The sequence below is a fragment of the Hyaena hyaena genome, unplaced genomic scaffold (assembly GCF_003009895.1).
Source record: "Hyaena hyaena isolate Hyena2069 unplaced genomic scaffold, ASM300989v1 scaffold_131, whole genome shotgun sequence".
Taxonomy (NCBI): Eukaryota; Metazoa; Chordata; class Mammalia; order Carnivora; family Hyaenidae; genus Hyaena; species Hyaena hyaena.
Genome location: NW_024080761.1, coordinates 975892 through 1102561, shown reverse-complemented (window position 1 = coordinate 1102561; position 126670 = coordinate 975892). Strand labels below are relative to the sequence as shown.

Sequence of the window (126670 nt, the reverse complement as noted above, 5' to 3'; positions counted from 1 at the left end):
ACTTGGTGTTTACTGAGCATTTTTAACATTAAAACCATTGTCTTTCTTTTTTCTTGGTTCAAGTGTGAGTTAGGAAATTTTCATGTAATGCTCTCTGAGCTCCATACTGTGCTATAAAGTGAAGCTGATACTACTCTCTTAAATCTCCTTGTATCTAGAGTTATCCTGCAAATGAAATTCTAAATGGCGCCTTTGAATGTATTAATTATAACATTGAAATGTCAAAGTTGCCTTTTTAAAAATGTCTTTTATTCTTTTAAAGGTACATGATTTAAAATCCAAAAACAAAACAAAAAAAAAAGTCTTTTATTTTTTAAATTAACATACAGAAAAACTGACTTTTTCATTTTGGCACACAGTTCTGTGACTTTTAACACATGACTAGATTCCTATAACCGCCACCACAATCAGGATGCCAACAGTAACATCACCCAAAAAGTTCCCTTGTGCTATCCCTTTGTAACCAGTCCCTTCCCCCAACCTAACTCGTGCAACCACTCTTTTACATGACTATAGTTTTCTTTTTTTTTTAAGTGTTATATAAATGGAATCCTATAATATGTAACCTTTTCGAGACTTTGACCCAGTATAATGCCTTTGAGATTTATCCAAGTGGTTGCATGTATCAGTGGTTTGGTACCATTCATTGCTGAGTAGTATTCTGTTGTCTGGATATACCGCAGTTTATTTATCCATTTCAGTGCCCCTGGAGGACATTGAAGTTGTTTGCAGTTTATGACAATTATAAATGGGGCTGCTGAGTACACGCTCATACAGTTCTTGTGTGAGTATAAGTGTATTTCTCTGGATAAATATCTAACAGTGGGATTGCTGGGTCCTATGGTAAGTGCATGTTTAACTCCATAAGAAATTATCAAATTATTTTCCAGAGTGGATGTACCTTTTTGCACTCACACTAGCAGTATGAGATTTACAGCTGGCCCTTTGTTACTTTTTATTTTGACATAATTGTAGGACACAATGTGGCTGTCAAATATAATATAGAAGGATCTTATATAACCTTTACCCAGTTCCCCCAGTTTTTGCATAATTTTAATACAATATCACAGGAAACTGACATTGATCCATTCACCTTACTCCTACTTCACCAGTTTTACATTCACTGTGTGTATTTAGTTCTGTGCAATTTAATACACATGTAGCTTCAGGTAACCACCACCACAGTCAAGAAACAGAGTAATTCCATCACAAGGATCACTTGTTCATACCTTTTTGAAGCCATAGGCACCCTAGTTTCTGGTAACTACTAATCTGTTCTCCATCTCCATAATTTTGTCATTCATACCGTTGGCTTTGGTGGATTAGTTTTGTATTCTGTGACCTTGCTAGACTTAAAAATTAGTTTTAGGAGTTTGGTTTTTGTAGATTCCTAGGGATTTTCTACATAGACAGTCATGCTGTATACAAATCAGGACAGTTTCATTTCTTCCTGGTCAGTCTGTTTCCAGTGTGAGGAAGAAAGTATTCACTTTCACCCTTCTGTATGATATTAGCTATAACTGGTTTGGGGAGGGAGAAATAATTTTTATCAGGTTGAGGATATGCCTTTCTATTCTTAGTTTGCTGAGAGGTGTGTGTGTGTGTGTGTGTGTGTGTGTGTGTGTATGAATCAAGGTTGAATTTTGTTAAACAGTTTTTCTGAATTGATAGGTTGATGAGGTTTTTCTTTAGACTGTTAATACGGTGAATTACACTGAATGATTTCTTAATATTTAACCAGTTTTGCTTTTCCAGGATAAACTCTACTAAGCTATGATGTATCTCTGGATTCAATTTGTGAATTTATTTTAACAGCTTTATTGAGGCATAATTTACATGCCATAGAATTCATCCCTTTTAAAGTGTTCACTTCATGATTTTTAGTATATTCAATAGTGCAACTATTACCATTATCTAATTTTAGAACATTTTCAAAACTCAAAAAGAAACCCCATACTTATTACATTCACTCCCCGTTCTCTCTTTCCCCACAACTCCTGGGACCACTAATGCACTTTTTGACTCTCATACTGTGTATGGTCTGTGTCTGGCTTTTTTCATTTAGCATAATGTTTTCAAGGTTTATCCACATTGTAGAATGTATCTGTACTTCATTCTCTTCAATGGCCAAATCCATTATATGGATATACATTCTGTTTACCCATTCATTAGTTGGTAGACTTGTGGTTCCCACTTTTTGACTATCGTGAATAATGCTGCTATGAACATTGGCATATAAATTTTTGTGGGTATTTATTTTCATCTTTCTTGGATATATACACCTAAGTGCTGGGTCATATAATAACTTTTTGAGGAACTGTCAAGCTGTCTTCCAAAGTAGCTGCACCATTTTACATTTCTATCAGCAATGTGTGAGAGTTCCAATTTCTTTAAATCCTTGTTACTGCTTATTATTATCTCTTTTGTTTTAATTACAGCAATCTTAGTTAATGTGAAATGATATCTTATAGTTTTGATTTGCATTTCCCTAATAACAAATGATGTTGAGCATGTTTTCATATGGATTTGCTAATGTTTTGTTTAGGATTTTTGCATGTGTGTTCATGAAGGATATTGGTTCATGAGGGGATTTGTCTTTTCTTAAACTGTCTTTTTCTCGTTTGGGTATCAGGGTAATATTGGCTTCATAAAATTACTTGGAAAGTGTTTCTTCCTCTTTTATTTTTTATTTTCCTGGAAGAAAAGATGTAGAATTAGTGTTATTTATTTTTTAATGTTTGGTAGAACTCACGAAATGAATGGTGATCTGGATCTGAAAATTTATATTTAGGAAGGTTTATGAATTCAATTTTTAAAATAGTTGTGAGGTATTCAGTTATCTATTTCATTTTGGGTGACTTTTGGTAGTTTCCAGTTTTCAAGGAATTGTTCTATTTCATCTAAATTGGTGATTATATGTATAGAGCTGTTTGGAGTATTCCCTTATTATCCTGTTAATGTCTACAGGGTCCGTAGTAATAAACCCTCTTTTGTTCCAGATACTGTTAATTTGTGTCTTCTCTCTTTTTTTTCTTTTCAGTCATACTAGAGACTTATTAACTTTATTGGCTTTTCAAAGAACCAGCTTTTGGTCTCATTGGTTTTCTCCTTTGTTTTTATTTTTTCAATTTTGTTAGTTTCTGCTCTGATTATTATTTCCTTCCTTTGGCTTGCTTTGAGTTATTTTGCTAAGGTGGAAGCTTAACTGATCTGAGACTTTTCTTCTTTTCTAATGTAAAGCTTAACGCTATGTATTTCCCTCCAAGTACTGCTTTAGCTGCATTGCACAAATTTTGATACATTGTATTTTCTAATTTCTTTTGAGACTTCCTCTTTGACTTATAGATTATTTAGAAGGATATTATTTAATTCCCAAGGGAGATTTTCCTGTGACCTTTCTGTAATTTATTCCTAGTCGAAATCATTTTGGTCAGAGAGCATGTTTAAATGAGTTTGATTCTTTTAAATGTGTTAAAGTTTGTTTTATGACCCAGCCAAGGGTCTCTCTTGGTGGGTGTTCCATGGGACTTGAAAAGAATATATTCTGCAGTTGTTATGTGAAATGTTCTATAAATGTTGATCGGACCTAGTTGATTGATAGTGCTGTTTACTTCTCCTCCATGCTTATTTTCTGCCTACTCATTCTGATGACTGAGAAAAGAGTATTCAACTCTGCATCTATAATTGTGAATCTGTATCTTTCCTTTTCAGTTCTGACAGTTTTTGCTTCATGTATTTTAAAGCTCTTTTATTCAGTGCATACACACTTACAATTATTATATCTTCCTGGTAAGTGACCCTTTTATTTTTGTATAATGATTCTCTTTCTCCCTGGTAGTTTTCTTTGCTTAAGTCTACTTTTTCTCATCCTAAGCCATTCCAGCTTTCTCTTGATGAGTGACTGCATGGTATATATTTTTCTATCTTTTACTTTTGATTTACCTATATCATTATATCAAAGTGAGTTTTTTATAAAACACATCTATTTAAGTCATCTTTTACCCATTCTGATTATCTCTTTTTTTTTTTTTTTTTGAAACAGAGAGAAACAGAGCATGAGTGGGGGAGGGGCAGAGAGCAAGGGAGACAGAATCTGAAACAGGCTCCAGGCTCTGAGCTGCCTGCACAGAACCCGATGCGGGACTCAAACCCACAAACTGCAAGATCATGACCTGAGCCAAAGTCGGACACTTAACTGACTGAGCCACCCAGGCGCCCCTCTGATTATCTCTTTTAATTGATGTATCTGAACCATTTTTTTTTTTTTAAGGAGGCTTCACACTTATCATGGAGCCCAACATGGAGCTTAAACTCACAACCCTGAGGTCAAGACCTGAGCTGAGATCAAGAGTCAGCTGCTTACACCTGAGAAACCCAGGTGCCCCTAAACCATTTATTTTTAATGTAAAGACTGATATGTTTGGACACAGATCTACCGTTTTATTACTTATTTACTATTTGTTCTGCCTATTTTTCATCTCTCTGTGTCCCTCTTACTTGTGTTCTTTTGGAATATTTGAATATATTTTTAGAATTCCAGTTTATCTTTTTTAAAACTATATCTTTTGTTATAGATATTTTTAAGGATCTCAAGAATTACAAAATAATACTTAACTTTCCACATTCTGCTTAGAATCGGTATTTTATCATCGTAGAAGTTCCTTTCCACTCCCTCCTTTGTATTGCAATTGTCTTGCCTACATATATTAAAGCCCCATCAGACTGTGTTACAATTTTTGCTTTCAACTGTCAAACTTATTTCTAATAATTCAAGAAGGGAAAATAGTCTACTAAATTTACCCAGCTATTTACCATTTTTATTGTCCTTTCCTTCCTTATATTCCACATTTCCTTCTAAGATCATTTCCCTTCTGTCTGAAGAATTTTCTTCAGCAGTGCCTTCAGGATGGGACTGCCACCAATGAATTCTTTTAGTTTTCCTTTATCTGAGAATGTCTTTATATCCCCTTTGTTCTGAAGGACACTTCTGCTGGATATAGAATCCTGGTTGACTGATCTTTTCTTTCTGTAAGTTAAATATTTTGTTCCATTTTTGTTCTTGCCATCTATTATTTTGGTTGAAAAATTCACAGTTATTTAAATGATTCTTTCTGTATAATTAGTGCATCATTTTTCTCTGATTGCTTTCAACATTTTTTCCTTAAGTTTTCAATAGTAACTGAACTTTATTATTTTTTATTATTGTTATTATTATTTTTTTATTTGGTTTCTCCTCTTTGGGGCTCACCAGAAAGCTGGAACATGGAGTTTTATGGGCTCTTGTTTTCTTGGCTTCTTCCCACAATTGCACCTGTAAATGGAGCCAAATGATAGGACGACCGAAGGAGGCAAAAAACCTCTTGCCTCACCCTCTCTCAAGACTATAGTTACTTGGGGGCGCCTGGGTGGCTCAGTCGGTTAAGCGTCCAACTTCGGCTCAGGTCATGATCTCACGGTTCATGGGTTCCAGCCCCACGTCGGGCTCTGTGCTGGCAGCTAGCTCAGAGCCTGGAGCCTGCTTCGGATTCTGTATCTCCCTCTCTCTCTGACCCTCCCCTGCTCTCACTGTCTCTCTCTCAGAAATAAATTAAAAAAAAAAAAAAGACTATAGTTACTCTGATTAGAGAAGTCTCCTCCCTCAGAATTTGAGGCAGATGAGCCCCTGTTGTCCCAGACCCCACTGCAGGATTGCCTGGGGGTGGATCATAAGACAGTGGAGAAAAGATTTAAAAAGAAAAGAAAAACTGTCTCCACCACTCCCGTTGAGCTTAAGGGGTCTCCTTTTCCTGATCCCCAGGTCAGGACTAGAGAGGTCCTTTGGGAGCTCTCTCTGTGTCAATTTCCCAGTTCCTGATTTGGGCTGCCTCAAGATGAGGCCAGGGGGTACCAGAGGAAACAAAAATGATAAATTTGCTAGTTCACTGGTACAGAAAATTCTGGCCTTCTTCCCCAATTTGCCTGCTAGCACCTTCTCTTCAGAATCCTCAAGTAGCTGCTACTTGTCTAGGTTTTATTGCTACATTCAGTGGGAGCAGTGTGTTTACCCAGAACTGGGACCCAAATTGCTTTTGAAACAGCAAATTCAAGTATTTCCCAGTTAATACAAAACAAAACTACTAATTTCCTTAGGATAGTTTGTTTGTGCTTGGAATCCTCATTTGTTGTAATTTACATTATGACTAAATACTGGCTGTCTTCTCTATCACATGCCTTATAGTGCTAAGGAGAGAATTCTACTAGATAACGCCACCCCATATGGAAGTAATGTTAATGTGGGTGGAGGTGCTCTCTTGATTGGGGAAGTTCCTTGTGGAGACTTCTGGGAAATGTAGTCTTCTAAGTACCAAGCTTCCCGCCCCTCCCCCCAAAAAAAAAACAGAGAAAACAAACAAATAACATGGGGACAGACAACAATTTTTAAAATAAGGATCTTAGAAATTATCTCCTGACAGGCAAACTAATTGTATGGCTTCCTTTGGTTTTGCTTTAAGTCTAAAGAAGTCACTTCATAATTTAAGTGGGCCTTAGGGCGGATAAAACTTATCCATTAACTTGTTAATATAGCATTAAGTTGGGTTTTTTTAGACAGCAGACCTATTTCACATGGCTTTTTCAACTACAATTTCCTATTCTTGCTACAATTGCTCTGCCATATTTTTCCACAAAGCATAATATAATGATGGCCATCTGATAGGAAAATTCAATTTAATGGAATAGAGGGGACATTATAGCCAATGCCCAAAAAAGTATAGGCATATGTTTCAAAATCATAGGCCTGTTATAGAGTGGTGGATTTACCCCAAATTTAAGCTCCAGAAAAAAGATGTAATTTTGGAAAACAACAGTAAATTTAAAGTAACTGTTGTTTCATGCACATTATAAATATCAACTATTACTCACCAGGACTGCAGAGCCATGATATAAAGTTGGTAAAACCACTATACAAATTCTTCTCCTTCAGCTTAGGTAGAGGGTACCAAGTTCAGCCTCAAGAGGAGTAGACAGAGATTTAAGGACGGAAGAGTTTTAGGAGGCCAGGATGGCATCCGCCCTAGGGTTCTTAGGGAAGATGGCGGCCTGGCACAATGTATGCTTGCTCTCTCATCGGTATTTACAGAGCACCTGATATGTGTTAGGCAGTACCCTAGGCACAGGGGAAAGTAGAGTTCCTTCCGACCCGGCATGTACATTCTAGTGGGGGTGACCATGACAGACACATAGTATGTATACAATATGTCAGCTGGAAACAGCAAAATTAGGACAAGGGGAGTAGGAGAGGAGGAAATTACTATGTTATGTTGGAGGCTCAAGGTCCCCTTGTTTCCCTTACAATAGCAGATGGAAGACAGAGGCAAAAGGTGTATAAGGAACGTTTAATTTAGGTTGTGATTATCCTCCCACGTTTTCAAAGATTCACCATCCTAATACTTCAAAGGCAAACATGAGTTTTCAGATATTTAAGATTCTTGCCATCATTCTTCTTAGTTGCCCAAATGCTGTTGGCATTAAATAAGCAACCTGGTACTCGGAAGTGAAAAATAAGGGAGAGAAAAATGTTCCTAATGGACTTCAGATGACATTGCTATTTAACAGAAGCCGGCAGTGTGCCAGGAAGTGAGATTAGTATCACCGATCCACGTTGCAGGTGAGAAAACTGAGGACCAGGGACGTGCAGGGACTTGCCCAGGATCACACAGCCTGTCCGTGGACGGACGATGCGCTCTCCTCGGTGCCACGCTGCCCAACCCTCAACACAGGCGGGCTGTACACCGCGCAGGCTGGGCAGGCTGGCTAAACACAGTGGGTGGGAGAGGACCCCACCCCGTGCATGCTCGCGCCCCGCCTCCCGCACCCTCCGAGGCAAGATGCAAACTATCTCTTTAAGAAGGAAAGTGAAGACGGGCCGCTTACGCAGCTGCCAGCGAGCCGCCCACTGGCTGGTCCCTTCCATCCACCTCGCCCTCCCCTTTCCTCCCTCCCGGCAGCCCCAGCCCTGGCGAGCCGCCTCCAGCAGGGGCTCCGGAGAGCAGGTCGGCGGCCTGGGCAGGGCAGCCGAAGCCATGGAAGCCTCCGCAGGTGATGACAGCGACCCCGGGGACCTCGGGGCCCACCGCCCAGCGGCGCCCCCCCGAGTGCCGAGGGCGGGTGGGGGGAGGGGAGGCGCGGGCCGCGCGGGGGAGAGGACGGGACCGAGCGCCCGCGGGCAGCCTCTGCCCTCCAGGCTCTCTGGCTGCGGCGGCCCAGCTGTCAGCTGCGGGGGGCTCGGCTGCGCGGGCGTCCCCGCCCGCGTTCACCCGGCCCCGTCTGTGTCTTTTCCCCCTCCGCCGCAGGTTGCTGATCCCCGCCAGACAGCTGCAGCCGCGACTGCAGAGGCGCTGCGCCAAGCGGGGCCGGAGCGGCGCGGGCCGGCGGGCTGCGGAGCGCCAGCGGACCCAGGTGAGGAGGCCGCGGCGGTGCCCGGAGGGGGCCCTGCGCTGCACCCGGCGGGCCGGGCGGGCGGGGGGCGCTGGCGGCCGCCCGCTGCGGTAGAATCCCTCAGAGGACACCGGGCCAGGAGGGGTTAACTGTGACTCATTCTTACCCTCCCTTTATTCTCCCCCCCACCCCGCCCCAAACCCGTGAAAATCACTAATTACAGGATGCTGGTTGCAACGGGGAAGGTGCCCAAGGTGGGCGATTAGGAGAGGTTTAGGGGCCACCCCGTTCCTAAATGCCTTCCTCTTCCAGCATTTGGCAAATATTCAAGCCCTTTTTTTTTTTCCCCCGAGGAGGTGCAAGGGTACCTAGGGGTGGGAGAAGGGTGGAACCCCACACCCAACCCAAGGTCAAGTGCCAATGACTGCTTCTTTACCACGTTCCCCCCCTGAGAAGCGTCAGGGCCCTGCAGTAGGTCTGGAAAACATGCCCATGACCCCTGAAGCAGGAGATCTGAGTCTGTCTCCCTGGAGCCTCCATGGGGTAGGATGCTCTCTCCTTCCGCTCAGCAGAACACCTACTAGCCTGGTAAGCCCCAGATTCCCTTCTTCAACCCTGCAGACCGAGGAGAGGCCTGCTTACACAAGCTGCCTGTTTCCTTGGCCTCCTCTGCCTCTCTGGTGGTGTGGGATGGGCTGCCGGAGCTTATCAGGAAGAGGTGATCTCTGCAGGCAGGGTGGGTGTAGGGAACGTGCTGGAGATTCGAGTTCTGGTCCCCTAGCTTGCTCGTAGGCCACCAGTAGCCATCTTAAAATCCTTCAGGCGTGGGTGTCTGTTCATGTGTTAAATGCAGGAGTTGGATTAGATGGTCTGTGTAGTTGTAATGTGCTGTTCAGGTAGCTCTCAGATGCCAGAGATCTCTCTACAAAAACAACCCAGAATTTAAACGTGGGTTTACGAAATAACTGGGGTTTCCTCAGTTGGTCTCTTTCAACCCTGGACTTGTCCGGTGACATATGACCTTGTGAGCCCCATGGAACTGGAGGCATGAGACATCCTCTATCGACATCCCTGCGCTGCCACGGGGGTGACCTCCGTTGAGTTACTTCCCGTCCCCAAGCTTCAGTTTCCTCATCTGTGCATCTGGGAGGAGGTATACATGCTTGAGAAGGCTGATGGGATGATTAAATGAGATGTATGTGGAAGCACCTAAAATAGTGCCTGGAACACAGTAGGGTTTCAGGGATGCAGGGCTTGAGAGAGAGATTGGGGGACGAGGGGAGGGGTGGGGTAGCTGCTTCTAGCCTCTTCTCTCCCTCTGCCCCCACCCCACCAGTCTCTTCCACATCCCCGCGGATGGCAGCCCTTGCCAGGAGATAAAGAATGCTGGGTTGTGTTGGGCCAAGGGCCTTGGAAGCAACCAGGAGGTACATACACTTCCATTGCCAGGGCTATGACATCAGTCCAGCAAAGGATGGTCCCAAGGAGACATATGTACCCCAGTACTGGGCTTGGAAAATCTTGGCAGCTGAGGGCCAAGTCCCTAAGGGACACGAAGCATCAGAATCTTGTGTGCTGGCAGGGGGCAGGGGCCAAGGCTTCCTGAGTCCATACGGGTCCTACCGCTGCCTCCTTGCCCTCCCTCCCAAGCCTCGCACTAGAATCTCCCTGAGATGGGCAGTCGAGGGTTTGGGGTCTGTACTTTCTATCCTTTGCAGCCTAGCACTGCTGTCCTTTTCATTCTAGCACTGACCCTTCTGTGCTCCAGTTTATTCTGTAGACACACTCTGCCCCTTGACAGCATGATGAAGGGTGCTCCCTGTAGGCTCGGGCAGGGCATTTTGCTGCTGCATCGTTTGGGCCAAAGGAAGTCATGTCCCCCACCTGCACGAATGCCCCATTAGACCGTGAACTCCTCCCAACAGAGGCCCCATCTTTTTCCTCTCTGTGTCTGTAACCTCTAGCCTGCGGCCAGGCACAAAGTAGGTGCTCAGTTAAGTGTTGGATCCGTTTGAGGACCTTATGTCCCTAAGTCAACCAGGTGAGGGAGGAACCATGGAATGCGCTGATGGTGGTAGGAAAAGCGCCGTTAAGCACAGGACACCACGCGGGCCGTCGGTTGCCATTGGTAGCACTGTGACTACTGATATTATTACTACTGCTAGCGCCAGTAGCCAGCAGTTGTTTTGCCTTCTCCTCAAGGCTGGAAGGGGCTCAGTGTGCCTGTGAGGACTGTGACGTTGGCAGACAGATGGCGCCGGCTGGTTTCAGATGAGCATGAAACGGGGAGGGCTGGGAAGAACGTGACTCCAGCCCCTCACCGTGCTGGGGGGGATGGAGATGGGAAGAGCAGATGAGAAGAATCCAGTGGGCCATGATGGACACACAGTAGAAAATGGAGTAGGCCCAGCCAAGCCCCAGGTCTCACCCTACCACTGTGTGCCCCATTGTGTGACCTTGGCCAGTTACGACCTCTGGGTCCCCAGATACAAAATGACAGGACTGGACTCCTGGATCCCTAAGGCTCTTTCAGGTTCTGACATTGTAGCGCGTGCATTTCGTTGAATAAAAATGGAACAAGTGTTATTACTCATAGTATCATCTGTGGAGCACCAGGCCATCACCTACCTCAGGAGATCCTCATAGCAAATTATACCTTTTTGAAAGATGAGGAGGCCAAGCCTTAGAGAGAGTGACCTGCCAAGATGGCGCAGCTAGGAAGGGTAGCCTGTTACCTGACGCCAGGTCCGTCTGACCCGGAAAAGCATGCTCTTCCAAAGGCTCCGCTTCCTCCCCCTACATACCTTGCTGCCATCACTGTGAGTCGTATGTGCTCTTGCACAGAGATTGGGCCCTTCCCCGGACCGATGACCGCACGGGACTTGCCGGTTTGAAGAGTGTGTAAGTCGGGGCTGGGAAGACTTCCTTTCACCCTGAGCCCTGCTCTGCTGTTGGGCGGTGGGTGCCCTTTCCCTGAACGACAGTCACAACAGACACGCTTTCTGAGTGCTCCCTATGTGCTGTGCTCTGAGACAATCCCCATTATGGTTTTTACCATTTCACAAAGAGAAAGCCAGGGCAGAGAGACAAAGAGCCTTGCCCAGAGTTACACAGCGAATGTGTTGTAGAGGCTGAGAAAGAGCTGGAAGCACACTGTACTGAGAATCAAAAGCGTTGCCTCGGGTCTGTGCCCTCTCATTAACTGAATAGCCTTGGGTAAGCCAGTTTCCCTCTGAAAGTTGGCGTTCCTGTCCTGCGGATGGACTGGATGCCTCTATGGGCTCTAACGGAACTAAATGCCACCTTGTCCCAGAATAGGGGTGGAAGGGCTTCCTTGTCTAGCTAAACACTGCTCCGATTTGGTGATGATTTCTTAGTTAGGCCCTGGGCTAAGTACACAGGATACAGAAAAGAGTTAGAGGTGATCCCTCATTTCAAGAAGCCAATATCTAAGCGAGAGACAAACATCTAAACATGTAGGTAGGGTAAACCATCTAGGAGCTGGGATGGGCACTGATAATGGTGTGTAATGGGGGGTCAGACAGGGGAGAAGATCTTTCCTACTCAGTGGGTCAGGAAGGCTTTAGAGAGGTCATGCCATCGTCATGTCCTTGCTTTCTGAATTGAGTGTGCAAATCAGCATCCTCCTCCTCCTCATCCAGCCAGCTTAGGACAGTTCCAGATGGTTCTAAAGTTATGTTGGCTTTTGATCCCAGCAACCCAGAAAGTGGCCACAGAGTCGAGGGGCCAGTCAGGCTCACTCTGGCACAGCTCTAATGGAATAATCCATTCATCCCAGGTGGACGAGAACCTTTCCTGTCCTTAGAGGCTTCTAGAGACAGGACTCTGAAGTTCTTCTTAGCAAAGCCTGTCTGGTGCTGAATAACCAAGCCGGTAGGCTTGGGGAATTCTTCGTATCTATTCTCGGCATTCCACCTGTCTAGGGCACCTGACACCTGGAGAGGTGAAGGCATTTCCCCAAGGTGACTCAGCACGGCTGGGATCCTAACTCTGGCCTAACTGGGACTGTATTCCTGAGCCATATGGGGTCTTTCTACATCCAGGTCACCAGGGGCCGGAGGGCCGCTTCTTCATCTGATGGGCAGCTCGCACTGAGTGAAGGCTCGATGCGGGTGATACGAGGCTAGAGCTGAGGGCCCTTGGAGAAGAGGGGGCCTGTGTTCCCCCGGCTGCTTGGCACCTCCTAATGGACAGATACAAAGTGTTTGTCACATGCTCAGCACTGTCCCCTGAATCGAGGTGCTGAGCCAAGCAGAAGGGAGTTTCTGGGAAGCAGCCTGGCGAAGTGGAAAGAGCCAGCACCGAGTGCAGCAGGAGGCTCCCAGCCTCGCCTTGGCTCTGCCCTGCCGTCGACTCCCTGGGTGGCCCGAGGCCAGGCCCTTTGCTCTGCCCCACCTACGACATGCCAGGCAGAGGCAGGGTCCTCTGGGGACCCTTGAAGCACAGACTGGTCAACCCGTCAGCAGCTCTTTCTTCTGTTCTGTCACCTTTTCGGGGGGTGCAAGAGTGGGTAAGATATAGATAACTGTAACTTGAGGAAGAATGAGATAAATATAACAAGAGGCAGGAACAAATGCCCCATAGGTTTGCTGGATGTAGAAAGCTCTGATCAAAAGCCACCTCTTTGAAGATAGGATGAGGTGCAGATCGAGGTGGTTTTTTTCTTTTTCTTTTTTTTTTTTTTGAACCAGGAGAAATGGCAGAGGCGAGCTCTCATTCTGGGATGGGAAGGCTAGATAGCAGAGTGGCGCTTCTCACACTTAGATTTCAAAGATCAGTACATTTGGGCATCCATCCTAGGTTTGCCAACTCTTCATTTTGCCCGACAGGGACATTCAAGTGACACTTAAATAGATTTCTGTTTACTATCACCACCGCACAGTGAAAGAAAGAACATTTTAACAACTCTGTCCCCAAAGTAAGCAGACTTTAGATGATCAGGAGAAAAGAAAAAAAAGGCATGCCTTCACATTCAATACATTTGCTTTATTAAAAATAGTACAGTCTATATATTTTTTTAATTTATTTATTTTTGAGAGAGAGAGAGAGAGCGCGCGCGTGCATGAGGAAGGGAGGAGCAGAGAGAGAGGGGGAGACAGAATCTGAAGCAGGCTCCAGGCTCTGAGCTAGCTGTTAGCACAGAGCCTGATGCAGGGCTTGAACTCACGAACCGTGAGATCATGACCTGAGCCAAAGTCGGACGCTTAACCAACTGAGCCACCCAGGCGCCCCATGTACAGTCCATGTTTCACTCATTTCGTCACAGACCAGTGTCCTGCGTTTGGCTCTGGGGCCCCGCTGCTCCGTTTCCTATCCTGTAAAATGGGGACATGATGCTTTCTACCTCATAAGGCCATTGGGAGGTCTGTAGGGCAGAATCCGACGTGTAAAGTAAGGGGCCTCAAACGCTGTTGTCTACAGAGGCAAAGCAGCCCCATTGGACTGTTCAGGGTTCCGGGGAAAGTGCTTGTTTGCGAGAGGCCGCTGCTAGCCTGCCCCTGCCGCTCTTCCCAGGCAGGAGGGTGGGCCGTACTCTTGCCTTCTGGTTTATAGGCGAGACGTGTTTGTAATGTCTCTTGTTTTCAAAATGTGGCCGAAGGGGCAACGTTTTTAGGCGCACACATTAAAACGTGTCTGTGGCAGGCCGGCCCGTCTGGGCCCTCTCGTGTAAAGTTCCAGAAGCCAGGCTATGTAGCGCCCAGGAGTTGCTGGGTGAGAGTAAGGGCAGAGAAGGGAAACAAGGCTGGCATGGCTGGCCTGGGCCAGGGCGTACGGTGTCCGCGAGGCCGTGTCACCTTGGCCGTGTGTGGTCTGCTTCTGGGCCCACAGCTTCCAAGGGTGTGTCCCGTCCAGCAGCCCTGTCAGGATTGCGTCTCCAGGGCCTGAGGCCTCCAGACGCCTCGCTGCCCCCTTGAGGCTGGGCCTTCCTGCCACAGGGTCTCTGGAAGCTTGGTCAGGAGCCTCAGAAGAGGCGACTTGGCCGACAGCCCGTGAGGCCTGGCTCAGAAGCCACCCTTAGAGAGACAGGGTGTGAGGAGAGCCTTCCGGCAGCTCCTCCGAGGGAGGGGCAGGGCCCGTTCTGTGGAAGTCATGCCCGCCCGGCCCCCCAGGTCCGCTGCTTTGCACGTGGGCCGCGCTGAGGTCCGGACAGCCAGCGGGGTCCCCACAGACAGCCCTGCCGCCTGGCCACCACACAGGGAAGCTGGCCTCTGCTTGGGGAGGCAGCCTCGGGCAGAGGAGGACCTCAGAGGAAGTGTGAAGGGAACCCGGCCGGTGTGGCTCCGTATGCAGGTTGAATTCGGGGAAGCCTGCTCCATGGCTGACAGAATGAACTTTCCAGAGCAAGGGCTGGGTTTGGCTTCGTCTGGGAACCGGCGGGACCCCGCTCAAGGCAGGCACACAGGGAGGACTCTGGGAAAGCACTGAGCAAATGACAAGTAGATTGGTGTCCCTTTTAGGTGGAATCCTGGGTGGAGAGACTCTCAGAGGCCAAGTGGCAAGTCCCTACTCAGTGTGTGTGTGTGTGTGTGTGTGTGTGTGTGTCCGTGTGTGTGCCTGGCCTCCTAAGAAAGACTCCTGCTTGCTTCTCTTTCCCCGGCCCCTTCCGCTCCCTCTTCCTTCCAGCTTTCCTGAACAATCAGCAGCACACGTTTAAAGCACACAATTTTGTGGGCTTTGACATCGTGTAACCCGTGAAGCCTTCATCACAATTCACATAATGAACAAATCCATCATCTTGAAAAGCTTCCTCTTGTCCCGTTTGTCGTTCCTCCCTGTCACACCTCCCCTGTCCCCAGATAACCACTGGTAGCCTTTCTCTCACTATAGACAACTTTGCATTTTCTGGAACTTTATATAAATGGAATCATACAGTATATGATTGGGGGGGAGGGGCCTGACTTTTTCACTCGGCATATTGTTTGGGGATTCATGATGTTTTGCCTATCAACATATTCCTTTTTGTTGCTGAGTAGTATTCAGGGATAAAGGAGAAAACACTGTTAGTTTATCCCTTCCTCTGCTGATGGTACATTGGTTTCTTTCCAGTGTTTTGCTATTAAAATTAAGCTGCTGTGACCGTTTGCACGAAGTTTTCGTATGGATGAGGCTAGGAGTGAATGTAGAATGGCTGGAGAGCTTGGCAAATATATATTTAACTCTTTAAGAGACTTCCCAGGGGTTTCCAGCGTGGTTATGCCCCCGCTCTGGGTTTACCATCCCACCATCACTGTATGGAAATTCCAGTTCCACGCCCTCACCAGCCCGTGGTAGGATCAGTCTTTTAACTTTTAACTGTTGTAATGGGTGTGCAATAGTATCTCTTTATGGCTTTAGTTTGCATTCTCCTAATGACAAACGATGTCGAACATCTTTGTGCGTGTGTGTGTTTGCTAGCCACGCATCTTCTTTGGTGAAGCTTCTGTTCCGACACTTTGCCTGCTGTCGATTATTTAATCATTTGGGTGTTGGTCTTCTGATCGCGCGGTAAGAGTTCTCCACATGTTCTGGATGCAAGTTCTTTGTCAAATATGTATTCTGCGAGTATTTCCTCCCAATTTGTGTCTTGCCCTAGAGGGCCCGGTGGGAGTTTCAGACTCGGTGTACGTGTGTGGGTGAGAGAGAGAGAGAGAGAGATAAAGCCAGAAAGACTCACCAGGGAGTCTTCTCCACTATATGGAGAATACAGAAAGATGGCTCCTGGAGGTTCTTAAAGGTCACACATCTCAACAGCTTCTCAGTCCCGGAGATCCCATGGGGTGTGGCGTCTGATCTCAAGAGGAAGAGGGCCCCTGGGGTGCTACCTTGATGCCTTATGTTCCTTGACCCCAGGCAAGTCAGGTGATTCTGAGCCTCCCTTTGCTCTCTGTAAGGTGGTCATGAGTGAGAGGCTGGTAGGTTCTCTAGCTGACGGTGCCAGCTCCGAGGACACAGAGTAGTGTTGGCACTGTCTGTTGCCATCCAAAGGCGTTTGGGACGCAGAGGAGGAAGAAGGTTTGTTGAGCGCACAGGTATGGCTGGAGCTGTGCCCGGCGACCTTTCCTGCTTTGCTCAGGGCTGGGTGGTGCCTGGTTAGGGGCTTCATCGCCTCTTATGCCAGAGCCCTCTGACCACTGGCCGGCAGACCATGTGCTGCTTTTGCCAGATACCTTTGGGGGGAGGCTTAGAAACCCTCAAAAGATGGAAGATTGTGGTCCACGGGTGAGCACGTGTGCAAATAGCCTGTGTCCTGTGGGTGTAAGACGAGCTCTGAAGGGGGCGTGTGCGCAAGGGACCACCCCGGGAGAGAGCGTGAACTCTGTCCCCCGTGAAGCCACACACAGACATCATCTTGAATTGAGCTTGGAGGACAAGGAGGCAGAGAGCTTGGAAGGGTTGTCCAGGCAGAAGTCACCGCCGAAGCGAAAGTGTGAGTCCACGGGGTGAGCTCGGTGGAGGCAGTTGGGAAGAGCACGTGGGGGGAAGCAGGCTGACCAGGAGGGCAGGGGCCGGGCTGTCACAGCAGCTCCATCACGGAGTGGGTATTATCGCCATTTTATGAATGGGGACACTGAGGTGCCAAGAGCATCATGCCCTCAGGTCCTGGACTCGGTTGGTGGCAGGGCCACACATCCGGGCTCCCGACACTGTGCCAGGCTGTGTCCCAGGAGGGAAGGACTGTGGAGCCCTCTTGAGGCCACTGTTCCTGGTACCTGGATTGGCCGCGTGGGGTCCTCAGGACTTCCAGGCCCTCCGTGGGGTGGCCTGATTTCCTCTGGCACATGTCTGCAAGGCCTCGATTCGGGGTCGCTCTGCCCCTGGCACCTGGGAAGACCCGGGCCGCCGGAGGCATGACGCCCGCCTGCCTTTGGGCCCCGGCAGGCTGAGCGACAGTAACCACCTTCGCAAGGCCGGGCAGGGGTGCCGCCGCCCCCAGCGCGACGCCAGAACTGCCACTGCCACCGTGCAGGTTTGTGCGGGTTACGCTGCGTGGACAGACACCCCGGAACCCCAGCAGGGGTCTGTGCCTATGGGCGAGCCGGGACACTGCGTAGGCAGGGTTAGTGCCCATCGCCCCCGACTTTCCCAGACGCCAGGGTGCCATCACGTGCCTCGGCCTGCCCTCGCCCCCCTGCCCATCCCTTCTGGGCCCTGGGGGGCCTCTGTCCTCAGTGTCCCTGGAAGCCGCCTTTGCTTCTCTCACTCCTTCTGCTCTGCTTCCATCTAGGGTCTCCTGGTGCCTCCCTCCTCCTTCTAGCCTGTTCCCAGCACAGCTGGTACAGCATTAGCTTCTAGAAGATAAACCCGGCCTTGTCATTGCCCTGCCCAGAAGCCGTAGGCTCGAAAAGCCCTCCCCCAGCACCCAGCCTCCCTCTGTACTCCCCTGTGCCTCTACCCCTGTAGCTCTCTTTCTCCTCCTCCTCCTCCTCCCCTCCTCTTCTTCCTCTCCCCTCCTCCTCCCCCCGCTCCATGCCTCCATCATGCTGGCCCCCACCCCACACTGCATCTGGAATTCTCCTCCGCAGGCAGCTCCCTGCCCATCCTTCAGCGCCCTGCTCACAGGTACCTCCTCCTGAGTTCTGGAGAGAGACTCAGTCCCTCCTGAGCCCGGCCCCTCCCTGACAGGATCGGGTGCTGGGACCGTTCTAGGACCCGGCACACAGCAGGCAGGTGCTGGCTGAATACTGACCGAAGCGGGCCGCCAGAGCTGCCGCAGGGGTAAGCAGTGCTGTGATTAGGGCATGGGACAGGCCCTGGGGGACTTGCTCTCAGTCTTGCTTGGAGCTAGGCTACTTTTGAGCTAGGTCTCTCCAGGAGTTAACCTCCCCCCTTTGCCACATGGGGGTGAAAATACTTGCCCCAAAGCCGAAGAAACTCAGAAAAAGATCATCCTGGATAATTCCTGTGTTTGAGCTTGAACTTCTTGCCTTTTAGGAGGCGGAGCTCAGTGCCAGTAGTGTTGTCAAATGGGAGATGCAGCTGATGTGCATATGTTATGGGTGGGAGACTCATCTGGCAACTCAACCCTTTAGGAAAGCAGTTTGGCAGTGTATTCGCTGGCGCCACAAACTCACCACTGGGGATCTATCCTGGGGAAGTAGCTCAAAATACAGAAAAACAATTATGCACAAAGGTATCTGTTGTAGCCTTCTTTTTGATAGTGAGAAAGTCCAAATATTCAACAAGGGAGGAAGTTAACCATGATGACCCATGAAATGGAAGATGATGCAGCCCATAAAATACTTTTTATAGGGGCACCTGGCGTGCTCAGTCGGGGGAGCATGCGACTCTTGATCTCAGGATTGTGAGTTCGAGCCCCACGTTGGGTGTAGAGATTAAAAAAAGTAAAATATTTAAAAAACAGAACTTTTTATTGAGAATATGCCACGGCACAGGCAATCCATAAACTAAAATTTTTAAAAGATATAAAGGTGCATATACACCATAGTTATAATGATGTAAAAATAACCCCCACGTCTCCTCAAAAACATTTTTTTTCTCTGCTTAGAGAGAAACTGGAAGCAGCAATGAAATTAATCAGCGGTTCATCTTGGAATAGCAAAACTGGAGAGTTTTATTTTAAGTGTGTACTACTTTTATTTTTATTTTTCTTAATCTTTATTTATTTTTGAGAGAGACACAGAGCATGAATGGGGGAAGGTCAGAGAGAGAGGGAGACACAGAATCCGAAGCAGGCTCCAGGCTCTGAGCTGTGAGCACAGAGCGCGACACAGGTTTCCAACTCACTGACCGCGAGATCATGACCTGAGCCAAAGTCAGACACTTAACCGACTGAGCCACCCAGGTGCCCCAAAGTGTGCGCTACTTTTATAAGTATAATAAATACTTTCACCAATATGACTATATTTAACGTTGTAAAATTATCCCATGTGAGCTAAGGGAGTCCCTTTTAATTCTGTGACCTTCTTGGAAAGAATCATTCACTTGTCTCCAGGCTTTTGGTTTATGAAATAAGAGAAAGAAGCGAGCATTCACTGGGCGGTATGCGCCAGGCTCTTCCCATGCATTATCTAATTAAATCTTCATAATTGCAACCCATTTTGCCAATAAGGAAGCTAAAGCTTGTGGTCAGTTCTCTGCTAAGAACTAGATTTTGCCCGGGGCGCCTGGGTGGCTTAGTCGGTTGGTCCGACTTTCGCTAGGTCATGATCTCGTGGTTCGTGGGTTCAGGCCCCGCGTTGGGCTCTGTGCTGGCTGCCAGCTCGGAGCCTGGAGCCTGTTTCAGTCGGTGACTCCCTCTCTCTCTGACCCTCCCCTGCTCACGCTGTCTCTCTCTCTCTCTCTCTCTCTCTCCTAGAAATAAATAAAACGTTAAAAAAAAAAAAAAAGAACTAGGTTTTGCCCTAGGACAAAGCTCCCCACCCCCAGGCCCGCTCCGCATGCTACCCCAGCCCCCACCCTGTGTGATTATGAAGATCTCTGCCTTTGAGGCGGGGGTGGGGGAGCTGGGGGTGGACACGACAGGTAGAGGGACACCTGAGAACACTGTGTCCACAGAGCCCATGCAGGAGTTTATCTTACAGGGTAGGGAAGGTCAGCATTTGCCAGCAGGTGGGAAGAAGAGAGCTTTCTGCCAACTACGGCCAGCACTGGGGTTCTCTGCTTTACCTCTCTGGCCCCGGCAGCGTTTTCCTGAACAGGATCCCCCACCCCCACCTCTGTGTCCCCAGCCTCCTTGGGCATCTCAGAGCCCTGGATTCAGAGCTGTACTTCTAGGGCATGCATCCCAGCCCCACCACTGATTTACCTGGGCGCTTGGGCAAGTGCCACCCACCCTTGAGTTCAGATCCTTTACCTGTACGGTGAGATTGGGGCACACCGAAGGTTCCAAACTATAGCGCTAGACAGCTAACAAGCAAAAAACAGCCCAGCTGTTAAGAGCAAGAGCGCTGATAAGAACTAGCAAAAAGGAGCCATCCCCCAGCCTCAGCTGGTCAGCGCCATGCAGGAATGTGGACACAGAGACGTGAGATCTTTTGGTTTGTGTAAGACAAGCCAGAAATCTGGATTTTTTTTAAATAGGAAGCATCTCCATTTACTAACGTTGACTCAGATAAATACACATACCCATGCGGGCCGAGGGAAAGGGGTCTACAGGCATGCTATGGCCTATGGCCGCCAGTCTGGGACCTCTGGAGTCCCCTGCCTCTGGGTGCCTTCTGGCTTTGACTGTCTGGTTCCAGGACTCCTAGTCTACAAATGCTCCTGGAGATCATACTAGGCAGAATGATGTCCCAGGTCTGTAAGAAGAGGAAGGCCAGTCTGCTAAGGAGGAGGTGGCCCTAAGTGGCTCTCCTGAGCCCCCGTACCTGCCCTAGGCAAACGCATGGGCTTTCAAAGGCTCTGCCCTCTGCCTACCTGATGCCGCCGTATCCCAGCTGTGGCTGGCAGTTGTCCTGCACAACCTCACTTTATCATCATGACAGTGATTAACCTCACATACCCACAGGAAGTTGGCCCCGAGTGTGACCAGCAGGGAGGCACACAGCTCGCAGCTACGCAGGATTTGAATCCAGGAGCTTCTGACTGTATCCCCTGAGCTCCTGAATACAGTCATTACACCCTTTGGAGGGGACCTGCCAGCGCTGGTGCTAATGGCAGTGTCCAGTCCTTGGAGCCGACCACACACGGATGAGTGGGACGACGTGTACATGCTTGTGCATCGACACAGCTAGACCTATTGTGTGTGCAGATCTGGGTACCAGACAGCTGGGCTGCGTGGAGTCAGTTCTTGTTATTTGTAGTGGTATGTTCTTTAAAGCCGCAGCAGACCCTGAATTAGTGACTCTCGAGGGAAAACACAGGGCTAGGTTCCTGGGAGCCTCTGGCCACACCATTTTCACCATCGGATCAATTCTTAACCTTCTTTTGTGTGTGTTTCTGTCTAAAGACACCTTCTTGTTGATTTCACTCTCTTAGAACTCATGCGGGCAGAGCTGTAATTCACACTGATCGAAGCTCATCAGACAACAATTATTTTCTGCAGAAGGCACATCACAGCCTCCTGGTGCACAGGAAGATAAGACAATTTGTCAGCACCTCACTGTTCTCATTTTAAACAGCAAAGTCCCCAATGAAAAGCCCCAAAATGTTAAAAATGTGGCACTCAGTAGGCTGAAAAAGGGCACTTGTTGGCCGTATAAGAAATGAAACAAACGGGGCGCCTGGGTGGCTTAGTCGGTTAAGCGTCCGACTTTCGCTTAGGTCATGATCTCACGGTTCGTGGGTTCAGGCCCCGCGTCAGGCTCTGTGCTGACTGCCAGCTCAGAGCCTGGAGCCTGTTTCAGTCTGTGACTCCCTCTCTCTCTGACNGAGCCTGTTTCAGTCTGTGACTCCCTCTCTCTCTGACCCTCCCCTGCTCACACTGTCTCTCTCTCTCCTAGAAATAAATAAAACATTAAAAAAAAAAAAAAAAAGAAATGAAACAAGGTTGCCTTCCACCCCAGCTGGGAATTTACAGGGAAACTCACATTGTTCATGGCTCCTGTGAAAGAACTGTGGGTACTGATCTGGGGGGTTACAAATAACTTTTAGCGGCTAGGGGAATTTGCAAATACAGAATCTGCAGATCACGAGGATCAGCTATAACTGAGTGTCATTCCTCTTTCTCCGGGGGCAGCTGTCTGGATTAGGGGTTGGGACAACTGGCTGGATTTTCTGGTGCAGAGATGTAATTTGGAGGGGCGGCTGCAACCAATCCTGAGTCCCAACCAGCATCACCTCCTGCTTGCCACACGTCCTTATATGTGTGAGTCGGCCCCCGGAGCCTAAGCATCCCTGGGGGTAAAATGGAGGGAACGCGTGCGTCCTAACCTGTGGGAGACATACGCGTGAATTGAGAGAATAATCCTGGGTGCCTGGCAAGATGCCAGTGAGATGACAGCTTTCCTCCTTTCCCTGAAGATGCAGTTGCTAAGAGTTCTGCACCCCGTCCCTGCTGCCTATGGAAGATTCAGATAATTCTAGAAGAAGAGACAAGCCCCTAAATAAGACACCATGTGTAGAAAGGACTATAATAATGTATGCAAAGTGCCATAGAGCTTTTTTGGCCCCTGTTTTGATTTGCTAAGAAGCCTGCACTTATTTGGTGGTGACATCAACCCAAGTGCGTGCAGACCCCCTTATTCAGCAAATATTTATCGAGGGCCTATGCTGTACTAAGTGCACTGGTCTCGGTGCTGAGAGTTAGATAAAGAACAGAACGCACACATGTCCTTACCTTCCCGCAGCTTCTGTTCCAGAGATAATAAAGCAAATGCATAAATATCTCCACATAAGGACTGTGAAGGAAATAGAGCACAAACAGAAAAGAGTCCTGGGCAAGGGAGGGTTGTGTTTTAAATAAAGTGGTCAAGGAAGGTTCACTGAGAAGGTGACCTTGGAGTAAAGACCTGCAGTGGGGAGAGAGCAGGGAGGACATTCCAGGCAGAGGGAACAGCGTGTGCAAAGGCCCTGAGCGGAAGTGCGGTCAGAGCAGCATGGGTGAGGGGAGCAGGAGGTGAGTGAGAGAGAGAAGAAGGGTGGGGCAGGATGCAGAGCTTAGCATCAGCTAGAGGGAGGGAAGCCAAAGCTTCTATAAGCTTCTATTCCAAGATGGGGGCCCCTGGGAAAGGTTTTGAGTGGAGGAGAGACATGCCCAGATCCATACTCTAAAAGGATCCCTCTGGCTCCTGTGAGAGGTAGTAGGGCTGAGACTGGTGCATCACCGGGAGGAGATGGTATCTGGGGCCGGAGAGGGAGCAGGGAGGTGCCGAGAGGCGTCACATTCATATCAGGAATTCCTATTTTGTTCACATCCATTTTTAAGACACTCTGTTGGATCAGAATGACAGTGTCCTGAAATTCTGCCATTTGGTAGGCAGTGATTGGTTTGTGATTTTTTTCCCTTTTCCTCTTTTTTTTTTTTTTATTTGGCCAGTAGACTTAAGTGTGTCTAAATGAATCTGTAGGGGTGCCTGGGTGGCTCAGTCAGTTAAGGGTCCGACTTCAGCTCAGGTCGGGATCTCGCAATCTGTGGGTTCGAGCCCCACGTCGGGCTTCGGATTCTGTGTCTCCCTCTCTCTCTGCCCCTCCCACGCTAGCACTCTGTCTCTCTCAACAATAAACATTAAAAAATTTTTTTAAATAAATACATAAATAAATGAGTCTGTGGTCAGGCACCCCAGAGATACCAGCTATTATTATACTTCAGATTAGATTCTGGACTGGGATAAAGGTTTAATATATATGATTAAAAGCAAGAAGAGATTTAGGTTAATAAATAATTACTGTTTGTGGAACGCTTTCCATATGCTGGATTCGTGCTAGGCATTTAGCGTGCGTTATTGCTAACCATGACCATCCTCATGCCCAACTGTCAATAGCCCCATTTTACAGATAAAGAGACTAAGGCTCAGAGAAGTAAAGTCCTACCGTCATAAAGGCAGTGGATGGGGGAGTTTGGAATTCAAATCCATATATCTTTGAGCCCAAAGCCATGGTTTCTCTCTTTTAGATTAAGCCTCTTAACCTCTTCCAAAGGACTTTTTAAATAGAACATAGATGTTTGCAGCATCTCCCTTTAGAGTGTTTTTAAATCCTCATTTTCAGTAAATGAAGGGGTTGGGCAGCCCCTCCAGGGAGGGAAGGCTTCTCGAGAGAAGGGTTGATAATCACCTACCCTCCTAGAGCAAGTGTGAGCCACACTGGGCCTCGCCGCAGGGCCTGGACCTTGGCAAAGGTGAGAGAATGCAGGCTGACGTTAAGTACCGGTGGAAGTCAGCTGGACAGGGACTGGCCGCCGAGGATGGCAAGGCAGCTGACAGCTGGGGCAGAAGAGGACCTGGGGGGGAGGTGGGGGATGCTGAAGTGGGGTGGGCACAGCCCTTGGGCTCAAGCAAAAACGGTGGCGTGAGCAAGACTCGTATCCCTACGCCAGGCCTCCGGGGGCTTCGAGGAGATGGATGGTACTTGGCGACAGCCAGGCGTTACACACCTGGGGTGGCTGGTGGGATGGGAGTCAGCTGGCCCACCTTCAGCCTCCTGTCGCTTCTCCGGCAGCTCACACTGTGGCCTTTGGCGAGTCTGAGAAAAATGTGGCAGTTGGACTAGATCGTCAGGCAGTGCCGGGAGAGGGCAGGGGAGGGAGAGCCAGAGGCAGCCTGAGTTTGTGTGCCTCCCAGGAAGATGGAAGGGAGGGCACTGTCCCCACGGAAAGGGACTGTGGCCCCAGGCAGATCGGATGACGCGTCCACATCCCTTTAGCCCTTTGGTACTTGTGCTCCGCGTGTCCTTCAGTCATGTCAGCAAGGTGCAGCCCACACAGGGCACCTTGGGTAAGAGGACGCTGGCTCTCCTCTGTCTTAGGATTCTCCCTGCTGGTCTCCGCCTTCCTGCAAATCCCATGCAAAAATGTCTCTTGTAGCCTTTAAGATCTTTATTTCTCCTGGGGAGCCTGGGTGGCTCAGTTGGTGGAGCGTCTGACTTCAGCTCAGGTCATGATCTCACAGTCCGGGAGTTCGAGCCCCGCGTCAGGCTCTGTGCTGACAGCTCAGAGCCTGGAGCTTCCTTCAGATTCTGTGTCTCCTCTCTCTGCCCCTCCCCTGCTCACACTCGGTCTCTCCCTATCTCTCAAAAATGAATAGATGTTTAAAAAAATTTTTTTTAATCTTTATTTCTCCCGAAGAACTCGTCTGCCTCTTGCTCTCCCTTAACCACGAGAACAAGAAGACTGGGAATGATTTCTCTTTTTGCATTAGTGGCCAGGAAGCCCAGAGTTGAATCTGAGACTCGTTATTGCCGCCGTGTTTGCTGTCTGGGGTCAGGCCGTGTTCTCTTCTTCCCCAGCCTTGCTTTCAATGTGTATTTTACTACAGGTCATTTGTGAGCTGCCCTCAAGAGGGTGGGACTTGTTCTGTCTCACCCCTAGGCTTCCTTCCAAGACCGTTCTTGTTCTTATTTTATAGAACTTCTGCCTGGATTCAAAGGAGGGGGTGGGGGGTGGGGGGTTGTGGCGGAGAAGCCCAGTCACCGGAGATCGCAGCCTGTCTCTGGGGTTCATTTTCTCTCCGCACAATGATAGGTTGTGACAAAATCTGGCCAGGACCCCTTCCATTCTGGAATTCTGAGAACGTGTTAGCCTTGTTGGTACTTGGGGACCAATGTAGAAGTGGGGGAGGGGGCAAGGCAGGGACCTGGACAAAAGGGAGAACCCCTAGGCATAGCGGCCCCACCAGCTCCCCCTTCCTCTGGTGCTGGAGAGCGGGAAGTTCAGGAGGAGGGGGTAGAGAGAGGAGCCAGCCTCAGGCTTGACAGCTCTATCAGTCAGGAAGCCCAGGAAAGCGTATGCTGTGGCCAAGGTCGCCGAGGGCCTCCATCTGCCAGAGCCACTTGCCAGGCAGCCACCGGGCTGGGGCCTCGGTTCCGCCCACCTCCCCGTGGGTGTGTGCAGACAGGCAGCAGCTGACACGGGGGATGGAAACCAGTGTCCCCCGGCCGCCCCCTCCCCAAACAGGAGAGCACCCCAGGGCAGCTGGCCTGGGAGGGCGGGCCAGGAATCTCACAGTCACCCCCGGGGCCTGAGGTGGTGATAAAGCAACAACTATCTCTGAAGGAGAGGAGAGTTCCCATCCCCCCCACTCCTTCCCTTGGCTGAGTCCGGAAGAGATGGGCAGGGTCAAAGGGTGACTCCTACCAAATACAGGGTGGCCGAGACTCCAGGTTACAGAGAGGGACCAGGCGAGGGGGCCCAGAGGAGCCGAGGGGCTCTCGGTGGAGGGCTCGCTCGGCACCTGTGCTACCAGACAGGGTGCAGCCACTGCTGGGAGGGGACAGCAGTGGTCTTCACGCTAAGGATGGCTCCTTTGCCCTCATGGGGGGAGGGGGGATCTTGGAGGTGGGGGGACGCACACTGGCTAGGGAGAGGCACCGGACGAGTTATTGTTTCCACGCTCAGCCGTGCTCTGCCTGTCCCCCGTTTTGGTGCACCCCCCTCCTCTCCACCACGCTCTCGCAGTTTCCTGGGAAAATAAATTTTTCCCCTTTTGTGCAGCATAAGGATATGTGTCCGAGTTCTGTTGTGCTATGAGGCCTTTGTGATGCGGTAGAAGTGCAGGCGCCCACGACCTGAAGTCCAGGGTGTGACCTCGGGCAGTCCCGCCACCGCTGCGGCTTCAAGTTTCCCGTGTGTCCCTAAGAACCGTCTCCCCCTGGCCTCCCTGCACAGGGGACCGGGGAGGATCAGATGTGCGGGCGGCAGCCACAGGCCTCCTGTCTCCTCTGGGCTGACCCAGGGTCGGGAGCACCAGGGAGGCGCCCGGGCCACCTGCCTGGATCAGGTGCAGGGCTGATGGCTGCTTCCAGTTCCCGCCCCGCGGCACCTGGCTGCGCCGCCCTAGGTGATTCCCTCCCCCTCTTCGGACCATCCCCGTCCTTCTACAGCTGTTCATGTGGGCCTGGGTGGCTCAGTCGGCTGAGCATCTGACTTCTGCTCAGGGCGTGATCTCGCGGTTCGTGAGCTCAGGGCTCTGCGCTGTCAGCATGGAGCCAGCTTGCGACCCTCTGTCCCCCCTCCTCTCTCTGCCCCTCCCCCGCTCACGCTCTCTCCCTCAAAAACGTAAACATTAAAAAAATAGCTTAAATTATATACTATGTAGTTTAAAAATGTGTTTTTTATTGTGATAGGAATTCGCACACCATAAAATTCACCCTTGTAAAATGTACAGCCAGGGGGAGGGGGGAGTTAGTACACTCACAGAGTTGTGTCTCCATCGCCACTATCTAATTCCAGAACATTGTCCCCAAAAGAGACCTCCTAGAGGTCCTTGCCGGCCCCTCCTTCCCCCCAGCCCCAGGCAGCCACTCCTCTGCTCCTGCTCCTGGCCTGCTAAGGACCTTTCATATAAACGGAATCATACAACGTGTGGCCTTTTGTGGCTGGCTTCTTTCGTTGGCGTCCCTTCAAGGTTCATCCATGTTGTGACAGGTGTCTGTACCTCGTGCCTTTTTATTTTTTTGTTTTGACTCAGTGATATTCCCTGAGTTGGGAATATCATGTCATTTATCCATTCATTGGACACTGGCAGATATTTGGGTCGTTGCCCTCCTTGTGGCTACGCTGAGCGGGGCCGCCACGAACATTGCCGGACGAGCTCTCCCTTGCGCTCCCGTGTCCTATTCTTCGGGGTTATTGACCCGCCAGAAGTGCCAGGGTACCTGCCAAGTCTGCGTGTAGCGTTCCGGGGAGCTGCCGCGCTGCTTTCCACGGTGGCCGCGCCGCTTTGCGTTCCCACCAGCCGTGGGTGACAATCCCAGCATCTCCGCGGCCCCACCCACACTCGTCTTGGTCTGTCTCATTACGGCCGTCCCACTCGACGCCAAGTAGCTCATTGTGGAAAATACACAGTACGTGCATTTTAAACCCACAGAACCTTTTTTAGATAGAGAAGCAGGCTAACAGGAGGCCTTCTGGAAGTGAAACAGACACAAGGGGAGCCGTCTCCTTGGCCAGGTTATGGGGCTGTCACAGTGACAAGAAGGGGTCCGATGGATCCCACCTGTGGCTCCAACACAGGGGACAGCTTGTGCAGGACGCAGGAAGCAAGCTGGAGAACAGCCTTCCCAAGTTCAGGGAGAAAGAGCGTCCGTTTCTGAGGGGCCAGACACCCACAGTGGGGGGAGGGGAGGGGGGGGCGAGAAGCCAGTGGAAGGTGTCCCGAGCTCCCAAGCCGCGGATAGCTAGCCCCCGTGAGCACTGACCCTCCGGGGCTCGGAGCACGGCTGCTGGCACGCTCTCAGCCCAGGCTCGCACCGCACTGGCCTTTGAGGAGCACCAGACGCTCTGCTGTTTGCCAGGAGGGCTGCTCAGCCTTCCGGAGTCGCCTTGGCAGAGAGAGGACCCCTCCCAGGTCTGTTCTGTCGGCTGTGTCCTCTGCTGCCAGAGGTCTGAGTCATCAGACACGGACCATCCTGTTCCCTGGGATTTGAGGGTGGCTTGCTTCTTTTACTGATGACCGAACGTTTGCAAAAAAAATCACGGAGAGTACATTCAGGGACATTCACTTAGCTAAAATATTGGATTAACGCAAGCGCCTGGTCTCTCCCCCATGACTCGCTGATTGAGTACAATGCCACCGTGTCTCTGAAGGAATGCAGCTTCCTCGTGTCGCAGCGGTGGAAACTGAAACCCCAGGAGCCCTAGTCACTGAAGGCGAATAAGGCTTTAATTTAGAGACCATCTGATCCGACCCCTTGGCCCACCAGACGTGCTCAGACAGTTGTGTTGCTAACAGTTGTGTGTTGGTTGTGTTTGTTTTCGTGAAATCCCCCCAAGGGTGGTGCTCCCTGAGTTTCCACCCAAAGCATGGCATGCTAAGTGGCCCCGACAGTAAGTGAATCGGAAAGTCGGAGGGGAGAGCTATGCGGGCCAGAGCCTTGCAGGCGGTATGCAGCGCATGCATGAGCAGAGGGCAGGGAGGGTGCTGCAGGCTGGACCAACGGCCCACGCGGAGGCGCAAGAGTGACTGACCGGGCTTCCCCGCGAGGGTATAGATGAACGGGCCTTGAATGCCAGGACCAAGAGCCGTGCCCAATTTTTACTTAATTGGGGGCCCCTGATGCCTCTTGAGGTTCCAGACATCTCTTCCCCATTGCCCCTGCTGCCCTCACCCAGTCTCTTCTGATTTCTCCCTTGGAAGTTCTTGATAACCTCCTGACTGGCCCTCTGCCTGTATTCCTGTCCCTTCCCAGCCACACCCCACTAAGGTCCTCTCCCCCAGGGGCTTTTTAAACCGCAAGTCTGAACTGGGCCTCTGACCTCACCAGGCTCCTAGTGTCCTCGGCAGCCGCACAGTTGAATGACTCACGGCCTTTGCCCCGCCTTCTCCTTCCTTCCCACTTGCTTTCTCCTGCTGACGAACTCCTATTCATCCTTCAAGACCCAGTGTAAATTTCCTTTTGGAGAAGCTTTCTCTGACCCTCGTGAGGCCACAGAATGCCTTGAGTGTGCTTCTGTTTTGAAGCTCACGTTGCGTTGCAATGTTCTACACCGGCAGCCCCCCGTTTGAGTGTGCATTGTGTGACGGGCACCGGGCTGAGCCCCGGGCACGCATTATCCTGCCGCAGTTACCGTATGAGGTGCACCCCAGGACAAGGAGGTGCAGATTCAGGGAAGTGGCGTGACTTGCCAAGGCCTGCATGTGGAGGGTGACAGGGCTGGGAACGGAGCCCAGATCTGATTCCATTTCTACGTCCTTCGGTGTCCTGTCTCCTAGATCCCAGTGTATCCCCTGGACCCCCCACCCCCACCCCCCGCAGGCCTTCAGGAGACCATGGGGTAGATGAGGGACTGATCAAAGCGGTAGAGTTGGCAGGATGCAGGCAGGATGGGGATGTGGAGGGAGGCTGGCGGGAGGGTTAAGGTGCTAAGAGACTCAGTCCAGCTCCCCATGGTGAAGGGTTTCCTTTCCACCTCTCCCTCCAAGTGGCAGCCTCTGCTGCCAGGGGACAGGGCTGCGGGCCTCAAGGGGAGCAGGCAGGCGGCTCGGAGACCATGGCAACCCGCCTCCTCTCTGGGGCCCACAGGGGGAGGGGGGACCTGAGCGAGCACACGGGGCACACCGAGGCTTCTGAGCAGGATCCTGAAGAGGTGGCTTCCCTTTGGGCCTGGGTGGCTTCTGCCCTCCCCTGAGGGACCCCTGCCTGCAAGGTCCTGTCCCAGCAGGGGAAATAGCACTTCCACCTCTGTCCTGAATGGCTGGCTGGCTGGCTCTGGCCTCCCAGGAGACCAGCAGGTCCATCCAAGTACAAACGCTGTCTCCTTCCCACCCCACAGGCCAGGGAGGAAGAGGGAGCGCAGAAGGAGGGAGGGGTGGGGTTGCCGGGCAGGTGGGAGCAGGGACGGGGGGGGGGGGGGGGGAGGGACAAAGCCTTCATTGTACTGAAGCCACGCTCCGCACCAAGGCAAACCAGGCGCCTTGCCTGCCTCCCAGGACAGATGCCCGCGACTCCGCCTGGACTTCCCTCGCTCCTTAGCCACCCTTGGCCGAGAACTGGCCTGGAAGGGCGAGGCCTGTCCTTGGATCTGAGTCCCACCGAGTCCTGCCGCTGCTGAAAAGTCCTCCTGAAGGCACAGCCTCTTCAGCGCATCCTCCCAAGAGCAAGAAGGGAAGGGGTGAGGCCGGGAGGATGGCTGGGGCAGCCAGGCTGCCTGGGACTAGAAGCCAGGGTGTGTCCAGCTCTGTGACCTTGGACCCACATATGATGACAAATTACCACCCCCCCCTCCATCGGCCCCAAGTGGTGCCCGGGAGGCCTGGAGCCCTCGGTGGCCTTCCTGACGAGTGTGGGGAGCACTGTCTTCCATCCCATGGCTCCTCCTCCAAGGGCCGGCCCTACATTGCCCAGGGGCCCTGCCTGACTGGGCCATGACGGGTGCGAGCTGGGGGAGCAGCTCAGGTGACAGGCATGGTGTCCGCAGCCTCTGCGCCCGGCACCCGACACCTCCGGACAGACAATGCTGGCTGTGTCCCGGTCCTCCAGGGGAACAGGCCACGTTCTGTGTCACGGCCAGGAAACAGGCCACCTGAGCAGAGCCTTTGTCCTCTCAGGAGGCAGCCCCGCCACTGGGCGGGCCGACCAGGCTCCCGGGAGGCCGTGACGTGGGAAGGGGTGGTGCCCGGCCAGGGGACCCCGGAGTCTGAGACGCAGCTCCTGGGGTGTCTAGGCCTGGCCTGGTTCCGATGTGGGCCCTGCTGCACTGCGTGGGTGTGACTGGGCCAGAGTCCCTCCTCTGGGAGGCTCGGGGATTTGTCATCGGCGAGGGGACTAATCACGGCACTTCCTCATAGGGTTTTTGGGAGAATTCAATGGCACACTGTACGTAACGTGCTTGGCACGGGGTCTGCGCGCAGCGGGGCACGGTGGAAGCTTCTCTCCAGCATGGGGGGAGCTTGGGGCATGGTGTCCTTGGCCGAGTCTCCAGGAGCCCAGGCTGTCAGCCTTCGTCCCTGCTCTGAGCATGGAATGAGGAGGGAACTGGGGCTCTGGAGCTATAGCATAGGACGGGCATGTTGGCACAAGAGCCCAGGCCCATCCGCCTCGGACAACAGGGGCTCCAGGGTGACACCCAGTCCGGGGGCCTCCCTGCAACAGCCAACACCCAGCCCACCATGGGGCCTCTCCCCTCCTTAGACCCCCGCAGGGCTGCCCTTGGAGCCTAAGCCCCTACCCACTTGTCAAGAATGCCAAGGAAGGGTCCCTATAGGCCCGGTGGCTTCCTACAAGGTCCAGCCCACCAAGCGCCCCCCACCCCCACCCCCAGAGGAGGGCCTCTGTACCCATTTGCCCCTTTGCTCATCTGCTCTGAGCCTGTGCTCTGAGGTCCTGCTGCGTGCTGAAATCAGCGTGTGTTTGCATGGACGGGTGCATGCATGCCTGTGTGTAGGTTGCATGTGCGGGGGTGGGGGCTGCATGTGCTGCATTGTGGGCAGGCGCCGAGACGTGTGTGGCATGCCTCAGAATGGCCGGGACATAGTACCTTTCCACAGTCGTGTGTATCCATATGTCTTTCTACACGTGTGCTGGTATATGTCGGTCTGTCTTGTCTCCCCTGTAGACAGGAAGCCCTGAGCCACACGCCAGCGGGCACCCTGGGAAGGTGACGTCGAGACTAGCCCAGCCTAACTGGGGGTTCCTGGTCCCGCCCCAGGAGTCCTCCAGCCTGCAGCCCCCCCCACCCCACTGCCGAGGAGGGAGGATTGTCTGCCGAGGGCTGGGGTCCAAGTCAGGGATCAGGGATCCTGGCTTGTAGTGCAGAGGACTCTTGGCCGCGCTGAGTCAGGAGCCCTGCCCCGAAGCCCGTGGGACCTTAGGCAAGGCCTCCGAGCTCTCTGTCCACATTCGATCATCTGGAGAACACGGGGTTGGATCCATGAGGTCTGGCTGCCCCTGAGGCCCAAGGATCGAGACTTTAAGTCAGGTGGCGGGAGCCGTGGCCAGAGCCTGCCGGCCAGGCCCCCACTCAGTCCCGGGGTGTCCTGCTGAAGGGTGAGAGCAGAGCCATGCCAGGAAGCGGCCCCGGCGAAAGGATGACGTGGCCTGGTCCGGCCCTCCCCGCGCCCCCCCCAACGCGCCCTCTCTCCTCAGCCCCGGGGACACCGCCCATCCCGCCCCTCACCCGGACCCGCAGCCTCATGGCCATGTCCCTGCCGGGCAGTAGACGGGCCTCTGCTGGATCCCGCAGGTGAGTCCCCCCCCACCCCTTGGCTTCAGACGGTGGGAGGAGGGAGGGTCTCTGTCCCCAGTCTGCCACCGACTTTCCCCAGGTTTCCCAGCTTTAAAACTGGGCTTGCCACCACACACCTCCTCCTGGAACTATTTAAGGGCTCAAGTGACACAGTGGATAGAAAAGGTCTTTGAAGAAGGAAACCGCTGGATTCCTACCAGCTCCAGTACTGCCCTTAAGCTTCACAGCTTCCCGAGGGGACGAATGCCGTCACCCACTCTGGCTCACTCTGCCCCGGCCTTGACTTTGACCTTTGTGTGCCCTCCTCCTGTCCCTACCCCTGCCTGCCCTGCTCTGCCCCACCTGTGTCAGCCCAGGCAGGGCCCTCCTCTGGGCTCGGGGGACCCTGGAAGTTGAGGACCCCTGGCGAGAGCAGATGGGACACCCCCCCCCCCCACCGCCGCCCCCAGCCCTGCCCAGCCTGCATTCCCGTCCTGGGGAACCAGGAGGACCAGCCTGCTCCTGGTTTTCCATCTTGATTTGCGCTATCTGTTCTGTCACCCCTGTCTGTGCGTCCCCCTGTCCCCTCTGCTTCTCTCCCCGGTGGCGACCCCGCAGTGGGGGCCCTTTGGGCCGCAGCGGCCTGGCGGTGTTCACCCAGTGTCCGCCGCTGCCTGCCAGCCAGAACGAGCACCTGCCTCTTCTCCCTGCCTCCAGGCGCACCTCTCCCCCAGTGAGCGTGCGGGACGCCTACGGCACCTCCTCTGTCAGCAGCAGCAGCAACTCGGGCTCCTGCAAGGGCAGCGACAGCAGCCCCACACCCAGGTAAGGCCTCCCCTGGGCCTGGTCGCCTGCTGGCTGTGCCCCAGGTGGGGCAGGCCAGGGCTCTAGGAGTCCAGCATCACTGGCTGTGCGCGTCACTGTCCCTGAGCCTCAGCCCCTGTTCATGAGAGGGATACGACACCGCCAGCCGCATAGCACCTGTGATGTTTCAGAGCAAGGTCCTGGAAGGGTCTGGACCCCCGTCCCATCTTCCTGTCCCGCTGTCCTTGGGGTACAGTTTTGTCCTTGCCATTCCAAGAGGCTCCTACCCCTCCAGGCCTCAGGTCAGCAGCGGGTCCGGAAGGAACAGGGACCCAGCACGAGAGGCTCTTGTTTTCAGAGAGGGGACTTCCGTCTCCACCTTGCTGGCTGGCACTGGCCGTAGCCACAGGGCAGGTGGTGTGGGGAGAGTCGGCTTTGCCCTGGTGCCATGCCACCCCATGCAAAATTGGAGCCCCGTTGTGGGAAAAGGGCAAGACGGGTAGGGACAAGCCACTCGAGGCGTCTGCCATCCTGCTGTCCTCAGGGGCCCCTGTGAGAGGGACAGGGGTGGAGCTGGTGTGGAAGGCGGAGTGTGGCATGCCTGCCAGGCTGTGCCCTCAGCAGTGGCGGAAGGTAACGGAAAAAGCGGGATCGGCCAGGGAGGCAGGCGAAGAGAAGCTATGCGTCCTTGAAAACCAGGGAGTGACATCCGTAATGGCGGCCCATCCTCATTTCCCAGCGGAGCCAGGGGACCACGGCCTTGACCTTCGTACTTCCCGTCTCTGAGTCTCCATTCCCGTGTCTGTAAAGAGAGACCAACATCCCACAGGCTTCAATGGGGTGCTGTCTACAGGTGGCCCGTACTGGTCGCCACCCTCACGAGGACTTTGGTCCCACATAGGAGTCCTGGGCCGCCAGGATGGCAAACGCTGGCCTTGACCTTCCAGCAGAGATGCTGTCCTTGGTGTGAAGTGATGTTCAGATCAGGCTGAGATGGCTGTTATCAGAGTTTAATGCCACGGCACGTGTGATGGGTGACACGCGTGTGTGGGACCCACCCCCCGCCCTCGGGGCCGCACCCCCAGCGCAGAGTGGAGCACGGGGGTCATGAGTGACACTGACTGATGTGTTCACTTACGCTTTGAAAATATAATCGGCAACTTTAGTGCTTCTCCGGAGCAGAGTTTTGCGATGCATGTCATAAGTGCAGTGCACGGGGACGGCCCCAGTCCAAGGCTGAGAATTCCCGGGAGAGGGTCTCCTTGCCCACCTGGGTTGCGTGAGCTGTGGGTGAGCAGCGGGGCCACAGCTGTGGCCTCGGTGCAAACAGGCAGGAATTGCAGGGCGTGAATGAATAGCGGAGAGCCACGAATTATGGTATGTTCTTCTTCTCAGTTTTAAATATATATTTTTTTTTTCCCTGCAAAGATAGAGCTAGTGACTAAAAATGTATGAGTGTTAAATGTTATATTAGAGGAAACCCACTCATGAAAGCACATGGGAAGCGCGAGAATGGCTACTTCTTCTGTCATTCTCAACTGTACTAGTTTAACTGATCCTGGTTTGGCTGCCACTCCCCCCCACCCCCCGCCACCCTGCCCCAGGGGGCCCAGGGAGAAGCCCTTGTCACTCAGCACAGACCAGTGTCCCTTGAGCTGGGGTCCCTGCATGGCAGCTGCCAGGATGTCCGCAGTGTGGGGCTCCGGCCCCCGTCGGCTGGCTTCTCTTTTGGAAGGAGATTCTTAGAGCCCACACAGGGGGCATCCCAGGCCCCTGACCCACGCCACCCCTCTGCCCCTTGTCACACGGAAAACAGGCCAGCACATGATATGACTTGAGTTAAACCTAGGGACCGTGAGGTGAGTAAGTACAGGAGAATCGTTGCCCATTCTCTCCACCACTGTCCACGCGTTCTCTTGGATGGGTGGCCGTTTGCAGACACTGTTTCCTCCGTAAACACTGTGTCCTCCATAGCCGGCTCCCACAGAGCCTTTCAGACTCCCTCAGCCTGTCCCGTTCAGACCCGGCAATGTCATTGCCCCTCCCCAGACCCAGGGGGGTCCCCAGCCCCTAAAGGAGCAGAGCGGGAGGGCCACAGGGCCTCTGCCAGGCTGTGTGAGACCGTGCCCGGGCTTTGAAGCCAAGACCCAAGGAGCTTTCCTTGTGAACAGAACAACCAGAGCTGAGTGGAGGCGGCTGAGCCGTCAGTGAAGTCGGTGCTCCCTGCCGGGTGCTTCCTGCCTTGGCCCTCCATCCTCCACTGAGTGGGGAATTCCTCCACCTTTGCAGAACTGAGACCAAGGCACGCTCACCGCACACACGCGTGCACACGCATGCACACGTGTGCATGCACGCAGACACGCACATCTGTGCCACCCCAGGCTGGGACACATGTGGCACCCGGCGTACTGCCACCTCAGGGTACAGCTGTTAACGCATAGATGCCCAGAGCTGGTGGGTGTTCACACGCGCGTTTGCGTGTGCCCTCGGAGCACGCACGTGTGTACGCGGGGTGGGAAGGGTCCGTGTGCGTCTGCGTGAACCCGTGTGTGGGCTGGTGTCCTCATACATGTGAGTGGCCCCTGGGGGTGGCTGCACGTACAGGCACGGGCGTGCACACGTGAAGATGGGCATGCAGACACAGCCGGGGCGGGGTGATTGTACTCAGCTGTGCACTCCGGGGAAGTGCGTGTGTGTGGCCGTGCAAACCTGCGAGTCCGTGAGGATGGCAAGCAGGGTGTCAGAGTGTGTTTGGAGACGGCCGTGCCCGCACACGTGTCCGCACCCTGTGTCCCCCACAGTCCTGCGGGCCAGGCAGTGAAGGCTCTCGGCTCTGGGGGGTGTCCGTGCCTCCATGCAGGCCCTGGGAGAATTACACAGGGAGGGGGACCCCGCCAGCCTCTGGCCCCCAAACTCGCACTCTGGGTTAGGAGACCAGACGCAGGAGTTCTGGGATCACCACTGGGAATAAGTTGACCAATAGCATCAGGAGAGCATGGAACACGGTGCCAGGATGTGTGTGCACTCTGTCATGTGTCCCTACCCCAACCAGAGGAGCCCTGAGCTCCCCACTGTGGTCTCCGCTCAGAAGAGCTTTTGTTCTTTTTTTAATTTTTGTAACGTTTATTCATTTTTGAGACACAGGGCGTGGGTGGGGGAGGAGCAGAGAGAGAGAGAGACACGGGATCTGAAGCAGGCTCCAGGCTCCAAGCTCTCAGCACAGAGCCTGACGCAGGTCTCGAACTTGCCGACTGCAAGATCATGACCTGAGCAGAAGTCGGATGCTTAACCCGACCGAGCCCCCGCTGCGCCCTCAGAAGAGCTTTCACAAAACCCGCCTTCCAGAAGGTCTGGGTGTTCTGGTGGTCACACAGGCTTCTGGGGGGTGGGGGGAATCCTGGCCTGGGACTGTCTGGTGATGGTTGGGGACCTCTTCCTCCCTCCGCGCTGACACGTGTCCCTGTGCAGGCGCTCCATGAAGTACACGCTGTGCAGCGACAACCATGGCGTCAAGCCCCCCACCCCGGAGCAGTACCTGACCCCGCTGCAGCAGAAGGAGGTGTGCATCCGGCACCTGAAGGCGCGGCTGAAGGACACGCAGGACCGGCTCCAGGACCGGTGAGCCGCTGGCGAGGGGCTTGGAGGAGGCGGGGCAGCCCTGGAGACGCACTGAGCCAGAGACCTAGGGTCCTGGGGCACTTCTGGGAGGAAGGAGTGGCTGAGGGCTTCCCGGCACCCGGGCCGCCCTGTCTTATCCAAGAAGCCCCTTCCCAGAGCCCCCAGGCGCCTCTGTGCTCCCCTCAGCTGCTCTCCCTGACTGTAGGCAGCTTCCCCTGACAGCCAGCCAGTCCTCCCCACACCCCAAGGTGGTGCTCTCCCACTTTGGGCCTGGCAGCCCTGTTTAACCACTTCCTATCCCCCGGCTCCTTTCCACCTGGGAGCAGGGGCACAGGGGCGCTGGCTCCCCTTCCCTGGGGGAGGGACTGGGGGCTGGGAACACCCCCTCAGCCCCAGTTTGTTTGCCCCCAGGGAGTAACGGGGTGGGGGTGGGGGCTCTCAGCCCACCCGTTCAGGCCCCAGAAGCCTTTCTGTGCATCTACTTATGGATGATGTGAGATCCTGAGAAACGTTTCTCAAGCTCCTACCCAGCCCGGGGGTCCCCCCGGAACCCCCCACGGTTCCATCCAAGCTTGTTCTCCAGACCTGAGGGCAGACTCCTACCCTCTCAGCTGCTTCCTCTCTGGGCTGCAGCCACGTCTTTATGTTTGATGCTTCAGAGCAGCCCTTGGATCCCTCATCATCTTAAGCATCTCTGCGCTGTGTCGGTTCAAACACGCAGCCGCCGGGAGCTGAGGGCCAGGGCAGGCCACCCTGATCATGGTGTCCTTCCTCTCTTTAAAAAACGATAGTTTGCCCCTCTAAAGTGTACAATTCAGTGATTGTTAGTATGGTCACAGAATCACGCAACCCTCACTAATATCTAATTCCAGAATATTCCCATCACCCCAGAAACAAATGCCATTCCCAGCAGTGGCCATGGCCCAGGCCCCCGGTTGCCACTAGTCTTTTCTGTCTTTTCGGATCTGTCTGTCCTGGACTTGGCAATCGAAAGCGAACCATCCGCTATGCAGGAGCCTGCCTTCTGTGGCCAGAGCTCTGCCAAGCAGCCAGTCCGGTCTGGACCTGTTGTGGTTTTGACCCACAGGAAGTTACAGGTGGCATTCTGTGGGCCACCCTGTCTGGAGAGTTGAGATTTCTATTTTTAGATCCCATCGTCTCCTCAGTGGTGCCCGGGGTCTGCCTGGCCATTTGCACTAACGTCCTCAGGAAGCAGACAGCCCATCTCCCCACTTCCTTTCTGGGGCTGGCCCGGCGGCTGGAGCAGACCGTCCACCCTGCGTGGTTTGGGCACGATGCCCTGGCATGGACGTGCCAACACCTCAAATCCCTGGCTGCTCTTACGGAAACCCGTGGCAGCTCTTTGCTCTGCAGACATGCGGCATGCTCTCCATGCGTTCACTTTGATAGATACCTGTCTCCTGCAGTCACCTCCCTTCCCCTTAAAGAAGAGCTTCTAGACTCTGTGCTTTTGTTTGCTCTTTCCCCACTTCCTGAGACGGCCTTGCTGCCATCTTGCTTCCTTGGCAAATTCGTCTTTCAAGGCTTGGTTCAAATGTAACGTCCTAGACGGGGTGGGGAGACCACAGCTCCCTGGCCTGGGGTCCTGCTGGCTCCAAGGGGAGAGGGGCAGGGCCCGGCCACACTGAGCATGCCCAGCCCCTTCCCCCGAGCTCACACTCCCTCCTAGGGCTCAGCGTCAGGACAGAGGGTTTCCTAGACTGAGGGTCCCCCGTGCCTGCTGGTACATCTGTCATTGCCGCTCTGAGCAGCTCCGGCTCCCCACCACCATCATGGAGTGGTGTCCCGTTGAGTGATCCAGCCCATCCCTCTCCAGATAATGCCGTTGCTGACCTTCATGGCCACCGCGGCCACCTTCACAGTCCCTGTGACATACTGCAGAGCGTGAGTCCTGGCCTCATGTCCTGAACTGAACATTCCATCTGACTCTGAAAAGCACATGGTGCTTGATGTAGGATGATCTCTCTGCTGGACTCCTAACCCTCAGGGCAATGGTCTAGCCATGTGTGGATTGCATTTCTGTGAATTCGGGGCACATGGGCTGCATGGCTGGGCATGGGGTGCTGGGGTGGGCATTCCCCGGCAGGACATGCCATCTCCAGAGTGGCTTTCCTCCGTCCTCATTGCATTCACTGCATCCTGTCCCATCTCACGCTGCCTTTCCCTCCAGACTTGATAGGCTGTTTATCTACCTCACCTCCCTCCCCCACACCCTGGACTCGTCTGTAACTCGGGGGATTTAAAACGCCTGCATCAGGCTTGCCTGGCACGTGGCCTCTTCTCTTGGGAGTGGCCTGTACTGTTTTGTCCATCTTTTAGGCTGACCCCCCTTCACCGTAGATACAAAGCAGAGAAGTTAAGTGCATTTGAAAGAGAGCCATCTGTTGTCATCATTTTTTTCTGCTCCACCCACCACTCTTCATCCCCCCCCCCCCACCTGCTTAAGGGAAGGTGTGAAATCAGCAGTCTCCCCCAGCGTGGCGGCTGGAACATTCCTCAGCAAAGCAAAGCAGCCCACGGCCTGTCCCCTGCATCCCCCGCCATGGCCGGTTTTCACCACCGGATTTCGTAGGAGGCCACGTTCCTTTCCCTAGAGTGGAGATTTTAGGTTTAGTTTTTATTGCCTCGTGTTAAGAGTTTAAAGTGGATGTGTCTGGGTTTTATAGTAACATTGATTTATATGCTGAGCATCTTCCTTGTCTAATCTTTTCTGTAGGTCATGGATTTAAATGGGGACAGTCGTCTGCATTTTGGCCGCCAGGGCCGGGGATGCAGAAGGGCCTGGACATGGCTTCTCCCCCGGGAGGAGGCGCCCCTTGGCCGCCCCCTTACCCCCCATGGAGTGAGGAGGAGGCACTGGGTCACGCCTTGTGTGTTCAGCTCTGGGCTGGAGGGCACAGCCCTTCTGTGCTTGGTGATAGCCCTTCCCTGCCTCCCTTGGTGGTGGTGACAGGCCAGGCAGTGAGCATGTGTGTCTCCTCCGCTCACAGGGACACGGAGATTGATGACCTGAAGACGCAGCTGTCGCGCATGCAGGAGGACTGGATCGAGGAGGAGTGCCACCGCGTGGAGGCCCAGCTGGCCTTGAAGGAGGCCCGCAAGGAGATCAAGCAGCTCAAGCAGGTCATCGACACGGTCAAGAACAACCTCATCGACAAGGACAAGGGGCTGCAGAAGTACTTTGTGGACATCAACATCCAGAACAAGAAGCTGGAGACGCTGCTGCACAGCATGGAGGTGGCCCAGAATGGCCTGGCCAAGGAGGACGGCACTGGTGAGTCAGCTGGCGGGTCCCCCGCCCGCTCCCTCACCCGCAGCTCCACCTACACCAAGCTGAGTGACCCGGCTGTGTGCGGGGACCGCCCACCCGGTGAGCATCCCGGGGCCTCCACCGAGGACGGGGCTGACAGCGGCTTCGTGACAACCGACGACACGCTGAGCCGGACGGACGCGCTGGAGGCCAGCAGCCTGCTGTCGTCGGGCGTGGACTGCGGCCCCGAGGAGGGCTCGCTGCTCGGCGGCTTCGGCCTAGGCCCCCGCTTCCCCGCCAGCAACACCTACGAGAAGCTCCTGTGCGGCACGGAGGCCGGCGTGCAGGTCAGCTGCGTGCAGGAGCGTGCCATCCAGACAGACTTCGTGCACTACCAGCCCGACCTGGACGCCATCCTGGAGAAAGTAACCCGGGCCCAGGCCTGCGGGGCAGTCCCCGAGCCAGGGGGCAGGTGCCCAGAGCCGGAGCCCCGCCCCCCGGGGCCCAAAGACCCCACCTCGGCGGTGGTGGTGACGGTGGGTGACGAGCCCGAGGCCCCGGAGCCCATCACCTGCGGGCCAAGCCCGCACCGGCCCGGCGCCAACCCCAGCCCGTCGGTGAGTGTGGCGTGCCCCATGGAAGAGGAGGAAGAGGTGGCTACGGCCGAGAAGGAGCCCAAGAGCTACTGGAGCCGCCACTACATCGTGGATCTGCTGGCCGTGGTGGTGCCCGCTGTGCCCACAGTGGCCTGGCTGTGCCGCTCACAGCGACGCCAGGGCCAGCCCATTTACAACATCAGCTCCCTGCTGCGGGGCTGCTGCACGGTGGCCTTGCACTCCATCCGCAGGATCAGCTGCCGCTCGCTGAGCCAGCAGGGCCCAGCCGGCGGGCCGGGTGGCAGCTCCCAGCTCTGAGGGGCCGGCAGCCCAGCCAGTGGCTCTGGCGGCCCGACCACGGATTGTAGGGGTGCTGCTCTCCCTCTGGCCCATTCCCGGAGGGCAGCGTCTTATTTATTTAGTCTTGGGTTTGGACGTGTTTTTGTTTTTTTTTAGGATGTGAACCATGTCAGGGGGCTGGGAGTCAGGGTTGGGGGAAGGCGTCCCAAAACATGGACGGGAGACAAGGGAAGAGAGACCGAAGGCAGGGAGGCACAACCGATTGGACAAATGGCAGGGAGAGGAGGTGGCAAGGTCACCCCCCACCAGCCTGGCCCTGTTCTCCTGGACCCTCCCACAGGGCAGCCCTGGCCCACAGTGTCTCTGGTGTGTTGATCTGGAGAGGCTGGGCCCGGAGACTCCGGGAGCCTCCATGCCCCCACCCCTACGTCCTGTCTGGTGGCCTCCAGCCCACGCCTTCTGTCTCAGGCCACCCCTTGCCCTCGGTCCAGCCTCCTGGGCCAGCATCATCTCCTCGCATGGAGGTGGCTGCCTCCCAGAGTACAGGCAACTGGCCCAGGACTCTGAGCAGGGTCTGCAGCCACCAGCTCCTGGCTGTGATCCCAGCATCTGCAGGCTGCTCCCCACACCGGGACTCGAAGCATCATCCAGGCCATGGGCCAGAGGAAAGGCCGTGGTGGGCAAGAGGTGGCAGAGCACAGCGTGGGTTCTCCGTGTCTGTTCGTCCTAGACCTTCCCCAGGGTGTCTTTCCCTCTCGGCGCTTTTGGCCACGTCAGATCATTCCTCCCGTGACAGCGGCTAGCACCAGGGTCGGCGTGGGTACTGGAGCCCCAGCCCCCCGCCCTCACGTGCACAAGTGGAGGAGGCAGGGGCCGGCAGCTCCAGGTGGGGGGGGTGGGGCAGCTCCTCTGGCCTTCTGAGACAGGGCCCTGCCTTCTGGGGGGGGCAGTCCTCAGCTGGTTTGAGAAGCCAGAGGCTGTGACTGTCCCCTGGAACTCACCCCAGCTCCCTCCGAGGGCTGCTGGCTCACCTTCTGCTTTGCACTATGTTCACTTTGGGCTTGGTTCTCACGCACCCCAGCCTCTCCACTGAGGGGCTGCTGGCCTTCTAGGGTGAGGATTCTTGAACTCAGACCTAGCTGCCTCTGGAAAGAATTCCAGCAGTAAGACTGGCCAGATGGGATACTGAAGCCATGATGTTCGTCCAGGCTGAAGCAGGGTGCCCTGGGATGTCTGTCTCCCAGGCAGGGATGGGTTAGGGCAGCTGGGGGTGCCCTGAGCCTCCCCACTTGCAGCCTGAGGCCAGGTGGCCTGGGAGCTTCACCGCCCCTGCTTCCCTGGGACCACATCTGGTCCCCCAGCAAAGCTGCTGACCTGTTACCACCACTGTTATTTTATGAAGTAAACCTGCTCCTTCTCCATTGTGGGGTTTACTGGTCACCCCTCCTTCAGAGGTTGGGCCCCACATTTGGGGGGAAGGACCCTGTGTCTTACTTGCCCCTCCGGCCCAGGGGCCACTCTGGTTCTCTGCCAAGGCTGCTTGCCCACCCCTGCCACTCTGACAGCTGCTGCCTGACTTAGGGGCTCCACCTTTCCTCTCTGCGCCCTCCTCTCCAGGGGGGCACCTGCATGCACTGGACATGGGCATCCAGCCCAGCCATGGGGGCAACAGCCCCCTCCGCCACATGCTTTGTGCCTCCAAAGCTCCCCCCGCCGGTTGGGGCCTCAGACCAGCCATCCAATGTGGAGCACCCTCACCCCAGCCAAGCCGCACCCGAACTCCTGGGGCCCGGCTGGGGCTGCCCCACAGACACTGGGGTCGTGACATGGAAGGGCCGTGGACAAACCCATTCCAAAGCCAAGCCGGGACTGGCCGTGGACCCAGCCTCCTGTGCCGTGTACTCACAAAGCTGCGTAGTGTCTCCTTAGAAATAGTCAAAGCTTTGCCGAGAAAATAAATGTATGACTATATTTGACAACATAAAATCTATATATTTTTCACCACTGGAATCTAGTCAAGCTGCGTAGCCCCTCTGCTCTTGTCTGTGTCTTGCTATCTGTGGCCTTCCTGTCGTGTCTTGTGTTTTGGTGGATGTGGTCCGGGCTGGGGCTGGAGCCCGTGCCGTGCTGCCAGAGAAGGCCCTCACCAAGGGCAGCACATGAGGTGAGAGGGGCCGCTGCCATGTCCGTTCCTGCTCCAGGTTGCAGGGCCCCAACTCACAGCGTTTAGGGTCTTCTCTTTTGGGGCCTTTGACGGGATTTACTTCTTCCTTGTGTCAGCAGAGGTGGCAGCCCTGCGCTGGCCTGGGATGGACCCTGGGGCTCCCTGGCTGGCAGCCCCGGGCCTGGCCCTTCGTGTGCGCGTGTGTGTGCTCAGTGTCTGCATCTATGCAAAAGGGACAGCGCCGCGTGTGCGGCTCCAGGCGCTGGAGGCTCGGCGGCCTGCCAGCTCGGGCTCCTGGCCCTGGTGACGCAGGGCACAGAGTGTGAGGCGGGAGGGTGAGGCCAGGGGCCCCGGCCACCTGCACAGTGCTCCTCCTCCAAAGCTCCCCTTTTCCTTCTTGCTTAATACCTCCTCCTGCTGGGCTGTGGCCTTCCCCTCCTAACCTTGGCTCTGGAGCAGAAAGGGTTGGGGCCTCCCCTCTCTCCAGCTGGAGCTAAGAGCCCCTTAGAGCCCAGAAGCCTGAAGTGACTTCTGCTTAGTTGGGGGCCCGGCCTAGGCCTCCTGCTGCTCTTTTGGCCCAAGCCCAGGCAGGAATCAGAGCTGGGGCTGGGACTCTGCACAGAGAGCTGGCCTCCAGCGGAGTGTAGGCTGAGCATCTCCCAAGGGGATAACTTAGCTCTTCACTGAACACCCTTCCCAGTGGCCACTAGCACCAGGGAACTGACTGCCAGCGCCCTGGGGAGGGGCAGGCAGTGACGGAGTTCTGGGACCAGGGCCGACCGAGGGCCTGAGCCCAGGGAACTCGTGACCCCCCCATTCTGACCTAGGGGGACAGTGCAAATGTGTCACAGTGTACTCTCCCATTCGGCCATCCCCTCAACAGAGAATTTAGGGGATATGGGAAGGGGGGAGGTGGGGAGGGTCTTCACTTTGTCTCCTGTGTCCTGTTCAGACAGAGTTGTACCTGCAGCAGACAGCTCTGAATTAAAGCATGAAAACGCAGCAAGACCCTCGGCCTGTTTTCTTTATATCGTGTCTGTTTTCTGAGGAGGGGTGAAGGGGGCTCAAACAGACCCTACCCACCCTGGAGTCCCAGGGTGCACACTGGGCAAAGCTGAGCAGAAAGAGATCCTTTCTGAGGTCGAGGGGAGCAGACAGCTGCGTGGGGTCACTCCCCTCCTGGGTCAGATGAAGGATCCAGGTAGGCATCTCCCAGCCCCTTCAGGGTTAGACTTGCTTGTAAAGGGATGTGTACCCCATCCCCTCCCCTGCGGCCCCCCGGAGTGGATCCCATACCTGAATGTGGATCTTACATACTGTCTGCGGATCTCAGACACAGGCCGAGCAGGGGTGCCGCTCCTCCAGAGCCCTGTGTCCCGGGTTCCAGTCCCCCCTGCCTCGAAGGTGCCAGTGCCAGAGGTGAGGGTGCCAGACTCTCAGAGGCCGTGTGTCTGACAAGACCGCGGCCTCACCGCTGCTCAGGAGAAAACCAGGCCCGGAACGTTCAAGTACTTTTGAAGGGCTTTTATTTAAAAATCAAATCTTTATTCGAAAGAAGCGAAGGATTATAACTATGTACAGTTGTGACCTAACAGCAAGCAAAGAAGAAAGAAAAAGTCCTCTCAAAGAACGTGGTTCTGTTCTCTCAAAACATGGAACCGTTTTTCTGGTAGAGGCAAAAATCTTGCAGGGGCCCCGCTGCAACTTTAAGAAGCGTTTGGCCGGCCTGCCTACGTGGCCAGCATCTACACCGGCACTAAGAACCCTAGTGTCTGGGCCTCAGGCCAGTTCCCAGTCCTGGAGGTGCCCCGGAAGCCAGTGTGTAAATGACAGCCCCACGTGACCCGTGTTGCCCCACCTGAGACACGCCCCCTCCAGACTGCCCCGCCCCCCACAGCAGGTCCCTGGAACCTGTCCCAGGCGGGCGGACGCTGCTCTCCCGAAGGCGGGTGGGAGGGCTGAGCTGCCCCCCCCACCGCCCCCTGCTGGCTTCAGGCATCTGGGATCGAGTGGTCCATGGCGTGGTGGAGCAGGACTGGGGACAACCTAGAGACGCAACAAGGACAGTCGCCCAAACTGGCAGCACCTCTCCTCCTCCCCACTAGCTGTCCTTCATTTCCATTTCTAAGACTTTCAAGTCACCAGATGCCACCAGCCCCCTGGAAGGGAGGGCAGGCTGCTAGCCCTGAGGAGGCTGGCGTGGCTGTGGGCGGGGAGGGGGCAGGAGGGGGAGGCGGGAGGGGGAGGTAGGAGGGGGCGGCCTTACTTTTTGACCATGTGCTGGTAGATCATGGTAGGGATGATGGTCAAGGTGACAACGTTCCCGGCTGTTGCCAGAATCTCTGTGACGTCTTTGTCCTGGGGAGGAGGTGAGTGAGCAGTCACCCCAGGGCCAGGGGCACCTCTGCAGAGGAGGGGTCAGCATGGCCCCAGGCAGGGGACCCGCTGCCACTAGGCAAGGCTAGGCCTTGCTTGAGCAAGAACACAAGCCCTGCACCTGAGGGTCTCTGCGTGAAAGTGAGCGCACCCCTCCCCACCCTCACCCTTCAGTCCAGTCCTGTGGGTGTCAGCACTCCTCTCCTCCCCTTCCACCAGAGAGCTCCCAGAGCCCACACTTTCTAGCCCATCTCCCTGCCTCAGTTAGACTCAGGCTCTGGCCCCAAAGCATAAGGATAATCACCCTGCGTGGGGGCCACCAGCTGCACCCATCCACCCACTGGCCTCCTGGGGGCCAGCCAGCTGAGCCCTCACGGGACCTCTTCCTCTTACGTCTTGTTGACCAGTAAAAAGAGAAAGGCCTGTGGATACCATTCAGACCACGGGGAGGACAAGAAAGGACACGCCTCCATGCACGTGGGCCAGACAGATCAAACTCTAAAACCACGGCCACAGCAGAGCTTCGGCCGTTATTCCGAGACCGCTGACCTGTCACACACGTCTAACCTGGCTGTGCGCTTAGTTGTCGCAGGACAAGTGGAGAAGCCGTGCGTGATCGGACTGGCGATGGCCACAGGGTGGAAACAGATCAGCTTTGAGAAGCAAACCATCTCAAAAAGCAGAGCTACCTGGGGCCATTCGGCAAAGGGACAGACCCAGTCCTCAGAGCCAAGCAGGACCACGGTTTGCCGGGATAATTAGCGAGTTCATCACAATGCCTTGAGCCTCCTGCGAGGAAGAGAGAATCTGCCGCACATTTTAGACTGCCTGCTCTCCAGAACAGTGAAGATCGAAGAACTGTAATGCCTAGGAAGGGGTGGATTCTCTAGGACCCAGGAGTCATGGCCACTCACAATCCGTACTAGCGTAGTCAATTTTGGGGACATAAGGGGCTCCCTGAAGATGGCCAGACCCAACCCCTAAGGGAGAGGACATATGCAGTGGGAGGGATCTTAGACCCACATCAGAAAGAACTTCGTGCTCATGAGCCACAAGAGCAAGCCTCTAAAGAAGGGGGAGAGACTGTCAAGCATGGGAAGCACATATGGGACAGAATGGCCTGGTGATGGCCCTTGACAGGGGCCAAGGAACTGGCTGAAAAGCTTGTGCCTGCTGTGGAGTGAGAAGCCCAGGCCACTTCTGCCAGTGGGGGTGGGGTTGGAGCCCTGGCCAAGGGGAGGGTCAGGACCCTCACTCTAGATCACCACCTCAACAGAAGTGCTCTGGGCCCAGGTGCAGCGAGTCAAGATCCAACCACTATTCAAGGGGACCTGCTGAAGCCACCTGAGTCACCATCCTCTGGTCTGCTCCCTGAAGGCGCCCGCCCCTCGGTCTGTGTCCACTAGGCCACAGACCCCTTGCTCCTCCTTGCTTTTTAAAGGTTTTTGTTTGTTTTGAGAGAGAGAGAGAGAGAGAGAGAGAGAGAGAGAGCATCCCAAGCAGGCTCCATGCTGCCAGTGCGGAGCCCAATCCCACAAACCATGAGATCGTGACCTGAACCGAAATCAAGAGTCAGATGCTTAACTGACTGAGGCACCCAGGTGCCCTCCTTGCTTTTTAAAGATAAAACTCATCACATACACACCTTCAAAAGATGAACAGAGGTCAGCGTGCATTTCTGAGCGTCTAAATTATTCCTGTTTAGAGTAAGTTTAAAATGGGAATTCTACAGTATTCCCATTACTGGGTGTGAGCCAGTGTGCGAGCAGAAGTGCCAAGGAGGGAGGCAGCTGTGCAAACAGCCCCCGCCGGGCGCCCTGTCCTGACACACACCCTCACGCCCCTCCTTCTGCCTCTCTGCTGCCTCCATGTGGTAGTGACAACAGGAATATTTATCAAACACCTAGCACGTGCCTGGCACTGTGCTCGGAGCTCCACCCACCTTGTCTTACTGAATCCTCACAGCAACCTGAGGACAAGGAAACTGAGGCTCGGATGGGGGCAGCCGCCTGCCCACAGACACAAGCGTGCCCTCCACCCAGCGCCCTCTAGGCCCCTCAGGTCTGTGTAGGCCTACCTTTAGCCCGATGACGTTCTGCCCGTTCACCTCGCACACGGAGTGGTTGGTGAGGAGCCCGTTGCGGGCTGCAGAGCTCCCTTTGACCACAGAGATGACCCTTCCCTTCTTGATGACAAATCCAATGTGGCCCATGCTGTCCTTGTGCATAGTGACGGTCCGCTGGAAGGGCCTGGCAGGCAGAGACAGTGAGCTGGGCCTGGGACGCGGCTGGGGGCAGACACCGAGGCTCGGGGGGCCTGGCTGCTCACCTGTCCCGAACGACCATGACGATCTTCTCCGCCGACGCCCTCTTCAGCACCCGGTGGGCTCTGTCCGTGCCCCACCCGGCACAGTCACACCCGTCAATCTGCAGGATCTGATCTCCAAAGCGCAGGCCCACCAGAGACGCGGGGCTGTTGGCCTTCACCAGCTGCACAAAGAGCCCCTGGGGGACGCGGCGCTCCACAGTCAGCTCCCGGCCCACTCTGTGCCCGGGGCCCTCCCGCGGCCCTTCTCCCTTGACCGCCTCTGAGCAACATGGCCTGGGACTATAGGCTCTACGTGGGCGGGGCAGCACTTTCCTGGGAACTGTTTTCCTGGGGAGGAAACACTCCAGGCCACATAGCCAGGGAGCTACGGAGTCAGGCTTTCAACCCTGGCTGGAGGCTGCACCCCCAACCCCTGGGTCTCACAGCCTCTTATGATAACCTCCAGACAGCTTCCTGGAGGCCAGGTCCCTGTGCTGGAGGGGAGGGGAAGGAGGGAGGGATGTCCCTGTGATGGAGGGGAGGGAAGGGGGAAGGGAGGCCAGAGCCCAGGAGGGGTGGGTGGAGGGTCCCCACTGCTGGAACCCACTCTCAGCCCACAAGGATGGAGACTGAGATGGAGACTGAGAGGAAGAGCCTGGGCTTGGGGCGGGGTGCGCCTCGGCACCCCTGCCTGCTCTGTCCCTTCCTTCCTGTGGACGGGGCCCCTTGCTGCCCCATCCCGGGCTGGTGGGCAGCTGGGTAACGCATTCGGAGATGCCCCCTTCGCTCCTGCCCGGCCCCCGGCCCTACCTGGTCGATGGCCTTTAGCCTCAGGCCCGTCTTGCCACGCTCATCCTTGCACAGGTGGATCTCACGTATGCCAGGCTTGATCTCTGCACGCCGTGTACCCTGGCTGTTCCCAGTCACTGGTGCCACGAGCTGGCCTGGCAGGGGGCCACAGCCTGCCATCTGCACACACCAGGGTGGGGTCAGCTGGCCCCTGGGGCCTCATAAGGATGGGGAAAGGAAGATTCAGTGGTCCGTCCCTAGGCCCCATCCTATCCCCAGACCACACTCGGGGGGGGGGGGGGGGGGGGGGGGGGGGGGGGGGGCGGGGAGCGCTAGGGGACATGGCTCCATGAAGCCACTAGAGGGCATCAAAGTCTACACCACTGAAAACCAGCCAGGAAAATGAGGAGAGAGAGAGGATGAACATATAGAAAAGGGACCCTCATTTTGCAAGGTACATTGGCATCAGGAGAACCGACCTAAAAATAAAAGAAAATTTCACAGCAAATAGTGAGCTATCAGGGGAAAAAGGGCTCAATTCCTGTCTTAAAAAAAAAAAAAACTTAAGCAAAAAGTATAAAAATGAATGAGTGCTTTCCCCCTAAGGCCCAGAACAAGGCAGGCTGTCTGCTCCCGCCACTACTGTTAAATACAGCACTGGAACAACTAGCCAGAAGAATAAGGCAAGAAGAGGGAATGAAGGCATACACATTGGAAAAGACATAAAATGGTCCCTATTTGCAAATGATATGATGGTCTACTAGGAAATTCCCAGGAATCTACAAATAAGCTCCTAGAACTCATCAGTGAGTTCAGAAAGGTCACAAGATATGAGATTCACACACAAAAATCAACTATACTTTTTATATACTAACAGCGAACGCATGGAAACTCAAATTAAAAGTACAATACCAGGGCGCCCTGGGTGGCTCAGTCGGTTGAGCATCTGACTGTTGGTTTTGGCTTAGGTCGTGATCTCACGGTTTCGTGAGTTCGAGCCCCATATCGGGCTCTACACTGTCGGATTCTCTCTCTCCCTCTCTCTCTCTCTGACCCACCCACACTCATGTTGTCTCTGTCTTTCCCAAAATAAATAAATAAAACTTTTGAAAAAGTACAAATACCAACTACAATCACTCAAAAATAAAAAACAGGAGCAGATCCAACAAAACATATATAGGAATTTTATACCGAAAACAAAAACCAAGAAATAACTGATAAAACATGTCAAAGAAGATCTAAATAAATGGAAAGGTAGTTTCTATTCATGGATTAGAACATAGCAAAGCTGTCAGTTGTCCCCAGATTGATATAAAGATTTAAGGCAATTTCTATCAAAATCTTTACAAGATGTTTTATAGACATAGGCAAGGTTAATCTAAACTTTATATGAAAAGACAAAGGAGCTAGAATAGTTATAGATATTTTGACAGAAAGAATAAAGCAAGAGGCATCAGTCCACCAAATTTCAAGACTTACTACTTAGCTACAGTTTAGTACTGGTGGTGAGACAGACACATGGGTCAATGGAACAGAACAGAGAATCCAAAAGTAGCTTCACCCAAGTAGAGCCAAACGCTTTTCAACAGGGGAGCCAGAGTAGTTCAGTGGAGAGGAAATAGTCTTTTCAACAAAGGGCATGGGAGCAGTTGAACATCCACAGGCAAAAATATGAACCCTGACCTCAGTCACATGCCTTATACAAAAATTAACTCAAAGTTATATAGACCAGAGAAGCCTGATCCACCAAAGGAAAAAAATCCATAAACTGAATGTCATCAAAATCAAAAAACTTTTGCTCTTCTAATACCTTTGGGAGAAAATGCTTCCAAATGACATATCTGACAAAGGACTCTAGAATAAAGCGCTCTCCGAACTTGACTTAACAAACCAACCAACCAACCATTGAGAAAATGAACAAAACACACGAAGAGCATTTTACCGGAAAGAATCTACAGCTTGTAAACAGCACGTGAAAAGAAGGCAAACATCACAAGCTGTCAGGAAATGCAAATTAAGAGCATGATGTGACATCACCGCACACCTGTCCTAACAGCCACAGTCAGGCACGATGCCGGTGAGGAGGCGAGGAAACTGGAGTAGCACGTGGTGCCGGCAGGCCGCCACAGTCACTCTAGAGATAGTTTGGAAGTTTCTTTTAAAAATTTAAATGTGCACTTATCACACAGCCTAGCAACCGCACTCCCGGACATTTATCCCAGAGAAAGGAAAATGTATGTCCGCACAAAAACCTGTATTCAGGTACCCAGGATAACTTAGTTTGCAGTAGCCCCAAACTGGAAACCACGAACCCTCAATGGGTTAAACACACCTCAGTACCTCCACACCGTGGAATACTACTCAGCAACAAAATGAGACGAACTAGGGGAGGGAGGTGGGGAGCGGGGAAAGCACATGATGGAGATGAAGGGGTGCACTTGCAATGAGCCCTGGGTAATGTGTATGCACCTGCTGAATCACTATATTGTATGCCTGAAACTAATATTACACTGTAAGTTAACTACACCAGAACTGAAATAAAATGAAATGAAAACAAACAGGGGCACCTGGGTGGCTCAGTCAGTTAAGCACCTGACTCTTGACTTCAGCTCAGGTCATGATCTCACAGATTTGTGACATCAAGCCCCATGTGGGGCTCTGTGCTGACAACTCAGAACCAGCTTAGGATTCTCCCTCTGCCTCTCTTTCCCTCTGCCCCTCCTCTGCTCATACCCAAACACATGCTCTCTCTTGCACGCTCTCTCAAAATAAATAAAGATTAAAAAAAAAAAAAAAAAGGGGGCGCCTAGGTGGCTCAGTCGGTTAAGTGTACGACTTCGGCTCAGGTCATGATCTCACAGTTCATGGGTTCAAGCCCCGTGTCGGGCTCTGTGCTGACAGCTCAGAGCCTGGAGCCTGCTTCAGATTCTGTGTCTCCCTTCCTCTCTCTGCCCCTCCCCTGCTCATGCTCTGTCTCTCTTGGTCTCTCAAAAATAAGTAAATGTTTAAAAAATTAAAATAACTAAAAACAAATAAACAAATAAAGTCGGATGAGCTATTAATACAGTCAACAACCTGGAAAATTTTCAAGGGCATTATGCTGACTGGAAAAAGCCAATCTGGAAAGGATTCCATTTCTGTGAAACAAAACCAGAGCGGCAGAAACCAGACTAGTGGCGGCCAGGGATTAGGGATGGTCGGGGGGAGAAGGTGGGCACGGTTATGAAGGGTCAGCCCGAGGGACAGCGCTGTGGTGATGAAACAGTCTGTGCCTTGGCTGCACTGGTACTTACGTGAGTCTGTCTAGACAGGTGATATGGAGACACACAACTACAGACACTCACTGTACCCACCCAAAAGGCTCCCTTTCCTCATCCTGTAGTTATGCAGCCACTTCCCACATGACCGCTGGGAAAACCCGATGACGGGTACAATTTTCTGTGCCCTTCTCTGTCCTATCTTTGTGACTTCCCATGAATCTATGACTATTTAAAAATAAAAAGTTAAGAAAATGTTTAATTATAAAAATGAATTCATCAGTCATATTTTTATCAATATTTAGGAGAAACACACTCATGTCCTAATTACTGGAACAGAGAGGAATCAAATCAGAGGCTTAAAATGGAAGTATCTGTAACATGACTTTTCTCGCGTCATGTCTGTCCTTCACAGACTGTCTAGGGTCACTGGGGGGAACACCCCAGACGTCACCAGTTTTGCTCAGGGCCCCACACGCCCTTATCCTTATGCGTTTTCCCCCGTGGGGCCCTCATTCGCCAGTGGCTGTGTGCGTGGCTGCGGCAGTGCCCATCACGGCTCTGCCACGGACCTTCACCAGCTCAGGGACGGATGGCAGACCAGCACGCTGCCAAAGGCCCGTAGAGATGCTGCAGCTCAGCGGGAGGGGACTCAGTGGGGACTGAGCCTCTTAGTGAACCTATTTTCAGGAGTGAACATCTCTGTGTCATGATTTCTCTCGCCCCCTAAAGCCACGGAGAGCAGGAATCAAGCAAGCATGACACTTTAATCTGGGGACCAGAGCTGGGTGACTGGCTCCTCGCCCCTCGGCTCTGCCGTCCTCGCACCTGCTCTCAAGGCACAGGCAGCTCCTTCATTCGAAGCCTGCAGGCGTGGGCTGGGTTTACTGCCCTCCCTTCTCATCCAGCGGCCTGAGGCCAGCAGCCTGCAGCCAGAGGTCAAAAGGCAGGCAGCGGCCCCCAGTGCCCAGGTGTGTGGGAAACCCCACAGCACTTTGAACGAAGACTCAAAATGAAAAGTGCTATCAAGCAACAGAGCCGCAGGCAGGCTGGGGAAGAGGAGGTTCCAGTTGGTTCGAATGGCAAGACCAAGAAGGAGGGAGAGTTGGGATATTCTATGCCCACATTAGGCCAGGGACAAATACCTACACTAGCACCTTCTGGAATCTGAAGCAGGTTCTGCTGGACTTCTTGGCTGGAGAGGGAAAGACCCATATAATTTTCCAATTCTGCCAGGCTTGGGTACAAAACTGACGGGAAAGGAAGGGAAGGAAGAGGAAAGGGGTTACTCAAGGGCATGACCTTGGCCACACCTCCCTGGCTCCCACGTGGTCACTCGTCTGTATTAAGAAACAGGGCCTGGGGATGCTGTTTACTCCCAAGAATGCACAGGAACCCCCGCTGGTGATGTGGGGTCTCCTCTGAGAAGGGCCGAGGGGCAGGTCTCCCCAGGAGCAGCCTGGGACACAGAACCCCTCATGGAACCTTGCCGTTCAACTCAATGGACTTCCTTTGGCACTAACCGGACATCCGACACAGGGCTGGTGCTGGGGCCACGACGCCCCGGCTCCTAGAAAGTCCACGGGCTGCGGGGACTGCGGGAGGCAGAGTGGGAGCCCAGGACAGCTCCAGGGAAAATGCACGGTGGCCAGGAGGGAAAGAGTGGGCCTGAAGTCAACTTAGCTGCTACAGGACCTGGATCACCAGCACCACCAACTCAAAGGGCCACCACAAACATCTTGGTCTCCTCACTCGGCCACAGAAGGTAGCCCCAAATCCGGGGAGTTAGTGGCCTCCCAAGGGTCCCCCTCAAAGGGTTCTGGTGGGAGTAAATGTGCAGGAAGCGCACAGCATGGCGGCAGACGAGAGGCAAGCACCTGGAAGTGGCCACAAGAGGTCACTGTCAGTCAGGGGCACCCCTGCCCCGCTCACTCACCTGAAGGCTGGGAGACTGGCAGGGTGGGCATCCTGGGCGCGGCTCTGGCCTGGGCCTGGGGATAGGTGGGGAACAGTGGTCAGCGGGGGCCTGGGGCTCCCTGAGGCTGAGGACCGGGGCATTAGTTATGCCGGTGGGCCTAAGCTGGGGTGTCCGTGAACCTGGGAGGTGTGTAAATGTGGCCTCTCCGGTGTTCGTGTTTCTGGGGGAGGTTCTCCCCGCAGCCTGTGCCCCACCAAATGTCGGGACCCCCTTACTACCTGAGGCCCCCACCCAACCAAATTCTCCATCGAGAAGTCCCAAACTCCCAAAACCCACTGGAACCATAGGTGGATGGGAAGAAGAGGAGCTTCTGGGGATGAACAGGCAAAATGCCAGACCCATGGGGTTTCCTCTGGAAGCCTGTCTACAGTATGGAGTCTAACTGTACCCAGATGGTGGAAGCGCTGGGACAGAGCCGGCACAAGGTTGACCTGTCTGCAGCTGCTAGGACTTTTCCATTCCTGCTGTAACTCCATCCCCTTAACCTCTGGACACCTGTCCACCAGCAGGCCCCACAGTGGTGGCCTGCATGTCCAGGGGCCCCCAACGCACAACACCTTCCAAGACAAGCCTCCCTCACTTATCTGGGGGCAGTCACAAAGGCCCCATCAGGGGGCCTAGGCTAACACGAGCTTGGTGGCTTACCTGAATGGCTTGGTCCATCTTCAGGTCCTCCAGAGATGGGTACAGAGTGGACATGGCTGCTCCTTGGAACACTCTACAGGGCACAGAGGGTGGGGAGGGCTAAGAGGAAGCATGGACATCTACCTCCCAACCATGTGTGCCACTCAGGACTCTCAGGATGAGAAAGGTTATCAGGAAGGCATTTTAGAGATGGGGAAGCTGAGTTTGAACCCAAGTCTGCTTTGTTCCCAAGCCCATGATCTCCACCCTTGCAAAATTCCATCCCACCACTTTCAACTGACTCTGGGCTTTAGACCTAGGACCCAGGGGACCATTCAGGACATACTGGCCAGGAAGAGCAGGACTAGGGGCCAAGTCCCTCCCGGTCATGTTTCAAAGGTCAGACAGGCTTATGAGGTCTGATTGCTCAGGACCCAAGTTCAATCCAGCAGGTTCATAGTGAGTACCTGCTGCATACCTAGGTGTGCACATCATCATCCCACAGTTTCACAGAATCCAGTCCAGTGTTAAAGTAGGTGGGGTCCTAGTTACAACAGAAAGGCAGCAGGGTACTTTAGAATCCTTCCCCCACCCTCCACATCCCTCTTCACCTCTGCGTATTTGAGCTCCTACTGTATACCACCCATTTCCATCCTTGAGCTTAGCCTGGGCATCCACTCTTCTCCTTGTAAAGCTCTGATTTCATTACATGCTGTGCCTTGAGTTTTGCATTTAGGCTACTAAACTGAATGTGTGAAGTACTCTGCAAGGTCAAATAAAGCCTGTTTGCATCTGGCCTGTGAGCCACCAGTCCAATCTCTGGCGTAATCAGAAGTCCATGTGGGCCACTTCAGGGAATGTGGGCTAGATATGCAGAGCAGTGGGGAGCCAGCAGGGGGCTTTACGTAGGGGTAGGACATCCCAGGCTTATGCGGAAGGCCTACTGGCTGCCATGTGGAATAAGCAGGGAGGGGGCAAGACCCACTGGAAGATGTTGTAGCGCCTGGGGAGAGGCGAGAAGGTGATGGAGGTCCGCACAGGGTTAGGACTGGGATGTGGGAGGGAAGGGATTTGATGGTGGATTAGAAGGAACGTGCGTGAGGAGTCAAGGCAGCAGGTGCAGAAGGAGAAGGAGGAGCGACGAGTGAGGATGACCTTGGCCCCTGTTGGCCACTCCGGGGGGGTGCCCAGAAGATCAGCACCTGGGCAGGGCCAGAGTCCCATCACCCCTGGAACAGCCTGCGCAGTTCCCTGTGACCACCCCAGGCACCCCTTTACTGTGTCCTGAGGACACCTACCTTCCCCTAGGATGGACGTGAGGACCAGGGAACCCCAATATATTTCATTCACCTCTCAGTCTTGTGTTTTGTGTTTTCAAGTTTGAATTAGTGCCAACATTTTAAAGTCTGGGACAATAAGATTCTCTGCTTCTAATTTGTATTGGAAAAAAAAAAATCAAAATAGTCCGTAATGCAAGAGCAGAGATCACGGCAACAGCCAGTCTGCGCTGCAGACTCTGCCTCTTCCATGGGGCTGCCTGTGCTTCCTTGTTTCCCAAAGTTCCCAGCCGGCAATTTACACTTCCGGCTTGGCTCCTGAACGCAGGCAGCTCCAGATCCTTGCCCTCATCTAGACTTTGGAGCAGAAACGGTACCTCAAAAGGAGCAGGGACTGTCCCAGGGAAGTAGGAGACTGGCTCGGAACCCCTTTAGACCCACTGGGGGAACAGAGCAGAATCAGAGATCCCCTTCCTGGAAATCACCTCCTGGCCAGGACCACACAACACTTTGTGTCTGGGACGTTCAGCACTGGCACTTCTGTGAGTCCCAACTCAGTTGTGGGCTCCGGGCAGAAGCAGGAAGCAGCTATTCCCCCTGCCTTTTAACAGTTTATGATACAGCAGGGAATGGCTCCCAGCCAGCAAATGGGCTGTGTCTCATTCACTCATCCGTCTATCCACTCACGGCGTTTGAGTATCTACGGAGTGCCAGGGACCCTGGGCCGGTTTTAGTCATCCTGGTCCCTCTCCTTGGTGGTCCCTGGTCCCTTCCCTATGTGGTGGTCTTTGAAGGCTTAGCTCAAGCGTTATTTCTTAGGTGGTCTTTTTCAGGCCACCTGCTGGTTGGTTGGGTCTCCTTGTGATCCTAACCCTGACCTGTGCTGCCTCTATCATTGGGCTATTCATCATTCTACACAATTAACACCTAGGTATGTTCTCACACCAGGCCCCACCTCCCGAGGGCAGGGGACGTGTCTGTTCGCCACACTACGCCTCCCCGCCACACCAATGGCAAACGTGCACAGGGGTAAAAATTGTTACTTGAATAACTCAGTGGTTTTCCAGGAACAGATGAGAAACTTGTGTGGGGATTTTGGGGAGTCGCAAGACTGAGGGGACACTACGAACATTTAGGACCAGCAGGCAGAGACTTGGACCTCTTGCAAGGTGCAAAATGATTCACAACACACTCTCTTCCGTCCTGAGCAATTTTCCAATGTCCTCCCAAACCTTCATGTGGGCAAAAAGCCTGCTTGTAACCCATTTTATATACAAATCCAACGAGTTTTGGGGCGCCTGGGGGGCTCAGTCGGTTACGTGACCAATTCTTGCTCCGGCTCAGGTCATGATCTCACAGTTCGTGAGTTCAAGCCCCAAGGCGGGCTCTGCGCTGACCATAGAGCCTGCTTGGGATTCTGTCTCTTACTCCCTCTCTCTCTGCCCTTCCCCCACTCGCTGTCTCAAAGATAAATAAAAACTTAAAAAAATATAGTGAGTTTTCCCTGGTTTTAATATGCAGTATGTTATCCAGAAATGCTTATATCAGGTTAATGGGGGGGGGGGGAGGTTATACTTTGTTTTGTTCACCATTTTGTAAAATCAGTGTCAGTTCTCACCACAGGTGAGTCACCAAGACACGCGCACGTGTGCCTGCACTGTAGCTGTCATACTAATTCCACACTTGTATACAAACATTTAGCCTTTGTCTCGAGATGTCAAATACAAACTGGGCAAAATTCAGCTGAACACTATCTTTGTCCAAACTTACTCATTTTACGTTAGGGGCAAACATCAATTGGTGTAATCCAGCTCCAGCTTTGACAAAGTGAGGTGCATATTCTTTTACTATAAATTGCTTTCACTGCCCGTGTTTCGCCTTTATAACAAAGACAGGGCATCATACTGATTTTTTTTCACCCACGGGGAACCGCCGTTCCGGACGAACCCGCCTCCTCTCTCAGCCTCAGTTTCCCCGATTTCCGCAGCTAGGCACGAACTCCACGCCCTAGGGACCGGTGAAAGCCCCACGGGTCGTTAGGGACTGTTCCCCACTCCAGCCTCAGTTTCCCAATCTGTCACACCGCTCAAAAATCTCCACAAACTACTCCCAAACTGACGCACGGTTCGCTCCAAGACGGGCCGGCAGCGACCTCTCCCGGTCGCTGTGGGCTACGGCGCCTGCGCAGAGACCCCGCCAGGCCACCAGGGCTTGCGGCGGCATCTAGAACGCATGCGTCTCACCCGCCCGGGCCTGCGCGCAGCTACCCATGGCTCCCAGGTTGCCCTGCGGTAGCGGGGTGGAAAATGGCAGCCTCCTTGTTGCGCGGTTGTTAGCCGGCTGGGTTGCTAGAATCCACCCGGCTTCTCGCGCTATCCAGGTACTCATGGCTGGCGCCACAAAAAAAAAAAAAGCAGGTAAAGCTGCAGAGTAAGGGATGGGAAGGCTCGGTCGGGCTCCTTGTCCCCTCTTTACTGGACTGGAGGCTGCACGGATCAAATGGAGCTTTAAAAGGAGCGCGTGTACCCCACGCCCCTGACCCCAGAAGGCCATTTACGGCCTCCAGAGGAGGGAGGATGCGGTTGATCCGCCTCCAGGCCGAGAAGTCAAGGCAGCTGTGGGAAGGGAGGAGGTTAAAGACACTCGTGCGCTCCGCGCCCCCTACTTCCCCCTCCCCCCCCCCCCCCGCAGCTACCTGTTGCTGGAAAAGAAGGCCTCTTGTTCGCTGAGGCTGCCGAAGCAACTCAGTTCTCGAGTATTTCCTACCTGTTGTGACATCATCGACCCTCCCAATCTTTCTCTTACCGTTTTTTGTTTTGTTTTTTTCCTTGCCTGGCTCTGACTTATGATCAGGTGCTTAGCTGCAAGTGTCCCCGACCCCAACGCAAGATCGCAAGATCCCGCCGGATAGTGGTCGAGTGAGCGCCGCTACCCAGGGTAGGGGTTTGTGCTTGGCCGCGTAGATCACTTCCCACAGCAGAATTGGATCCACTTATGGGATGCAGGACGAAAGGCTAAGACAACCAGAAAAGCCTTCTGGTTTGGGATGAATGATGAATTAGGCGAATATGAGATTCTGTGGTCTAGAGAGGTTTGCCCAATTCTGTGAAGTGTGTGGGGATTTGGGGGAAAGCTTAGAATGGAAGGAACAGGAAGCTTAGAGTTGAAGGAGGTCACCAGATGAACAAGGGGGAAGGGGAAGGCGTGAATGGCATTCAAAACAGAGAGAAGGGCACCTGAGAAAGCCTGGAGGCATGCAGTAGCAGAGTGAGTTTTAGTGTCAGCAGGCAGTCTGGAATGAATGAAATGCAGGGTGAGTGTGGAAAGCGAGGAGGTACAACAGCAGATGGTACCAGGAGTCAGGTCATGGAGATGTGAATTCCGTGTTGAAGTTTAGAGATTGATCCTGAGGGCAGGAGCTGGGTATGGCTCCCAATTGCAGGAGCTGAGGTGAACTCCCACCAGATTTCTGGCTCAGACCATGAGGGGGACTGGGTAGCCAGCTGTAGGGCGCAGCAAAGCTAGGGGGGAAATGACGTAGTAAAGATCTGGAAGGCAGCTGGACCCTTAGGTCCGGGCCTCCCTATCCCTGTAGTAACACCCCACACCCACCCTCTCGAACCAGCCTTCCTACCTACCTACCTGCCTACCTTCTTTCTTTCCTCCCTCCCTCCCTCCTGGATTGGATTTGCGCTGTGCCATCTTTGTTTGCCTGTCTTCCTTCCCAGTGCTGAGTCCAGTGCCTGGCACACAGCAGGCATCCAGTTAACTGTTTCTTAAAGGAATGGAAAAGACACAGGGAAGAGAAAACCCAAAAAAGTCCTTTGAAGAGAAACCCTGGGCCTAGAAAGGAAAGGGGGAAAAAAAACCCACAAAAAAAACAGTTCCCTGATGAGGGAGATTGAAAGGCTGCCTCCTACAATCTGACAGTGCTCAGTTCAGTACAGGCTTCCTGCAATTAATTGGCTCCTCTGAAAGGAAAATAACCCGTCTCTCTCAAAGGAATTTTCCTCTCCCCTGCACCTCGCAGAATTTCCATCGCTGAGTTTCTGTACTTTCTTGATTTTACAAGCAATCACACCACCCACACCAGTCCGGCAGTCAGGTCCTCGGAGATCAAGAGGGCTGAAAGGGGTTGCCAGCTTCCATCTTTGGACTTTGCAGTGAGAACACTCCTTTGGAACACCTCGTTCCAAAGCCGAAACTACAGGACTCCTACTTGTTCCTGCGGACAACTCATCCATCCTTCAGAAGACAGTGTGTGCGGGAGGGAAGCGTGGGTTAGGGTGTCAGAGGAATAGCTCCTGGAAGGCCAGATTAGCCCGGGGATGTGGGGAGTTAGAAAGGAAGAGGCTGTTGCTAGGCCACCAGCATGTACCCCCTCCTCCTCAGGGCTGTGCTGGAGAAAAGCTGTGAACGTCTACAGGGAATGCAGATGCTCCCGAACGCAGGCCCTGGAGAGGCAGAGCAGGAGCAAGTCCTGGGAGGCAGGCACACCCGGAGGCAGACTGCCGCCTCTTCGCTTGTAAGAGCAAGCGTGGACAAGCCCCTTTTGAGTGTCCTTTCATCCTTTGTGATACAGGCAACAGGGTAACAGTACTTGCATCAAGTACTGTTGTGGGGATTTAAAGATCCTTAAAAAGAGGGGCGCCTGGGTGGCTCAGTCTGTTAAGCATCCGACTTCAGCTCCGGTCGTGCTCTCGTGGTTTGTGAGTTCGAACCCTGCGGCAGGCTCTGTGCTGACAGCTCGGAGGCCTGGAGCCTGCTTCGGATTCTGTGTCTCCCTCTCTCTCCGCCCCTCCCCTGCTCACGCTCTCTCAAAAATAAGTAAATGTTTAAAAAAAAAAATTAAAGATCCTTAAAAAGAGATAAGATCCATATGGAGTGCACTTAGCACATGAAGGGCATGCAGTCATCATTAGCTATTCATTTGGGACCTTTACTAAGGAGCTAAGTCCCTGTGCTGTTCTAGGTTTTTAGGCAGCAAGCAAAGGGTAAATTTGTCCTTGAGGAGGGTTTCTTTCTAGCTGGATAAGTAACTGTGTTTGCTCATAGGTGGTAAGAAGTGATAGGGAAGAAAGATAAAGCAGGATGGAGGGTAGAGCGTCCAGAAGGGCCTCACTGCCAGGTGGGGGTGACGAGTGACTTGTGTAAAAGCCTAAAGGGCTAAGGAAGAGCGTCGAGGCAGAAATGGTCATTGCGGTGGCCCTGAGGTGGGCGTGCCTATTGCTTTGAGGTCATCTGGCTGGTGAGACTGGAGTCCTTCAGAGGAGGAGCGGTGGTGAGGAGGCGGGAGAAGTGAGCAGGCCACTCCCCCAGGGGACCTTGGCCAGGATTGCCCATTTGCTCTGCTGAGAGAGTGGAGCCACTGGAGACTGTTGAGCCCCACAAGTGACATGGCCCAACTTCCATTTTAACAGGCTCCCTCTGGCTGACATTTGGAGAACAGACCCGAGGGGCAGGAGTAGACGCAGGGATCCCCGGTAAGCAGAGGTGGTGGCATTAGAATCGCTACTGGCTTGGAAACCAAAGTTCTTAGGCAAAGAAAAACTATGTAGAAACAATAAGAACTCTTGGTGCTTAGGCGGCCCTAGGTACTGAGCCTGCCTCCCAGCACATGGCAGCCTCGTTTGCAGCACCACTTGCTGAGACTGTGCTGCTTGGAGGGCACCGACTGTCGCCCCACGGCCATTAGCTCATTCAGTCCTCCCGACGTGGGGGCTGTTCCCAGTCTCCACAGGAGGAAACCAGTCCTGAGAAGGTCAAGCCTCCGGCCCCGCTCCCCATCGTCTTTTTCCTTGCCGTGGTAGGGAAGTTGGTAGAAACCACTTCAGACAGGGAAACAAGAGAAACTGAGGCTGGCACTCCCCATGCCTTGCGGAACCGCGCTCTCCGCCAGGCCTTCCAAAGGCACACTTGAAGGAGCAGAGTGGGGGCCCCCTCTCTCCACACCAGCACCGGCAGCAGCGGTCAGAAGGAGCCCGCAGCCCTCCCGGCGTCTGGGTAAAGATCACTGGGCCCTCAAACTCACCCCGGGCTGGGGTCAGAGAAGGAGACTCCAGTTCACACCGTGCTTCCAGAGGGAGGCACCTTGAAAGGAGGGGGCTGCGGCTGCCTGGGAACCCAGGAGGGTCGGGATAGGACGGGGGTCGGGGTGGGGGAGAGCAAGCCTCACGGATTCGGTCCCTGTCCGTACGGGCCCCCGCTCTTACCTGCTGGCCAGATGCCTCTGAACGTCCTTTTCCAGCCACTGCTGAAAGAGTCTGTTCCCTTCCCTGGAAGGTTCCTGCTCTGGGAAGGGTGGTGCCCGCCCCCCCATCAGCTGACTCACCCAGATGGACCCAGGTAAAGGCCCCGAGTGTGTGTAAACATGGCAAGTCACCAGGCCCAGAGCAGGGCTTGGGCCTCAGTGCAGATGTGGAGGTGGGGACAGGGGCACACAGCTGCCCTTGGGAGGGGTAGGGACCAAGACTTCTGGGCCTTGAGGAAATCAGAATTGGATTGGACACCCCATCCTACTGAACACGAGGGTGGTTTGATGGGTCTCCAGGGTCTTTAAAAATGGCCATAACTTGTGACCCAGGGTTTCTAGGAATTTGTTACAATAAACTAGGCACAGAGGTCCCAGAGCCCATCACCACACTGCTTGTAAGAGGGAAATCCAGAAATCCCAAATGCCCATCACTGGGTCTGGTTAAACAGATCCGGGCTTTCAGAAGGTCACAAAGCTGTTAAGGTCTTGTAGGGGAAGACATGAGGAAATGTTCCTGCGACACTGGCAAGATATTGAAAAATCAGTATTGTGATTCTGGGGCGTCTGGGTGGTTCAGTTGGTTAAGCGTCCGACTTCATCTCAGGTCACGGTCTCACGCTTGTGGGTTCGGGCTCTGTGCTGACAGCTAGCTCAGAGCCTGGATACTGTTTCAGATTCTGTGTCTCTCTGACCCTCCCCTGCTCACCCTCTCTCTCTCTCTCTCAGAAATAAATAAAACATTAAAATTTTTTTAATAAATAAAATCAATACTGTGATTCTGATCTTGTATTTGGTTTTCATGGGTTGTTTTTTTTTTTTTTTTTTGAAAGTGGATACGCGCTGCCAGCAGTCTGGGAGGACATGTACTAAACATCTGGAAGGCAGCTGTGTATTCCAAGGTGCGGAGGGTGGCATGGGTTTAGTTTTTAAAGTTAGTTTTTGCTTTGAATGCCCATTTTTATTAGGCGCGGAGCAAATTAACTTTGTTTTGAAGAAGAATTCAGGGGCGCCTGGGTGGCTTAGTCACTTAAGTAGCCGACTTCGGCTCTAGGTCATGATCCCACAGTCCGTGAGTTTGAGCCCCACATCGGGCTCTGAGCTGGCAGCTCAGAGCCTGGAGCCTGCTTTGGATTCTGTGTCTCCCTCTGTCTCTGCCCCTCCCCCACTCACGCTTTGTCTCTGTCTCTCAAAACTGAATAAATGTTAACAAAAATCTTTTTTAAATAATAAAAAAAAAAAACTAATAAGAATAGAAAGGAATTCAGACTGGTCTTCTCCAGGAAAAACAACTAAGGGGCCGGGGTGGGAGGTGCTCGTTTTCTCGTACACTCTTCTGTATCTCTTCAGTTTTGAAAGATCAGAGTGCATTGCCTATCCCCCAAACGAATAACATCGAACAGCAGAGGGGGGAGGAATTCACCTTAGGTCCTGGTGGCTTTGGTTGGACACAGGTGCCTGTCACACTGGGCGCCTGGGGAGGGCCCAGGGACCTGCGTGCCGGGCAGTCCCGTGAGGAATGACGCAGGGCCCCCACCCAAGGTGGGGTGGGTACCGAGACCGCTCACCGGACAGGCAGGCTCACGTCACAGTCCCCATGACGAGCCAGGGCAGGGCTGCACTAGCCTCAGGTGTCAGTCACATCCTGACCCGGGGACCCAGCTTGGTGTGCAGCCTCCCAGAGGAGACGCTGCCAGCCTCGGGGGCACTTCCAGCCAAGAGTGCTGCACAGGAAACAGATGAGGAACTGTGGCAAGGAAGGCAGTCGCCACCAATGGGGTACTTACTGCCCCCTGTGTTTGAAAGGCAGCATCTCGGTGGCGCATGTCCTCCCTGCTTAAGTAGGTGTGAGAGGCAGCGAGCCTCTCAGGTCACACAGCTGGAAAATGGCTCCAAGGTCACGTTTTCTCTGCAGTGAGACAAATGCCACTTGCAGCTGAGGCGTGGACATGGGTGCTGGGCCCATTTGAGGCCAGCACTTCAAAGCCGAAGTAGAAAATAGCGATTCTAAACGAACCACGTGGACCACTCCCCACCCCCCACTTCAGTTCATTCGGTCACAGTCTGAAAGGGTCTTTGAGAGGAAGCCAACCCAGAAGAGTAAGGGACTTGCCTGTGGTCGCACAGCGCGTCAGAACAGAGCTGGGGCAAGAGGTCCCCTAACCCCCACCTTCCATGGTGTTCTGGCCGCCTCCCTTCCCCTCCTCTCCCCACATCCAGCCTCCTGGGAGGAGACCCCGTGGGCATGCCCCCGCTCCCAGTCGTCAGCGGCTCCCTACCGAAGGGTCAAGACTGAACTCCCAGACTGGACACGGGGCCTCCCATGGCCTGGCCTGTTACTGCCTTTTTAGGCAGAGCCTCTACCCCGACCTCATGAACGTCACACATCCACCCCCGTGCCTGCCTGCTACTTCTGGAATGCCTCCCCTGCCCCACCAGACCACTCCTCTTCCAGGAAGGTACCCGGGTCATCCGCACCCGCGTGGCCTTCCCACCCCCCGAGCTCTGGATCGGACTCTGTGTGCGTCAGGCCGCCAGTTAAGCCCAAAGCTCCTTGAGGGCAGGGCCTAGTTACTAGATCTCTAGCGGCTATTTTCAGAGTAAAAATGGGAACCTGTGCTCCGGCCAGGATATATTTCTGCGGTTACACACATTTGTATGAACAATCCTCAGAAGTCTAAAACACGCGTATGCCGATATGCAGTATGTGCTTGGAAACCCCCTAACAGCACCCAGGCAGGCCTGAGTAATCAGCCACTGCCACCCGGACTTGCCCGTGGGGTGAAACCTCTGTGCCCCCCCGGAGGGCAGGGACTCAGCTGTGGGGCTCTCGTCCCTAGGGCCTCGCACCGTGCGCACAGTAGGTTCTTTGAAGCATTTGCTGAATGAATGAATGAATGAATGAATGAATGCCCCTCCATCAGTTCCAAGTGCAGTGGCTCACCCTTATTTAATAACAGATGGGCTGCTGGGGGCATCCGATCTGAGGCTCAGGTCTGTGACGCTGAGCACGTCGTTTGCGTCTCAGAGCTTCCGTGTCCACACCTACAGATAGAAGTCGTGGTACCTGCTCTACAGGCTCATCCTGAGGATTAGATGAACCGGGCATGCTCCCAGCCTACGACCCAGCTCACTCAGCAAATGTGAGGTTCTGACTTCCTCGTGGGATTGGTCTGGCTGCAAGTTACAGGAACACAAGTCATCTGGTTCAAGTGCGCTTCCTGGAAGGAGGAGGAATGGTTGCTGAGCAGAGGGAAGCACCAGCTGTATACCCTGCCCTTGGAGTGGACTCTGGATGGTGGGGCCCCACCGCTGGCCCCACGCCACTGACTGAGGGCTGCCAGAGCTGTTTGTGGGACTCCTCTGCTTGCCTGGCACTGGCCATAACCCCGTCTCCAATTCTTCCCAGCAGCTCCCGGATTTAGAGAGTGAAGAACCTTGCCCAAGGCCACACAGCCTGAGCGGGAAGGCCAGACCTTGGTCGTGAACTGAACAATGCTGCCTGGTGTCCGAGTCCCCCGTTCCTGAGCTACTGAGTCACAGATGGGTGGGAGCTGGCGGCTCTAGTGAGACAGAGGGCCAGCGGGCTGACGTCCCACACTCCCTCACACTTGCACCCCACTTAATCCTACCCAGCACCCCAGCCTCCCTTCCTGAAAACACCGGCACCTGCTGGAGACCTCAACCTCTAACACCCTCACAATCCCCCAAAGTGATACTGTCTGGATGTGGAACCCCAGTCTGCCTGGATTCAGAGCCCTACTCAGGCCATGTGCCCTTGCACAGGTGACTGTACCTCTCCGTGCCTCAGTTTCCCCACCTGAGCAATGGGGAGAATAATTTCACCTTGCAGTTATTAGCACAGATAAAGTACTTACATAATGCCTGGCCCATGGGAAGGCTGAACTAAATTTGGACTATTATAATACCTATGTTATCGGATTACTGCCCTGTCGAAGTGAGAAAAAAAGTATCCATTACTGTTATAAAATATGATCAAAGATGAACCCTGCAGAAATTATCCGCATCCTTTCTGGAATGTAAGTCCAGGTTGGACTCACTGAGATGGTTCCTGTAGAAGCTTCTGGGGAGAATGAAGCTAATGTCAGGGATCCCACTACTGCTGTTGGCTCAGCCATATGGGCCACCACTGCCTCCATTCTGCTTCCCAAGAGCAGTGCCCCCCCAGCCACAGCACAGACCTCTGGGGGGGATATGTGTTAAGAATACAGATCCCACGGGTGCCCGGCTGGCTCAGTCGGAAGAGCAAGCAACTCTTACTAATCATGAGGTTGTGAGTTCAAGCCCCACGTTGGGTGTGAAGATTACTTAAAAACAAATATTTTTATATTTTATTATTATTTTTTTAAATGTTTTTATTTATTTCTAGGAGAGAGAGAGAGAGACAGCGTGAGCAGGGAGGGTCAGAGAGAGAGGGAGCCACAGACTCTGAAACAGGCTCCAGGCTCTGGGCTGGCAGTCAGCACAGAGCCCGACGCGGGGCTTGAACTCACGAACCGCGAGATCATGACCCAAGCGAAAGTCGGACGCTTAACCGACTAAGCCACCCAGGCGCCCCTAAAAACAAATATTTTTAAAAATACAGATCTGGGGCGCCTGGGTGGCTTAGTCGGTTAAGCGTCCGACTTTCGCTTGGGTCATGATCTCGCGGTTCGTGAGTTCAAGCCCCGCGTCGGGCTCTGTGCTGACTGCCAGCCCAGAGCCTGGAGCCTGTTTCAGAGTCTGTGGCTCCCTCTCTCTCTGACCCTCCCTGCTCACGCTGTCTCTCTCTCTCTCTCCTAGAAATAAATAAAACATTAAAAATATTTAAAAAAAAAATACAGATCCCAGGGGCCCCTTCAGCCTTGCCACACCCAACCCTGGGAGTGGGGTCCAGAGATCTGCATTTGACTTCCCTCTCTGGTGATTCTGACATAAAACGTACAAGCACTACTACTCTGCTACATCTTCCCAACCCAGTTTCTTCTCAGTCCGATGCCAGCAATGTGCTGGGCACGGGACTTCCCATCCCTGACCCTCCTCTAACCCCCAAAATCTACCAAAATGCGACCTCTGGAGTGTTGCAACAGAAAAGGAAACTAAGGCTCGGAGGTATGCTGTGGGCCCAGGGTCACGCACTCGGGAAGTCACAGCACAGGGATCGTATCCCAGAACCTGCCTGCTTCCCCCCTTGCAAATGTGTGTCCCATAAAGGCGCTCGTGCTGCCCTGGGCCTGGGCCTGGGTCTGATCTTGTCATTTCCCACCAAAAGCTGGTTGCTGCAGCCAGGCTTCAGCCGGAAGCACAGAAAGAGCAACCAAACACACAGGGAACTTGGGGGAGGGGAAGGCCAGCGGTTCAGGGAGCAGCCTTAAAAGATAGGGTCAGCACTTGGGTGTGGGGGAGCGGAGTCAGCGGGGTTTGTGGTTGCAGTTGGCCGGCCGAGGGTTCCTTAAGCAGGAAAGGAACTTGCTGAACAGCACTGGGGAGCCAACGAGCTCTAAGAGTCAGAGAGCCCAGCTCCGAGTTCTCATGCCTTCAGCCCCTTGCGTGGGGCACTGACTGGGTGACCTGTCCTGCTGACACCCAGCCGTGGTCAGTCCCTGCAGACCTCTGTCCTTGATGACTACACCAACTGGAGGGAAGCATTACCAGAATGGGTCTGTCTGTAGACCCTCCCAAAGGCCCTCGCTGCAAAGCATGCTGATACACTGGGGCTCTTCAATTGGAAGAATCATTAGGTGGGGGACTCCTCTGACACGGGAAGGGGATTGAAAATAGAGCGGCCAATAAAAATGGCAGCTGTCCATTAAGATCAGGGGCGGGGCAGCCCCCGGTCATTGAGGGCTACTGTGCCCCAGCCACTGCGTCGAGTGGTTCACACCGTCAGCTTCAATCTCTAGCTACAGGAATAATGCTCAGTTTACAAAGGAGAAAGCTCAGGCTCATGTGAGTGGTGGTCACACTATTGACCCCAAGTCCATCAGACATGTGGCCAGGGCTCCTGACCACCTGTGCATATGTGACTGAGAGTAGCCCACAAAGCCAGACTGCACGCTTGCCTGTCCCCTGCCCCATGCATGCCTCCTAGGGCAGAGGAGGGTAATCCACCCAGCACCCTGAGAGGGGCATGGGGCTATTATTGCCCCATTTTGTAGACAGGAAACCTGAGGACAGTTGGGGTGCTTATCTGGCTCACGGGGTAGCCAGTGCAGAGCTGGGGTCTCTCCCCACTGGGCGGCTCTTACTCTACCTCATATCCCTGCTGCCCTTCTGCAGGCTGCATGGAGATCCAGGTGGGGGAACCCCCCCCCACATATGTTTGCCTGGCACAGCGGTAGCCCTGGGGAAGGCTGTGGGGGGGTGGGTACAGGTGTCCTGTACAGGTGGAACTTGGACAGAATGAAGGTGAAGAAGGCTCTAGGATGTATGTTCAGAGCCCCACTTCCCTGGCTGTCTAGTTGCTCTCCTTCATGGCTGGAGAAAATGATCCCCATCCCCTCGACCTACCCAGAGATCCCTGTTTCAAGACCCTTCTGTGACATACCTGATACCGCGGGCCTTCCCTGGCTGGGCACAAAACCACGTGAGACACTGGGGGCACCTTCCCAGAGAGTTCATTTTTTTTTTTTAAATAGTTTATTGTCAAATTAGTTTCCACATAACACCCAGTGCTCATCGCCACAAGTACCCTCCTCCATGCCCCTCCCCCCTCCCCCCCACATCCATCAGTGCTCAGTTTTTGTCAACATTCAAGAGTCTCTCATGGTTTGCCTCTCTCCCTTTCCCCCACCATTTCTGCCCTTCTTCTCCCCCTTGTTCCTCCGTCAAGTTCCTCCTAATCCTCCTATACGTGCAAACATATGATATTTGTCCTTCTCTGCCTGACTTATTTCGCTCAGCATAACACCCTCAAGGTCCATCCATGTTGCTACACATGGCCAGATTTCATTCTTTCTCATTGCCATGTAGTATTCCATGGTATAGATAAACCACATCTTCTTGATCCATTCATCTGTTGATGGACACTTAGGCTCTTTCCATGTTTTAGCTATTGTGGAGAGTGCTGCTATGAACATTGGGGTACATGTGCTCCTATGCCTCAGCATTTCTTTATCCCTTGGGTAAATTCCTAGCAGTGCTATTGCTGGGTCATAGGGGAGTTCTATTGTTAGTTTCCTGAGGAACCTCCACACTGTTTTCCAGAGGGGCTGCACCAGTTTACATTCCCACCAACAGTGGAGGAGGGTGCCCGTTTCTCCACATCCTCACCAGCATCTCGAGTTCTCTGATTTGCTCATTTTAGCCACTCTGACTGGCGTGAGGTGGTATCTCAGTGTGGTTTTGATGTGTATTTCCCTGATGAGGAGGGATGCTGAGCATCGTTTCATGTGTCTGTTGGCCATCTGGATGTCCTCTTTGGAGAAGTGTCTGTTCATATCTTCTGCCCATTTCTTCACTGGGTTGTTTGTTTTTTGGGCATGTAGTCTGGTGAGTTCCTTATAGATTCTGGGTATTAACCCTTTATCTGATATGTCATTTGCAACTATCTTTTCCCCAGAGAGCTCATTTTTATAGGACGTTGTATGAAGCGTTCATCATATGCTCCATCTCCCCACTCGTCACAATCTTCACGCTCACCGTGTACAACCTACACTGTCCAGGATGACGGCCAGTGCTGCGGACAGGACAGCTACAGCCCAGGCGGCAGGAGGGAGGGGGCGGGACGGGAACAACACCTCCAGCCGAGTCTGCCTCCTATAAGAAGCCCACCTAGAAGTAGACCTCAGCCTGCCTGGGCAAGAATCTAGATGCACAGCCACACAGCTGCGTGGGGAGCTGGAGGGTGGAGTCTGGAGGCTGGGCTCGCTGCCGGATAACACGGGGGTTCTGTTAGGAAGGAAAAAGGGGACCATGGGTATTGGGTGGGCAGCGAGCAGCCTCAGCCACTCATGCCAAACGTGCTAAGATCCAACACCGGGGCCAACCGTGTGTCACCCTGGTCCCCACCGGTCCCGAGGCACCACACAGAGTCGGCTGGGGCATGTGCAGAGACAGAATGTCCTCTGTGCCGTTTCTCACTTCCACCTTGGGTTTGCTTTCTGGAGATTTCTGCCAGTAGGCTGGGTCACACCACAATAACAAACAGCTCCAAATCCCGGTGGCCCCTAACCCTATTTCTCGCGCACATGGCATGTCCATATAGTGCTGGAGGGCTCTCAACGCTTCTCATTCCAGAACCCAGGGTCACAGAGCAGCCACCATCTCAAAAGCTGTCAATAGCCACGGGGTCTCCACCTGAGATGACAGGTGTCACTTCTCATACTTCCTTGCCCATGGCTAGGCGCATGACCCCACTCCATCTCAGGGGACAGATAGGTGTCATCCCACCACAGCCTGGAGGGCAGAGCATGGGAAAGAATACGGACAATGGCATTAATGAGAACCTCAGGCCTCTGTTGGGGGTGTCTGTCAGGCAGCTGTGGCCCCCAGAGCTCAGGTGGGGGTAGCAGCTCTGCCCTGGGGTACTGCATGCAGCCCAGCTGGACCTACCTCGGGCGAGAGGGGGCTGGAGAGATGGAACGACACAATGTCACAGAGCCTGGGGCTGTAACGCCAGACAGTCCTAGCTTCCAGTTCCAGCCGGGAGGCTCACGCTCCGCGTCTGTAAAATCAGAACAGCATTTCCCCAAATGTGGAGTTTTAGTGATAATTACATGGGGAAACGTGCCTTTGGACTCCCCGCAGCTTTCCCTGGATAGGGATACTTTTTGGTGGAAGACCTTTCGGCCCGCTAAGCCCTTTGATGAATTTGGGGGAGTATGAGAGCACGAGCTTGGCTGACAGTGGCCTGGGGGAGGCGCTGGGGAGGGGCGCTTACAAAAGCACAATGTAGTCCCAGGATTCCTTTGGGAATGACTTTATTTGGGGTGGCTTTGAAAGGGTCGATGGCGATTATGGGGGGGATCCAAGCACACTCCCTCAACCCCCTTAGAAACTGGGAACAGATCAACTGTTCTGTGTAACAGAGAAGATGTGGGGGGTCCTGTGGCAGTCCACGAGACCAGGGGCCAGACAGAAAAGGGTGCAGGGGGAAGGAAGGCAGTGTGATGGACGGCGGGTGCCAGGTAGAAGAAGAGGAAGCCCTGGGAACAGGAACGTGGCAGGAGGGTACTCTAGGAACAGGGCTAGGTTCTGAAAGCCCCAATTCCTCCTCACTCCTTAAATCTTGAGTAAATTTCCTCTGTTGACGGGAGGCTCACTCCTGCACCATTGGCACGCAAAGCCAACCTGTGGCCACAGAAGCCCCTCTGCTTCCTGGGGCCAGGGGTGGGGAGTACCCATAGCAAAAGCCAGTCGTGGTCCTGCCTAGTGCAGAGGGGACAATCCTGGGGCTGGGTTTCCCCTCTGGAAGATTCAAATCGCCTTCTGAGCAGAGAAATGGGGCAGAGGGCAGCACAAAGACAAGAAAGGAGCATCTCAAGATCAGGTGTTATCTGCTGAATCTGTGTGTGCACAACAGTTTTGCAGATAAGATAAACTGAGCCCAGGGGATCAAACAACTTTCCCGTGGTCCCCTAGCCAGCCAGCGGTGCAGCCACTGTGAGGGGCCACACATGCCCTCCCATGCCCTTAGAGGAGGGAGGCTGGGACTCAGAGGGGGAAGGCCTTGCTCAAGGTCACACAGCAGTTCAGCAGCAGGACCAGGATGCAGGGACTCCAGATCCTGGTCTCTGCCGGCTGCTGGCCTGGGAAAGCTGCCCAGCCCTTTCACCCACTTTTTGCCTCGTGCCCGCGAGAGGTTGAGCTGCGTAGTGGAGGCAGCATGTTCTGAGAAATTCACTCAGGCCCAGACGCTGGGGGGGAGGGGGGAGGGCCAGCATTCTGGAAGTCCACCCGAACAAGACAGTCTCTGAAGATAGACGTGCTCAAGGTGGGGTGCCAGGCAAGGTGCCCGCCCTGTGCACCCGCGATCTCAGTTAACCCACAGGCAGCCCTGGACGGTGGGCTTCTCCACTGTTTTCTGTGCGTCCAGAGACACTGGGCCGAGTAGGACTGAGGCCCCAGGACTCGCGGTCCAGTGCTCGCGTCCCTGGGCGGGCACTGGCTTAGGGAGGGGCTTGGCGGAGCGCCCGGAACGGCAGGGGAGGGCGCCCCGGGCCGGATGCTCTCCCTGCCCCGGGCCGAGCTGCTCCGGCGGGCGGATTCCGGATTCCCCTGGCGGGCCAGGGCAGGAAGGCGCAACAATGGGGAGCCGACGGCGGCTGGGAGCCCGATTCCGGAGCCAGGGTGCGGCCCGCCCCGCCCCCAACACTGTGAGAACGGGGTCCCTGCTCGGGGAACCAACGAGATTATCGGATGCCGCCATTTGAGCCCTTACTGGCTGTCCGGGACCTGCTTCAAGCGCCTTACCTGGCTTATCTCATGGGAGCCTCACCTCACCCCTGTAATTTAGCCCCAGTTTACAGATGAAGCGATGCAGGCAGAGTTTAAGTAAAATGCCCAAAGTAAAGAAGAGGTGACAGTGAGATCTGAACCTAGGCGATCTGGCCCCAGATCCTGAGCTCTCAGCTATTACACACGCGCACATGCACACACACACACACGCGCACACACACACACACACGCACACACACACACTCACTCATGCCATCTACATACCTTCTCGTATATTTTCCTTTTCACTTACATCATCGACAGCTTTCTATGTGATAAACACAGCCCTCTGTGACCCCAGTTTAAAGTCCTGACATGCTAGGAAGATCTCGTCCATGTACCCCACCCCACTCCATCTTCCCCACCCTCTTAAGGGGCTTGGATTCCCACCACGGGCACCCTGTCATTGAGTTAAGGTCGGCTTCCTCTAATTTAAAATGATGATGACCGTGGTGGCACCAAGGGGTGGACCAGTGGGAGCTTCACCCCTCCTAATGTCCACCAGAAGCCCTTTTGCCAGCCACAGAGAGGCACCTTCTGGATAAAATTCGCTTAGTATGCAAACGAAGCTTAAAGGCAGGCTCCCTGCTGCACCCCATTAGATTGCTATCCCCAAGCCCCTTCCACAGAGAAGTTGCGGGGACAGCCTGATTGGTAGGTTCATGCTGACCAGGTTTCCTACCTTGAACACAATATGTGGTGGACATATTGCAGGTTTCTTAGAATCTAGTCCAGTGAAGACTTGGAGCCCCGGGCCACGGAAAACCTGTAAAGGCCCAGCCTGCCTGGGTGGTAGAATGTCCAGAAAGGACAAGGCAGCTGGAGCTGGAAGAGGGGCCAGCCTGGGGCTGTGCTGCCTGCTTTTCACGTAAGATCAAGGCCTTAGATCAGCGCCATGATGACTGAGAATGCCTGAGGAAATCTAGGGCACTGTCTCACCCACCTCCCTTCCCTCTGAGGCAGACTGGGAGAAACCAGGGCAGTGGGGGTAGGGGGAGTGAAGGCAGGAGGCTTGTTTTTATTTTTTTATTATTGTTATTTTTAAAAATTTTTTATTTTTTAATGTTTTATTTATTTCTGAGAGAGAGAGAGCGTGACCAGGGAGGGTCAGAGAGAGAGGGGGATACAGAATCCGAAGCAGGCTCCAGGCTCTGAGCTAGCTGTCAGCACAGAGCCCAACGCAGGGCTCGAACCCATGGACCGTGAGATCATGACCTGAGCCGAAGTCGGATGCCCAACCGACTGAGCCGCCCAGATGCCCCATATATATATTTTTTTTAACATTTATTGTTGAGAGAGAGAGACAAGCAGGGGAGGGGCAGAGAGAGAGGGAGACACAGAATCTGAAGTGGGCTCCAGGCTCTGAGCTGTCAGTATAGAGCCCTACGTGGGGCCCAAATCCACAAACTTCAAGATCATGACGTGAGCCAAAGTTGGATGCTTAACCGACTGAGCCACCCAGGCACCCCTCTTATTTTTATTTTAAAGAGAGAGAGCTCATGAGCTGGGGGAGAAGGGCCGAGATAGAAAGAGAGAAAATCTCAAGCAGGCTCCATGATCAGTGCAGAGTCCGACTCGGGGCTTGATCTCAGGACCCTGGGATCGAGAGTCCAACGCTCAACTGACTTGGCCAGCCGGGTGCCCCAGGAGACTTGTTAAAGAACTCCACTGAGGCTGCTGGGAGGAAGTCTCAGGAGAGGTGATGAACCAGCTGAGGCCCCCTTCCAGAGACCCCTGTGGTCCCCACGGGCCAGTTGGGAGCACTGGATGTGGAACCAGGATACCTGAGATTTGTGTTCTGGTTTCACTCCCGACGAGGGGCTGTTTTATGGCCTTGGACCAGTCCTTCCCCCCCTCTGGGCCTCTAGCTTCCATTGCTACCGCAGCAGGGACCTCCAAGGGCTCTTTCTGTTCTGACAGGGGCTCTGGCAGCGGTCCTTTCTCCTTTTGGGGTCACCTGAGCTGGCAGGTGGATGAGCTGGCAGAAGTCACCTCTCTGAAATTTCCTTTCACCAGTAATTATTGTCTTCCAAGGACGGCTGCTACTTGGGGGTCACCCAGCGTCCACCTTCCCTTCTTAGGGTAGCGGCCCCCAAGTTTCCTTGGGGGAAGACTCCCTCTTCCACCTCTGCCAGGTACAGTGAGTGGAGCGGACTCCATGCCTGGAGTCCATTGAAAGGCAGGTGACCAGATGGGGAGATGCCTAGCTTCGGTTCCCTGAGCTGTCCAGGGTAGTCACGTGACCCCATTCCAGCCACCGGCGTCAGGTTCGGGATTTGTCCCAAATGCTGCGAAGTCTGGAAGCACAAAACCCGGGAGGGTTGGTGGCTGGCGTTGCTGGCGCCTGTCCTGCCTCCGTGGGGAGGGGAGCCGTGGCAGAGAAGGCAGAGCTGGGGGTGGAGAGATCCACTTGCCGCTGTTAGCTTAAGCCCTTCAGTCCACTGTGCCTGAAGCCAACTGCCCTGGGCTGAAAGTTTCAAGTTCGTCCAGAAGCCAGTAATATGCACTTGTCACTTACAGCCGCTTTGAAGCGGGTTTTTCTGTTGCTCATGACCAAAGCATCATGGCTGTTTTGTTGGATTTAGTTGGTTCTACAACACCGTCAATAGGAAGATCATTTTTTTAAGGAAAATATGATATCCATTTACGTAACAGCTTTTTGATGAAAGAGGCGTACCAGGTATGCCCTTCAAAAGCTGACAGTAGGACGTTTTTTTATTTCTAAAACTGTCTCCTTTGGTGATTAGATCAACATTCTTCACATTTAGAGTCTAAACTTTCTTTGGATGCATTGGGCAAGCTTTACTTCTACTTGCATGGCTTGTCTGGCGATAGCCTTCTGTATACTTAATAGCCTTGTATTTCCATGTGGCATCAATGTAGAAGTCATGTTGAGTGATGTTTAAGGATCTGATCTGGTAAAATTCCATCAGGCTTGATCGCAGCCCCTTGAACAACCAGACAGCAGGCTGTGAGGTCCCCTAGTCACCCTCTGCCCACTGACTGGCATGCTCCTTCGACTTGTGGGGCAACATCCTCGTTCCAGAAATGTTAAGACCCCAGTGTGGGGCCAGTGCATCAGAATAAGTTCTGACGGAGTTACCATTTCCTGCGGGACACACACCAAGCTAAGCGTGACAGAGGTGTGACCTTGGACAAGTAACATCACCACCCCGACTCTGTGTTGCCACATCTGTGAACGAGAATAACTACTTCACAGAGGGGCTGGGAAGGTTTGTTGAGAAACATCAGTGTAAAATTCTTAGAACAGTGTTGGCATCAAAGGATTGCCCAATACGTATTGGCTACTGCTATTTGAATTCTCACAACTACCCTTGGAGGTCAGCAGGATAATCCTACCTGGTGGTTTAGGACCCTGACATCAGAGACAAGAAGGGGGTATGTCCTAGGTCACTCCTCTGGGAAGGGGATGGTGGATCTGGGACTCCAAGCCAGGCCTGTCCAGTACCTGGGCTCATGTTCTTAACCATAATGCCGCGTGGGACCCCCAAGAGGGCAGGCTGGGCTGGGCCAGGGGGCCTTGGGGTCCAGTTCTTAGACACGGGGCAGGGAAATGTCAGGATCATTCAACAGTCAAGCTCACTGCCCAGACCACTCACTGTCTTGGTCTGATTTGTGGAACCCCACGCCTTTGAAAACTCCAGAGAGGAAACACCAAGGCCTCAGAAGAGACAGGACGTGGCCAAGGCCATGTAGCCAGGAGGTGACAGAGCTCAGGCTGGAACTTCCTTCCCGTTCCCTGACTCCTCTCATGTCCTCATGCTTCCCTGCCGTCCTCTGTGGGCCTCTCTCCCAGCACCGCATCCTCCGAGAAGCCCTCCCTGACCACCCACCTCCCCATGCCTTGCTCGGGCAGGGTCTCAACATTCACTGGCATTGCAGACATGCACTTTGGAGTCAGGTTGTCCTTGGGTTTGAATCCCCCCTTCTGTCACTTAACTGTGCAATCTTGGGTACATTACCCCCCACCACACACTGAGCCTTAGCATTCCCACCAGTAAAATGGGCTAAAAAAGCCCATCTCATGGGGGCAGTGTGAAGTTTCTGGGGAGGCCAGGGCTGAGCACAACCTGGCACAGGGCCTTTGGGCAACAGCCATTTCCTCCCTCCCCCTCCCCTATGAGACATAATTACTGGCTTTCATAATCATGAGATAAAATGGATAATGAGCAGAAAATAAAAGCAGAGAGTGACATTTTTTAGTTGGACTTCACACATATATAACCATGGCAGTGAAAAATAGCAAACTGAACACATACAAAGTTACACTTTTGTAAATAGGAAAACAGTAATGAATTAATACTTCTCAGCCACATTTTTTTTTTTTTTTTTTTTTTTTGGCACAAAGAAAAACAGCACATTAAGACACACTTGCAAAAGAATGAACCCACAAGGTTCGGAGTGCGTGATGCTCACAAGGCGGCGGGAGGCCGCCTGAACCCGGCCTGTGTCTCTCGCGGTCACAGTGCTGCCGCGGTTTGTCGCACACTAGCTGTTCAAGGTGCAGGAGCATGTGGAGCACCGGATGGAGCATCAGTGGCTGAAGCTGAGTTTTATCATTCCGAACGGTTAGCAAACTCGAAGCAAATGCCTTAGTGGAGTCTGGCCGTGTGGGGGCCAAGGGTAGGTTGCTGGACTAACTTCCGTGTGGACCCCTGTATGGCCCCTGTCGTGTGTATCAGAGGACCAGTCATCGTATAAGGTGCTAATATCATCCTACGCTTACCAGTAAACACAGTGATTATTTAGAAAGTGGACTAATGACTGCGTTTTACTGGGAGGAGTGATTTCATTGCCATCTTCGGTGAGATTGCCAGTGCAGAGTGGTAACAAAAAGCAGACCGCCTCTTCAGGGTTTCATGATTGCTTCTAAACTGTGCAGACACTGGCCCCTGCATTGCCCGCACCAGGCGGACCTCCTGCTGCTCACCCTCAGTGCTCCACTGGGCTCAACTCACGGGAAGTGCCGTGCGGATGAACCTGACGTGATTTAACCAGTGGGTGTCCCCAGGAAGGGTTGAGAGAGGGAAGGAGGCAGCCTGGAACAGGGAACCATGCCTTCTGAGGCATATGCTTCGCCTAACTCAGTTATAACATGCTGTGGATCTTAGGGAAGTCACATCCTCTCTGGGCTTCAGAGGGGATGGGCCATCCTTCCCCAGCCTTTCTCAGCTCAGATGATACTAGATGTCAGGCCCAGGGGCAGAAGCTCGAGACAAACGCATGGCTGGCCCCAATCCCGGGTACCTGTTTAGGGGTCAAACCTGCCTTGCCTGCTGCTACTCCTTCTGCCCCAGCTACATAGCTATCCTGTAGGGACTCCTGGCGTGAAGGGGCTGAGCTCCAGCACTCTGGATGCCCCCAACTCCCAGCGACCCCTGCTACTGGATTTACCTCGTGTTTGCCACCGTGGCCACCCCATTTCCAGCCTGTAAGAAATGCCTTACTAACGTCCAGCTGCTGCAGAAGCCCCACAGCCCCAGCTGGGGCCCCAGGTGACACCTTTCAAGCCTGTCACTCAACCATCTCCTTTCTGGTGGGCTGCGCTATTGTGGAGCTTCGTCAGAAAGCAGTGTCATTCCCCACCTGGGACCTCTGCTCCCTTCCCACTTTTAACCTGATGGCTCTCCGACACCAGATCACCTGGAAGAGAGCACATGCTCAGATGAACACCCTAACTTCACACAGACTCAGCTAAGGGTAGATCTTGTGGCCACAAGGTGGCTGCAGAGCAAGGGCAGATGCAGCAAGTGGTGGCCCAACTTCTCCCTTTCCTGAGGGGTCTCGGTGGGACCTCACAGTTGCTGCTACTTTCTCTGAGTAGGTAGGATCCTTCCCAGAGCAGAGAAAAAGGCTGAGTCCTTGTTATGCCACAAAGCCTTTTATACTCAGGATTCACTCCAGGAGAATGTACATAACAATGTATGTGGTTCCTCAAAAGAAATGTTTACTGAAGTTGAATCCCTTGGTTTCTGAGGCTTCCGTACCTCTGTTTCCAGCCCTCCAGTGACCTAGATAACTGTTTCCTCAAGGTCACGTGGCATTGAAGGGTCCCCTATGTCTTTGTGTGACTTGATAGCTCATTTCCTTTTTTTTTTTTTTTTTAAATTTTTAAATGTTTTATTTCTGAGAGAGAGAGAGACAGTGTGAGCAGGGGAGGGTCAGAGAGAGAGAGGGAGATACAGAATCCGAAGCAGGCTCCAAGCTCTGAGCTGTCAGCACAGAGCCCGATGCGGGGGCTCGAATCCACAAACTGTGAGATCATGACCTGAGCCAAAGTCGGACGCTTAACTGACTGAGCCACCCAGGCGCCCCAATAGCTCATTTCTTCTTATTGGGGAATAATACTCCATTGTCTGAATGTAACAAAGTTTGCTGACCTGCTCACCCACTGAAGAACATTTGGTTGTTTCTGGTGTGGGGAGATTATGAATAAAGCTGCTATAAACATTCACATGTACTTTTTCACGTAGACATAACTTTTCAGTGCAACTGGGTAACCATGTAGGGGCGCAATGGCTGCACTGCATGGTGATATATTTACTTTTTGTAAGCAACTGCCAAACTGTCTTCCAAAGTGGCTGTACGATTTTGCATTCCCATCAGTGATGAAGAATTTCTGCTGCTTTTTAGCCTTGTCAGTGTTTGGTATTAACAGTTTTGTGGATATTAGCCATTCTAAAAGGCATGAAGTGATGTCTCACTTGAATTTTAATTTTATGACCTATGTCATTTTAATGACTTATGATGCTGAGCATCTTTGATACCCTTACTTGCAACCTGTATATTTTCTCTGGTGAGGTGTCTGTTCAGATCTTGTGCCCACTTACACATTGGGCTGTTTTCTTATTGTTGAGTTTTAAATACTTTGTGTATATTTTGGACACCAGTCCTTTATCAGATACGTGTTTTGCAAATGTCCTCTCTCCGTCTGGGGAAGAAGTGGCTTATCTTTTCAATTTCCTAACATTCTTTCACAAAGCTGAAGTTTTTACTTTTTTTTTTTAGTTTATATGGTTGTTTATTTTTTGAGGGGGGGGTCAATCACGAGTGGGGGAGGAATAGAAAGGCAGGGAGAGAGAATCCCAAGCAGGTCACTGGCTGTCAGCGCAGAGCCCGACTCAGGGCTCCATCTCTCAAACTGAGATCATGACCTGAGCCAAAGTCAAGAGTTGGGCAATTAACCCACTGAGCCACCCAAGTGCTCCTAGGCTGGTGTTTTTCTTTCAACACTTTAAATATTTCATTCCACTCTCTTCTTGCTTGCACGGTTTCGGATGAGAAGTCTAATGTAATTCTCATCCTTGTTCTTCAATAGGTAAGGTGTGGTTTTTCCCTCCCTTTGGCTTCTTTCAAGACTTTCTCTTTGTTTTCCTGCAATTTGGCTTTTCTTTTTTTTAACGTTTACTTTTCTTAGTCTCCACCCCCAATGTGGGGCTCAAACTCATGACCTTGAGATCAAGAGTTGCATGCTTTTCTGACTGAACCAGCCACGCACTCCTCTTTTCCTGCAATTTGAATATGCTATGCTCAGGTGTAGATTTTTGGTATTTGCTCTGCTTGGTACTTTCTGAACTTTCTGGATTTGTGGTCTGGTATCTATCATTAATTTTGGAAGACTGTAAGCCACGACAGTCTTCTGCTTTCTCTTCTAATTTTCCTGTTTTGCGTATGTTACACCTTTTGTAAATGTCCCACGGTTCCTAGATACTGTGTTCTAGTTTTTTTTTATCTTTTCACTTTTCACTTCATTTTTTTCCAGCTTTGCTGAGATATAATTAACATATAACACTGTGTAACCTTAAGGTGTACAGTGTGATTTGATACCCTTATATATTGTAAAATGATAACCAGCAATAGAGTTAGTAAACATCTCCATAGTTTTGCTAATTACTCTTTTTTTTTTCTAGTGAAGAACATTTAAGATCTACTCTCTCAGCAACTTACAAGTACACAATACAGTATATTGCTAACTATAGTCACTGTGCTGTAGGTTAGATCCCCCCGAATTTCTTCATCTTATAACTGGAAGTTTGTAACAGTTGACCAAATATCTCCCAGTTTCCTTCATACCCCAGCCCTGGAAACTATCATTCTATCCTCTGTTTCTATGACTCTATTTGGCTGTTAATGACTTTTTGGCCTGGGGTCCACACAGCTTCTTAAATCTGTAGGTTTTTGTCTTTTACCCAAAGCGGGAAGCTTTCAGCTGTTATTTGAGTCTATTTTCTACACCACACACCTTCTCTTCTCCTTGTGGGATTCCAACGATGTACATGGATTTTGGTATTTTCCCACAGGCCCCTGAAGTTCTGTTCATCTTGTTCAATTGTGGTTTCTTGGTTCAGGCTGTAGAATTTTTAGTGGTCTATCTTCAAGGTCACTGCTTCTTTCCTCTGTCGTCTCTGATGGGCCACCGTGTCCATCAGTAAGTTTGTTGTTCCTGTTATTGTATTTTTTTAGTTTTACAATTTTCATCTGGTTTTTCTTTATATCTTCTTTATCTTTGCAGAAATTTTATATTTTTCTGCTTCTGGAATGCTCATGGTTGTTTGCTGAGGTTTTTTCTTTTTCTTCCTTTCTTCTTTTTTTGGGGATAGCTGCTTTAAAATCCTTGTCAGATAATCCCAACTTCTGTGTCATCTTGATGTTAGCCTCTATTTTTTGGTTTTGTTTTGTTTTAATCAAGTAGGCTCCGTGCTCAACATGGGGCTCAATCTCACGACCCTGGGATCAAGAGTCACATGCTCTACCGACTGAGCCAGCCAGGCCCCTGATGTTAGCATCTGTTGACGGCTCTTTCTCACTCCAGTTCAGCCTTTTCTGGCTTTTGGTATGATGCATAATATTTTATTTCATCCTAGACTCTTTGGGTATTATGTTACAAGTCACTGGTTCCCTTTTAAATAAATCTATTTTAGTATGCATTCAACTTGTTCAAGTTCAGAATGAACATCATGGCTCACTTTTGTGGTCTGTGAGCTTGAATGCCAATGTAACACTAATGCAGTTTCAAATCAGCACTATTTTGTTCCGTCTTGCTGTGTGCTATCCAGAGGCCAATCTGGAACCGTATAGTCTTCATCATAATTCAGTTCTCAAAGCTTTTGCTGTTAATTCTGGTGGATTTTGCTTGTGGGTATGCCCTGGGCTTCAGACACAAATTGCAAGAATCTCTTCTGCAGCTCCCTCTTCTCTGGAACCCTCCCCCGACGTGGGACCCCACAAGCGGGTGGGTGCTGCTTCTTTGTTAGCTCTGCTTAGTGCTGAGCAAGGATAGCAACAGGGCTCCACCCTTTGGTCACAACACTTCCTGGGGATGGGAGAGGGCGGGGATCCTCGCTGATCACACGTGTGCAGAGTGGGGCTGACTGATGGACCTCCACATCACAGTCGTCTCTGGTAGAGAGGGCTACCCACACAGTAGTGCAGAGCAGGGATGGTGGACGAGCCCCACGCCAGTCTCCCCAAAGCCTGCTGGGAGAGGAAGGCTTGTGGCTTATTTCATGGGGTTCACTTGGAGAAGGGCAAATATTGTCAAAAGGAATGTCTCTCGTTGCTGTCCTTCCCAGCCCTTTGATTCCAGAAGGCGGGCTTTCGTTGGGACTTTGTGCTTGGTAATGGTTTTGGGTTTCGCCTTCTCTGGTGCCCAGGCTGGGATCCAGGAAGTAGTAAAGCCCGTGAGGACTCCTAGCTAAGTCATTCCTGAGACCCAAGTTGTCTCACCAGTTCCTCTTTTTTTCCACTGTCAAAGGAGTCTGAGAGTTGCTTCATATATTTTGTCAAGTTTTTGGTTTTAAGTGGAGGGAATAGGGTGGAATCCACATACTCATCTTGTCTGGATATGAAAGCCCTGTATATATATTTTTTTAAATCAACTTTTTGAGGTATAATTTACACGTGATAAAATGTATCCATTGAAAGTGTACATTTCCATGAACTTCAACAAAGATATATACCCATGTAACCACAGTCAAAATATAGAACATTCCCATCTCCCCAAAAGGTTCCCTTGTGCCTCTTCCCGATCAATCCCCCCATTCCAGGCCTCAGACAAGTACGGATCTAGGTCACTATGGATTACACTTATCTTTTCTAGAGCTTCAGATAAAATCACACAGACTGTATTCTTTGATAAAAGTCTTCCTTTAAAAAAAATTTTTTTAGGGGCGCCTGGGTGGCTCCGCCGGTTAAGCGTCCGACTTCAGCTCAGGTCATGATCTCGCAGTTTGTGGGTTCGAGCCCCGCGCTGGGCTCTGTGTTGACAGCTAGCTCAGAGCCTGGAGCCTGTTTCAGATTCTGTGTCTCCCTCTCTCTCTGACCCTCCCCTGCTCATGCTGTCTCTCTCTGAGAAATAAATAAAACACTAAAAAAATATATTAAAACAATTTTTTTAAATGTTTATTTTTGAGAAAGACAGAGAGACAGAGTGTGAATGGGGGAGGGGCAGATAGAGAGGGAGACACAGAATCTGAAGCAGGCTCCAGGCGCTGAGCTGTCAGCACAGAGCCCTATGCGAGGCTTGAACTTGTGAACCACAAGACTATATGACCTGAGCCGAAGTTGGATGCTTAACCGACTGAGCCACCCAGGCACCCCCATTAAAAAAAATTTTTTTAGGTTTATTTATTTATTTGAGAGAGACAGACAGTGCAAGTGGGGAAGGGGCAGAGAGAGAGGGAGAGAGATTCCCAAGCAGAGAATCCCGTGCAGAGCTGGATGCAGAACTTGAACCCACAAAACTGTGAGATCATGACCTGAGCCGAAACCAAGAGTCGGACAATTGACCAACTGAGCCATCCAGGTGCCCCTAATTTTTTTTTAATGTTTATTATTTTTGAAAGAGAGAGAGAGAGAGTGCACACGAGTGAGCAGGGGAGGGGCAGAGATTGCCTTCTCTAGGTCAGCGTGTCTGAGATTCATCCGTATCACCAAGTGTATCAGTAGTTCATTCCTTTTCGTTGCCAGATAGAAGTCCACTATATTTTTGTACGCTTTTGTTTGAGCTGTCCCTATCCTCTGCCCTTATCTGGCAAACCCCAAGAGCCAATGGACCACAGTAGCTCTGCCACAGCTTCTGCTGTGTTTTCTGCTCCCAGAGCTCCTTCTCTTGATCCAAGTGAGGAAAAGCTTGATGCATCACTTAGCACTTGCTTCAAGGCCTGGGTGGGATACAATTTCAGAACAAAAGGATGGTTTCTTCTGGATCTACCTGCGTTGATCTGTCATATACTTACTAATAACATGTACCAAAGTACATGAAAACAGTGATTCGTGTGGCAGGGTTTTAGGGCGTTCTAACTTTGGTCTTATATTGCTGTCTGTGTCCTCTGAATTCATAATAGGGGAATGAACAGGCCCTTCATTTTATGCAAGAATGACTACCAGATCACAGGGATGCCTAACTAATTGGCCCATCCCTCCAGGCTGAATTCCTGCTGGCTTGTGAGGCGTTGGATACCTACACCCTCAGGTTCTCGGTCTTCTGTCCGATCCATGCACTCATATCCCCAGGAGACGACACTCGGTACTCCAGGCAGCTGGTTCACTGGTTTGCTTTGCGATGGCAAGTGACACACTAACCAGGGAGTGACCTGACCTTACAGATTCTCTCCTGGCTAGTTACATTTATAAAGTAGGTACGTGATTACTCTGACTGCTATCGTCACAAAATTCTGCATTCCGACTCACAAATGAGGCCTAAGTGGTTCTGATAGAGGATACCAGAGCCAAATTCTGTTTTCTATCAGTGCAGGGTTGGATAGGTTCTTTCTAAAAACATGACTGAATATTCCCCACTTAGCAAAGTCCTAAGGTAAGTAGGTGATTGCCAGGTTTCTGTACTATCTATCTGTTCAGACATAAGCTCCTTTGAAAATGTGCCTCGTCAGAATTTCTTCATATACTGCAACCAAAACAACATATTGTAGCAGATGGGATACAGAAGTAGATGTGAGAACTCAGCTGTCTTCTATTAAGCCAGGCATTAAAAGAGACTTGCAAAACTGTAAAATAACGCCACCCTTTTAATATGGTTTGGGAGAAAATATATTTGTGGACAATTTAGCTCTCAAAGAAAGAATGCAAGAAAAACTTCCAAACTAAAGGACACACTTCCAGATTAAAGTGATCTTCTAAATGCCCAGCATGACAAATGTAAAACAGGAGAAGATAAAGAAAAGAAAAAAAGAAGACGCACACAAGGCCATCTTATGAAATTTCATCATGCCATAGATACACAGAAGGTCCTGGAAGATTTTAGAGAAATATAAGCAATCACATATAAAGAAACAAATCAAAATGGCATCACCCTTCTCAACAACACTGGAGACTAGAATACAGCAAAGCCTTTGTTGTTAGGGAAAATAATTAGCCATCTACAATAATATTCTCAACCAAACAATCAGCCACAGTTTTGAACATCCTGTGGTAGAGTATTGCAGGAATGATCCTCTGTGAACTACACATCCTTCTCGCCATTCCCCTTTGTGATGGGACTTTGCTGTTCCTCGTGAGAGGAGTCTATTTCTTCACCCTCTTGAGTCTGGGCTGGCCATGTGACTTGCTCTAACCAACAGACCATGGCAGAAGTGATAGTGTGTGAGTTCCACAGCCAAGGCTTCCCAGTGGCCTTGAAGTTGTCTCCTCTCATCTTCTGGACTAGAGGCCACTCGGGAACTGAGACCACCACGCTGTTAAAGTTGGGCACCTCTACTGGAGGATGAGGCCACAGGAGAAAATAACTCAAAGCGAGGCAACAAGACACAGTAGTGTAGGGGCGCCTGGGTGGCTCAGTTGGTTAAGCGTCCGACTTCGGCTCAGGTCATGATCTCATGGTTCATGAGTTCGAACCCCATGTCGGGCTCTGAGATGACAGCTCAAAGCCTGGAGCCCGCTTTGGATTCTGTGTGTGTGTCTTCTCTCTCTGCCCCTCCCCTGCTCATTCTCTCTCTCTCAAAAATAAACATTTAAAAAAAAAAAAAAAAAGGGGCGCCTGGGTGGCTTAGTCGGTTAGGCGTCCGACTTTCGCTTAGGTCATGATCTCGCAGTTCATGGGTTCGAGCCCCGCGTCGGGCTCTGTGCTGACTGCCAGCTCAGAGCCTGGAGCCTGTTTCAGTCTGTGACTCCCTCTCTCTCTGACCCTCCCCTGCTCACGCTGTCTCTTTCTCTCTCTCCTAGAAATAAATTAAAAATATTAAAAAAAAAAAAAGATACAACAGTGTTATGTGAAATTCTTAGAGCAACTTCAAGGTGTTTCCTACTGTCTTTTTCTTTAGAGTTGTTTTTATATTATTTATGTATTTACTTTGTATATTGTATTATACTTGTTTGCATATTATTATATATTTAGGGTATGAGATTTTTAAAAATATTTTTCAAATATTTTCTCTTCATTGTGGCTTATCTTTTGCTCATGGTGTATCTCAGGATAAAGAATTTTTTTTTTTTTTTGCTGCATTTCCAGGTGGTCATAACTATTAATAACTTCCTTTGGGGCACCTGGATGGCTTAGTTGGTTAAGCATCCAAGGGGCTCAGGTCATGATCTTGTGGTTCATGAGTCTGAGCCCGGAGTTGGGCTCTGTGCTGACAGCTCAGAGCCTTGGAACATGCTTGGGATTCTGTGTCTCCCTCTCTCTCTGCCCTTCCTCCACTCCAGCTCTGTCTCAGTCTCTCAAAAATAAACATTAAAAATTTCTTAAATTTCCTTTGTATTTATGTCTGAGCTTTTTTTAAATTAAGAAGGTTCTTTCAAAGACTTGATCTTCTTTCTTTAAAAAAAAGTGAAAATAAAAATAAAAACAACCCTATATCCCGCCACTCCCCCAACCAACATAAGCAATTGGTGCAATATGACAGTCTTTGTCAGAGAGAGCTAGGAGTTTTAAATAGTTGTCTCGGGGGTGGTCTGGAGTTAGGAGAGCCAGGCAAGGAGCTGCTGCTTTTCTACTGACTTTTCCCTCACAGTCCAGCTTGAAAGTTACACTGATAAAGTGTGCCCTGAATCTAACTACCTACTGTTCTCGCTTCTACCAGTCTGGTCAAGGCCTCCATTGTCACTGGCCTAAACGACACCAACAGCTGTTTCCACGCTTGTCCCCATTTCAGTTATCCACTGCTAGGAAATAAACTACATCAAGACCAAGTTATTAAATCTCACAATTCTTTGGTTTTCCTGAGCTGAGGGAGGTGGTTCTTCTAGTTATGTGATGTTGCTGGGGCTACGGGCATCGGTGGGTTGAATGTCCAAGTGGCTCACACAACTTGGCTGGTGGCTGGTGCTGGCTGTCGGCAGGGCTCTCAGCTAGACTCCGGGCCATGGGTCTCAATTCTCTACCGTGTGGCCTCTCTATGTAGACTGGGCGAGCACAAGAGCTAGCGTTCCAAGAGGAAGGGAGTGGAAGCTGGCAGTTCTCTTAAGGCCTGGGGGTGGAAGTCCCAGAACATCTCTTTTACTGTCTTCTATAGGTCAAAGCAGTTACGAGGGCAGCCCAGACTCCAGGGGAATGGAGGAATCACGGCGCCATCTTTGGAGACTACCTACCATGACAGCTTTCAGTCTATTTTCCACTTTCCAGAAACATCTTTTAAAAAAATAGGCACCACACCCCAGCTGAAATCCACCAATGAGCATGATGGCTCACGATACCTGTCACATTTAATGCCCTGCCTGACCTGGCTCCTGCCCAACTCTGGCCCTTACACTTCTGCTCTCCCCATATTGGCCCTTCCTATCTTCCCAACACCCCTACCTCACCCCTCCAAGCCTCACTGGGCTACTTCACACTTTGGACAGCTGACACTACTCATTTCTTCACGTTTTGGGTTCTCCACTAGAATTGAAGGTGCTTGGCGGCAGTGCCTTTCTCTGTCCCAGCCTGTGTTTACTCCTTGACTCCTGGCACCTAGAAGAACATTAATCACAGGGCTAGCATACCATAAATATATTCTGTGCTTCGCTGAATTTATTTCCCTAAATCTTGGGCATGTGCTGCCTTGAGAAATGGATGAATTCACTTGAAAATAGGCAAAACTACAGTGGTAATTAGCACCCAGGCCCAGCTCTACAAACCCACTAGCAAATATTTCTACCTTCCTAATGGCGGCCAGCTGTTTTACTCCGCAAGCTCAGCCTCTGATGGGTCTGTCATCGGTCCGCCCTGTGCATGCATACAACTCATCAGACACGCTCTGGGCAGAAGCCAGGGGAGTGCTGCCCTTGGCAAGTTTATTTTAATCCATTTTGGTGTCAGCTGTCCCTCGTTAGTTTCCCGACTTTAATGAGAGGGTTGAGTGATAGCCCCTAAACTACGGCTTCTCGATGATTCCCAAGAAGCCACTGGAGTCCAACATGGTAATCAAAGCGAACCCACATATATCCAAGAAGCAGGCATGTGGTAAGGGAATTATTCTTACAGACACACATCCCGCATGTGTCAAAGGTAAATCCGGGTCCAGGATAATGTTAACAAAACTTGTTTATCCATAAAGTCATGGCAAGAGAATCCTTCTGCCATTGCTCGTTTCAGTGGGGGTTCTAAAGTGTCAGGGAGCACGTTTCATTGACTAAGAAGTAACTACTGTGTCCTTGAAAATGGATCTACAAGGGTAGGATCAGTGGGGTGAAGGGAGCCTCACGGGTCTTCCGGAGCATTTGCACATCCCCGGGTGGCTGCAAGGGGGCGAGGGAGCAGTTTGGGGACATTTCAAAAGAGGAAAGGGCGGAGGGTGTTCTGTGGCAGCAACTTCCTGGAACAAGTGGGGGGTCGACAGGATGACAGTAGTCAAAGTGTCATCATGGTTCTTGGGAGGGTGGGGGGTGGCTGCTTTCCCTGCAGAAAGTTCCTCGCGTGATCATCAAGTTTAAAATCATTACAATTTTAGCGTTGAAGGTTATCTTAAAAGTCATCTGCCCGTTTTGACCCACCACCCGTGGTCTTCACCACCCAAGTGCATTCAATGAATGGAAAACCTCCAAAACAGGGGGATCTGGTGTCTAAGCCTCAGGTTTCGGCAGAAGCAGAACTAGAAGTCTTTCTGGATCCCAGCACTGTGAACAGAACCACCACGCTTCTCAAAAATAAAACAAGAAGGAAAACAATGAAAAATTGTTGCCAGTAGCAACCTAGCCAAGTTCTAGGTGGGCTCAAAGGATACCCCCTGCTTCCTTACTCACAGAGGCCTGGCCCAGAGTTATGGGGCTCAGGGGCTCTGGGCTGCGGAGGAGCCTGAGTCCCTCCCCAGCAAAGGGGGGAGAGTCCTCAGTTGGTCCAAATCAGCCAATTCTCCAGATCTCATTCTCGCCAGTGAACATGAGGGAAAAGTGGGAGGGAATCTGGAAAAGAAGGTTCGAGGGGTTTTTTTTAGGAGCTGCTGGGAGTGGTCTTCTCTGCCGTGGGACACGGGTGAGGTTTTGTTTCCCGTGTGGCTTATATAACTTGGCAAGAGGAACTGAAAGTCAAAATCTCCCTTCTAATATGTTATCCTATAGAATCAAGGTATTTAGGAAAGAATAAAATGAACACATTCCAAGACGTATTGGCTTTTTTTGTTTTAATAAAAGCCAAGGATGGGAAATGTCCCAAGTCTCCAAAAGCAAGGTGACCGGGCCCCCCAACCTATCCACACTTAATGGGGTGTCTTATGTAGCCCCCACACTTATTTAAAAATTTTTTTACTGTTTTTTATTGATTTTTGAGAGTCAGAGAGCGCGCGAGCAGGGGAGGGTCAGAGAGAGATACAGAATCTGAAACAGGCTCCAGGCTCTGAGCTAGCTGTCAGCACCGAGCCCACCGCGGGGCTTGAACCCACCAACCGTGAGATCATGACCTGAGCTGAAGTCAGACTCTTAGCCGACTGAGCCACCCAGGCGCCCCATTTATTTATTTTTATATATTTATTTTTTCTTAAATAGTTTATTGCCAAGTTGGTTTCGATAGAACACCCAATGCTCATCCCCACAAGTGCCCTCCTCCATGCCCATCACCCCCCTTCCCCTCCCCCCCAGCCCTCAGTTTGTTCTCAGCATTCAAGAGTCTCTCATGGTTTGCCTCCCTCCCTCTCCCCAACTATTTTTCCCCTTCTCCTCCCCCATCGTCCTCTGTTAAGTTCCTCCTAGTCCTCCTATACATGCAAACATATGGTATCTGTCCTTCTCTGCCTGACTTATTTCGCTCAGCATAACACCCTCAAGTTCCATCCATGTTGCTACACATGGCCAGATTTCATTCTTTCTCTTTGCCATGTTGTATTCCATTGTTTAGATATACCTTATCTTCTTGATCCATTTTTCTTTTGATGGACACTTAGGCTCTTTCCATGTTTTGGCTATTGTTGAGAGTGCTGCTATGAACATTGGGGTACATGTGCCCCTATGCATCAGCAGTCCTGTATCCCTTGGGTAAATTCCTAGCAGTGCTATTGCTGGGTCCTAGGGGAGTTCTATTGTTAATTTTTTGAGGAACCTCCATACTGTTTTCCAGAGGGGCTGCACCAGTTTACATTCCCACCAACAGTGTAGGAGGGTGCCCGTTTCTACATATCTTGGCCAGCATCTAAAGTCTCCTGATTTTGTTCATTTTAGCCACTCTGACTGGCGCCACACACTCTTTATAAGCTACTTTATAATGATGTAAATTGAGGGAAACATAATGCAGATGATTCTTGTCCACACAGATGCAAATTGTACCCTCTAAAGTTCTAAATGTAACCAATTATTACTGTGTGGATATTGGCCGATTTTGCCCATTTTGTGTCTGCTAAGCAAATTCATTTCAGCATTCCTACTGGGCTTATTATATTTTTATTTCCTCTTTGGATTCTCCTTGGAACCAATTAAAACATCTTATTAGTTCTCTTATTAGTGAACAAGTTAAATAAAATCTTTAACATGTTTATTCTGTATCTGAGTCATGATTTGACTTTCTAAAAAAAAAAAAATGATCTTCTAACAAGGTAGTTAAATTTAGTACATTCATTTCATCTTACTTACAGCTCTCTTCAAAATAGCTATGAAGACTGTATGGCACACGAACAATTCCTCTTGATAAAACATTACGTGGAGGGGAAAAAAAACCCAGAATGTAAAATTTGTACTAGGCTGTGATTAGACCTAAAAATTCTAAGTGCCCAGGGCAAGAATTAAAAGGGAAGGAGAAACAAAAATTAAAGTCTGATCTGTTAGTGTGGTAGGACCCTAGAGATTGTTTTTTGAATCCTGATGTTATCTTATTCTGTTCTGTTATACATTAAAACTAAGAGAAGGGCGCCTGGCTGGCTCAGTTGGTAGAGCATGCGACTCTTGACCTTGGGGTTGTAAACTCAAGCCCCATGACGGATGTAAAGATTGCTTAAAAAAAAAAATCTTTAAAAAAAAAAATCTTTAAGGGGTACGTGGGCAGCTCAGTCGGTTAAGCATCTGACTTTGGCTCAAGTCGTGTTCTCATGATCTGTGAGTTCGAGCTCCGCATTAGGCTCTGAGCTGTCAGAGCCCATTTCGGATTCTGTGTCTTCCTGTCTCTCTGCCCTTCCCCTGCTCACACTGTCTTTCAAAAAATAGGTAAACATTAAAAAAAATTAAAAATAAAAATCTTTTAAAAATTAAAAATAAACTAAGAAACAAAGGGCCCATATGAGTTTTGTATTGCTGCTGTAACATTACCACAGTTAGTGGCTTAAAATGACACACATTTATCATTTTTAAAAAAAAAATGTATTTCTGAGAGAGAGAGAGAGATAGCATGAGCAGGGGAGGGTCAGAGAGAGAGGGAGACACAGAACCCGAAGCAGGCTCCAGGCTCTGAGCTGTTGGCACAGAGCCCGATGTGGAGCTCGAACCCACAAACCGTGAGACCATGACCTGAGCTGAAGTCGGACACTTAACCAACTGAGCCAACCAGGAGCCCCACACAGTTACCATCTTAATAGTTCTGGAGGTCCTAAGCCCAAAACGGGTCTCATCGGGCTAAAACCAAAGTGCTATCAGCCAGGCTGGTTCCGTCCAGAGGCCCCAGGGGAGGAATGTTTCCTTGTGTTTCCCAGCTTCTAGAGCGCACCACAGTCCTGGGCTTCTAGGCCCTCTTCCATCCTCAAAGCCAGCAGGGCCAGGCATCTTAAGATGTCTTCCCTCTGATTCCTTAAGACTCTATTCTACTGACCCGCCTACGCAGTCCATGATAACCTCCCACCTCAGGGTCCCGAGCATAATCCCATCCGCAAAGTCCCATTCAGCCTGTAAGATAGTGACAGGCCCTGCCTAATTCTCTGTCGTCTCCAAGTGAGTGTACCACACTGAATGCCAAGTGCAAAAGCACACAGTGCAAGATCGCGTTCAAATTTACTTCCCAACAGGCGGTACTGTAATAGGAACATACAATGACAGTTGCCTCTTGAGGTAGCGTGGGGACTGAGAAAGGGCACAGAGGACTTTCTGAGATGACGGTCATATTCTATAGCTTGACATTGTTTTAAGGGACAAAAGTGTACACAAATGCTAAATTCTAGTATGTATTTAGGGGGGAATGTAGGGACGTCTGCCATTTATTCGGAAAGGTGATCGGAGGGAACGGATTGATAGAGGGCTGGAGAGGCGTGTGATAGCATCCGTTTAGTAACATGTTCGTGGTACAATCTAGGTGGGGGCATATAAATGTCCACTATAAACCTCTTTCATTGTTGTTTGAGAATTTTTATAACGGGATTTTGGAAAAAACAAGCTATGGCCCTGAAATACTGCTCCAGTGACTTAAATAGACAGAGATAGGTTCGGAAAATCGTCGAGGCAACTCCTTGAACAAGCTCTCTGCTTAAAATCTTTCAACCAGGGCAACTTGGGGAGTTGTTCATAAAGGTGTGGGAGCATTACTGATGGTCTCCATCGCAAGGGAGGAGGGGAGAATTACACAGGTGAGGGGCCAGGGAAGCCACCAGCCAGCCTGCCCACATGACAAAGAACCTCTACACCGGGGTCCCCCAAGGAATAGCAGTTCAAAACCCGAATCCTCCCTTTGTAACCCTCCATCAGTGCACAGCAGCACATCCTCAACTGGTTGGTGGCACATTTCTCAGGAACTGGTGTTGAATGAAACGTGATGATGCAGGGCGGGGGGGGGGGGGGGGCGCGGCGGCCGCAGCATGCACTCCCTGATCGTTCCCTCCCATCAATGAAGACACACACCTACCAACCCCCTTTCCCCAGAGGTGCCCACAGGGAAGGATGCCTCTGCGGCGGTTCTTCGGCCAAAACACCACCTCCGACACGGCATCCCCACAGTCACGGCCCCCACCCACACCTGCAGTACCCAAATGGGCCGAAGCGGCACCTAAAAGTAACCACCGTCACACGGAGCTGAGAAAAGCCAGCATAAAGCACTTTTATTGCAATAATAAAACTTGAAACTCATACATAGTGCAGGGAGGTGGGGGTGGGGGGTAGGCAGCAATGATTTCTCTCACCAAATCACTACACAGGACAGCAAAGGGGTGAGAGGGGAGGAGAAGCCAGGGAACTCTGAGATCAGCAGGGGGGTGGGGAAGGGGGGAGCCGGACATCAAACACCAGGAGATGCTGCAGCTGTGATGACCAGCATCCTGTTCCTCAAGACAACACTCAAGGGTTTGTCCTGGCGGCTGGGCTTTCACCGGGTGTTAAGTGTCTTACAAACAGCACCTTCAATTTAAACTTTCAATTAAAGTTCTCGAAATTTAGGAAGTGGTGCCTGGAGAGCTAGGAGATTACAAAAGTCCTGAATATCCGTTAGAAAAACCACAGGATGGGAGAGGAAAAAAACAAAACAAAAAAACCCCCAAAAAACCCATAAAAACAACAAAAAAGCCAGGCCACGAAGAAGGTTTCGGAGGTCCCTGCTGGCCTGGGGAGATACCTGTAGTGTCCAGCATCGCGGTGAGAACCATCTGCTTCCAAAAGGCAGAGAGTGTAAGGGGAGGGTGGGGCAGGGCAGTGGAGGCGAAGGCTCTCCCCCTCCCCATTTCGGTTTTGGGCAGGGCTTTTAATTCAACCCAAGGACATCTCTCAACTTGGAGAGAATTCGGCCCTAGACAGCGCCTCAAATCTGCTATGGCTTTGCAGCGTAGCAGCAAGAATGTTTCATATATAATAGATAAAAATTTCATCCAAAAAAAAATAAAATAAAATAAAGATTCTTGCAACCCTCCCCCCGCCCCCCCCCAATTCCTATTCTAAAATTAACCCATTACTTGTGCTGTTAATACTTGACTAATACTTAAGTGGAAACCTAGATCCAAAAGACTGAAACCAAACCTTCACCCCAAAACGAAAACAAAATAAAATGAGTAACTTGAGGTTTATGGCATATCGTTTAGGTCAACACGCATACGAGGAGATAGGGAAAGAGCGAAAGCCGGGTGACAACACATTCAGTCGGGGTCGATGTTTACACAAAGAGTGTGGAGTGGAACACCAGGAAAAGCTCCATACGGATTCGCCTGTGCGCGTCTGGAGGCGCCACTTCCCTCCACGGCACATCTGTTGGGGACAGAAAATCTGTCAGTTCCAGCAACACTGAGCCCCACGGGCGCGGCGGGGACAGGCACGAGGCTGTCTGCCACATCCAGTCTCCTCCCCGAGAGCTGCAAGTTTTCCCTCGGAACGCGCCACTTCCGCTCCGGCTGGGCTTGGGCCGGATTCCCAGGTGAGCTGTTGCCTCCCTGCCTAAATTGGCAGTGTTTTTTTTTTTTTTTTTTTAACCCAAGGTTATGTTTACCTTGCGGAGGAGAGCAGTGACCGTACAGTTCCCCATGGTCACTGGGTCTCCAGGGCCTGGATGCCGACAGGAATCACCCGGGGGCTTTAACAATTTGCAACTGCTTGTATCCCACTCCCAGTAATTGTGGTTAAGCGGTCGGAGGTGTGGCCCAGGCATCAGGAGGGTTGTCAAAGAGGCTTCCCGGGTGACTTCCACGTGTACAACCCTCGGCTGGCATATCCTTCGCGCTGAAGGGACTTAGACAATATCTGCAGTCTTTACTCATCTCCTCAGACCTCCAACTTTCACACCTGCCCTCGGGCTTTCCAGCAAGAGCTTTGCAAGAAGCTCTGAGATGTTCGTTGGCAGCGTGTGGGGAGGTTGAGGCCAGGGTGACTTGCAGCCCTCTCTCCCTTCCTCCCCCTCCCTCCACCCTACCAGATTTACAGAACGCCGGTACCCAAATCAGGATAATTCCAAGGCTCTCCTCAAATACTTTTAGGTCCAAAGGGCTCAGCTCTCAGAGAACAGATGAGAGGGTTTAGATTAGGTATAGACCTTTGGGCAGACAGAGGCTTCTATAAGGAGCTCCCTCCTGTAAGAATGACAAGTATAGAAGCCAAGGTCAGCAAACCTGCCCAGGCCTGTATGACCCACGTATGTAGGGCTAAAACCACAGCGAGAGAAAAAGAGCTTAAGAATTTCAAAAGCGCGGGGCGCCTGGGTGGCTCCGTCGGTTAAGCGTCCGACTTCGGCTCAGGTCATGATCTCACAGTTTGTGGGGTTGAGCCCCGCGTTGAGCTCTGTGCTGACAGCCAGCTCAGAGCCTGGAGCCTGCTTCAGATTCTATGTCTCCCTCTCTCTCTGACCCTCCCCTGCTCACGCTGTCTCTCACTGTCTCAGAAATAAAACAGTAAAAAAAAAAAAAATCTTTAAAAAAAAAAGAATTTCCAAAGCGCTTGTCCTTAAAGAAGTCCACAGCAGGCCAAGGTTAGACCATAACAGACAGGCTAGCAGCCACCTGTGACAGCTCTCGATCAAAAGCACTCTCCCTCAGGCCCCAGTTGTGGTCCTCTGGTCCAAGGGCCAGGAGGGGGGCCAAAGGAGAGGTCTGGGGCCGACTGGAAAGAAGATGACACCATTCCTGGGTTTTACGATCCTGACACCCACATGAAAAACCAGTCCAGGAAGGGGTTCTGGTGCTAGTTTGCCACTGTCTGGAAGTGACCTCGAGGAAGGTCTTTCTCTCTGGGCCTCAGTTTCCTCTCCTGTTACACAGGAAGGCTGTATCAGCCCCTAAGGTCCCTTCCTGGGGCTGTGTGGGAGTACCCTCTACACTTCCAAAGCACGGCCGGCCTCCCCTTCCCAGCCTGCCTGTGTCTGCGCCAGGGTCCTGGACTTGCCCCCGGGCAGCTGGCCTGGATGACAGTGCTTCTGTCACACCCCCCCACAGGCAGTGGCTGCACACACTGGGACGGGGTGAGCAGTCCTCAACCGTCTTACTTCTGAAGAACCAAAATGCCAGCATTATAAATCTGGCCGTATTTCCGCTTCCCAACTCAGTTTCAGTCTGTAAGTTATATATAAAAACACGCTTCACTTCCACTGCTATGACCAGCTGCCCCAGCCCAGTGAGTCTGTTTGAGGGCCTATGCCACCGCTTCCCACAGGACGGGCAACTTGTGCATTCAAAGTGCACACTGATAACTAAAACCGAAACGCTACCCAACAGAGCAAGAACATAGGGGAGAAAAAAAACCCATGGCATGTTTGGTTCTGCCCCCCGCCAAACACCGGGTAAACGGGGGAGCTGCAGAGGTAGTAATTCAGTCCCTTACCCAAGAACGGGGAGCTCGGGGAGCAGGCCGTTCCTGTCATTCCAGTTTCAGAAGCTCCACGTCAAAGACGAGAGTGGCATTCGGTGGGATGATGCCTGGGTGGCCAGTGGCGCCGTAGGCGTAGTCTGGGGAGATGGTCAGTTTGGCTCTCTGGCCCACACTCATCTGCGAAGAGAAGAGAAAGACTCAACTGGACGCACTCTCCAGCCGTCTCTGTTAGAAGCAGGGCTGCTTATCGGGGTGCTCAGGGGTCAGCACAGTGTGACGAGGACTCTGCTTTGGAAGAAAACACACACACAGAAAGTAACATCTAGTCTACTTTGTCCTTTCTGTATCTACACTTAGAGTCAGACATACAGAAAAACGTTTAAAAGACAAGATTTCACAAAGTAGCGTGTATAGTACGTTCCCATGTGTGTAAAAAGAGGGAACTATTTATAGATTTGTACCTTGCCTACAGAAACAGAAAACACCTTTGGGAGGACACAAATACCAGCGGCTTTTCAGGGGAAAACAGAGTACGGTGGCCAGTATGGGGGGAAAATTTTCACCTTTAAAGATACATCTGTACTTTTTCATTTCCAAATCAAAACTTAACATTAAGTAGGTTTCAATATATACTTCCTGAGCCAGGAGCAGGCTCTCTGCTCTGCCCACAGAGCACTCCCTGCGAATAAGCCTTCCAGTGCGCGCGCCCGGCTCTCTGACCCGGCCCGGGGCGCAGCGGCTGAGGATACAGCTGCAGGCCGCACTCAGGCTCTAGCACGGCTCAGAAGCCGAGCTCTCATCTCCTTTCGGAATCCAGGACGTGCTGAACCAGGGTGGTGAGAGCAGTGAGATGCACTGTGGCTTAATCTAATGGACTTTGAAACGATCACGTCTGGGGGTGCGTGGATGGCTCAGTCAGTTGAGCATCTGACTCTTGCTTTCGGCTCAGGCCATGATCCCAGCGCTGTGGGATGGACCCTGCTTGAGATCTCTCTCTCTCTCTCTCTCTCTCTCTCTCTCTCTCCCTCCCTCCCTCCCTCTGCCCCTCTCCCCAGCTTGTGCTCTCTTTCTCTCAAATAAAAAAAAATTTTTTTAAAGAAAGATCATGTCCTTTTACACAGCAATTCCACTTCCAGAATCTTCCGCTACCAACCCCGAATGCTCATTACCAGGGGAGTGGTTTCATAGGCACGTCGGCAACATGGGTCAGCCGCTGGAAAGAACACAGTGGCCTTAAATGCACTAACATGGAAAGATGGCCCAGATACAGTTCGAGGGGAAAAAGCAAGCTGCCTCAACACTGCCTGTGGCAAGACTGCGCACCTGTAAACACGTGAGCAGAACGACAGTGTCGGGAGAAAGGGAAGAGGGGCACAAGATAACCCTCCTTCTTCCTGCGCTTTTCCACTCACTCAAACAAACATCCGGGGCAGTTTCAGAGATGCTCTAAGCAGGTCCCAGACCACTCAGACTTCTCCCTGGCAGCAGAGCTGTGGGCCCAGGGGGGACTGGGCATCTCCCCAATGCCCGCCGAGGCCTCGCCAAGCCCGGGATGTAAGACAGGCTGATAACACTATCTCAGTGGCAGCGACGGCTCTTGGAACACAACACAGCTATTGTCCCAGCGCCGGAACAGCCACAGGAGATGGCCGTGGTGTGGACAATGGTTGGCACGGTCGCTGGGGGATGGGCTACGGACCGAGAGCCAGCCAGACGGGGGCAGCGGGGACAGAGATTTCTAGAGGGAAGGAGGCCTCTGGAAGGTTGGCGCTGCCAACCCTCCGCCCTGCAGGAACGGGAATCTGGGCGCTAGGGAGAGGGATGGCTTCAGGTTTCTGCAAGGTAAGCAGTTCATCTGGAGATAAATCAGGGAGATTTTCCAGAGGAAGTAGGGCAGCGCGTACTCTGGAAAAGATAAAGACGGAAATCTTTCTTTCCACTTTGGTTGCATCTCACTTCTCTCTGGCGAGAGGGACGGACACGATGAGCCGCCACGCGGGGCGGTTTACACAGCCCCCCCGGGTCTCAGGACGCTGGGACCTGGTTAGCGCCTGCTAACGGGCTCGACGGAAGGCTGGACCCCGGCTGGAACCTGGCAACCCTGGGGCCCCTGGGCCCCCTGGGAGTTCTGTCATGCCGGCAGAACAAAAGCTGTTTACACAAACGGGGAGGAAGGGCTGAGGAAATGGACTCCAGACAAACAGAATGACCTGCCCCTCCCCCCAGGGAGGGCGACCTCTCAGAAGGGGTCTGAGGCGACAGGGCCAATAAGAAGACGACTGCACACGAAGGCCACACCAAGATAACCTTCCTCACTCGGTGTGTTGTCCTGAATCCAGAAGTTGAACGACAGACACACTGCGCTGGAGGGGCCGGGAGGACACAGGCCCCTCACCGGCTTGGCAGGGTGTCAAAGGCCAGTGCACACGGCTGGTGAACCCCTCACCCCCACTCCTGAGGGTCTGCCTGCGGCAACACTTAGGCCAATGTAAAATCAAGTCCACGCGAGACTGGTCACCGCGGCACTGTGTGTGACAGCAAGACTGGTCACCGCGGCACTGTGTGTGACAGCGAAGTGCCTGACCATTGAGAGGGTACTGATCAAGCCAAGGAAGGTCCACCCACCTAAGGGAACGGGGCAGGAGAGCCTCCTCCTCTTTTTAGGCTCAGATGTATCAAGTGTGAAAGACAGATTCAGTGAAAGAAAGTGCAGAACACTGTGTCTATAGCAAAAACAAAAACAAAAACAACGAAAAACAAGTCTGGGCTTCAAGAAACTACAAAAACCGTGAGTAACAAACAGGACTTGCTGCAGTGAGGGGCCCGGCAAGACGGGGCGGATGGAAGGGAGATTTTCCACTCACACCTTTTTTGATGTTTGAACCATATGAAGGTCCTACCCACAGCGTCATTTAAGAGGCAGACACCAGGAAACAAGACGAAACAAAACAAACGAGAGCATACCTGGGCAACCCCTTCTTCCCAGCCTCGGATCACCTCCTGCTTGCCTAGCATAAACTTAAAAGGCTTGTTTCTGTCCCGGGAGGAATCAAATTTCTTGCCATCTTCAAGCATCCCTGTGGAAAAGGGCAGGTGTAACATGAGCGACAAGGCGTGACGGCGCGACCAGTCCGACGCCGGTGCTGAATGGCGCCCTCCGTGGGCCTCCTCGGAGCTGGGACGGGCCCTCCACCCGGGCCCGTGAGCGTCCTTCCCGCCTCCGAGCAGCAGGCCAAGGGCCGGGCACAGGCGGCTGGCTACCTGGTGTGGGACCAGGAAGCGTGCGCGCTCCTGACGGGGTCCCAGCAACCCCCCCACCCCCCGGGTCTGAGTCCCCTGGGCCCTGGAGGCACACACAACAGCTGAGTCACATACAGCCCAGAAGCAACGGGTTGTGGGCAGTGGGAGGCCACCAGCGGGGGGCAGAGAACCGGAGAGGAGGCGATGGAAAAGCCAGTGCAAACCTCCGCCGGTGACTTCCCGACAGCCCCGGCTGGGCTGCGGGCAGTGCTCCCACCCGGAGCGGGACCATCCATACATGGGCCCGCTCAATCCTCCGCCAGCGCTGCCCCCATTTCACAGAGGAAGGAACTGAGGCAGAGGGAAGGGGAGCGGCCTGCCCGAGTAGTAAAGCTAGACCACAAGTCCACACACCACGCTCATGTGACTACCCCGGGTCCCAGGAGACGGACAAACCACAATGGCAGCCACTATTCAAAGGGGGGGAGGGGACTGGCAGAGGTGGAGACGCCAGAGGAGAATACAGCTGCAGCCCCTCCTTCAAAAAGGACCGTCCGTGGCGGGTTCTCCGGAAGCCAGAGGGACCGCTGGGAGAGCCATCCGTCCCAGACTGGAAGGGCCAGCCAGAGCAGACTTCACTGGAGGCCAAGGGCGGGTGCCCTCCACGGCTCTAAAGCAGTGCTCACGAGACCCGGCGGAACACCAGATTCTGTTGCGTTCGGATGTTTTCAGAGGAGGAGGGAAACACACCAAATTCCCAACTTAAAAAACAATGTCAACACTCGTAAGTGGGATGGGGAAGCAGAGGGCAACTCAGAGCTTTATCAGAGTCACCAGACTGGTCGCACTTTGACAAATAGGAAATGGGCAGTGGCGGGAACGGGAACCGCTGTCCTAACGGAGCAGGAAGGCAGACAGATGTCCCAAGCGGAGCGGGTGCTGACCCCGCCGGAAGCCGAGAGCTGGGGGCTGAGGACCGTGAGGTAGAGGGGAGGACGGGGCCTCACCCCTGCCAAGTCAGGGCAGAGCCAGCAAGCTGGCTAGCAAGCTGGGGCATACGCGGAACTCCTCTCTCCACCAGAGCACAATTACCACCGAATAAAAGAAATGACAAACGGCAGGACGTGGAACAGTTTCCTATAAGGAGTAGCTGGGAGGAAAATAGGTGTCCACCCTCCCCACCCTCACTGTAGGCATTCCCTGATGAGCTCTACTGCATCCACGGAACCCAAACTAACGGAACCCTGCATCACAGGGGAGAGCTGGCAATGATTCTCCGAATCCTCTCTGACCAGGCAGACTGGCAGGAGCAGCGCGCCCAGTCAGGGCCCCGGACACATGAATGTTTATCCACAAAACAAGATTTACACGTGACAGTTACTACATGGGAGGCACTTCTCATTTTTTAGAAAAAAGCTGATTGTGACCCCCTAAATTTATGTCATGATACACTACTGGCTTGCAACTCACAGTTTAAAAGATGCAGTATACCAGGGCACCTCGATGGCTCAGTCCGTTCAGCATCTGACTCTTGACGTTGGCTCAGGTCCTGATCTTGTGGTTCGTGGTTCAAGCCCCACTTCGGGCTCTGTGCTGTCAGTGTGCAGCCAGCTTGGGATTATATCCCACCCGCCTGCCTCTCCCCCGCGTGTGCTTGCTCTCTCTCTAAATAAACAAACATTCTTTTTTTAAAATTTGTTAATGTTTTATTCATCTTTAGGAGAGAGAGAGAGACAGCGTGAGCAGGGGAGGGTCAGAGAGAGAGGGGGTCACAGACTGAAACAGGCTCCAGGCTCCGAGCTGGCAGTCAGCACAGAGCCCGACGCGGGGCTCGAACCCACCAACCGCAAGATCATGACCCAAGCGAAAGTCGGACGCTTAACCGACTAAGCCACCCAGGCGCCCCAACATTCTTAAAAATTAAAAAAATATATAGTTTACCTACAAAAGAATTAGCCTATTTCAGCCAAATATGAACATGACCTCGACCAGGACAAGATCATGTTCTGACTGCAGTGAAGAACCACAGGGTAAGGGACAGACTCCCTACACTTCCGTCTTGTGCCTGAGCAAGTACGTTGCCAAGCTACGTCCAAACGCCGCACACATCCACCTCGCTCTGCCTGCAGGTGAGATGCTTACTGTCTGAGCAGTGCCAGGCAGGACACACAAGGTGCTACCTGCTGCTGAGCTGACCTGCAGAAGTGGACGCTCTTCAGGGCAGAGACTGGGGGTCTGGGAGCATGTCTTTCTAGCCCCCAATCTCTCATTTTTCTGAGACACTGAGGGACAAAGCCTTTCCCTGCTATTTTAAGAAACCAGAAAGACCAAGAAGGATTTCTACGTAAAGGGCTGTAAGCAGGAGCTTTGCTGAAGATCCTTATTCTCCTCCCCTGATTCAGACGAGCTGTTTCTCCTGGGAAGAGGACCTGAGCCTCACTCCAGAACTTCAGACTACTGTTACTACCTGTCAATCTCACCTACTTCCATTTCCTGGAGGGAGAAATCTTCTTAAGGGTGGGTGGAGGTGTTGGTAATGGTGGGGTTCCTTAGGCCAGAGGAGGGGTTATCTTATAATCTAAGTCTGAGGGGTAAACAAGATCTCTAGAGCTAAGCAAGAGGTCACACAACTGACACAGGCTATGGGGCAGGGAGGGGTTAGTAGGAGGGCTTCCCCAACAGGGAGGAAAAGACCACCGTATATATGTCTGCAAGCTGTCAGGCCAGGTGAGGAGGTGATGTAGGGGAGGAAGCAGTGTCTGTTAAATAGGAGAAATTAACGTGCATACCCTGTTTTCTGGGGTGGGAATTAGGCTGGTCAGTGCCGAATGAGAATATGACAGAAACCGTGACATCAAAATAGCTTTGGCAAAGGTGGAGTATCAGCGATCAGATTTACCCTCCCACATAACCAAAACCAAAACAAAAACCAAAAACCAAATGAAACGCACAAAATAAAACACAAAACAAAACCTCCTTCATGAAGAGAGCAAGACACAGAGAAACAACCCAGATAACAGCTAAAACATGGCTTTAAGACTCTGAACACTGCAATAGAGGACAGCGATCCCCGAGAGATGGGACCTCAGCAAGGCGAGCCGAGCCCTATGACTGGCCAGCTTACAGCCTTGGGCGTTTCCGAGAGGGACCCGGACGGAGCTCAAGGCAGCTCGGAGTCCAAAGGACACAAACCAGGAAGGAAAGGAGTATAGAGTGAAACTTACAGCCGAATACTCATCAGCACACGTAGTTAAGGAAACTACGAAGGCCAGGAGAAGAACTACCCACAAGCTTTAGAAGGGATGGTGCCCAGTGCTTACACAGAGCTGGGATCAGTGACCATTCCACTAGCCAGATGGCTTGTGACGCACTGAGTAGGACCAGGAGGATCTCAGCTCAGTAGTGGGGAATAATCAGCCCCAACCTGAGCACTGATCCAGACCCACATAACAAATCATGAAAGCAAGACCCACGAGGATCAAACTGTTTCCAAGAAACTGAAGTGCTTCCCAGTACAAAGCTCAAGAAGATTATTTATAGGAATAAAAATACCCAGCACCTCAAGAGGTAAATTTAACAACGCCCAGCGTCCAAAGATTACCACACACACAAAAACGCAGGACAACACGACCCACAATGAAGGCACTAACCCATCAACTGAAACTAACCCAGAGCTGACAGAGACGTTGGAATTAGCAGGGAAGGACAGTAAGATCCAAACTAAACGTCCAGAGACAAAAATGACACTGGGAGGGAACAACTGGCTACCCAGAGGTAAAAACATGGACCTATGCTTCACATCACAATCACGTGTCAACCCAAAAAATCTAAACATGAAACCTATAAAACTTCTAGAAGAAAACACAGGGAAATAATCTTAGTGGCTGTGGGTTAGGCTGAGACTTCTTAGATATGAGGCCAAAAAAAGCACAATCCATAAAAGGACAAGCTGAACTTCGTCAAAACTGAAAACTTCGGCACTTTAAAACATACTTTTAAGAGAATGAAAAGTCAAGCCACAGACTGGGAGAAAATCTTTGGAAAGCGTCTATCTCATAAAGACCTTGTGCCCAGGATATGTAAAGAGCTCTCAAGACTCAACAGTAAGAAAAGAAAGAGCTCAGTTAAAAAGGGGCAAAAGATTGGGACAGATACTTCCCTGAAAAGGGGCTAATTAAAACCACCAGGAGACAGGACGACTGCTGATTAGAATGAGTACGCCTAACAAGACTGATCACAACCATGCCCTGGCGAGGATGTGGAGGAACTGGAATTCTCACGCGCTGCTGACGGGAATATCGAGTGGAAGGACCCCTGTGGAAAATGAGCCTCCCATACGACCCGGCCATTCCATTCACCCTGGCTGAACACCCAGGAGAAATGACCAACTATGTCCACACAAAAAGACGTATATACATATATCCATAGCAGCCTCGTTTGGAACAGCCAAAAACCACAACAGCCCAAACATCTGCCAACCGGTGGACAGATAAACGACATCCACACAACAGGAAACCATTCAGCAGTGGAGAAGAATGAACTACTGATACGTGGGGCAACATAATAATCTCAAGATAATTACGCTGAGCCAGGCGGGGGTACTGTACACACTGTACAACTCCATATATCGAAAACCTTAGAAAATACAAGCGCTGCTACAGAAAAGCCTACCAGTGGCTGTTGGGGAGGGAAGGAGGAGGTTTCGAAGGATCACAAAGAGACACATTAAAACTTACGAAAACCTTCAGCAAGGGCAGTTTACTGAATGTCAATTATGCCTCTACAAAACTGGGGGGTTTCTCTGAAAGGGAAAAAGTGACAAAAGTGTGCTTCACTGAAACCCTACAGGCGTTTGCCTCCTACACCCGAGCTGGCGGCGGACGGTGAGGGACTTCCTCTGTTCGGGGAGGGGGCAAGGAAAGCAGGCGGCCAGTCAAGCCTCAGCAGTTGCTCCCATTTTAACTCTGGACATCTGTGTGCCAGGACCGGGAGCCCCTGGACAGGGAAGCCACCTGCCGCGCCAGTGCCACGATTTCCTAGAGAAAGCACGCTCTGCTGAGAGAAGGCAACTGAGGTTACAGTTCAGGCGTGACAGCTGACACTCTAAGCTCCAGAGCGCACTCTGAGCAGAAACCACCACCAGCACCCCCCGCCCCCCGCGCGGGACTGACTGACTTCCCTTCTGACGATGCACATACCTGTGCCTTGGGGCCCCCGAACCTCCAGGAATGGCTCTGTGTTCTCCATCTCGAGAATTCACTTTTGTCTTTCCTGACTGTGTGCAGCTTAAGGTCACGGGCCTGGATGCCAAGTGCTGTGTCCCCATGGCACTCAGTTCCACCCCTGGCACCTGCGACGCCGGCTGGTGGCACTCATGACTACTCTAAGCCTGGCTCTGCCCGCACGACTTTTAAGAACCACAGGACGAGCAAGAGGCTTCCATATTTAGACCTCTTCCCGGTGCGGCAGGCACAATCTAAGGGGCGATCCCAGGATGGCAGCTTTTACTGTCAGCACCTTTAAATGACTAATCATGTTTTGGCTATTGTTGAGAACCTAAGTGTCCATCAACAGACGAATGGACCAAGAAGATGTGCTTTATCTACACAATGGACTACTACATGGCAATGAGAAAGAATGAAATCTGGCCATGTGTAGCAACATGGATGGACCTTGAGGGTGTTATGCTGAGCGAAATAAATCAGGCAGAGAAGGGCAGATACAGTATGTTTGTACGTATAGGAGGAACTTAATGGAGGACTGTGGGGGAGAAGAAGGGGGGAAATAGTTGGGGAGAGGGAGGGAGGCAAACCATGAGAGACTCTTGAATGCTGAGAACAAACTGAGGGCTGATGGAAGAGGGGGAGAGGGGAAGGGGGGAGATGGGCATGGGGGAGGGCACTTGTGGGGATGAGCACTGGGTGTTATATGGAAACCAACTTGACAATAAACTATTTCAGGAAGAAAAATAAATAAATGACTAATCAGTGAGAAAAAATGTGAAAATCAGGGGGGGGGGGCGGGCGGGCGGTGGTTCTCCAGTTAAAAGCACAAGACCGTGAAAGCACAATGTAGGGCTGCAGGAGGGAGCGCTGAAGCAGCCTCCGGCTGCAACACGGTTTATGTGCCCTCCATCTGAGTTTCCTCCCAAACGATGTAGCTGTTCTTTTGGGGGAAGAGCCAGACTCCAACCCTTGGAGAGGGAGCAGGAGGGCTTAAAAAAAAAAAAAAAAAAGATGTGGGGAAGAGTCTCAAGTTCACCTCCCCCACAGCAGCTTGCTCTTTCCTGCTGCTCTGGGGTTTCAGGGCGCTTGCTCGGAAGGAACCAGCCAAGACGGACCTGGCTGGCGGCTGCTGAGGCGTACATGCCCTTGGACTCGGCCCAAGTCACAGCAGCAGTGATTGAGACCCAAGGCCAGGATGCGGAGGTTCGAGAGGACCACTGGGTTAGTATCTCACTAATAATCCAACAGAAAGGGAGCCGCCGCCGGGCCTTCAGGGAGGCAGAATCCCCGGGTTCCCTGCACAGGGTAAGGGACGGGACTGTGGAAGGCACCAGTGGCGAGGGCTCCTGTGGCAGTTACAGCTCATGACTCACAATGTGGTTGTCAGTTGCGGATGGAATCTTTGCAGGTGGTTTTCGCAGGCATTTCACAGGGCCCAAAAACACAGGTTTTTAAGTGAAAAACAAAAAACCCCAAACCTGAATCAAACAATGACAGCAACAAACAAGAACATCCCAAATTCCAAATACTCCAAATAAAGCTCTTGCTGTTCACTTACAGCTGGAAGAGGGAGGAAGGATTTCTATGTTTAACTCAACACGTATTTAAAAAAATTTTTTAAATGTCTGTTTATTTTTGAGAGAGAGAGAGAGGCAGAGCACGAGCTGGGGAGGGGCAGAGAGAGAGGGAGACCCAGAATCCGAAGCAGGCTCCAGGTTCCAAGCTGTCAGCACAGAGCTTGACACAGGGCTCGAACCCACAAATGGTGAGATCATGACCTGACCTGAAGTCGGATGCTTAACCAGCTGAGCCACCCAGGTGCCCCTCAACACGTATTTTCTTAAGTAAAAAAGTACAATGGCTGAATGGAGGTGGGGAAACCAAACTGAAAGTCCCTGGTTTTTCTCCAGATGTGCATTCAAAGCCACCTGGAACATTCTCAAATGGATGTGCTGACGTAGATACAAACGTGAGTACTGATCCAGTCTTAGCTGCTTCCCTTCCTCTTCCTCCTCATTATGTACAGAAGTTCCCTCGACTGCCTTTAACCTAACCACCTTGCCCAAGACTCCTACATACCACAGCGTGCAGAGCCTCAGAGAGGTGAAACAGCCTTTATTCCGTAGTCACTAAGTGACCCTCATTTCTTCTTTCCCACGTGAGTTTTAGGCTTACCAAGGGCTGGTCAGCTATGCCGACTCCCAGACTCATTTATGACAGTTATACTTACTAAGAAAACAAAATTAAATAGTAAGCAAAGAAACAAAACAGGAGTGTGAACAAAAAAAGTGTGGTTCTAGCTGTCCGTTTGTTTGGAAAGACTCAATAAAGGCAAGTCGCTAAAAAATACTGCTGATGAGTAACTGAGTGGATGAGATTAACGTATGTCTGAGGAAAGAAATCTTAAAAACCTAGAAAGGTTTGGCACTGAGATGACCTCACAACAGTCCTTGTTGTTTTGGCTTTAAAAGAATGCAAATTCGCTTTCGCAAGAACCTTGATGGGAAACTCTCCCAGAAGAGCCGCCCGAAAAGAAAGACATGGGCCTTGAGTAAATGATTTATATTTGGATCTGAAATACAACGAAATAAAATGTTCAGAGAAACCCTGTCACTTTTTTTTTTTTTAATGTTTTATTTATTTCTAGGAGAGAGAGAGAGAGAGAGAGAGACAGCGTGAGCAGGGGAGGGTCAGAGAGAGAGGGAATCACAGACTGAAGCAGGCTCCAGGCTCTGAGCTGGCAGTCAGCACAGAGCCCGACGCGGGGCTCGAACCCACGAACTGCGAGATCATGACCTAAGCGAAAGTCGGACGCTTAACCGACTAAGCCACCCAGGTGCCCCGAAACCTTGTCACTTTTATGACTGACTACCCATTTGTCCCCGCCATGACGAATGAAATGAGATTCTACACCCTGAGGTAATTAAGATGTACGCATTCAAAGCTTCTGTCTTAGGTCCATTTCCAGGCCTCTGTGTTTGCATTCCCAGGGCGACCTTCCCGAACTGGAAGCTCTGACAGCCCCACGAACGTGGCAGGACCAAAGGTCAAGTACCTACCCAAAGAAAAGAGCCAGCGTCTTCCTCCCCATCACACAAATTGAGCACGAGAAACATATCCCATCTGTTACCTAGAAATGCTCCTAACCTTCTGCTAAGTATCTTTAGATCCTATGACCAACGTGTATTTTCAAAGGAGATCTCATGATGGGAAGTACACGAACCAGAATAAACCCCTTGTGGGCATGCCTCTCCATCTTCCACTTTATCATAATGTAAATAAAAGGACTGCCCCATTATATCTCATGGGGTAGGGTGGAGTGGGGGTGAGGCGGAGCAGGGGTGGGGTGGGGTGGGGGAGACACACAGAAGGAAAACAATACTTATCAGTGGCTCTTTGGTAACAGGAGAAATATGCATGATCTTTAGCTTTTCTTTTCTTCCAGAAAACACGGAGGCGGGAGGCTGCAGGAGGTAATGGTTAAAGGCAAGAGTTCTGGGTCTGACCCCAGATGGTTATAGTAACCCCCTCACCGGTATCCCTGCTTCAGCCCTTTCTCTCCGACAGTTTAAACTTGACACGGCAGCTAGAGGGACAGTCCTCAAGTCCTAACAATGGCCTAGGAGGCCTGTAAGAGCTGCCACCCCACGCTGCCATCCCTCTGACTTCATCTGATCACTCCCATACTTCTCCACTGCAAGAACACGGTTTCCTTCTTTTCTGCATACACACCAGGGATCCGCCCACCCCAGGGCCTTTGCCCCTGTTGTTCCCTCTGCCGAAGATGCTCTCGCCAGATAGTCACGTGGATTGCTCCCTCACATCCTTCAGGTCTCGGTTCAAATGCTACCCTCTCGCTGAGGTCTTCCCTGGTCTATCTGAAACTCAGCCTTCTCCTGTCCCCTCCTTCACACGTACCGGTTACGGTATGATATAGTTTTGCTTATTCATCACTTTCCCGCTACGGTGTAAGATCTGTGAGGACAGACCCGGGGTCTTCTTCGTCCTATGTTCCCGGTGCTCAGAACAACAGTGCCTCGCACACAACAGTCAGTCAGTAAGTACGTGTAGAAAAACCAAGGGCACCCTTTCCCCGGCCAGGCTGGTGCACACCTGGCAAGCTCTCCCCTCCTGCCGGCCGGAGCCACACACATCCCAGACCACGCGGCACCTCCACCGCACGCGTGGGCTGCTCGAGGCACTTCTCTTACAAAGGTAGGCATGGGGGCAGCACTCGCTCAGGGTGAGCACCTCAAGGGCAAGGCCGAAGCTTTCCCCGGCTCCTAACACATCTGTTGAATGACCGAGGGAAGGGCAAGCCCTGTGTGTAGCAGGCGGGCGAGGAAACAGTCACAGGGTTATTAATCCACAGGGACTGGGCCAAGTCTGGAGTATAGATTCTTGCTCTTATCCTAGCTTAAAGGAAACAAGAACTATTATACCAAATGTGACAGGAAGGTGGCCTTTCTCCACTCCAGCTAGAGTCCTAAGTGACCACTATTCAAACTGTCGCTGAGTGACTCCACACCAGGCACTGATGGTGAGGGGCCCTGGAGAACACCACCAGCGTGGCTCCGGCCTCCTGAAGCCTGCGACCCGCCGGGGACAGGCCGCTAGCTACACACACGGCCTGGCCGTGAGGAAGGCAGGGCAGGAGATGGACAGACACCTTGCTGGAGGGACAAAGGTGCGTGTGTGATGCATTCATGAGGAACCACTTTAGCCACGAGTCAGGCAGGGGAGACCCGCTGAGGGGCGCCACGTAAGCCATGACAGGTAAGAGTCGGCCTGAGGTGGGGAGTGGCGGCAGTGTGGTGGCGCCCAAGCGCAGGGCAGAGAGTTCCCTGGGGAGGGCTGGGGGCCTTGGGGTGTCTGAGGAACTGGAGATGGGCCAGGGTGGTCTGAGCTCCTGGGAGGGGAGAGTAAAGGCACTGAGGGCAGAGACAGTAGCACCAGGAGAGGATTAGCTCTCCCCTTCCTCCTCCTCCTCCTCCTCCTCTTTGCACCACTAGAATTCTTCTGGCCAAAGTGAAAGGGAGCTAGGGGAAGAACACGGGGACTCAGCTGAGTTCTGCAGTAGATAAAAGAAAGGAGAGGAACACCAGAAATAAAAATACACAGGGGCACCTGGCTCAGTCAATGATCTCAGTTGGCTCAGGGCATGATCTGCAGTCTGTGGGTTCGAGGCCCAGGTCTGGCTCTGTGCTGACAGCTCGGAGCCTGGAGCCTGCTTCGGATTCTGGGTCTCCCTCTCTCTCTGACCCTCCCCCATTTGTGTTCTGTCTTTCCCTCGCTCTCAAACAAACAGTAAAAAATAAAATAAAAATTAAAATAAACATCACCCTAAGCAATGAAAGGGAGAAATGGATAGTACATGCCTACGTTGTCCAAAATACCCCCAGCCCTCTCCAGGGCTCTCTACTATCTTTAGAGAAAATCCCAAAGCAGACAAGTGATTCCTAGTTTACAGATACAACGACCCATTAGGACCTCATAAAATCAGTTTTTAAAAAACGTGTTACTTATTTATTTTGAGAAGGGGCCAGAGGCAGAGAGAGAGGGAGAGAGAAAATCCCAAGCAGGCTCCACAGCAGGACTCAAATTCACAAACCGTGAGATCCTGACCTGAGCCAAAATCCAGAGTCAGACTCTCAGCCAACTGAGTCACCCAGGTGCCCCCCAAATCGGTTTGTTTTTAAGGAGGCTCCACACTCAATGTGAGGCTTGAACTCACGACCCTGAGATCAAGAGTCATGTTCTCTACTGCCAGGTGCCCCATAAAATCAGTTTTTAACCACCAAAAGCATTCAAGTTAAAAAGCCTATGTTAAATTTTTATAATACGTAAATTATATCCAATACTGCTGCTAATAAAAAAAAAAGTCTATGAGACCTACTGAAAGGGACCGGAGCTCACTGGAGAGATGACAGAAGCCAGGGCCAGAGCAGGGAAACCAAGAAAGTGACTAAGGAATAAGGTGAGCATATCACAAAGGGACCAGAGCCAACCCAAACGGGCTCCTGCTGGCCAAATCTGGGACAACGTGAAAATCAGAAAGAATAATGAGTATCAGTGAAGTTAAGCCTTGAGAAAATGTATGAGTCTATATACTAAAAAACGAGACCAAAAAAAAAAAAAAACAAAACCAAGTAAGTGCATAAAGGGGGGAAAAGTCACTTGGGGACCCTGGGAAAGATGACAAAACAAATTCTTTACTTTAAATTTAAATTAAAGTGAAAGAATAAAGCTATACCCAACCTTACGGAATGGCAGCTGATAAATGTAGAAGTTATGAAGGAATTTTTTAAAACTGCCACTTTGGTTTTTTTGGGTTGTTTTTTTTTTTTTAACATTTATTTATTTTTGAGAGACAGAGTGTGAGCAGGGGAGGGGCAGAGAGAGAGGAAGACACAGAATCCGAAGCAGGCTCCAGGCTCTGAGCCGTCAGCCCAGAGCCCGACACAGGGCTCGAACTCACAAACTGCAAGATTATGACCTGAGCTGAAGTCAGCAGCTTAACCAACTGAGCCGCCCAGGTGCCCCTAAAACTGCCACTTTCTAAGTGCCAACGAAATGGTGTCTTTCGGCAAGAATCATTCACTGATGTCAATACCAGAGCGGGCAGGATGCCCAGGGGCCCACACACTGCCTGCTAACTGCCAAGGGGTACCCTTGCAGAAGAGATCACACTCAGCGCCACAACAGTGATGCTCCCCATGGTGTGAAGCACACACGAGTGTGAAGCACACGGCATCAGGTATGAAGTGGCGGCAACGGTACAAGGCGGTGGAGGCAGCCGGCCGACACCCAGAGAAAACGCAGAGAAGGCCGCAGGGGCGTTCAGTGAGATCACAGGACCGCCCTCTTTGAAAAACCAGGGCCATTAAGAAAAAACCAGCGCGAGGACTCTTCTAGATGGATAGTAGACACACACTGTCCAACTGGGATGAGTAAAACTTAAATGGATTCTGGTTTAAAAACAAAACACACTGCAGTGACAAGTGGGGTGGTTTCGACCAGAATTTGGTTTTAGGTACTCTTAAGTCATTTAAGACGTTCTTAGGTGTGCCCGGTCGGAGGGTAAGGGGACTATCCTTATTCTTACAGCATGCTCGAGTCTTTAAAGCTAAAGTGTCATGATGTCTGCGGCCGAAAGGACTCTGGGAAAAGCCCACAGATCTCACACACACACATATGCGCGTTCTGTAAGGAGACAGAAATGGCCAACACGACAAAATGTCCACCATCACAGAATCCAGGTGGTGCGCACCTGGCTATCTGATCTCTCTCTACGTGTGAAGACTTCCAAGTGAGAGTCACACGCATGCACAAGCATGCTATGGGGCCTCGGGTTCATTTCAGACAAGCACACCTTCTCCAGGCGGAAGGAGGAAACAATGGTACCTGCGGGATTCTGTAGTTCGGTAATCGCGCTCCCAGAGGAAAGAAAACGATGGTTCCAGAGCAAGGTCTGTTTCCAAAATGTTAAAACCCCACGATGTGAAAGGAGCTCAAGAAGAAAAAGAACGGACACCCTCGGACAGCAGCTACGCTGGTGGCGAGCACAGCGGACCGCGCGGACCCACCACGGGGTGGTACGCCTGAAGCCAGTGAGGGATCGTGTGTCAGCTACGCTTCCATTAAAAAAAGGGCCAACACCTGGATGGCCACAGCCACGGCCACGGCCACGCTGGTACAGCCCATCCTGCTCCTCTCGTGCCCGGCAAGACACAGGAAAGGAAAACACACACCGTCAGTCCCCCTCGGTACCCACATTTGGTACATCAGCTGCAACTTTCTTAGCCAACACATTCTATTCTGCAGGCAAGGGTAGGCCTGTTTTGTTAAAAAAAAAAAAAAAAAAAATTTTTTTAAAGTTTATTTTGAGAAAGAGAGCACAAGAGGGGGAGGGTCAGAGAGAAGGGGAGAGAGAATCCCAAGCAGGCTCTATAACATCCACGCAGAGCCCGATGCGGGGCTTGAGCTCCTGAACCCTGAGACCATGACCCAAGCCGAGATCAAGAGTTGGTGGCTTAACTGGCTGCGCCCCCCGGGTGCCTCAAGGTCAGGCCTGTTTGAACTTGAAGCCTCAATCAGCCCCATCTCTCTCAGTGCCTACTTCCCTATCCACAGAGGAAAAGAGGCTGAGGTCTCAGAGCCAACCCTGCCCTGCGTGGGAGTTCGGGCCACCCTGGGAACTGAGTGCTGGCACCGGGGCTCTGCCTTTCTCCCACTTGAGACATCATGGGCAGTGCTGGCGGGACGAAGGGCGGGGGTGGGGGGCCATCACCCAGTGACTGGGATACGGGCAGCCTTAATAAAAGTACATGTAGTAACAGCATCAGGGTCGCTGCTCCCAGCAGGTGTTTTTACTCCCATTTTCCAGATGGCCACGGAGGCTGGGACAACTTTGCTGAGCTCTCACGACATGTTACACAGCAGGGGTAAGACCTGAAACCTAGCCAAGGAGCCACTTCCCCTTTGGGGATCACTGTCCACCTGGCACCTCCGCTCCCCACCTGCCCAGGCTGGCACACCACACCCCCAGGATACAACTGGAACCCCATTCCTGTCCCTGCCCTCCAAAGTTCAACGTCCACCCAGAAGCCAGAAGGGAGCGGGCCTATTAAAATCCAAGGCAGCTCACAATCTCTTTGGGCCGCCACCTCACTCAGAGCGACAGTCCCCAACCCGCAAGGACCCGCCATCACCCCCGCCTCCTACAGCTTTCCCTCACGCCATCCAGTCCAGCCACACGGGTCTCCTTGCTGCTCCGCCACCACACCAGCGAGCCCAGCCTCAGGCCTTCTGCCTGCAAGACTCACTCAATACCCACCTGCCCCGGGAAGGAAAAAGGGGCCCATTGCAGCCCTGCCCGCACAGCTACAGCCTCTCTGGCTGAAGTCAGCACGGAGTGGGGGGCGCGTCTGGGGGGGCCTCTGCTGGGGGTGAGCCTTCCTCCATCAGATCAGCTGAGAAACACTCGGCAGAGGTGGGAGGGGGATGGAATAAAGCAGAGAGGAGAGGAGAGGGGAGGGGAGACAGAGGTTAAGGGAAAGCAAGGGGCCAGAGAGGGGACTGGAGGACAGCGGCCACCTCAGCTGCCCTCCTGATGGACCTCCGGAGACAGGGCTGAAGGATCCTCGGTCCTCCTCATGTAGAAGCCAGGCTGCCGACACCTTCCACCCACCCCCAAGGACGTGATGTCAGCTACTTTTTAAGAGGATCAAACCAGAATTCCTTCTATCCACTCGAGGCTGCTCTGACAAAGGCAGGCATGTGGCCTGCTGACACAGGTGAAAGGGACACAAGCCTGGCTATGCGGCAGGACAGGCTCAATAATACAGATGACAAAGCTACTGGAGGCAAGGGGGGAGCTGTGAGGAGCCACTCGATCCTTCAAGGCACAGAGCTGGCAAGTTACCCTTCCACCCCCTTCCTCCTCCCACCTCCGTGCCTGTCTAGGAGGCGCCGGGCTGGTGACAGCAAAGTTTTCATTGTCCTTCTGGCACCACAGAGAGGTGACGCAGGCCTTTCTTTGAAGCCAGGCGCTCGCTGTACTCTGCTAGAGGCCGCAGAAGGCACCCGAGGGAGCCTTGAGAGCGGCATCAAGGCTACGACGGGCAGCCACCGCAGCACCTAAAATGTCCACGGGGTAAAAGTCAGCCTGGGCTACGCATCTGTCTGGTGGCTGAGAGGGGGCCTGGGCTAGCTTACTTCCACTGCGGTTTCTCTGGACCTGCCCCCGGTCGGTAGCAGTGGGTACCGGGCCACAGCAGGCTGGGTCAGAAGTGCCTGCCTGACCGAACCTCGGTCAGTCAGTCTCCTTCCTAGGAACCGTAATCACAGGAATCACACAGTCAGATGATGGGAGCTGGATACTCAAAAGGAGACGGAGAAACTGGGCACAGGGTGGGGTGGGAGGCTGGGCACACGGGGCTCTTCCGACACCCACCGCTGGGGAGCAGCAGAGAGAAAAAGGAATTTGACGAGGGAATAGCGAGGCAGCCGGGTAGAGGAAAACGGGGGTATGATGAGAATTCCTTCTCCCTTCTTGAGCCTCAGTGAGCTCCTTGCCTTTGAAGCCCCTCAGGTCCTCTCCCTGCCCCCGTTGTGTTCCATCAAGATGAGTTCTGTCCCCACGGGCTTGAAAGCCTTCACGACTACAGATGAAATCTCAAAGCGCCTACCCATTCCTCTCACGCCCCCACAGGCCTCAAACAGGTTCTTCCTGGGAGGCTGGTGGCAAAGACCCGCGGGAACAAAGCCGCCAGCCCATGAAGGGCCTATTCTGTGAGCAAGAGGCAGAGCTGGCTTCTCACTAAGGCATCTTTGTAGCGCTTATCAAAAATGAAATAAAAAAAGAGAGCTTTTGTCCTGATGCATGCCCGGGTCCTGCGGGTGTTCGGGGAATGTGTGGGTGGGTGCCACCCTCAAGGAAAACACAGACTGGGAGAGGAGGCACTGGGAGCCCTGATGGCGTTCTGGGTCCCACGTCCATCTGTTCTCTTAGGAAAGGCTCCAGACATGCTGTGTGGGGACATTTCACCAAAAGGCACCGTGAAACACAGTTCTGCCCACATGCTGTGGCTCCAATCCCGCCGTCAGCGCTGAAAGACGGGTCCGCCGAGGATGATGGGCAGCAGACGCGGGAGTGAGGCGGATCTCGACAATTATCCTGGGTGGCTCACTTACAAAGTGGAGATGGGACAAGTCACCCCTTCACTCTGAGTCCCAGCGCCTGCCCCAGTTGGCTGGGGAACGAATGACCTGCCCACTCACCCCAGCAGGGCCAAAGGCAATGCTTACTCTTCCCATCCCACCGATCAAAAGCAGCCAGACAGACAAGCTTTCCTCCAATACAGCTCCTAGGCTCGGGTGCTGACCGTGGCCTACAGAGACAGCCATTTAAAAATGTCAAACCTGCTTTCCAGCTTCGTTTCACAGGCACGAGAAAGTTCCCTACGAAGATGGGTTTCAACACCTCCTCCTCTGGTAGCCTTTGAAAAGGTTCTAGTTCTGGGGCGCCTGGGTGGCTTAGTCGGTTAAGCGTCCGACTTTCGCTTAGGTCATGATCTCGCGGTTCGTGGGTTCGAGCCCCGCGTCGGGCTCTGTGCTGACTGCCAGCTCAGAGCCTGGAGCCTGTTTCGGTCTGTGACTCCCTCTCTCTCTGACCCTCCCCTGCTCACACTGTCTCTCTCTCTCCTAGAAATAAATAAAAAAAACATTAAAAAAAAAAAATTTAAAAAAAAAAAAAAAAAGAAAAGGTTCTAGTTCTTACCTCTCTCCACCCCCTGCCCCCATTTCTGCCCATGGGGAAAGGCCAGAGAAACAAAACAGCCAAATAAGTAAAAGGGCATGGGAAAGGGGATGTGAGGGGCCTCTTCTTCCTTCCCAATGAAAGTCCTTTCCCTTAACAGAGGCTCTCCCTCCATAATCTGGGAGCGAAGGGTAAAGCTGATGCCTGAGCAGTTTGGTCATAGCTGCCCAGAGCTGTACTACCCAGGAGGAGGAGGAGAAAGAAGCAAAGGGAGGGAAGGAGAAGAAACAGAGGAAGGGGGAGGAGGAACAGAGGAAAGGGTGGGAAGGGAGAGAAAGGGGAAGATGGACGATGGACCCAGGAGGGAAGGTTATTCATATCTACAACGCAGCTCCGCCAATCACCGCCCCCCACCACCTCCGGCCCGCAGCCAGTCCCCGCCTGCTCCACCCCCTCCCCAATACAACCAGGGAGGACCTTGTAAGGGCATGGAGTAAAAGATGGTCTCAAGGCACGGACTCTGAAGAAATTCTGGCTGAAGGTCTACAATCTCCTTTGGCTTCCATTACTGTTTGTTACCCTAACTGGACCTCAGTTTCCTTAACTTTAAAATGGGGATGAGAACACCTCTACTCCTAGAAGGGTTGGGGCAGGGGGTGAGGTGCTAAATTACACGTTCGGTCGGCCCAGGCCGTCGCGGCTACGGAGGCTGGGATTTCAAAGTAGCTCAAAAGTAAGGACTGGAAAAAGACCGTGCAGATCTAGCTCGTCCAAGGCCGGGCTGGGCAAAAGTAGTGCCTTAGGAACCGGGATGAATCCCGACTTTGGAAGAGGCCGCTGCGCAGACTGGAAATTACCTCGCCCTTCTTATCTCCATCCAAGGGAGGGCCGGAAGGGGAGGCTGGGTGTCTCCCGGGACACAGACACGGTACAAATCCTTTCTGATGGTCCCGGGCCAGGGCTCTGCCCGTTCCGTACCATGTGACCTTGCGCCGGCGACTTCGCCTCCCCAAACCTCAGTTTCCCCATCTGTGCAGTGGGCACAGGATTGCTCTGGAAGCCCGAATGCGCCGGCTCACCCGGTCCCGGGTTCGGCAGGCGCGAGGCCGCCCCCTCGGGGGCGCTGCCACCGCCCAGGCCTCCGCCTCGGGCCACGCGGGCCCCGCCGCCGCCGCCACCACGCCCCGGGCCTTTGCCCCCAGGCCGCGGCTATAGGCCGCCCCGGGCCGGGCCCCCCTCCCCCACCCCGCGGACCGGCCGACTCACCCGTGTAGTGCACCACGCAGGTCTGGCCGCGCTTCGGGAAGGTGCGCCCTGGGGAGACAGACAGACAGACGGGCGCGGTGAGCGGATGCGCGCGGCGGAGGGGGCACTCAAGGCCCGCCGAGCGCGCCTACTCACCGTCTCCGGGGGAGATGGTCTCCACCTGCACTCCCATGGCGGCGGCGGCGGCGGCGGCGGCTGGGGACGCTGGGCTGGCGGGCGGCGCGTCTGGCGGCGTGGACCCACGGCGGACTGGCGGCAGCTCCGCGGCTCTGCCTTGGCCCTGGGCGCCTGGCCTGCGCACGCGCGCGCCCCCGCACGCCCCGCCCTGCGTGCGCGCCCCACACGGCGCGCACGTCCCCGTAGCCCGGGCCGCGGGCCGGGGGACCGGAAACCCGCCAGCCCCGCGGCCTCCGGATGCGGCCGTCTGCCCCGGCGTCCTGCGTCCCCCACCCTTCCTTTCTCGTGCTCCCGGCGGCCGGGTGCGCTCGTCTTTCCCCAAGTTTCCGCGTCTGGGAAACGGGGAGTCATGCTTCAGGGTCGGCCGGTCACCGGCTGGGTGACTCGGGGCAGGTTCACACTTCGCAGTGCCCACTTGGCGTGGAAAGGATGGTTGTGGGAGGTCAGCGCGTTGGTGCGTTCACGTTGGCGATCCACAAATGGTTCAAGATTCTGAGCTGTGCTTTTCTTCGTTGGAAGAGGAGTCGGTATTTACACTGCCCTGCATGAAGCCTGTGCTGTCAGGTCGGGAGCCATTCATTCACTCACTCATTCATTCATTCATTCACTCATTCATTCATTTCTTATGTACTTATGTTCTAACTGAGCGTCTACTATATGCCAATCACTGTGCTAGGTGCTGGGGAAACAACAGTGAAGGACCTAGATTCAGCCCCGGACCTCGCAGCCCTTACAGTCTGGTGAAGGCGAGACCATCAGATTACCACTGAGAGAATTACAAAGTTTCAAAGCTGTCAGTGCTGTGAGTGAGGAAACATGGCTTATGCTCTGAGGCATGTATAACAGAGATGCCTTACTTAGTCTGGGGTGTGTGGAATGCTTTCCTGAGATAGCCAGGTTTAGCCAAGGTCTGAAGGAGTTGGCCAGGTGGGTGTAGAAGTTGGAGTAGAAAAAATAGGCAGAGGCATTGTAGCCCCAGAGGCAGATGTGGATAATCCTTCTTTGGGTCTTTCTTCAGGTGCTCCTGAGATTCTTTAAAAAATTTCAGAAGTTGATTTTATTTATTTTTGAGAGAGAGAGAGAGAGAGCGAGCACGGGATGGGTAGAGAGAAGGAGAGAGTGAGAATCCCAAGCAGGCTCCATGCTTTAAGCGTGGAGCCCAATGCAGGGCTTGAACCCACAAACCGAGAGATCATGACCTGAGCCGAAATCAAGACTTAGATGCTTAACCGACTGAGCCACCCCAGCACCGTGCTCCTGAGACACTTTAAATGTCAAAGTCCTTGACACTCTTCTCATCATCTACATCCCCTTCCCTGGAATCTCAGGGAGCTTGTGACTGCTTTGGCAATTTTTGTGTTATTTAGGACACGGGCTGTAACAGAAACCAATTAACAGAGGCTGAAATGAGACAAAAGTTGCTGTCTCTTATAACGATACAGAGGCATGTTGGGTGGCTCTGCTTCACTGGCTGGCCAGGGGCCCATGATCCTTGTTTGTGCCTCTCCATCCCTGTGACCCTCCTCTCCTATGCACGACCCAAGCTGGTTTGCATCCCAACCAGTGGAAAGTGGGAGGGGGGGAGGAGGTGGAATGTGAGGGCATATCCCCTCTCTTTAAGTGCATGACCTAGAAGTTGCACGCATCTCTTCCCCTCACACCTCACTGGCTACTGCCTGGTTGTGTGGCCAAATTGAGCCACACAGGAAGCTGGGAAATATAGCCTTCCTTCTGGGTGTCCCTGTGCCCAACTCAAAATAGGGGTTCTCTGCCTATAGAAGAAGGAAAGAATGCATATTAAGAAACAAAACTAAAAAGGGAGAGCTCAGGAGTGGCCAGGACTGCCTCCCAACCCACCCCGACACCTCCACCACCACCTAGAGAAAGTCAGAATGTGGAGTTCCTGGTCCAGCCTTCCTCGAAGCCCCCGCAGCCTGGGGCTTCCGTCACTTTCATTCTGTGACCTGGTGGTTCTCTTGTGGCTCTGGACGGGGCATCAATTCAAAACATAGACTTGTCTTTGAGCAGTGCCCATCCCATCCACCTGTGTCAATCCACAGATATAAGACTTCCTTGCTGCTTTGGGGACTGGAAACATGTGACTACCATTTCAGCTATCAGTGGTGACATGTAGTCCAGACCTGAGATGAATTAGCCCCCATGACTGGGATGTGCTATGTGACACAAGGGACACTTATTAAACATTTTTAAGACGTTTTTAAAAAGTTTATTTATTTATTTTGAGAGACAGAGAGAGGGTGAGCAATGGAGGGGCAGAGAGAGACGGAGAGAGAGAATCCCAAGCACAGAGCACAATGAGGGGCTTGAACCCATGGACCATGAGATCATGATCTGAGCCAAGATCAAGAGTCGGACACTTAACCGACTGAGCAACCCAGGCGCCCATGATTTATTTTCTTATAAGACTTAATTGGTTAGCTTAAGCCTAGCTACTCATTAGTAATAATGTTAAAGTGTTCAAATCTTTTAAAATCAAACTTTAGCAACTAGAAGAACTTACAACAGAAATAGGGAGAGACTCTAAGAGGTGGAACTGGCAGAAAGGCAGAAGACTAGGCTTTTCGTTTAATATCATTCTGAACTGATGGAATTTACTTTTACTCTCTCTATGTGTTATTTTCATGGTTTATAAAGGACACAGGATGTCTCTGAGTCCCAAGTTATAAGCATCCCTGGTGATGCCAAAAGTGGTTCCTTCCTAGCAGCTCCGAAATCTGAAAAATGGGGCTTTATTTGGGTTCGTCCTGTTTCTGTTTCATTCAGCTTCTTGAACGTGTGTGTTCATATCTTTCAACCACACACGGGAAGTTTTCAGCCATTATTTTTTCACATATTTTTTCTGCATCACTGTTTCTCCTGTTCTTCCCAGATTCTGATGACCCAAACATTCACTCTTTTGCAATTGTCCCACCATTCCTGAAGTTCTGTTCATTTGCTTCCCTTCTTTCTGTCTGTTGTTCAGACTGGATACTTTCTGCCTTCAAGGTCACTGACTTATTTCTCCGCCATCCCCATTCTGCTAGGTCCCCATCCAAAAAAGTGTTAAGCTTTTGCTTATTTTATTTTTCTAAGATTTTCATTTTGTTCTTTGTATGTTCTATTTATTTGCTCAAAGTTCTTCCCTTCCTCCCTCCGTCCTTCTCCCCTCCCTTCCTCCCTCCCTTCCTTCCTTCCTTCTTTCCTTCCTTTCCTTCTTATAGGTTCCATACCCAGCATGGAGCCCAATGCAGGGCTTGAACTCATGACCTGATCAAGATCACAGATCAAGACCTGAGCTGAGATCAAGAGTCAGATGCTTAACCCAGGCACCCATGTTTGCTTAAAATGTCTCTCTATCCATTTGTTTCTAGATGGTTTGCCCTTATTTGCTGGAGCATTTTTATAGTAGCTGCTTTAAAGACTGTCAGCTAATTCCAGCAGCTGTGTCATCTCAGCACTGACAGCTGTTGATCGTCTTCTCCCATGTGAGTGGAGATTTTCATGTTTCCTCATATGTCAAGTCACTTTGGAATATATCTGGACATTCCAAATATCATTAGACCTTTTTAAAACTCCTATGGAGAACATTGCTATTTTGTCCTGGCAGGCGAGGGACCAGATCGGACTCGGGCTGAGAGTTCCAACCAGCCTTCTGTGGCTTATGACTTCAAGGTCATTTGTATTTTCAAAGCCTTTCCCATGCCCTTTGAATCTGTCTTGCGTGCACACTGCTAGTGTCTAGGACCTGGGCGGTTGTCAATCCTATAGTAAATTCTCAAAGTCTGTGTGAACCGTTTTATGTTTAATTCACATAAATATGAAGCAGGGGGAAGGGTGCAGAGGTTTATAAGCAATGTTTTAGGTTGCTTTCCTGAGCTCTTCCCTCTCTGTGATTGATATTTTTGGTTTGCTGGAGCTCCTCTTTTCAGTTCTCCCATCAGAAATCTGGGACCTTATTTACCGTTATGTCAGCCACCCCCCATGATGGCACCTGTTTTAGGAACAAAGCAATGAGTGGACAAAGGGAAAGAAAAAGCAACAGGTGTTTGCCCTACCCACTCGGGACCAGAGCCCCTGTGAATGGAGCACGACGTCCCCATGTCTTGGAGTTTTCGGTCCCTGCAGGTGGAGACTGTCATTATTGCTCCCACCCTCTCCGTTGGATTTCTTGGGGGGCCGAGGTGCAAGTGAATGGAACAAAGAAAAAAAAATCTGAGAGAGTTTCCCCTACTCTAAGCATTAGGAGACCTTTTCCTGATTTAGTCAGAATGCATGGGGCTCTAGAGCTTTCTTTGTCTGCCCTGGTGTGCACTTCCATGCCGTAAGCTGCATTGAGTCCAGGCTGGGCAATACGGGGGGGGGGGGGGGGGGGGGGGGGGGGGGGGGGGGGGGCAACGGTAAACCCATGGCTAGCGTGGTGGTACTTCAGATGCTAGTCTGGGTCCTCCATCCATCTGCTATTAATTTCTCCAAGTTCTTACATAGCTACTCCATGTATTTTGTCCAGGTTTTATAACTGCATTCATGGGAGAAACAAGCTGTCTTCCCGAGCCAGATCCAGTCTTCTTTGATTTTTCAAAAAAACTTTTTTACATTTATTTATTTTTGAGAGACAGAGACAGAGCACAAGTGGGGGAGGGGCAGAGAGAGAATGAGACACAGAATCCAAAGCAGGCTCCAGGCTCCGAGCGATCAGCACAGAGCTCAATGCAGGGCTCGAACCCACAAACTATGAGATCATGACCTGAGCTGAAGTCAGATACTTAACCAATTGAGCCACCTAGGCGTCCCTTAGTCCTCTTTGATTTTAAAAACATCTCTTTCCAGGATCACCTGGGTGGCTCAGTTGGTTAAGCACCTGACTCTTGATTTTGGCTCAGTCATGATCTCATGGTTTGTGGTTTGATCAAACCCCGCTGTCAGCACAGAACCTGCTTGGGATTCTCTCTCTGTCTCTCTCTCTCTCTGTCTCTCTCTCTCTCTCACTCGCTCTCAAAATAAATAAATAAATAAACTTAAGAACATAAAATAAAAATATCTCTTTCCAGAGACAGAGAGGATAAAGCAAATGCAAATGTTAACACTTGGGGAATGCGAGTGAAGGTTATAATGGGAAGTCTTTATATACAAATTTTGCAAATTTCTTCTAAGTTTGAAATTAGTTTCAAGGGGCGCCTGGGTGGCTCAGTTGGTTAAGCGTCTGACTTGGCTCAGGTCATGATCTCGCGGTTCGTGGGTTTGAGCCCCGCGTCGGGCTCTGTGCTGACAGCTAGCTCAGAGCCTGGAGCCTGTTTCAGATTCTGTGTCTCCCTCTCTCTGACCCTCCCCTGCTCATGCTCTCTCTCTCTCTTCCTTTCCCATCCCCACCCTCCAAAGAAAAGAAGGTGATGTGACCCCAGAGCTGACAAATTTGAAGGTGCTGGCATTAACGCCCAGCGAGATGCAACCACAAACCGAAGAGAAACAGCTGGCTCCAGAAGCTGGAAGAGTCCAGGAACAGTTTCTCCCCCGGAGCCCCCAGAAGGAGCGTGGCCCTGTTGACACCTTGCTTTGCCCCAGCGACACTGATTTTGGACTTCGGGCCCCCAGAACAGAGAGAATAAATGTCTGTTTGTTTTCAGTCACCAAGTTTTTGGTAATTGGCCACCAGGGCTTTAGGAAACTAGTCTACCGCACAGAACCGGCCATGTGCCACGTCCGTCTGGCTCAGGCAGGCTGCCCTGGGTTGAAGGGAGCCTCCCTGCCGGTATCAGCCATGATGAGCCCAGCACTGCTAACAGTAAGCCCGCAGGAGGGGCACTCCCCGTTCCCCCAGGGAGACACGGGGGGTGAGCAGGTGCAACAGGCAGGAAGGGCCTGGCCCGAATAAGCAACCACAGCAGGGCCGACACTTCCCTCCCTACCAAGAGACACGGGACAGCCAGGCCTGGGGAAACCCCTTCTAGCCCCCAAAGACCCAGTAATACCAGAGAAAACACAGGGACCAAAATAATACAGCGAAGACTCTGAAAACTAAGCTGTCATTGGAACCACAGCTCACTGAAATAGTCCCTGCACGGTAAGCCTGAACAGGGTGCCCGCCTGCTAAAATAAAGGGTTTGAATAGGACCCGGCATCTCCAAACATAATAGACAAAATGACAAGGATCTGCCTGGAAATCACCCATCCTAATAGGATCCCAGAAAATCTCAACTTGAATGAGAAAAACAACCCACTGACTCTAGTACGGAGATGAATCTGATGTTAGAATTATCCGAGAAAGTCTGAAAGCAGCCCTCATTTAAAAAAAATTTTTTTTTTCTAATGTCGATTTACTTCTGAGAAAGAGAGACAGAGCACCAGCAGGGAAGGGGCAGAGAGAGGAAACATGGAATCAAAGCAGGCTCCAGGCTCCGAGCTGTCAGCACAGAGCCCGAAGCAGGGCTTGAGCTCATAAGCCGTGAGATCGTGACCTGAGGCAAAATCGGAGGCTCAACGGACTGAGCCACCCAGGCATCATAAAAATGCTTCAGCAATCAATTAGGAATTGCCTTGAAATGAAGGGGAAAAAATAGATAATCTCAGCACTGAAGTCGACGTTATAAAGAAGAGCAGTAAAAAGAGCTGTTAGTAAGAACTATGTTAAATTTAATATAGATACAGATGGTTACGTGCAGAAATATTTATGGCTGTGTGTATATTACAGATTAGTATACATACATATATTTCTTTGCTCTGTTGGCTGTCAGGGCCTCAACGAAAGGCATGCAAAGAGCAAGAAGCACAGTTAGCACTCAAATCTTGGTTTTCTAATACCATTCTCCAATAAAAGGAACCAGGGCTCCTGGAAGAAATACCCGATTCTAGGACTGGGATAGGAAATGTACCAGATGAGCCTGGAGCATCTTGTAGTGATAGGAAGTAAGAAAGTGCTCAAAACCAACCAACCAACCTATCAAGCAACGATCCTGCAAAGGAGGCTGGGAGAAGCAGATGTGAGAGCAGGGCCTCTGGAAGCCCTGAGGTGGAGGCTGTATGGAAGCTGCCAGGAAGACAAGGGGCCAAAGCAGTGGCCAATGGACTTTGGCGGTGGGGAGGTGTTGGTGACCTTGACAGAGCAGAAAGGCAGGAGAAAAACAATGGTCACACCTCGGCTGCTCCATCCACACCAGGGCCAAATGACTCTGGGCAGGCGGGCCTCCGCTCTGGCACCCTTCTGGGGTTCAGCCAAGTTCAGAGTAGGACTGAGTCTCACCTAGGAGTTCTGGTGACATCTCTTCTTTGTCTGGGTGTCCCCACAGTCTCATACTTCCAGTCCCCCGGGCATGAGGCCACTCCCAGCCTCTTAAACCCGTTCACTGCCATACCAGCGCCCTTACGGGGCTGTTCCTTCACCCCCAGAACTGGCACCAAGCAAGAGAGGCAGCAGAGGGTGCCCAGCCACGATGTGCACTCTCTCTGAGGGGAACAAGGAGGGAGAAGCTCTCTTAGGCCCTTGTGCTCAGTCCCGCCTCCGTACCTCTGTGCAGAGAGGCCAGTGTGGAGGGCCTTCTCTCCCCAACTCCCATCTCTCCAAATCCCAACCTGTCTTTGTGTCCTGGCCCAAGACACCCTTTCTCTTTCATGTGTTCTCTGCCCCTGTTGATCTCTCTGCCTGCTCTGGGAAACTTTGGTGCCTTGCGGTCATCTGCTATGTGTCACTCTTGACTTCCTAACCCATCTACCAGCTCCTTGAAGGCAGAAATAGTGACCACTTCTACCTCCCTACGGAGCCTAATGATGATAATCATAACCATAATAATAAGTGCTAATAATTACTGAACAGTTACTATTAAATTACTTCATTTTTTAAAACTTTTTTGAAAAAGCTTATTTTGAGAGAGAGCATGCATGCATCGGGGAGGTGCAGAGAGAGAGGGAGAGAGAGAGAAGGCCTCCTTCCAGGAGGTGGCATTTGATCAGAGACCTACATATATAGTGTGTGTGTGTGGGGGGGGGGGGGGGGGAAAGCAGGCTCCGGGCTCCAAGCTGTCAGCACAGAGCCTGACGCGGGGCTCGAACCCTCGAACCGCGAGATCATGACCTAAGCGAAAGTCGGACGCTTAACCGACTAAGCCACCCAGGNGGGGTTGGACTTGTAAAGATCTGGAAGTGTGTTCCAGGCAGAGAGAAAAGCACATGCAAAAGCTGTGAGGCGGGAGCATGCCAGTGATGCCTGAGGAACAGCAAGGAGCCCAGTGTGGGGAGGAGGGGGAACTCATCTTACCCTCTGTGCCTCAGTTTCTTCCCCTGTAAAATGGAGAAAAAATGGCACACATTTTGTAAGGTGGTTTTGAGAGCCACAATTATAATTCTCTCGTGGAAAATTTTCCTCTGAAGTGCTCGGAATTGTGTTTGGCAGGAAGTGAGCACTCCCTGATTGTTTTGAACTGTCATCGCAGTGAAGAAGTCAGGAAGGATCGACATTAAATGATGTTATCTTGGGTGGTGACGGTGGATTTTGGACTCAGTAAGTCTTGTTGTTTTCGATGTTTCAGATGATCGGGTGTAATCAGAAAAAAATTACTGTTATGATCCTTCCTTTTTTAAAAAAAATTCTCCGGTGTAGTGTGGGCATTGAGTTTGGAAGGCAGGTGGAGGGAGGAGGAGAAGGTGGAGGGTAGGGGAGAGGTGTGGGAGCCAGAGCTGCTGGCGGTGGTGGTAGAGACTGCAGAGGTGCATGCGGAGGGGCAGGAGGGGGGAGCGGAGGCTAAGGGAGCAGGTGGTAGAAGACCATGGACATGGTGGACAAGAAGGTGGGCGGGCCCTCTGGCATGTGGTTAGGCGCACTGTATCTTGTGACCCCTGGGAAACAGACACCTTGTTATGGGACCCTCTGACCCGCTCTAAGAAGGGGGCATGTTTGAGGCTCTGTAGGTGGTAAGACTACATTAGGCTTCTTTGTGAAACTTCAGTTTCCTTGTTTGCCCCAAGCACGGTACAGACCCTCACTGGAAGCACTTGGCAGTGGCCAGCTGAGTTACTGTTAACTCAGCCTCTCACTGTCTCCCTGTTAGGCCCAGGCCTTGGGGAACATCTATTCCACTCCTTCTCATTCACTGACCCTCCTGAGCATCGGGCCCCAGAGCCCTGGCTACTGAGAATGGCAGGAACTGTGTCCCCTCAGACCCCAACCAGCTAAACCTACCAGATTCCATCAAGCCCCTCAGGGCCTCAGGGATAAAGCTTAGAGGGACAAGGCTGGGTTTTTTCTTTTCTTTAAATTTTTT

The 126670-nt window shown here is 52.2% G+C and overlaps 3 protein-coding genes across 6 annotated transcripts; 1 reads left to right on the top strand and 2 right to left on the bottom strand.

Moving 5' to 3' along the window:
- Window positions 1-8398: 8398 nt before the first annotated feature.
- Window positions 8399-42029, top strand: SNPH (syntaphilin). Of its 3 annotated transcripts, XM_039237777.1 has the most exons (5): window positions 8399-8436; window positions 32557-32653; window positions 33254-33460; window positions 36908-37057; window positions 40069-42029. In XM_039237777.1, the coding sequence occupies exons 2-5, from the start codon at window positions 32604-32606 to the stop codon at window positions 41240-41242; spliced, it is 1581 nt and encodes a 526-aa protein (XP_039093708.1). In that variant the 5' UTR covers window positions 8399-8436; window positions 32557-32603; the 3' UTR covers window positions 41243-42029. The 3 variants fall into 3 exon arrangements, with proteins under 3 accessions (XP_039093708.1, XP_039093707.1, XP_039093706.1); XM_039237776.1 differs by lacking the exon at window positions 8399-8436 and having other exon boundaries at window positions 32472-32653; window positions 33353-33460; XM_039237775.1 differs by lacking the exon at window positions 8399-8436 and having other exon boundaries at window positions 32472-32653.
- Window positions 42030-45298: 3269 nt separating this feature from the next.
- On the bottom strand, window positions 45299-58135 carry SDCBP2 (syndecan binding protein 2). 2 transcript variants are annotated; one of them, XM_039237787.1, is made up of 10 exons: window positions 58080-58135; window positions 55187-55263; window positions 54741-54813; window positions 54054-54108; window positions 53267-53367; window positions 48882-49040; window positions 48093-48268; window positions 47842-48013; window positions 45655-45746; window positions 45299-45434 (listed from the first exon to the last, which is right to left on the bottom strand). In XM_039237787.1, exons 3-10 carry the CDS (start codon window positions 54792-54794, stop codon window positions 45380-45382), a joined length of 864 nt encoding a protein of 287 aa, XP_039093718.1. In that variant the 5' UTR covers window positions 54795-54813; window positions 55187-55263; window positions 58080-58135; the 3' UTR covers window positions 45299-45379. The 2 variants fall into 2 exon arrangements, with proteins under 2 accessions (XP_039093718.1, XP_039093719.1); XM_039237788.1 differs by lacking the exon at window positions 55187-55263 and having other exon boundaries at window positions 58080-58132.
- A 34916-nt stretch (window positions 58136-93051) lies between these two features.
- On the bottom strand, window positions 93052-124766 carry FKBP1A (FKBP prolyl isomerase 1A). Its single transcript, XM_039237712.1, has 6 exons — window positions 124657-124766; window positions 117381-117754; window positions 117246-117293; window positions 99219-99331; window positions 96267-96431; window positions 93052-94208 (listed from the first exon to the last, which is right to left on the bottom strand). Exons 1-5 carry the CDS (start codon window positions 124764-124766, stop codon window positions 96303-96305), a joined length of 774 nt encoding a protein of 257 aa, XP_039093643.1. The 3' UTR covers window positions 93052-94208; window positions 96267-96302.
- Between the last annotated feature and the right edge of the window lie 1904 nt (window positions 124767-126670).

Coding starts and splice junctions, on each gene's coding strand:
- SDCBP2 (XM_039237787.1), bottom strand. CDS start 54,794: ATGTCCACTCTGTACCCATCTCTGGAGGACCTGAAGATGGACCAAGCC. Junction 54,109..54,740: donor AGATGGACCAAGCCATTCAG/GTAAGCCACCAA, acceptor ACCTATCCCCAG/GCCCAGGCCAGAGCCGCGCC. Junction 49,041..53,266: donor AGATTCCAGAAGGTGCTAGT/GTAGGTATTTGT, acceptor TGGTGTGTGCAG/ATGGCAGGCTGTGGCCCCCT.
- SNPH (XM_039237775.1), top strand. CDS start 32,472: ATGCCAGGAAGCGGCCCCGGCGAAAGGATGACGTGGCCTGGTCCGGCC. Junction 32,654..33,253: donor GCCTCTGCTGGATCCCGCAG/GTGAGTCCCCCC, acceptor GCGACCCCGCAG/TGGGGGCCCTTTGGGCCGCA. Junction 33,461..36,907: donor GACAGCAGCCCCACACCCAG/GTAAGGCCTCCC, acceptor GTCCCTGTGCAG/GCGCTCCATGAAGTACACGC.
- FKBP1A (XM_039237712.1), bottom strand. CDS start 124,766: ATGGCAGTGAACGGGTTTAAGAGGCTGGGAGTGGCCTCATGCCCGGGG. Junction 117,755..124,656: donor GATGTCACCAGAACTCCTAG/GTGAGACTCAGT, acceptor CCCGTTTCCCAG/ACGCGGAAACTTGGGGAAAG. Junction 99,332..117,245: donor CTGCGTGGTGCACTACACGG/GTGAGTCGGCCG, acceptor CCTTTTCCACAG/GGATGCTTGAAGATGGCAAG.